The sequence below is a fragment of the Protopterus annectens genome, chromosome 3.part1 (assembly GCF_019279795.1).
Source record: "Protopterus annectens isolate FY-2018-M chromosome 3.part1, PAN1.0, whole genome shotgun sequence".
In the NCBI taxonomy this organism is placed as follows: Eukaryota; Metazoa; Chordata; order Ceratodontiformes; family Protopteridae; genus Protopterus; species Protopterus annectens.
The window spans coordinates 660,395,648-660,539,826 of NC_056732.1; positions in this window are offsets into that span (position 1 = coordinate 660,395,648).

Here is a 144,179-nt window from a genome sequence, read left to right on the forward strand (position 1 = left end):
GCCAGCAAAGAAGCCAGCCTGCAAGGGCGCCTGCCAGCCAACAAGGGAGCCTGCCAGCCAGCCATCCAACTAGCCATTCCAGCAGGAAGGAAGCAAGCTAGCCCAGCAAAAACTGTAATAGTGGTCAGTACATAACATAGTATTTTGTGGCTTTAGTTATTTAAAATGTGAATATTGTGCTTTATTTAAGTTTTTCATGTTTAGAGGTAGATGAGGATGTAGTATGCAGTATTTAAATCTGTGCAGTGGTTATTTTGAGATTTTTGAGTAGTAGTTTAAAATAGAAATATATTGTGGTTTAATTTTTTAATGTTTAGAGGTAGATGGGGGTGCAGTATGCAGTATTTAAATCTGTGCAGTGGTTATTTTAAGATTTTTGAGTAGTAGTTTTTAAAGGTATAAAACTTGTATGTATATGTAACTGTTATTGTCCTTGGGGTTATAATTTGGAAGCATTACTTTTAAAAGGCTGAACTGTGTGTATAGAAGTTGTTTATTTCTGGTGGGGGGCAGTGAAATATAAATTTAGTGTGATGTATTTCTATTGTCGTAGCTTTTTCTGGGTATTTTCTGTTTGCAGATAGAAAACATTCGAGCATAGTTTGCACTTTTTTGTGTGGAAATGTGTGTAATTTAATGCTGTTTTCAGGAAGTTAGGATATAGTGTTTGGGTAATTTTTCCTGTTAGTTCTTGCAAGTCAATGTGTATGTGGTACAAATCTACCTTTTGAGGGGGCATGTTAACAGTTAATGTAGTGCATTTATTATTCTAGTAGGTACATGTTGCCAACTTGCCAAAGCTGTTTCAAGATTGTTTTCATTTATACTTGTAAATGTGTGAATTTAATTTTTTATGCATTTTAATAAGGTTAAAATGTCCTGCTTTGCTTGTAATGTGAATATGGGTGTGCTGCTTTTACTTGGGCCTGTTTATTGCATCGCTAATCTGGGTAAATTACTCTTAATTGCTATGTTTTGAGGTAAAAGGAGCCCATGGAGTCTGCTGTACATTGTAGTTTATTTTACTTCTCTTGCAAGAAGTATTTTTAAAAGTTAAAATGTTTACAGACTTTTTTCCTGTTTATTTCTTTTGTGGATGCATGCTCAGAAGTTAATGCAGTGTATTTGAGACTGTGCTAAACCATGTCTTTGTTACAGGGTAGTTTGCTTTTATAAGTAGCAAAGTTTGTATTTTGTGTTTTAGTGATGTCTTCAATAAACTTACAATGTACTGTTTCTGTTTTCATTATAATCCGATTACGACCAGTGCTGCTGTTGGGCATGTTCATTAATAGATCATTGCGCTGTGTAAATTAGTGCCATACATTTCTTTTAACTGCTGTGGTCAAAAGCTAAATCAGGTGTATGGTATCCACTGTGCATTCTCATTCATTTTAGTGTTTTTTTGGTTCAGGGAATGTGGTTAACTTTTTTTTCTTGAGGGGTGGGGTGAGGTAGGCATGTTTGGTGGTAAAAATAATGCATTTCATTTTTTACAAGCTGTGTTAATGTTAGTTTTCAATGGCCAAAATGCCCCCTACATTACCTCATTTACTATTTGACCTTTTTCAAACTGTTTGTAATAACTTTTTTCTGCTCCATTCCTCAGTTCTTTCGCATGCCAATGTTTTTTGAGCCAGTTCTTTTGAGTGCCAATGTTTTTCAAGCCAGTTTTTTCAAGTGCCACTGTTTTTCAAGCCATTTTTTTGAGTGCCACTGTTTTTCAAGCCATTTTCTTTTGCACGCCAATGTTTATCAAGCCAGTTCTTTCAAGTGCCAATGTTTTTCAAGCCAGTCTTTTCAAATGACACTGTTTTTCAAGCCATTTTTTTGAGTGCCACTGTTTTTCAAGCCATTTTCTTTTGCATGCCAATGTTTATCAAGCCAGTTCTTTCAAGTGCCAATGTTTTTCAAGCCAGTTTTTTCGCATGCCAATGTTTTTCGAGACAGTTCTTTTGCATGCCAATGTTTTTTGAGCCAGTTTTTTTGCATGCCAATGTTTTTCGAGTGAGTTCTTTTGTGTGCCAATGTTTTTCGAGCCAGTTCTTTTGCGTGCCGATGTTTTTCGAGCCAGTTCTTTCTTGTGCCAATGTTTTTTGAGCCAGTTCATTTGTGCTGTGCACCAGTATGTTACTGCACCCACTAACACAGTCTTGGTAAATATGTTGCATATCAGGTAAGTACAGATTCAAGCATGAAGAGAGCAGCAGCTTCATCACAGTCAACCAGCAGCAAGAGAATGTGCAAGTGGCAGGATGTTTGGAAAAAAGAATTCCACTGGATCGAGAGATGCAGTGATGTCAAAGCGTTCTGCAGGTACTGCAAGAGAGAATTTCTAGTGACCCACTGTGGAAGAAATGATGCCGCATGACATGAGGCAACTGAACAACATAAGACTGCTATTCTTCAAGCTAAATCCAGTCACCTGATGACAAAGTGGGCAAGGAACGCAAACCTTGAGGAACCAGAACTTAGGATCATTGCAGCAGAAGCCTCTGAGTTTTTCCATGCTGTTAAGCACAATATTACCTATAACAGCTTGGACTGTGCAGTAAAGTTGGCCAGCCAGTTGTACAGTGACTCGGACACTGCAAAGAAACTATCTTGTGGAAGAACCAAGGCTGAAGCCATAGTCGAAAATGTTTTGGGACCGCACTCATTGGAATGCCTCCTGCATGACCTTCAAAAACCAGGCACTTCATTTGCAATTTCATCAGATGCTTCCAACAAGGGGAACATAAAATTATTTCCACTTGTTGTGAGTTATTTTTCTAAAGAGGAAGGGATGGTAAATGGCCTTTTGGACTTCTATGAAGACCCTGATGAATCTGCACAGGCTATTTCACAGCAAATTTCCAACATTATGGAAATGCACTCCTTGCCCTGGAAAAGCATTTCAGCTTATGGGGCTGATAATGCCAGTGTGAACTATGGGAAGAAATCTGGTGTGTATACCAGATTAAAAGAAAAGTGCCCATCACTCCAGAAGGCTAACTGTGTTGCCCACATCATTCACAATGCAGTCAAAAAAGCTGCAGCACAACTACCGTACGACGTGGAAATATATGTAATGAAACTTTTCTGCCACTTCTCAGGTTCTGCCACAAGGACCAGAGACTTGAAAGACTTCTTTGAGTTTTGTGGCATGGAATTTTAGAGTCTATTAAGACATGTGCCAACAAGGTGGCTATCACTACTCCCAGCCATTGAAAGAGTAGTGAAAAATCTCCCAGTGATCCAGTCCTATTTCCTCTCCCAGGGAGAAGAGGAGACCCCCCCCCAGCAGATATGGCAGTACTTTTCAGCTAATGAACATGGTAAGAATGAATTGTCTACGCTGCCCCAGTACTATTTGCACTTTCTCTGTGCTGTTCTTGTTGATTTTAATGAACATATAAGTACATTAGAAAAATCAGCACTTACTGCCATGGAAACTTTTTGTGTAATGGTCTCTCTGAAGCAAAAACTGCAGGCAAGAGTTGAAGGTGCTTTCTTTGGAGGGAAACTGAGGGCACTTATGAGCACATTAGATAGCACTTCTGCTAACAAACTGAAAAGAGACTTCATTGTGTTCTTGGAGACAGCAGTGAAATACCTGGAACAGTGGTTTGATTATACTGAAAGCAACTACTTGTTTACACTATCTAAATTATCTCTAAATGAGCCCTTTGCTTTCAGTGACTTACTTAATGTGAACACTGCCCTGAATCTGCAGGATGTAGATGAAGATTATCTTTTAGGGACTACTTGGCAATTAGGCCCTTTCTTGAACAGTTATGTAACACAAGCTTGACCCCAGGAGAGAAGTGGCTGAAGTTTTTCAAAGAAAGGCCTGAACTGACTACACTATATCTGGTAATTGCTAGGGTTTTATCTATACCAACCTCAAACGCATTTGCAGAAAGAGTTTTTTCTTTGGTGAAAGGTAAATGGACAGATGTGCGAAACCGATGTAGTGTGGACTTGTTAAAAGCTGAACTAATGATGACTGTAAATTACCTGATGAAATGTTGTGACTTTTATTCAAATATTGTTTCAAATCAGGCCCTTCTTCAAGCCATAAAATCAAATTCAAAATATACTTTTTAAAAAAAGTGATTTAGTGTACTAGTGTGCAGTATAAAGTATTAGGGTGCAGTTTGTAATTTTGTGTTTTTCTTTGTTTAGCATTAATTTGCTAGTGTGCAGTATGTAGTACTAGCGTACAGTATGTAGTTTTGTGTTTTTTCTTTGCTTTAGCTTTAATTGAGAATAAAAAGTCTTAATTTTATACTTGGCTTGTATGTGGTATGTAGATTTTTTTAAGTTTTCTTTCTGAATAGTCATGGTTGGTTTATGAATTATTTAACTTTTTAAATAAACATGTGTCTGTTTAATGAGTAGTGTGTTTTTTATTCCTTTAAAGTTTATTTACTGTTACAACTGAGTAATGTGTGTTTTTGCAGTAATAGTTCACCTCATTTAAATGGTTTGAGTTTTCAGTATGCTGTAATGTCACAATGTTGTATCACCTCTGGTGATGCCGTGGTGGGGGTGTGGCCAGTGACATATTGGCCACACACCCCTATCATATTGGCCACACCGCCATGTCTCACTTTGGCCTTGTTAAAAGGTGGCAACCCTAATCAAATATCCTGGGGGAGAGATGTCAATTTTTGTTTCGTCGAGGCAAAAATATGGGCTCATGTTTTAGTTTTTACAAAAGGGGCTTTGAACGGCAGTCTATGGGAATTAAACAACAAAAAAACATCACAGGGGATATTTTGACAGGTTGTGCACCATGTGGACACTGCAGTCATTGCATTAACATTGTGAAAAACAAACAGTTTACTAGTAGGAATTTGGGTACTGTTTTTGACATAAAATTTTTTGCAAACTGCAGTACTAACTGGGTGATATACTTGGCCGTATGCAACTGCTTGGCATTCTATGTGGGACAAACCTCCAGACCCCTTAGATTACATATTACAGAGCATATGAGTGACATCAGGAATAGGAGGGCCAATAATGCACTATACAAACAATCGTCTAAACACCCAACAGCAATATTTAAATTTACCATTATAGATAAAATAGTGGGTAATAGATCCCTGAAAGCTGGATGGCATTCCATTTTGGATGCAAAGGAGAAAAAGTGGATTATCAAATTGGGAGGGCTCTTCCCACCAGGATTGAATGAGCATTTATAATGGGACCAATCAGAAGCTAATCTGTTTGTGAATGACAGTATATAATGAACAATGGTCTGATTTTTTTAACACTGAGGAAGGCTATCATTAGCCGAAACTGGTCTGTTTTGTTTGTTTCTGTTGTTCTTACAGTTTGTTATTTATATGATTTATAGGACTCAATAAAGGGTCATTGGCATGGTATCACAGTTTGCTGGCTCATTTTGTTGGCTGTATATACCATCCTCCCTGTTCCTAAGGTGCGGCCTTATGGCACTGTGAGTGTAGTCAATGGTTCACACCATCTCAAGGAAAATGGGCTATTTCATAAAATTTCCACATGATTTTGCTTCTTTCCTCTATGGTGCAGCGGAACCACACTTGCTCCTCTACACTTTGTGGCAGTTGGCTGCAACACCTCTGATTCTAAGTTTAACCTCTCCATTCAGACTTTCGTTCTCCACAGCAACACATCCCAGATACTTGAAGCTGTTAACCTGTTCCACTATTTTCCTACCTATCTCAATTTTCAGCTTTTTCTTATTTCCCCATTTGTTGCCATTACTATTTATTTATTTATTCAACATTTGTTAACTGGGAAAGTCCAACTTGGAACAAAGACAATTTTCAGAGGCAGCCCGGGGAGAAATGCTCCAGACACATGTCTTTGTAGTGCCTTGTCTGTATACAGTTTCATCACATATGCATTCAATTTGCATTTGTTATATTTATTTATTTATTTGTGTATTTATATTTATTTACCAGGTAGGTGGGCTGGCCTACTGACTGTTTACAGCCATAAATCCGGCTCATTAAATCAGTACATAGAGAAGTGCAGAAAACAGAAAAGATCAACAGACTGTTCAAATTAAAACTCATTTTAAGCAAAGTAACAATATGAACAAAAAAATTTAATATAGAAAACTTCAAATGTACAATATGCACAAATATAAAATAATTGTAAATACAATTCATATAATATTTACAATAATGTTGCACTTGGCAGTATCAAGGAGTCATAAACTGGAATTGAAAAGATAATTTTGTTTATGGCAGTAAAAGTTTAATATGTTTGGATGTTAACCAATTTCCAGTGGGCTCAGTGCTCTTTTCCTGTTAATAAATTTAAAATAAAATAAAAGTAAAATAAATGTGGATCCCTGAAGTATGAACATTGAAATTCTTAAGCAGATGCTCCTTTAATTTAGATCTAATGGCAGTAAGTTTTTTGTCGTGTTCTAATTTTAGGGTGGACATCGTCACTGGTAGAAGGTCCAAGTCTAGTGAGAGTTTTTTCTCTAGTAGTAGTTTCAAACCTGAGTCTGATTAGACAAGAACATAAGCATGTTCCTCTCTAGGAGAACAGGATGGATTTATGATAGATTGTTTCATTATTGATGCATTACTACAATTTTGAAAATAAGTGATCTAAAGTGGAATGTGGCCCTTCTCTGAAGAGGTTACTAGTTTAGTTCTTTGAGAAGGACCCAGTAATGGGTATAATTTGGTGAAGTAAAGCGAATCTGCATATTTTCCCCACAATTTAACTTTTAGTTTCAGTTTGATAACTGGGTGAGTGGACTAGCCACCAGACCTATACAGCCATGGCCTGGGCCAAGCAACAAAAAACAGCTAATATGTTCAACAGGTAGAATAAGGAAACAGTAGAAATGGATTGATTTTAAAAATAATACTACAGTCACAATATTTGCAGTAAAAATTCAAGAAAAAATAATTAGTTCAATGGCAGCATGTTGCTGCTACTATCCAATGTCCTGAAAACAAATACGGGTAGATTCGCGCATGAGACAGTCCTTTAGTTTGGTCTTGAATGTTTTTACTGACTGTTGTTCTCTTTTCTCTGAGAGTGATTGATTCCAGATGGAAGTACAAAGTTTAGAAAAGGTCCTATCTCCCATAGATGTACCAACATGGGATCTGTTAAATGTAACAGGTTCACAGGTTCATAGGTAAGTACTAGGCTAGCTGCCCTTGTCGGCCATTTTAAGCCTAGCCAGTTTCTCTTTCTGAGCTTGAATTAACATATCCTATTTGGTTAGAAATTGGCCATACCCATTGCATGGTGTATAATTAGATAGTCCCCTAATAAGAATAATTGGGATCATACCATAGGTAATCTAAGGAGACACATACATGGGATAAAGCCTTTAGGAGCTGTCTCTCTCCATTAATAGTACAGGGTGCAGTTCTGGGGTAAATTTTCTGTTTCCCATCCATAGATCCAAGTTGTACTTGACTAAGAACAGGGATGAACTTTGTTTTATGTGGATGGGGAGTCTGTTCCAGAGTAGCCATATCCTCTGAGAGTATACTGTCCCTCCAGACTTTTCTTTTGTTGTTGCAGAAGTGGTTTAGATCCCTAGACTGAGAATTTATGATACCATTTGACTTGCTGATGTGCAGTAAATCCATCAGTATTGCGTCAGAGGATGCCTTGAATGCCAGACAGGTTTACTTTTAGCAGTCAGTAGGATACCAAGTAAAGTGACAGGGTTTGAGTTAGTTCATGAAGGACATGATGTTTAGGCCTCGTATCCTTTCAATAAGGTATCTCTATCAGCATACCAGTAGTTTCATGTGTCTGAATCGATACATGCCAAAGGGGGGGTGTTATGTATTCAGTGATTGGCCTAATGAGGACTGAGAGAAGGGGGACAATGACATCCCTAGATCTAGACACAATCCATTTGTTTATAAGCTGTGCAATACAAAAAGACTTTTTTACAACAATAGACACATGCTGGTTAGTGTATCCTCATGATTATCCTTAAGTGGGTAATTTTACTCTCTAATTTGTAGTTTAAATCTTGAATGAGGGCAGTAGCCCTGCTTTAGAACTTTGAAGAAAAGTGAGCTATATAGAGTTGTAGCTCTGTAGTTCTCTGGCAATCAGTTGAACCCCACTTGGAGACTGCAGTGATGCATAGAGGGATCTGCCAGTAAAACAAACATGCATATTTTGTTTTGTGCTATCTGCAGTTTATGTGCATTAGAGCAGGAATGTGTAGTGAGCAAGGGGAATCCATACTCCCATTTGGGTACAAGTATATTCCTAGTCATGGAATACAGAGAGACAGGAAACATAAAATGATCAATTCTGTAGCACAATTTAAGTTATATAAGTGTTTTGTTAATGTGGAGGCAGTCCATGCAGCTTATCCTAGTGCTAAAGACCATAATGTTTTATTTAGGTGGATTAATCAGTATTGTGTTGGATTGGGTCCCATCACAGACAGCTGCCAAACTAGCCTGATGTTTGGGGGGGGGTAGTATATATCCCGGATGACTGGAGAATATTCATTCTAGTGCCAGTCCACAAGAACACTGAGGATATATTCACAACCACAAATAAAGTTGTGAGTAAAACACAAGGACAATTAACATTTGTTACAAAATATCTCATCCACTTTCTCCAATTACATGCAAAGCATTAGACAAAAATATACTCTTTCCAAAGCTAAAAGATGACCTTCCACTGCTATCACTGCAATCTGGAGTGAATTCAGACAGACTGTAAATGCTTATACTTTCATGCAGTGTGGCAGGGGGTTGATACTGCTGCACTGTCTGCAGCTGAGACTATCCCCTTTGTTCTTGTAGACTAGCACTAGAGTGCTTATGCTTCACCCATCCTGCTGTCTCGCCATACTCTAATGAGTATCTTCAGAATCCATATTTCCCTAAGGTACCAAACATCTTGGTCATGTCTGTTATGACTTCATCTTAGCCTGCCTCTTTCCCTTCATTTTCCTTTGTGCACTTTGTACTTATTGTTGGGTAGGTACTCCCTCATCTTTCTTCTTAGGCTGCACATATATTAGTCCAGCCTCTGGGGATTTTTCTTCATTCAGAATCTTCTTGAAATACTTATTCCATTTGCAGATGATATCCCATAAACTCCCTACCAATGTCCCTCCCATTCACATCCATGCTACCAAAAAGAGCATAGTGCACAGAAATAGCAATGCAGTCCCTAACAGAGATGGTATCTGTGCAGCTCCCATTATAAGTCCCTGACAGGGGTATAAATACAGACAGAATCCCTCCATTCTGTTTATCAGTGCACACCACAATGTAACAGCTAGTCCCACCATGTCTTCCCGACTCCTATTAATAAACTAATGCACACCACAATGTAACAGCTGGTCCCACCATGTCCTCCCGACTCCTATTAATAAACTGCCCTTCAGACATACTTTACAATGGTCACTGTTATATACAGTCTACTGTGGCATACCACCTGGAACTAAGGGGCAGAGCTATAGTTATACCCCACATAGAAAGGCACATGGCATCTTTTATAAAGTACTGTAGGGAAAAAGTGGTAAATGGCAAGGCATACTCATCCTTTGTTCTAAAGAAAAAAGACTGTTGCAAGGGATATGCCGTTTATTTATTTAACATTTGTTTACCGGGAAAGTCTGACTTGGAACAAAGCCAATTTTCAGTGGAGGCCCAGGGAGAAATGCTCCAGATGCATGTCTTTGTAACATGGGAGGAAACCAGAGCACCCGGAGGAAACCCACATGAACGCAAGGAGGACATGCAGACTACACACAGAAGGAACTCCAGCTGATAATTGCAATGGAGAACCTCTTGCTGTGAGGTGACAATGCTACCGCTGTACCACTGCGCAGCCCTGGCCATTAAAGTGCTAGTGCTGGGCACAGCACTTGATACAGAGGATGCATATATCTATAATATTTTCAGTAACCATACTGGGCAATATAGAAGGACTTTCTTTCAACATTGGACACATTGTTCACAAAGTATGGAACACCATGTCCAGGTCCAGCAAATGTGAATACTGTAGATGTGATAAAATACATATACTAACATATCAGGGAGACATCTGCTATATCCTGCAAGGTTGTACAGGACACACTGCAGAAGTTAAACAATAGTGTGGTTCAGACACTGCTAGCTAAGAAGACATTAGCTCAAATGATGACATGAACTAGAAAAAATGAGATTCAACACCATCCAGACAGCATTGCCACAGTGAGGCTCTTGGTTTACTTTCAAAATTTTGAACGATACATCGTCCAAGCCACTTATGCAAAGCCTGAACTCCAAATGCTGAAAAAGGCAAACACTGATATTCCAGACCGTAAAATCTCACCCCCTTCTAGACCCATATTAGCAATTGCTTTTAGGCGTGGAGTGGTCAGAAATGTTGACATTCAATTTTTTTCGGCGTTTGGACAATTTGGCATTACAGATTTTGTGTAAATATTTCAATGATGTGAATAAATGGTGAAGTACACTCAACATTTTCATAGTAAACCGAGACACTTTAATCCCAGCATGCCCCTATTGAAAGAGGTGGCACTCATACACCATTTCGTGGAAGATGCATCACCATCCTGGGCCTGACCACAGTACAGAATTTGAATGTTATGTCCTAGTCAAATATACAACTAATAGGTGGCACATTTCCACCACTCAGCCATGTCTGACAAAAGATCTACACAATACATGGTCACGTTAGTTGTTGGGATAATAGCTGGACCTTGCCCCTAGGTATTGCAGTCACATCCCACTAATGGCAAATGGTATGGATCATGCTGTTTGACACTCTGATTAAACTGTCCAAAGCAGAATAACTCATACTATGACCACCATACATTATGACAGACTCTGGCAGGGTTGTCTTAGCCAGCATCAGAGACACAGCCATAGACACTAGCTGCCATAAATGCCTCTTCCATTTTTCACAATTTCTGTGATAGCAGATCCAACAACATAGAATTATACAAGCCTATGGTACAGACACAATTTTTTCACAAGGGCAGAAGCAACTGCTGCCACTAGTATGTCTCCCCAATGAAGACATGAAAACATCCCTGCAGCCTTTGAAGAGCTGTCAGAGCTACTAGCATAGGACACAGCACCCATAAACTGGAAGATTGATGAAAACTATGTGTTTGAAAGACACAGTTTGATACAGTAGGCACTACAAAAAGTAGGATGCCACTAATATATACTCCTGCATGCTGCTCTGTAAACTCTTTGGTAATGGCCAGAGTCATTCAAAACAGTTCATATCTGAATCATAGCACTATCATGCAAAGGCAGTCATGTGATGAAGTACTATGTCAGTAATGATCCTGCTATGTATGCCACAAGTGGACAAGAATGGGGTCAATACATTTCAGAATGCCTATCTACAAGGGTACCCATAATTGTCCAGGTGGAAGGAATTTGTTACAAGGGATGCATGGATCTATAATATTGTCAGTAACCGTGCTGGGCATACAAATATGGACCACTTGAAAACCATTACCAGACTTAACATTCTAGAGGCCAGCATGCCCATACAGGAGGACTGTCCACTACCTAATGCACAATAGCTTACACACTGCCTTTTAATGCTGTATACATACTGTATACCTTGTCGCCTGCGTATCTGTGCACAGGAAGCACCTATTACCTCCATGATATCTTGGTAGTGTCCTCAACAGCCCTGTATCCTCAGAGTGTGTCTTGTATACTTTACACTGTAATTTTCACTGCACTCCATTATATCCCTTACAGAATGTTATAAAGGTGTAAGGGACTGACTGTTAACTAAGCTTAAGACACCTTGGTTGGCTGGAGCAGAGGTGGTGCAGTAAATTAATGTTTACTGTCTTACATGTGTATATGCATAAATGCACTCAGTCAAACATTTTACACACATCTGACATGTTTTAATTTTTCTAATAAGGCATACACACCACATATACGTCTGTTTCCTTGCTTTTACACCTCTGGACTTTCCAATTAGTGTTAACATCTGACAGTCACCCCTGTACCACTGAAAAAGATGGGCATTTGCAGTTCTGCCACTACACATTCCTAATCTTTATGATTCAGACATCAGGTTCATGGTTCACACTATGTACTTTGCCACATTATAAGCACGCTAATGCTTTCATTTCAGTACTTGTACTGTGCATACTTGAGTTCCTTTTCTATGCACTTCCAGCATTAGTCTGAAAGTGATCTGTGACATATTTCCCATCCATGTGTGGAAAACATATAATGCACTAGTAACCAACAATCTGATCAATCAGTTTCCTATGCTCATGTTAATATATATGGCACATTTATATACGATGAATACATGCCTTATTGAAGCACCTTCAATTAAAAAGATTTTGCAGTCATACTGACTTCAACAAAAAATAAATAAATAAACAATACTATTTTTTACAGGGGAAAGCCTTGCACCTCACGACCCAGTATATCCACATATAATTGAGAGTGCATATCATTGGGCTAAAGACAAACTTCTTTACCCCTTCCCCATGAGTTTTGTGATCTTACTGGAATCACTGAATCCTCCTCAATTAAAGCCAACAAAAGGCAAAACATAAACATGTCAGTTACTGTTTTGACAGGTACCACTTTGACAAAATGTATGCCTCACATACATATAGATATATTTATCTATATGTATGTGTAGAATGCTTCAGTTTCATGACCATTTTGTGTAATCAGAGAGGTCAGTAAATTGTAAACATCTGTTTGCAGAAAGTTTTTTTCAGACTGTGATATAGTGCAATCGGTGCAGAAGGAGAAAATGTGCATAGAAGCAGTAGTTGTTAGCCAAAACACTAAACTCAAAACACATTAGGACGTCCTTTCATGTTTAGAATGCTTACAAAGACTTAGGTTTCCATTCCGATTATAAATCTGCAAATACTGTGTTTTATAAATAGTTCCTCCTTGCAAAACTGCAAATGTGAAGGGATGAAACTTCTGCTGTCTGCCTTAAATAGTCTTTAAAAACTAAGTATAAGATCACCAAATCATTATTAAGTTTTGCTTTCACTATCAGAGTTATTAATAAATAAAGGTTGCAATATATAACTTCATTGCTACTGGTATTTTACTGCTATAGTGTTTATAATTCAAATGGGTAGTTATTCTAACAAATAATTTCTTCTGGTGTTTATTTAATCTGTAGCATGCAAATATTTTAATTATCTTACAAATGCAGCCACTTTCTTATTCTAATGAATGTATAAAAGTTAAAATAATATTGCTTGCTAATTAAAAGTCAGAATAACAGTGCCAATTGCAGTTTTCTTGAATTATATTGCCCTCTGTATAAAGCACAATGACTCTGACCTTAAACAGAAAAGAGCTGTGACATTACAGATTAAAAATAAACATACCTCAAACAAGTGGTAGGACGTTTAGCTGTCCCTACTTGAAATTCAAGTTTGACACCTCTATCATGGAAAGATAAATGTTCCCTTTGAAAGCTGAGCATACATACTCCTTGAAAGTAATGGCCAGTTTCACAAGCATTGTGTGAATACAAATTCTCCCACATGGGAACAGGGCAACGCTTGTTACAGCTGACCTGTCAGACATGTTGCAGACTTACAAAACCTGCTTTCTCTTTTCACAGTGCTGGAGGTCAGCTGCGACAGGCCATGCTGTGCAGACCATAGTTCCTGCAATGTATTAAGAGGCGAATGATGAAATCAGCTATAATGAATAACTCACAGTTTGGAAACTGGTACTTTTTCTATAGTACTGCAAGGAGCACTGTCCTAAGGGCAAGTTACTCAAAGTTTAAAGATGCTAAATATTCAGCTAATTAAATGTAACATTTTAGTAGAAAAAACATCATGGTTTTATAGAAAAATTCTGTGCAGCTCTTAATTTAGACAAACCTGTGTAAGGACTGGCATATTTCTTTTGTGCTGGTAAAGAAGGCCATCAAAATCCTAGTCATAGGAATGTGATAATATTTTCTTCTTCTCTCTATGTGGTCATACTAAAAAAGCTTTTTTAAAGAGAGCTCAATATTTTCTTAGGTTATCAGTGGTTACAGTTTATCTTTGACAGGATCTTCTGCCTGCTTAACTCTCTTACCTTTAAATGTTTAAATGATTAGAGCTGCCCAACTCTGGCAAACAAATTATTAGTATGTAATTCCTTTTATACATTCAGCAGTAATAGAAATGTTAAGCTAGTTAGATCCAAATGCTCCCTAGCCATCTGTGAAATATATTTCCTCTTCCAGCTCGTATTTTAGAATTACAGGATCTCTCGCTTAACAACAACAAAAAATAAATAAATAAATAAAACAGGAAAGTACATCTACAAAAGGAAAATAAATGCACATGCTTTAAGGATGTGTCTGTTTCCTGTAGTTTTGGTACATTCATACTTGTGTTATAATTTCAGTCTGAAAAAATAAAATCAAACTGGAACCACTGGAAAACAAGAGGCAATAATAATACTGAGCACTTTCAGCTTTATTAACACAGACTTCATCAGGGTATACAGAAAATGTAAAAACAGTCCTTTTAAAGGGATACACAGTGCTGCATGCGGGTCTAAGGGAACCCATGGTGGGCAGCCTAAACCACCACAACAGAGTCTGCAAGTAGCAGAGGAAGCCACTAGTTCAGGTACATGGCCAGGATCAAGGGTTAAATGTAACCAGAGGGGCCATGTAGCATATAGATGTCCACAGAGGCAAGGTGGGGAACAAAATGTGGGAGAGCCAGTAAGTGGGAATGATAGAATGCCAGCAGTAAGTTTTCTGGAGACAACAAGGGTGCCAAACTACCAGAAGAGGTTATATCCTATCTTACTAGATGGAAAACAGGCGACTGCTAAGAGAGAAAGAGAGGCACAGCCTCTGACCCAACCTGCAATGGTTAAAGAGGAGCACTACTTGCTTGGGCAGTCTACTCCTGTCAGACCTTTAGGAGGGACCCCATTCCAAATAACTTTGGCTAGGGTTCACCTTCACTGGGAGGGTGGAAAAGGAAGCAAGCAAGTAGGTGTGTTTGAGGATATCCCTGCAGATGTCTTGAGGGAATGATTTTGATAATGCAGTATCTTGTGTGTGTGCAGTGACACACAGTTAGGCTTGGAGACAAGCATGTGGGTCTGGTAGCCTGGGGGGACCCAGACAGACTGCACACTTGAAACCAGGACTGGTGAAGTGGCTACTTCAGGGAAGGAGCTACCCAGTAGCAGTGAGACTGAACCTGAGCTACAGCTGTTTCTGGGTACTGATGTTCCCTTAGGCCGTGTGACTGCAAGGGTAGAGGTAAGTTGTAATACCCAGGCTGACAGCGAGGTACCTCTGTCAGAGGATACCAAACTTCCTGTGGAAGGAGAGCTGGGAAGGGTTACAAAGAGAGAGTTGAAACAGGCTCAGCTCTCAGACCCTACATTACAAGGACTGAGGGAGGTAGCTAGTGAGGCACCTGATTCTCATGTAAAGGGAGAATCTGTATTTTGGAACAAAGGGTTACTGTACAGAGACTGGACCCTTGAGGGAGGGCTAGAGGGTGAGAGAATACAGCAGTTGGTAGTGCTCAGAGCTTACGGTCTGGCACTTCAAGCCATATCCCATAACATTCCCTTTGCAGGTCATATGGGCATAAAGTGTACAAAGAGATGTATTATGCAGTACTTTTATTGGCCTGGGATTTCCAGTTATGTTACAGGGTACTGCAAGACCTGTGAGCAGTGCCAAAAGTTAGGCAAGGCAGGAGACAAGGTGAAAGCTCCTTTGATGCCTTTGCCTGTGATTGAGGAGCCATTTCAGAGGGTAGCTATGGATATTGTGGAGCCTCTGAGTACCCCAAGTTCCACGGGGAAGACGTATATCCTAGTGGTAGCAGATTATCCTACTAGATACCCTGAGGAGGTGGCCCTGCCTTCCACTGAGGCAGAAAAGATGGCAAATGCTTTGTTAGAAATTTTCAGCAGGGTAGGTTTGCCAAAAGTAATATTGACTGACAGATGTGCCAATTTCATGTCAGACCTGCTGGCTTGTCTGTGGGAGCACTATGAGGTGAATCACCTAAAGACCACTCCCTACCATCTCCAGACTAATGATCTGGTGGAGAGGTTAAACTCTACACTAAAGACCATGCTATGGGCATTTGCAGAGCAGTTTAAGAGGGAGTGGGACAAATATCTGCCCCAACTGTTGTTTTCTTACAGAAAGGTGCCCCAGGAATCCACAGGCTTTTCACCATTTGAGACGCTGTATGAACACAGGGTGAGGGAACCTCCAGATTTGATTTTTGATGAGTGGGAAGGTGAGTGTGAATCCCACAAGGAGTCTGTTGTGGCATATATCCTAAATCTTAAGACAAGGCTTGGGGAACTCATGGGCTTGGCCCAGAAGAACCTGGCAGAAGCCCATCAGCAGAAAAAGGTCTGTTATGACAGGAATGTTCGAGCTAGAGAGTATGCTGTGGGGCAACAAGTTATGGCTGTCATTCCTGTCAGACACAACAAACTGCAGGCAGTTTGGGAGGGATTCTTTAATGTAGTAAGGAAGGTCAGTAATGTTAACTATATGGTAGAACTGTTAAGCAGAAGGTAAGGGCACAAACTGCACCATGTTAATATGATGAAACCTTGTCATGGTAAGGAGGCCCTGCTGATAAGTATTTACAATAGAAGGTAGGAGGAGTTACTCTGGTGGAGCCTAGGGTTGCAGACATATGATAGGACAGTGCAGCACTGTACTGGAGTCAACAATACAAAAGCTGCTGAAATCTCTAGACAGGAAATGGGGTAATGCATTCCCAGATATCTTCATCCCTGCCAAGCAATGTTTCTCAAGGATCACTTGAAAAACTAGCTTGAGTCTTCTATGGGGGAAGAAGTTTGATGAAGGGAGATACTGCCAGCACAGCTATCTGGAATTTTGTAAATAATTATATGTCATTTGTGAATATCAACATGATTTATATAGAAGTGGGACAAAGGGAGATACTGCCAGCACAGCTGTCTGGAATTTTGTAAATAATTATATGTCATTTCTGAATGTCAACATGATCTTTATAAAATGCTCGTGTTACAAATTTAATAGAACTTTATGTCATATAAGATGGCTGTACAGACATATGTGCTGAAGAGATATTTTGTAGAGTGCCTGTGCTCAAAATGTATCCACAGTGTACCCTACTGCAAGAGAACAGAAATGGGCATATACTATTGTAACTGTTTAAATGTATATATTTTAACAGTGGAAACTGGACTACAGGAGGTTAACTTCAGAAAAAACAGCTGAAATGTCTAGAACTAGGGAAATTTTTGTATTGTCTTGTAAGTATTTTATTGTTTTATGACTTTCACCATCTGCATAACATCTGAGGTCTATGTATTTTCATAGGTAGATGCTAAATGCTACCAGCTGCCATCAATGAATGAGTATTTATTGATAATGCTAGAACTTTTGCAGGTCACTATTTGCCATAGAGGTTTTAGAGCTGAGTTTTTTTACATATTGTGATTTATGTATTTAGACAATCCCATACCCTTATGCATTAAGTTTTTTTGTTACAACACTTTCATTGTGGCTGTGATGAAGGGAGATACTGCCAGCACAGCTGTCTGGAATTTTGTAAATAATTATATGTCATTTGTGAATATCAACATGACCTATATAAGATGCTTGTGTTAGAAATGTATTAGAACTGTATGTCATATAAGATGGTTGTACAGACATGTGTGCTGAAGAGATATTTTGTAGAGAGCTTGTGCTTGAAATGTATCCACAGTGTACCCTACTGGAAGAGAACAAAGATGTACATACACTATTGTATCTATTTAAATGCATGTATTTTAACAGTGGAAACTGGAATACCGGAGGCTAACTTCAGAAAATTAGTTGAAATTAAATTATTTTATGGCAAGGCCATAAAAATATGTTATCTCTCAGTATCAATGTAGCAAGGAGACACAATGTCTAGAACTAGGGAACTTTTTGTATTGTCTTGGATGTGTTTTATTGTTTTATGACTTCCACCATCTGCATAAGATCTGAGGTCTGTGTATTTTCACAGGTGGATACTAAATGCTACCAGCTGCCATCAATGGTTATTTGGGGCCTGGAACTAGGAGTCAGATGACAAGCAATGATGTCATTATGCAAGTTATTCCAGCAGTAATATTTGAGATATTAATTTGAGAAGTATGTTAGTGAGAGACAGCATTCTGTATTGTCTTGGACCTGACAACATCAAGAGCCATAAACCACATCTGCCTTGCTCTTAAGAAAGTTAACTAGGGTATAGTAATTATCTTAGATCATCATCATCTTCCTTCGGCTGTTCCCATTAGGGGTCACCACAGCAGATCACCTGTTTCCATTTCTTCCTGTCCTCTGCATCTTGCTCTGTCACACCAACCATCTGCATGTCCTCTCTCACCACATCCATAAACCTTATCTTAGGCCTTCCTCTTTTCCTGTTACCTGTTAGCTTCATCCTTAGCATCTTTTTCCCAATATACTCAGCATCCCTCCTCAGCACATGCCCAAACCAACGTAATTGTGCCTCTCTGGCTTTGTCTCCAAACCTTCCCACCTGTGCTGACCCTCTAATATATTTATTCCTAATCCTGTCCACCCTCGTCACACCCAGTGCAAATCTTAACATCTTTAATTCTGCCACATCCAGCTCAAACTCCTGCCTTTTTGTTAATGCCACTGTCTCCAACCCATAAAACATAGCTGGTCTCACTACCCTCTTGTAGACCTTCCCTTTCACTCTTACAGGTACTCGTCTGTCACAAATCACTCCTGACACTCTTCTCCACCCACTCCATCCTGCCTGTACTCTCTTCTTCACCTCTCTTCCACACTCACCGTTACTCTGAACTATTGACCCCAATTATTTAAACTCATCCACCTTTGCCACCTCTACTCCTTGCATCCTCACCATTCCTCTAGTCTCCCTCTCATTCACACACATATATTCTGTCTTAGTTCTGCTGACCTTCATTCCTCTTCTCTCTAGAGCATATTTCCATCTCTCCAGGGTCTCCTCCACCTGTTCCCTACTCTCACTACAGATCACAATGTCATCTGCAAACATCATAGTCCACAGGGACTCCTGTCTGATCTCATCTGTCAACCTGTCCGTCACCATTACAAATAAGAAAGGTGGCTGGGTTATAGTAATTCTCTTAGATATAGTCAAGAATATAGCAACGCTTACCTTAGATAGTTTTCTTTATTTATTTGAGACTGTCCTGCAAGATTGTTTTAAATAATTCCTGTGATTTTGAACTCTGATGTCACTGTATACATATATATATATATATATATATATATATAGTATTGTCTTGTTCTTTTAGTCATTATTAAATATATTTAAACCTCTCATTGTGGCTGATCTACGTGAGACATATTTAAGTTCTGAGAGTGCTTGCATATTTATTTGGTGACACTGTGGGCCACTCCTAATAGCCTTGTTCTTAATCAATCTACCATTTATACTGACAGTAACATTATATAGTAAGATTGGACACCCTTTATTAATGGCCTTAAAATAGCTGATACAGAGCTGACTAGTGGCAGAGATAACTACCTTACAGTCTGGCCAAAAGGACACACAGCTAGTAAACCTGTGCCAGCCTTTTCCAGGTGTGTATGTGTATGTGTATAAAGCAAACCTCAAAGAGGGTGTGTGTGTGTGTGTGTGTGTGTGTGTGTGTGTGTGTGTGTGTGTGTGTGTGTGTGTGTGTGTGTGTGTGTGTGTCAGCTACTTGGGCAGGGACACAAAGCACTGGTTGGACAGAGAGGGTGCTGGAGGTCTTGGCTTGGCCACTCAGCTGAGATCTCAAATCTATAGCTGTGCCAGTGGGGAGTCTTATTGGTTATCTGGAGAAATAGGGAGAAACCTGCCCTGGAATGACCATGGTCTCTGGTTGCCCTTAAGGGAAATTGCACTTGATGCAGAGAGCTGCTTCTGTAAATACTGTATGTGTACCTGTAATCCTCCCAATGTACATCCTCCACTGTTGCCAGTAGTGAGGATTGAGGCTTCTTGATTACTGGGCCAGTGGAGGCACGTCACAGTGGCACTATTGCTTTTAGATGGTCAATCATCCCATGCACAATGTTTAGATGAAGATTTTCATTGGTTGTGACTATTTTAAAAGGAATGTTTTTACATTTTCTGCATACTTTGATAAAGTCTGTGTTAATAAAGATGAAAGCGCTCAGTATTATTACAGCTTCATGCTCTCCAGTGGTTCCAGTTTGATTTTATTTTTTTCATGTTGCAGTGTTATTTATAATTTCAGTCTGACTGTAACATTTCTTTAACAGTTAATACGTTTTATATGTTCATAGATTCATAGGTTCATATGTGTTTACTAGGCTAATGACCACAAGGGCCTTTTTAAGCCTAACCATGCATCCTAAATGTCTGACAAGTTCTGATACCCTTGATAAGTGTAAGCATGGGCCTGGGAGATGATCCATTTACAGGTTTTAATTCATGTTGATCTTTATGACAGCTCTTCTTGTAACTGCATTTTGATTGACTTGCTCTGCCTTAATAGGCTAAATGTGTCTATTCATAGTATTGTCACTTTGCTTACTTTACAGACGTTATCCATGGATGTTATTTACTATGTAAATGTCTGTATGTATTATATGTGCTGATATTCAATTTTGTATCTTATGTTTTTAATCCATGAGAGGACTGAAAAGGATCTTCTACCAACCTACCAGCTCAGTAAACAACTTTTCTAATTAATTAATTAATTAATTAATACATTGATAATGGTTAGTGAGTTCCAAATTTTAAAACATAATTAATTCGAAAATGGGCAGCCTTAAGCACTCTGCTGTAGATGGTCAAAATGCTGATACTCCTGAAAGCAAAATACTTCAGTGCATATTAAAAGGATTTCTCAATATGGAAGAAAAAGTAGGAGGTAAATCCAGAATGCCATGGAATATTTATATTAGGTGTTCTGACTGAGACATTCCCATCTTTTTTGCATGAGACATGGGATTTTATAAGCTCTTATGATCTGGATGTTCTGTATAAAGCTGTTACAGTCTGTCATGACTCTGTAGTTTTTTATATATATATATATATATATATATATATATATATATATATATATATATATATATATATATATATATATATATATATATAAAATAAGCAAATGTAAAATAGAAGAGGTGGCACAGGGTAGCAACAAGTTACGCAGTTATGGTCTTTCCCACCTAATAAAGTGGATACTTAATATGAGAAAGTAGGTCAGTGCCAAAAGCCTGGAACAGAGGTCACTCTTTAGAAAATGAGATTGTGGCAGCTGACAGAGCATTTAATCTCTTAGCCTTCAAGACTATCTGCAAATATACAGAGCTGAGTATATATTTTTTTGGTTATATAGTTTGTTAATTGTTGCTTAGATCTCTGTTGAAACTGTTGTCTCACTGTTCTGAGAGACTGATCTGCAAATATACAGAGCTGAGTATATTTTTTTGGTTTCAGAGTTTATACTGTTAGTTGTTGCAACTGTTTTGTCAGATTTGCTGTATCCAGGACTTTATGTAAGCTTCTGAGACCCCAAGCCTTTCTGTGTTGGAGGGAAGCCTTCTAGCTTATCAGTGGGAGTGGTAAGCACTAGGTAACCTGTCTACCACATAAGGAATGGTTCTGGCCCCAAAATTGTAGTTACTGGCCGTTTGGGCAATCTCTTCCATCACTCTCAACTTTCTGATTTGAAAGCCTGCATTTGCACTTGTTTCTGTCCTGTAACTCGTCTAGTGCAGATACAGATTCTTAGTTTTAGCACTTAAATTTGCTTATTCCTGCTCAGCATTTGTTCAGAACTTGTAAGCACTAAATAAGCTACTAATTACTACAGCACTCAACCTTCCTCATTACCTAGAGGAAAACAGTTTTTGGTACTTACTTTTCTCACTTGCTTAGAGAAAAACAGCTCATGTACTCACTTTCCTCACTTATCTAGAGGAAAATAGTTTTTTATTCAGGCATGTCCAAGGATCAGCTCCCAGTGTTCTCTCCTGTCTATCTGATGAATCTGGGCATCTTGAGGCAATGTAGAAATTGCCTCATGTACACAGACAACCCTCTCCTCCTACCACCCAACACTACAACCTGTGAGAGATGCACTTATCTAGCCAAACTGGAGGTAAAGCTCTCTCCAACCAAGACTGAACTTGACAGTCATGAGGAGAAGGTAAACATCTGCACCACACCACACTCATCACATAGTCTCACTAAATCTACACCACCAAACTCCACACATAGTAACACAAAAACATTCACGGAGGCTCTCAATAATAATCTGTCTAAGCAACAGAGACCTCCAAAGCAGAAACAAAGCAACCTCCATCCCCCAACACAACCCAAATGACACATAGCCCACAGACTCAGTGTGCCACTCAACCACAGCCAGTAAGGCAAAACAATGTACCCAACACACTAGTCATAGGTGACTCTATAGTCAGGCACACTGATGTCCCACTCACCAGGCTAAACAAGGAGAAGTTTACTGTCAGCTGCCTGTTGGGTGCCCGGATCCGCCACATAACCCACGCACTCAGGTCACTTTACAACAAGTACAAATATGACTCTGTCATTGTCCATGTTGGTGTGAATGACCTGAGATGTACCTCCCTGGACTACTACATGAAAAGAGACATGGAAGAGCTCTCCAATCTTGTAGCCCAGGCAGGTATGACCCTAGCCCTGAGTAGCATTCTGCCATCACCCTGAATGATACCGCAGTACAAGGACAAAATGATTGACTTCAACAATTGGTTAAGCATCTGGTGTCATTCTAAGCGGATCCAGTATCTGACTGCTTGGGGTGACATGGTTGACAGACCACGATTCTTTGCCACAGATGGCCTGCACCTGTCTCCCCTGGGATTCTGGATACTGGCTAAGGCTCTTGCTGCCCCTATAGTGCCTTTTTAGGCAAGGTTCAAATAACAAATTCACCAACATAACAGGAACAGGCAAGCAAAAACTGCGGGTAATGCTACTCAATGCTAGAAGTCTAAATCTCAAAATGCACTCACTGGAGGCACTCCTTAAAATGGAGAACATCGATATCTGTGCAGTGACTGAGACCTGGTTCAAGGCTCCAGGGAGCACCCCTGCACCACCAGGCTATGACTCATACCACACTTTTCAGCCATGTAACCTGGGCCGAAACACCAAAGGCTGAGGTGTGTCCATATTCATTACGGATATCCACACCTCCAGACTAGTTGCTCAGCATAATGCATCCAAGGTTATCCAAGTGCAACTAACTCTGGGCAAAACTGCAATCCAAATTGTAGCTTGCTACAGATGCTCTACCATGCCCCAGGATTCCCACTCCTCTTTTCTTGATGTACTGGAAAATATTAGAGTTCAACCAAACACCCTAATAATGAGTGACTTCAACTACCCCATCATTAACTGGGAAAACTAATCGTGTACCAACTCCTTAGCTCAACGCTTTCTGGAATTCATAAACTCCAATGCCCTGGATCAACATATCCACACCCCCACCACGGGCAACAATATCCTAGACCTAGTCATTACCAACATGAGTGACCGGTGTTCCACACCTGAAGTCAACTCCTCGTTGGTCCGATCTGACCTTAAGCTAATCACCCTTGATATCCACACCCCACCCCCACCCCCCATTAAGGAAACCACAGTAAAAAATTTCTCCAAAGCCAACTTCATGCTTCTTAAGACAGAAGTGGTGAACTTCATGACACCCATGCAGATGGACAATACAGTTACAACTGCTGAATCCTACAAAAATGCACTCTATAAGCACTTACACGAGAGCATAGATCATGCTATCCCAAACAGTACCAAGACGCTATCCTCCAAAAAAAGGAATCTAATCTGGTTGTCCCCTGCCATAAACAAACTGTACAACAGAAGGAAGAACCTGTTGCAAAAGAGAGTAAAATCCCATGAGTGGAGGAGTTCCTTGGTCAGCCTCAGTAAGAAGCTGAGATCCCTTATAAGATCCTCCAAAGCTAGCTACGAAAACAAAATCACCACTAATTCCAAGGGCAACCACAAAGCATTCTATAGCTATGTCAAGAATCTTGATGGCAACACCCAGATCTGCTCTGAGTTACAGCACAAATGCAAGAAAATTACAGAACCAACTGATATTGCCAATATCCTGGCAGATAGGTTCAGTGCTAACTTTCACCTCCTCTCACCCCCTAAAGAGCCCATACCTATACAGGAAGAATGCAGAGTCCCTGTAATCACAACTATGCAGGTAAAAGCTGCACTCTCTAAAGCCAAAAACACAGCATCCATGGGACCGGACAACATTCCAGGCTGCGTTTTACATGGACTTCAGAACGAACTGGCTCCCCACTTAAGAACCATGTTCAATAATAGCCTCGCATCAGGCTTTGTGCCCAATGAATGGTGCACAGCAACAGTTATCCCACTCCGCAAAGGGAGAGGCACCCCTGATCCCAGAAACTATCGACCTATTAGCCTGATGAGCCTGGTCTGCAAGGCCATGGAACGTATCATCATGGAACTCATAAACAAAGACATTGGTAACCTCCAAGCTCTGGATCCCACCCAGTTCAGATTTGTGAAAGGCAGATCATGCCTTCTGAACCTGATTGACTTCTTTGAGGCAATTACCAAAGCCGTAGATGAGGGTAAGGTGGTTCACACAGCCTATCTTGACCTCGCCAAGGCTTTCAACACCATCCCCCATTCTGGAATTATAGCTAAACTCACTAAACTAGGTATAAATCCCTATGTCACAAGATGGGTTGCCAACTGGCTCACTGACAGAACCCACACTGTAAAAGTTGCAGACTCCAAATCTGACCTCAAAGCAGTGACAAGTGGAGTACCACAGGGTTCCGTCCTGGGACCTCCTGTTTGGTATCTACTTCTCTGAAGTCCAGGCTAACACAGAAGGCCTCTGGCTAACGAAGTTCGCAGATGACAGCAAACTCGGAGCCGTAGTCAAGTCCCCAAATGATTTGGACATCCTACAGAAGGGCCTCACTGATACAGATGCCTGGTGCCAGAGCCATAGCCTCAAGCTCAATGCCAAAAAGTGCAGTGTCATCCCCTTTGGTAAAAACTCTGTACCCATGAACTACCACATAGGCAGCAATCTACTTAACACCTAATGCGTGATAAGAGACCTTGGGACCCAGGTGAACAGTAGTCTCTCCTTTGACAGTCACATCGCCACAGTAGTCAGGAAGTCCTTCTATGTGGCACACCTTATCATAAAAGGGTTCTCATCCAGGAAAAAAAGAGGTCATTGTTCCCCTCTACTTGACACTCATTAGACCCATTATAGAGTACAACGCCCCATTTGGAATGTACCTCGCAAGACATATGCAGCAGCTGGAAAGGCCACAGAAGTATCTCACAAAGAGGATTACTGACCTCAAACAAATGCCCAACACCGACCGTCTCAAAAAACTCTAGCTTTACTCCATAGCATATTGCCTACTCCAAGGTGATCTCTGCCTAACATATAAAGCTATGTCAAACCCAGAGCTGTTGGACATGCTGCACCGAAAAAATCCCAATCTCTCCGAGCTACACACTCTAGGGACCTAAACCTTGTCACCACAATAAACAGGACATGCTGGAGGGATAGATTCCTGTCCCAGAGACTTCCCATACTCTGGAACAGGCTACCCATTTATGTCAAGCTAAGTTCTTCATTAGCACTCTTCAAGAAAAATCTTAATGAGTGGATGGGAAATAGGAACTACACCCCGGGGATCACTTCTGTGTTTCTACTCGACAGTGGCACATGAAAATAACTTTCTTGGGTGGCGTAAGCCAGGGAACCTTGTTGGCTAGGCATACGTAGGCCCTTGGGCCGATAGCCTAGTACCTACCTATGAACCTATGAACCTTACTTTAAACTGTTTAGCATTTGGGGTAGAAGAGCACTGTGGCAGAGACCAATTCAGTTATTACAAGGTAGAAGGAGGTCAGCAGCTGTCTAGAGGCGGGCCATGTAAGAGCAGCACTATAGGTGTACCAAATAGCAGCTTTCCATTTCTGCCTTATAGGTAAAAGATGTCCATGCATTCTACGGCCTCCACTTATAATGGGTGGCAGGGTAGGCCTGATTCTGCCCAGAGGGAAAGGGCTTTAGGAATAAACATGCAAAATAAAATATTACAATAGTTTGGTATGTTTGCTGTTGATTGATTGTATAATAGTTTAATAACCAGGAAGCATGGCTGGTCAGCTGACATACTCATCTGGCACAAAGACAAATAAGATACATAACAGAGAGGGCTAAATACGAGTCTTATTTTAGAAATTTAGATGATATAGGCAAAAAACATAAAAATTTACCAGTAATATATTGAGAAAATGAAGAAGGCCATAATACAAGCTGCATGAAGTGTTTTTGCAACAGATACAGTAATTAAAAATGTTGTACTGAATCTTCTTCTTCTTTCGTCTTTTTCCCAGTTAGGGGTCGCCAAAGTGGATCACCTGTCCATGATTGGCAGTGGAGTTTTAATTTGTATAAATCTGAAAAATACAATTAGAAACAAAATACTGTGTTTATCTCCTCTAGTTTAATAGTACTCTTCTTTAATCAAAGGAATTTACTTTAAGGATAAGAAGTGCTAAGGATGAATGCAATGGCAAACTGTACCATACAGCAGTACAGTGGTGCAACAAGTACTACTGCATAGTACATAAACTTGGGCAGTAAAAGCAAAGCAGTGGAGGAAGCTAGTGGGTATGGAGATGAAGTGCCTGAGATGGGTGGTAGGATACATAGGGTGGGGCAGACAAAGAAATGAGGATATCAGAACAGAGACTAAACTTGTTCCAATTGCAGGGAAGGTCAAAGACAGTAGTGTAACTAGGGTGTGGCAAAAGGAGCAACTGCTCTGGGCACAAAGTTTTGCAGATCCCAATCTCTCTTTAATGCAATATCAGCTTTTAAAGCCGGTATTACATTTGCAGTCAAATCTGACTGCTTTTGCACTCCGTATCTGATCTAATCTGTCACAACTGCTTGCTTGCTACAGTTTAAAATTAAAAAAAAAAAAAATTAAATAAAACCTGAGCACTGGCACACTCCATGCAGGCAGAATATAAACTATAACAGTAGTTTGGTACATCTGTAGCAAGCAATTTCCTTCTTCTTCTTCTTTCGGCTGCTCTCTTTAGGAGTCGCCACAGCGGATCAGCTGTTTCCATTTCTTCCTGTCCTCTGCATCTTGCTCTGTCACACCAACCACCTGCATGTCCTCTCTCACCACATCCATAAATCTTATCTTAGGCTTTCCTCTTTTCCTGTTACCTGGAAGCTTCATCCTTAGCATCCTTTTCCTGATATACTCTGCATCCCTCCTCAGCACATATCCAAACCAACATAATCTTGCCTCTCTGGCTTTGTCTCCAAACCTTCCAACCTGGGCTGACCCTCTAATATACTTATTCCTAATCCTGTCCATCCTCGTCACACCCAGTGCAAATCTTAACATCTTCAACTCGGCCACATCAAGCTCTGACTCCTACCTTTTTGTCAATGCCACTGTCTCCAACCCATATAATATAGCTGGTCGCACTACCCTCTTGTAGACCTTCCCTTTCACTCTTACTGTTACTCGTCTGTCACAAATCACTCCTGACACTCTTCTCCGCCCACTCCATCCTGCCTGTACTCTCTTCTTCACCTCTCTTCCACACTCACCATTACTCTGAACTGTTGATCCCAAGTACTTAAACTCATCCACCTTCGCCACCTCTACTCTTTGCATCCTCACCATCCCTCTATCCTCCCTCTCATTCACACACATATATTCTGTCTTAGTCCTGCTGACCTTCATTCCTCTTCTCTCTAGAGCATATCTCCACCTCTCCAAGGTCTCCTCCACCTGTTCCCTACTCTCACTACAGATCACAATGTCATCTGCAAACATCATAGTCCACGGGGACTCCTGTCTGATCTCGTCTGTCAACCTGTCCATCACCATTGCAAATAAGAAAGGGCTCCAAGCTGATCCTTGATGTAATACCACCTCCACCTTAAATGCATCTGTCACTCCCACCACAGACCTCACCGCTGTCACACTACCGTCGTACATATCCTGTACCACTCTTACATACTTCTCTGACACTCCCGACTTTCTCATACAATACCACATCTCCTCTCTAGACACCCTGTCATATACTTTCTCTAAGAACACAAAAACTCAATGCAACTCCTTCTGACCTTCTCTGTACTTCTCCATTAACACTCTCAGAGCAAACATCGCATCTGTAGTGCTCTTTCCTGGCATGAAACCATACTGCTGATCAATAATCATTACCTCCCTTCTTAACCTAGCTTACACTACTCTTTCCCATAACGTCATGCTGTGATTGATCAATTTAATCCCTCTGTAGTTACTACAGCTCTGCACATCACCCTTATTCTTAAAAATCGGTACCAAACTACTGTTTCTCCATTCCTCAGGCATCTTCTCACTTTCCAATATTTCATTAAATAATCTAGTTAAAAACTCCACTGCCATTTCACCTAAACACCTCCATGCTTCCACAGGTATGTCATCTGGACCAGCAGCCTTTCCATTCTTCATCCTCTTCATAGCTATCCTTACTTCCTCCTTTCTAATCCACTGCACTTCATGATTCACTATCTGCACATCATCCAACCTTCTCTCCCTCTCATTCTCTTCATTCATCAGCCCCTCAAGTACTCTTTCCATCTGCTCAACACACTGTCCTTGCTTGTGAGTACATTTCCTCATTACCTTTTATCACCTTTACCTGCTGTACATCTTTGCTAGCTTGATCCCTCTGTCTAGCCAATTGGTACAGGTCCTTTTCTCCCTCCTTAGTGTCCAACCTTTTATACAACTCTTCATACGCCTTATCCTTAGCCTTTGCCACCTCTCTCTCAGCCATGCACCTCATCTCCTTATACTCTTGTCTACTTTCTTCATCTCTCTGACAATCCCACTTCTTCGCCAACCTCTTTCTCTGTATATTATACTATAGCAAGCAGTTTGCTAAAGTTTAAAAAGAAGAAAGTATATATATTTCTAATGTGTTTAATATTTTTTTTTGCTCTTCACTTGGCAAGCTGAGGTGGTAGGATGCTGGTTCATAGTACTGGCCCAGGGCACTGGTTGAACCAGCTGTACTTCTGGCCAAAGAAAACAGATTATAGTGATTTAGACACGTGCAGAAAAGGAAAAGGTAATCTGGTGAAGAAGATTAGAGACAGATAGGAAGTAGACAAAAAGAACAAGGGTGCCCAGCAAAAGGATGGATGGACTGTGTGAGGGAAGACCTGCTACAGTTAGGTATGACTGCTGAAGAAGGTAAGAGAGTGTAATTGAATCAAAAGAGATGATGACAGTTGACACAACACCCTGAGCCTACGTAGAAAATGGGAAAAAGGGGGCTGCTGCTGCTGATGATGATGATGAATCCAATGGTAAAGAACTACTTACAGAGGCACATTCTGTGATCAGGGGAATCAAATGAGGTAAAGTACTTTAGTAAGAAGGCTGCGATCTTAATTTAGCAGTGATACAGTGGCTATTATCATGTGTCTCTGAAGTAGGTAAAGACGTGAGTCTCGGAAATACTTATAAAGTACCTTCCAGAATTCCTGGATGCTTGGGAGTTTAGGGCTATCTGAAGGGAGATGGTTACAGACAGCTAGTGCTAGTTTGGAAAAGCTTGCTTGTTTTGACCCAGACTTTAGAAATGTTGATCTGTACACTGTTAGAGTATGAATCTCCTTCACAATCCATCGGACGGGTCAGCTCCAGTTTCCCTCATCCATTTTAGTAACATATTTGACATCTCTGCATTTAGGAGAATGCCTTTTGGGCAAAATGAAAACTATATGCTGAAAGCCGGAAGTTTTAAAATAGTTGAGAGCTATCTAGAGATATTGGTCCCAGTGCAGCATAATTTGGTCAATAATGCATACAAGGTGTGAAGAGTGCCATTAACAGGAAGGCAAGTATGGAGAACCTTTGGAGGATGGTAGCCTGGTAGGGATGAGATGTAGATATTTTAGTAAAAACACCCAAATGGTACAGGGAGTATGGGGTGAATTTATCAGAAGCATCTAAAGTACCACTGGGTCTATTTGGCCTGGGCCTAATGAAGCAATAATCAGTAGAACTAGCTAGGCAGGTTAGCAGCTAAAGCCAAACATGTTAGAGAGAGGGGCAAATTGAGACTGTGAGAGATCTGTTCCATAAGAGAAGGGAACCCTTGGACCAAAGACTGGGAAAGGTTGACCTTGCTTTTCAGATATAGCACTGATCTGCTTACACTTACTTTTCCTGGGATAGCAGTAAAGCTGCTTAATCTTCATTTGCCATCCATGCTTTATCTTAGACTCTACTGACCATCTGTTGTAGCATCGATAAAACCTTTTCTGCTTAGGGAACCCAAATTACTTTGGTCCCAGCTTCCTCTGGGATACTAATTTAATTACATTGTTTCTGCTCAATTTGTGTACTGTAATTAATATATTCCTGAACTGAGTTAGCATCTCAATGTGGCACTTAGTTAAGGTGCACAGCCTGCTTTCTTCAAGATGATTGGGCATTTTGTTGGAATGTCTTCATTGGCATTGCTAGTTTAATTTATGGGACTGTTTTATGATAACACATTTTTCACTGCCCACTTATTATTTTATTATTATTGCTTTGAATTCTTTTACTTATTCTGCTTATTATTGCATTTATTCTGTAAGTAGCTTCGTTCACTTTGTAGCCTGCATTTCTGTTAATTGTCATGGCAGCTATGTTTGATGCAAAATAAATGTATTGCTCTTTTTTGGCAAGGGCTGTGTCAGTGGGATCTATGTTTAGCCATCAAATAACATTTGCATTGAATGGCTAAACATCGAACCCTATCCATCAAATATTCACTCAGCAAACATTCATTTCACTGAAAAGAAAAGTAACTAGTTGGCCAACACTTCCCCATCTGCCCTTTTCCACACTGTGCGGTCTCGGAGTTGGTGTATGTGTATATATATATATATATATATATATATATATATATATATATATATATATATATATATATATATATATATATATATATATATATATATATATATATATATATATATATATATATATATATATATATATATATATATATATATATATATATATATATATATATATATATATATATATATATATATATATATATATATATATATATATATATATATATATATATATATATGGTTTACTGCACTGTTGTCGAACACGGAAGTTCAAAAACGGTAATATTGAACACCAAAAGCCGACCTAGGAACAGTTTTAACATCGGTCGAGATATGTGTTTAGTGTTATTACCGAACTACAAACCTCTCCCCAATCTCGACCCATGTTAAAACCCGTTTCTAGATTGGCTATTGGTGTTCGATATTACCGTTTTCGAACTTCTGTGTTCGACAACAGTGCAGTCGATGGAGTTTGCTTCAAACATCTAATAGTAAACCATATGTGTGTGTATATATATATATATATATATATATATATATATATATATATATATATATATATATATATATATATATATATATATAGTTGGGGGGGTGTGGGTAGATTTGAAATACTGTGGTGTGTGAGTCAGGGACATGTTGGACAACTAGTTACTTTCCCTACTGAAAAAACGAATGTTCACTGAATGAACATTCAGTGGGTAGGGTTCGATGTTTATCCATTCAATGCAAATGTCATTTGATGGCTAAACATAGACCCATGTCAGTGATGGCACATCCTGCATTGCCTCTGCCCTTTTGTCCCTTTTGAGCTTTCTCTGGAAGTACATAAACTCTGTGAATATTTGGGGGTTCCTTCAAAGACATGAAGTAGAGTCTTATACCTATGTTATTTATTTATTTATTATTTGTTTACCAGGAAAGTCCAACTGGGACACAGCCCATTTTCAGCAGAGGCCTGGGGAGAAACACTCCAGACACGTGGCTTTGGAATGTTGGAGGAAACCCCCACGAAAACAGGTAAGACATGCAGACTCCCCACAGAATGCAACCCAGCAAAGAATTGAACCGGAGAACCTCTTACTGTGAAGCAACAGTGCTAACCGCTGCACAACTGCACTGCCTTAGCAGTGTAACAGCAACTAGGCTACATTTGAATTAGGCTCATGAAATTCATTTAACCTTCAGATGAGAGGTTAAATGGAGGTCCCATCTGCTTGAGTTACTGGGAGAGCAGGTGGATGTAGAAGACTGCAAAACACCTATCAAAAAGAGAAGAGAACATTTCCCGATGCCCTAGTTAAATGCCTTCTAGTAGTATAAATACCATCTCAAGTCTCCCCTAAAAAATTCTACTAGCCCAGTCAACAAAGAATAAATAAAATAAATCTTGTGAAGCTCTGCAGGTATAGTTTCATTGACCCTTATCATTAGTGAAGTCATCAAGTAACCTTTGTATGCTAAGAAGACAAATGGGTGGTACAAAATGGTATAATATATAGACTTGCTGTTGTCTATTCACCCACTGCACTTTGATGCATGATTCTATTACTACTTCTGTCATGCTGTTAATTATTATTCTAAAAATGTATTTCTGTATTCACAAGGTGTTATATCTTTTCTTGTTTTCCTTATCAATATTATGAAAAAATCTGTAAAGTAAATAAAGTTAGCACTAGTGTTTTCTCCTTATGCACTGTATCAGTGTTTAAATCACTGTGTCAGACGGTTGTCTATTATGATGTTAGGTTTTAATTACTATAACAACAGATTATAATAATATTACAATAATGATCAGTCTCTCATTTTAATGATTACAACAGATTATAATAATATTACAATAATGATCAGTCTCTCATTTTAATGATTATAAATATTTACCAAAAAAGTATTTTGTCACTGCTATAAATATTGACTATCACTGTGATTCAGTAAGATTTAATAAGATGCAAAATCCTTATCTCAGAAGGTTTCTGCATCACACTAAGCCTTTCTAATTCAAGAATCACTTTACTGAGAACCCAGCAGAGACAGTAGTCTCAAGGACAAAATCACATCAATGTGGTAATCTCACAGACTGCCTAATGCTAGACACCTATTGTGCATGCACTGGTGTCTGAAATTAGGAGGATGTGTGAATTTGTGTGTGTGTGTGTGTGTGTGTGTGTGTGTGTGTGTGTGTGTGTGTGTGTGTGTGTGTGTGTGTGTGTGTGTGTGTGTGTCTGGGTAGTTACACTAGGCAGGGAAGGTAAGGAATCTGGAGTCTAGATGTGTGTTTATGTCTGTGCATGTGTGTATATTTATGTGGGTGTGTGTGTCTGTGTGTGTTTGGGGGGGGGGGGGTCTCTAAGGAGAACACTAGCATGTTCGGGTCTGGCCGATCTAGTGTTCAGTTCAGAGACATGATAATGAAATGATAATGAGGTCTTTCTTACTCCAACCATACCCATTTCTGAATCGCATTTTTGTTGCTGTCATACTAATTGACCGACTAACATTTGGTAATTAGTGTGAGTGGCTGGCCATTTAGACAATCTCAGGGTGTATTTGGAAACTATATTAAATTAATTCTTTGTCTTTGGTCTGCGTTGTGGCTGAAATGGTCCTTCACACCAGCGCACTGACCCAGCTGACAGGCTAATGTGTGCCTCTGTGATGTAAACATAATTTTTTATTTTATTTCAATATTATCAAGTAGAGGAATCAGTCAGTTATTATGTCTATAATGGTGATAAATCCATTCAAATTACTGCATATCATGAAATATTAACATTTTAGTTAGTGCAGTCCTATAGTTTCATTACAGTAGTATAAATCCATGTACCATTGCAGCAAAATACATAACAATTATATAATATTATTGTTATTTCTACAAGTATCTCTGTAGTTATTCAACTGTGCTCCTTCTAATATAATTATTTAGCAGGACAATGCAAATTTTTTTAGAAACATTTTGATTATGCAACCATTCAGCTCACAGGGATCATAGATTGGTGGCTTCACTGAAAAAAACAGTGAGTTACATTAAGTGGTTATTTTTTATGTATATAAAAGGAAGAGGATATGGATGCCTCTGAATATAGGAGATTCCTATGCCAACAGTTTCTCATCAAATGGCAGCCCCATTTTTGTAATGTATTTCTTTGCCCACAAGTTAACAAAATTTGCATTGTTAAAACACAGCTTATAACTTATTATAACAAAAATCTATTTGCATTATAACTTTGAATAGGGGTTGTCCATTTCCATATTATTTATATTTTATTAAAACTAATATGTGTATTGCTGAAACACAGCTTATAACTGATTGAAGCTAAATGCATTGATTATGGGTTGCACAATTCCAGGTTTCATATTTTATTGTCCATTAAACGACTTAAAAAGAAAAAGTCATGGGCATTCAGAATCAACATATAGCTGAAACACCTGATGTTCATAAGGGTTATTTGTATATATCCCATGTGCCTCTGATACAAGAGGTTCGAGAGGTTACTCAGTGGAAGTTCTAGCTTGGCTGGAGTTTTCATTTAGTTTTTACTGATTTTATTAAAACTTATAGTCTTGTTTGACATTGCAGACTCTCTGATATGGATAAGGCAGCAGATGAACTCCAAAAAGATTTTTGTGCATTTAGGTCTGTGTAATGATTCCTGGTCTGAAGTTTGAAGAGAACACTTAAACTAAAGAATTAAAACAAGTTGCTTTCATGTTCTTATCTCTGCACTTCTTTAAACAAAGTTATAGCAGCGTGTATAACGATTACAATAAAATACTTTTCCTTACCACCCATAACATAGCTATAGTTTTAGAGAGGTGTTCTTAACAAGTCAATGTTCATAAAGTCAGTGCACGACCTAGGTAAAGCAACAATGCTAAAAGCTTTTATGTACTGTATGAAGGATTAAAGAAGAAGGCAAAAGGCAAACCTCAACTAATACAGAGTAGACAAGATCTAGTGTTTCTTGTCTTGTTATGGCCTTTGTACAGTTCAAAACACAGTACTGACTGCCCCACTTCTGGATAGGTACCTCCTCACAGATTTTAACAGTAGGCTACACTTTCACACCCCAGTTCCACCACTCGCATTCACACTCAGGTTTCTTCATAAGAAACACAATAAAGACTATTCAGTTAAACTCAATACATTTATTATAACTGGAGTATTTGCTGTGTTCCATTAGCTGGAAGAGGGTATGGAGCTGGAAGTTGGGCATCTCGAGTCACCTTGTGTGATTAGAGTGGTTCATCAGCACTCTGCAGCAGGTGACAGTCATCAACCATCCCAACCCCTGTCACATGATCCACTTTACCCAGTCAGTGTAGCACTTCACTGACTGCAGTATAACAGTTAAATGGTTGTGGTTTGCTTCCCTTCCTTAACCGTGCTGCCTGCTGCTGTAAAATCTTATTTCTGTTCTTTCCAGTTTGCCAAAACAACAACACAATACTTGCCAGACTAGTTGCCCAGTGAAATTATGTGATTTAGCCTTCCATGTACAAAATTATAACTCATTCTAAAATTATAGCTGGAGAGGACAGAGAGAGAGAGAGAGAGTGACAGCGAGGGAGATAGTTGTCCACTGCTAGATTAAAAAGCCTGCCTTAGTCAAAGATTATAGCTAGGAAGAAGAGAGGTCAACCAAGAGGTGGTTCCCAACTGAAAAAAAAAACACTTTGTAGATATGTGGTTGGGCTGGCTGCCTTTTTCTACCTAACCTAGCTTGTAGGATTCAGAATTGCCACCACACAAATCAGAATGCTGAAGCAGTACATTACAATATGAGGGCTTTGCATTGTATAACACATTTATAAGTGACACTCAGGGAGACTAAGTCATCCTATAGAACAATAGCTTGGACCTGCGATCTTTGGTCTGATACAGAGTACTGAATTCAAATATAATGTCTGTCAGTGGCAGTGCATTATTTGCTACTTAGTTTCTGCATAACGCTGACTTTACATGTTTTTGAGTGAAACGTGGCTTGATTCCAGCTTTGGCTCTCACTGATTAGCCACTGTGGGGTGAGTAGTTCTCTGTTTTATAATGGTATAGTTAATGAAATTACATCAGAGCTATATTTTAAACCATTCAGCTACAGTTTGAAAAGAATAACAAAATCCCCCCTTTTTTATGTTCTTCCAGTGAAGGGTGAGAGGGTGTGTAGAAGGCAGTGATATGGCTTGAAACAATAGAGTTACAGAGTTTGACCTTTTTTTTTTCTTTCTTTTTTCTCTTCAAATGAAGATCTAGGAAGCTGGGGTGCCAGTTAGACGAAAAGCCCAGGTACTCAAAGACACACACAAGTATTTGGACCCGTACGTATCAAAAAGGGTAGTATAACTCAATGAATGGACTAATGAGTGCCAAGTACACTGGAATGAATACATCCCTGGAACTGGACATCATACCTTTAGATATAAGCTGTGCAATGAAAAATAGTGGATATGTGGATTTCAAAGAAAAGTTTGTTGTTGATATAGGGTCCCAGATCCCTAACTATGTGATCAATTTATGGGGGGGGGGTTATTAATGTAATACTTTCAATGAGAGTCATGCTTGCCTAAAGATATGATTATAAGTTTCTTAGCATTTAGTTTTAGTCTATAGTTTTGCAAACAGCTGTGAGTTTGGGATAAGCCCATTTGGAGGATCAGGGTATCCTCTATGGGTATTTATGCTGGCATCAAGTTTGCAGTTATCTAGACTTTTGTTCAGCCCAAACAATTAAAATTAGCTTTGACAAAACATGTGTGGCCCAAGGTCTGAATCCTGGGGTGCATCACTACAGGTCTTTTGGAGGAGATACAGCCATTCACCTTTATTTCCTGGGTTATATCTGTAAGTCAATTTCCTCTCCAGTGAATTACATAGGGACTTACATTTAGCTCGTAGAATTTATCCTGAGTGTTGGTTGGTATCATATGCCTTTGCAAGGTGAAGATATGCGGTGTGTACTGATTTCACCTCATCCATTGCTAGAGTAACTTTTTTGAAGAAGTAATGCATGTTAAGCAGACAGGATCTACCCTTGATAAATCCAAACTGGTTATTACACAGTTTGAAACAGGATCTACCCTTGATAAATCCAAACTGGTTATTACACAGTTTGAAACAGGATCTACCCCTGATAAATCCAAACTGGTTATTACACAATTTGAAACAGGATCTACCCTTGATAAATCCAAACTGGTTATTACACAATTTGAAACAGGATCTACCCTTGATAAATCCAAACTGGTTATTACACAATTTGAAACAGGATCTACCCTTGATAAATCCAAACTGGTTATTATACAATTTGAAACAGGATCTACCCTTGATAAATCCAAACTGGTTATCACACAATTTGAAACAGGATCTACCCTTGATAAATCCAAACTGGTTATCACACAATTTGAAACAGGATCTACCCTTGATAAATCCAAACTGGTTATTACACAATTTGAAACAGGATCTACCCTTGATAAATCCAAACTGGTTATTACACAATTTGAAAAAGGATCTACCCTTGATAAATCCAAACTGGTTATTACACAATTTGAAACAGGATCTACCCTTGATAAATCCAAACTGGTTATCACACAATTTGAAACAGGATCTACCCTTGATAAATCCAAACTGGTTATCACACAATTTGAAACAGGATCTACCCTTGATAAATCCAAACTGGTTATTACACAATTTGAATGCTGTACAAGCCCTGCCTTCCTTATCTTTACATTCCATTGCATTCCTATCCTCTAATTCACCTCTTCTACAAATTCCCTTCACTCAATCGCATCTGCAGTAAATTTGCCTTTCTTAATTTTATTATTATTTATTTATTTATTTGACATTTGATGACCGGGTTAGTCCAACTGGGCAAAAGCCCTTTTTCAGAGGAAGCCTGTGGAGAAAAGCTCCACAAGTAGTTACAAACATATACAGTAGTAAGTTTAGTGATACATAAAGATATACAAAGCAAAAAGAACAGTAGTAAATATAATGGTACTCTCAATTAATATTAAAGCCCCCCCATCTATAAGCTTTTCACATTTACCTTAAGGATGTCTTTAATTTTTACAATAACTCTTTTCTTCCACTACAAATTAATGTTGGAAGCATGCAAATTAGTCTATACATTTCACTTTCCTTTGTCTCATATATTATAACACATCTACCTGTAAGAGCTAATGTCAAATCTTTTATATTCAGTTTTAGTTGGTTCACTTTCACAATAATACCAGATAGTTCTACATTTCCTTTTGACCAGCCAGATTGGCCACCTTACTGCTTCCATTTCCTTAATCCAATTTTTTATTTGCAATCACAACTCTACTAAATGTAACAAATCACAAAAAAAAAAATTCAACTATGTCAACTCTAATAGATCTTCTTCATTTCTCTCCTATATTAATAATATTAAAAGCACAGGCCAGAATATTATTCATCTTCTGCTGTTTTCAATTTTAACGTACATTATTTTGACCTTCCTTTTCTTTGTAGTCATGCTTGCAATCAAAATTTTATTCTCATTATGTACCACTTTGTCTTATGGTGGTGCTGTGGTAGCGTTGTCGCCTCACAGTAAGACGCTGTCCAGTTCAATTCTTAGCTAGAGCGTCTTCTGCGTGGCGACATGCGTACCTTCGTTGAAGGTTGTGCATCAGGCCTGGCAAGCTGGTACATAATAATCAACTGCCAATCATTAGCGGACCGGAGTTCCGCTGTGGCGACCCCTAACCGGGAAAAGCCGAAAGACACAACAAACCACTTTGTCATATCCATGCTCGTTTTTCATCCTAACATTCTTAATCATCACTTTTTAGCTATATTCTCAAATCTTACGATTACAGACAAAAGTTTTATCTAGATTGGGTCCTGCCACATGTACCCAATAAGCCAATAAAATAAAAAATGCAATACTCTGGAAATATTCAAATGGTATCTTACACAACATTTACAAATGGAATCAGATTGCACCTGATTTATAGACTACATGGTCCACTAAAACCATGTGTGCATTGCACAGTGCACTGTTTTGTATTCAGTAAGGGGCTCTACATGAAAACAATAAATATTGCGGCATGCTAATTACAACATAAGCAGCTGAATTTTATACTAATCAACCAATCCAAGATGGAGGAGCTATTCAACAAGCTATAAAACAATTGTGTAGCCTTAGTGGAGGTTTTGCCCCTGTAAATTCCAAAACCAATTGGAATACAACCACAAAAACTAGTCTACACAGAAAGAATGTTAGGGGCTGATGTTGTTATTCATGTGTATGTGCAGCAGGCCCATGTCTATGCTGCTGCTGCTGTTAGTAGACCATGGTCACGAAGGATAAGGGAGTTTAGATCCCATTTAGCTTTTCATGATCTGTATGAGGTGGAAATTGTAAAGTGCTATAGGGCAGATAGAGACATACTACAGGAACTCTGCAACCTCTGTCTCCTCAACTGAGGGGAAGCAATACCGGTGGAGACTAAGGTATGTGTAGAACTTAAAATATTAGCTACAGGAACTTTCCAGAGACCAACAGGGGACATGCTGGGGATGTCACAGGCATCAGCATCCAGGATCCCACATCAGTTCCTGAATGCTATGATTCAACATGCCAATGACTACATACATTTTCCCTGTACATGTGAGGACAGCGCCCCAACTATGTAGGTGTTCTACCCTGCAGCACACTACCCTGAAGTCTTGCGTGCCATAGACTGCAAGCTTGACAAAATCAAAGCACCACCCGGGGAGCAGGGAAGGGTGTACATAAACAAAATGAGCTTCCACTCCATTAACTGCCAGGTCATGTGTAATGCTAAGGGAATCATCCAGAATGTGTGTTGCTGGCAACCCAGGCAGTTACCACAACTCACATATCTGGCACAACTCTGAACTCTATCAGATGTTTTCTACGGGGGATATCCTACAGGGTCATTTACTGGCAGATGCAGGTTATGCACTCGAACCATGGCTGATGACACCCATCAGGAATACATGCACACCAACTGAAGTATGCATTAATGAGGCGCAGACTTAAACAAGAAATATCATAGACCATGTATTCAGGCTGCTGAAGTCATGGTTCTGGTACCTAAATACATCTGGGGGAGCCCTGCAGTTCATACCCATACATGTGCTAAAATCTTCAGTGTCTGTGCCATGCTCCACAATATTATTCTGAAAAAACAGTTTATTTAGGAACACCAAGGTGAAGAGCAACACATTCCACCACCACTGACAAGGTCACCACAGCTACATGCAGGTGAGGAATCAGAGGGGGACCACCAGCAGCTGTGGGTGTAGTCAGATGTAGGTGTGCACAATATGCCCTTACATGGCCAACAGGCAATGGGTAGCACACACACTCACCACCTAAGAGGCTAAAATCTTCATCCTATTCACATACATAAAGTAACATTGATGCCAGGTAATGTTCACAACCTTTACTTACCCAAGTAATGGATACGTACTACCTAGTATCACAGACAGTCAGTCCCAAATTAAAACCCTTGAGCCACACTCTCCAGGGATCTAAACCTTGTCATCACAATGAACAAAACATGCTGGAGGGACAGTTTCCTGGCCTAGAGACTCCCCAGACTCTGGAATAGACTACCCATACATGTCAAGCAGAGTGCCACTTTGGCCGTCTTCAAAAGGAACCTTGACGATTGGATGGGAGATAGGAAAATTCACCCCGGGGATCACATCAGTCGCCCTGCTAGACAGGGGTCCAGGGAAGTAAATATTGTGTGAACAAATTGCCAGGGAACTGTTATGGCTAGGCTTGTATAGGCTCTAGGGCTGGTAGCCTAGTATCAACCTATGAACCTATGAACCTATGAACTGTTGGACTTTCAAGGTTAAGTGTTGAACCTAGAATAGAAAAATAAATGTCTAAGAACACAAATGAATGACATATCCTTGCATACTAATATAATTAAGTATAAGGTGGGTGATGTTTACAGCAATAACATCAATATGTGACAGCACTGACTTATGTCAAAACCTGCTCTCTATCAACGTATAGGCCTCATGCATCAAAGATTCGCACATCCATACCTGTCAAATTTATAGATTTTCACAGAATGTCCAGAGTTTGCCCTCATAGTTTTGTACTGGTAAATCATTAAAGATTGAAGTTAGAAAATAATGGCAGACATTTCAGTTTCAGATTTCATATCCCTCAGAAAATTCATGGTAATGCAAAATCTATTATTTTACCAACTTTCTAAGTTTGTAAGACCAAAATATCTCAAACGTGTCCCTATTTTGTGGCCTTTGTCCCACTTTTATTTATGACTTGATCCAGCTTTCTTGGTCTAAGATGTTGAGAGGGATGTACACATTACAAAAAAACTGTAAGAAAGCAGTACAATTTGCAAAAGAGCATCACAAGCACATGTATATTAAGCACTCAGTTGGCCATAAGCACCGGAACCATAGAGCAAGGGGGAGGGAGCGCACCCCCCCCCCAATTTTACAGCTGCAAGGCCATGCGTGAATTTAAACAAAAGTGTGTGGAAAATGTTCACATCGTTGCTGCCGGAGTCATCCACAGTAAGAGTGCTCCATTTAACTTACTTAGCTATGAAGTGCTCCATTTAACTTGCTTAGCTATGAAGTGCTCCATTTTACTTTTAGCTGTGTCTGAAGGCTGTTTTACTTTTAGCTGTGTCTGAAGGCTCCATTTTACTGTTAGATGTGTCTGAAGGCTCCGTTTTACTTTTAGCTGTGTCTGAAGGCTCTGTTTTACTTTTAAGGTATGTGTGTCTGTGTGTGTGTGTGTGTGTGTGTGTGTGTGTGTGTGTGTGTGTGTGTGTGTGTGTGTGTGTGTGCGCGCGCTAGTTAGCATAATCTGGCATATGTAAACATCTCTGAACTAAAACTGAAAAAAAGAACGATTAACTTTAACAAAGACATGTTCAATGCTTCATTTAATTTGTATAGATAAATTTACAGTTCTAAGCAAATTAAAATGTTAGTGATATAGATTATTACACATAGTCCCCTTAAGCTTTGTTATGCACGGAAACAGTTAATTTAGCAGTACTCTGGTCAGAAATTAACAAACCCAAATCTGGATATTTCTGTATTTTATAAGAAATTCACAGATGTTCTTTGTAAGACCTGAAAGAAATCAGATTATATAACATCCGGTCAAAAAATTATTCTAAAACCTAACTCAGATCTTTCAGACCCTGCAAATTATAGCGCTATTACTCTCAGAAATTTAGATACCAAACTATATGCTACTTTTGTAGCTAATTGTCTGAAAAAATACTATTCTCACATGTTTTCTACAGTGTAGCAGTTAACATTGTCGCCTCACAGCAAGAGGTTCTCCTGTTCGATTCTTGAATGGGTTGCCTTCTGCGCGGAGTCTGCATGTCCTCCCTGCATTTGCATGGGTTTTCTTTGATTACTCACCTTTCCTCCCACATTCCAAAGACATGCATCTGCAGCGTTTCTCTCCAGGCATCTGTTGAAAATAGGCTCTGTCCTAGTCAGACTTCCCCGGTCAACAAATGTTAAATAAATAAAATAAATAATTTGGGAAACTCCACAAAATTTAAAGAAAAAAACATAACACTAAAGTCTTTGGTTTAACCACTGATGCCTCTGATTTCCCAATTTTGTTTCCATATCAAGCTTTCCAGAATGCTTTATTAACTATGTTACAATATTATATAAATACTCAGCTCCACAACATTCTATAATTGTATAGGTAATAAAACATATTTATAATGCAGATGGTTCAAGACAAGATCTAGGTTCAAAGGTTATTACTAGGCAATTGATTGGGTACATCATTATTATCCTACCCTCTGCAGTTCTCACCACTTTTTACCCCCTTTTATGGGAGACTGTGTGGCCAGACCTGGAGTGTATCTGTTGTTATCTATCCATTTCTCTGAGAGTTATGGAGTTACCTTGTTTAATATGAAGAGAAGGGGAGTTCTTTGGGAGATATATCTGTCCCACTAACAGGCTTTTTTTATGTTGTAGAGCAGGGTTACATCTCCTGAATGGGTATTCATGGTGTTACAGATTTTACAACTAAGTTTGAAGTCACACAGATCAAGGTCATTTTAGGCATATTAAATTAGGGTGAGGTCAGCATGTGGAACAGTATATGGGATGGAACATTCTGCATAGGTCATGGAACTCAGCCCCTTGATTTATTTTTTTTTAGTTAGAAAATGTTTATTTTTCTAAGGTGGATTATGTGTATGGGCAGAAACATGGCAACACAAGCACTGTATTTTATTTTATTATGGGCTTAATAAAGGAGGAGTGAAAGGAATGATAAACTCATTGGACCTAGAAGACATGCCAGGGGTAATTATATGGGAGAGGTAGAAGGATATTCTAATAATATCGATACAAGGTGGTTAAAGGAAAGTTCATTGTCTATAAAAGTGTAACTATTGATTTTTAAAGGTGGTATCAAATGTGTGATAGGTACATGGCTGCTCTTACATTCCAGAGGACATAATATTACATTTTTTTACATTTAGTTTTAAGGCATGGTCTGTGCACTGATTATATGTGTTATTCCCTCTGACTGGATCTGAGAGTCCTCTGTAGAGCTGATGAATACTCCAAGTCTGCAATCATCTACAAAGTTAATCCATTAAAGAACCCTGGCATCAGCTTTGACATCAGACAAGTAAATACCAAATAGGATCAGGCCTAGTACCAAGCTGTGAGGGACCACATGATTAAAAAGCCTTTTAATGGAAAGTGTGCTCTCGGTCCTAAGTTGATGGTTTCGGTCTGTTTGCGATCCAGCAGGTAGCATAAAGGTTTATATTTAGTTTGTTAATAATGCTTGACTATGGAATGGTATCAAAGGCCTTTGCCTGATCAACAGTAAGTGTGTGTCAAATGTCCCAGTTACATATACCCGGTCGGTAGACTCACCCAGGCTCAAACCCTGTACCTTAGGTACAACAGCCTGCATTCTCTACCCACACCACCACTTGTGATTTAGGGAGTTGAGTCCATAGCTCTTAACTGTTTAGATTTGGTCTGTTCCTCTTAAAATTTGTGATTTTCAGGCAAATCAGTGAGAATGGAATTCATTAAATAATGCTAGCCCTTTAAGTTTCAGTCTTCGTATCTTTTTCAGAAACACGTGATAACACAAAACACTATTTTGGCAACTTTCTAAGATTATACAAGCAATATTTAAAATGTGTCCCTGGTTTTGGGCCTTTGCCCCCCCCACCCCAATAAATGTTGGCTTTTTCCAGATTTCCTCTGCTGTGGAATTGAGAGATTTAGTTGTGTCAAGTGGATGGTGCAGTGGTACAGTGGTAGTGTTGTTGCCTCACAGCAAGAGATTTTCTGTTTCAGTTCTTGGCTGGGGTGCCTTCTGTGGGGAGTCTGTATGTCCTCCCTGTGTTTATGTGAGTTTCTCTGGGTGCTCTGGCTTCCTCCCACATTACAAAGGCATGCGTATGGAGTGTTTCTCCCTGGACCTATGCAGAAAATTGGCTTTGTTCCAAGTTGGACTTTCCTGGTAAATAAATACAAAATTTTACAAGGAACTGAGAGCTTCAGGGGAAGAGAAGTTTAGTGATGCTTATTCCAAGTCTGTTTGCATTGTTAGTAGCACAACAGGTAGTAGCCTTACTTTTGATGAGGAAGACTGTGGGTTCTACTCCCACAGTATGCAGATGGATCACTGGTACTGTACTGTGTTGTACTTTAAAGGAAGTGGATGCTGCAGTCCTGTGAATGTCCTCCTTTGGAGGAGTTACCTAGTAACATGTTATCAGTTTGCCATCCATTCCCTATTGCAATATTACTAGCTTATCATTTTTAATGTAACACGCAGAATTTATTCTTCAAGGGCAACAGCCACTTTATTTGTAGATGAAACAATAAAATATAAAGTTGTTTCCTAGCAGCAAGCATTTAGATGATTTACTTCTGCAGACCTTTTTCATATGACAGAAGTATGAGTGGCCTTTTATGGTTGAAATTTTCTGAAATGGGTAGTTTTGCCATTATTGGTTCATGCATTTTGTTTCATTGTTTACGAGAAAACTGTTCAAAACTACAAATTTAAAACACTTTCTAACAACTGGTGCTGTATTATACAAGGAATATAATTTAATGCAATCAGGAAGGTGAATCAAAGAAAACATACATGTATGCATGGCCCTAAAAATGTGTTTGAAAACAGCCCAGAGGAAACTGTGAAAGGTTTAAAATCATGGGCAAATGTTAAACTTTACTCCTGTTTGCAAAGCAATGGATGAAGATAAAACAGTTCATACCTTGATCTGGCCAAGCCTTTTGACACAATCCCCTACTCAGGTGTAGTACAAAAGATGAATAATGTAGGAGCAAACACTTGCATCACTAGCTGGATTGCCAACTTGCTCACAGGATGCAGGAGAGCAAAACAGGGGAAGAGACCAGTCACTAATGGAGTCCCCCAGGGTTTGGTGCTGAGACTTTTTCGCTTTGGCATATACATCTCAAAAGTAAAAGGAAATGCCAAAGGGCTTTGGCCAGCTAAGTTTGAGATGACTGCAAGCTAGGAGCAGTTATTGAATCCCCAAATGACTTAACCATCATGCAGGAAGGTTTGTCCCAAATAATAACTGGTGTCAAAATCATAACAATGCCCTCTGAGAACTGACCCAATTGTTTAGCATTTGGGAACTTGTGTGTACAGTGACCTAGCTTTTGTCCAACATGTGCCCAGAGTCATAAGAAAGCCTTTCTATATTACACAGCTTATAAAGAAATTGATTGTGACTAGATCTAGAGATCTTGTTGTCCCCCTTTACAAAGTTCTTATTAGGTCAATCATTTTGTATAATGCCCACTTTGGCATGTATCTGTCCAGCCCCATGCAACAACTGGAATACCTTCAGTGATACCTTAATAAAAGGATGCAAGTCCTAAACAATAGGTCTTGCATGGACCACCTCAAAGATTTATTACTATACTCAGTATCCTCCAGAGTGCTTAGTGACATGTCTGGCATACAAGGCATCCTGCGACCTAATACAGACGGACCTACTGGACATCAGCAAATAAAATGGCATCAGAAATACTCAATCCAGGTATCTAAACTGAATGTTGTGGAGAGATGGATATATATCACAGAGGCTACCACTGTTCCATAACAGACTATCCATAAAAATAAAACAAAGCTCATCCATCCATATTCAAATGTAATTTGGATCTAAGGATGGGTAATAGAAAATGTGCTCGCTTGCTCCTCATGCCATTAATGGATAGATGCAGTTCCTAAATACTGCATGCCTTACATTGGTCCCCTCAAATTATCTATGGTATGATCACATTTATTCTCACTATGGATAATATACATCAGCCATGGGATAGTTAAGACCAATCAGAAAATGTTAATTCAAGCACCAAAAAGAATCAGCTAAGCTTAAAATGTCATTCATGTTGTGGTAGTAAATAGTTATAAAAAATTGCCCATTTTAGATCACTAAGTGCTCCTCTCACCCTCTGCCACCACCCCCCCACTATGTAGTCAGCTATGCATCCTGGGCATCAGTCAAATGACTTATGTATCCCTGAATCCAAAAGACAGAAAATCAAGGAATATGGCATAGTTATCATCATTTCCACGGGGTGTTGTTGGAGCAGGAATCCAAGGCTAACACAAAAGGTAGTGAGTGTATGTGTGTACTAAAGACTGACAGGTAGACATTTGAATAAAGTATCAAATGGCCACTGAGACAGAATGAGATCTAAGCCTTATTACTGACCCATGTAACTATTATGTGTGTGTGTGTCTCCCTGAGCACTCAGGGTGAAATGTGTGTGTGAGTGTCTGCAAGAACACAGCCAAGCTCTGTGCTAGTTCTACATCCTGGTATGTTAGACAGGTGTGAGCCATGCATGGTACAGGTGACAGTTCATTGTCGTCATTTCTGACCATGACAACTGGCTCTACCAGGGTTGCACTGTCATGTCCCTGCCCACAGTCAAATGGACTGCTGCTACCTGAATGGAATTGATGTCTGCTGGATGAGGTCTCCTCAGGAGTACACCCAGGACCATAACCATATAGCCTACCATGTCTTGGTGTGGACACCTCAACCACTGATGGACCACTGGAAGTAGTTCCACTATGGGAGTGTGACTGGCATGGCCACATTGGCTAACATCAGATGATGTGGTTGACCTATGTCCATGTGGTGCTGTCCCCCTCCCAACAGACGTTCCATCACAGGCACTGCCTGTTACATCTTTTCATTCATCCAATCCATTGAATTGGAAACATGGTGGAGGCAGTCATGCATGTCAGCCTGTGCCATGTCTACAACCCTAAGCATGTCCTCGGAGGCCCTACTAGAACATACCTGTGCCTCCATGATGGCCTTGAATATATATCGAGTGGCACAGAAAACCACTCCAATATCAGGTGGAGAATGGACAGCAGGCCTCCTCTGAGCACCCCTAACAACCCTCCTGTGTGGCACCTTGCCCACACTTTTGCTATGGCCAGATTCAACAAGCACTGAAGCCGCAGTAACCACCCTACCCTGATCAAGTGTGTCAACCTTCACCTGTCTAATATCAAAGGGCTCAGTGGAATAGGTATGTTTAGTTTTCGTAGCTGTGTCTGATGGAAATACAGGGGATGGATGAATGTCAACCTCAGTGTCAGATTCAGCCTCTGCACCCTCACCCTGATTGTCCCTCTGTTTGGCCACCATCATCCTCAGAGTCTGCTGATACTCTGACATCAGGTGGTTAGAGACCTGCACTTCCTCTGTCAAGATCATTTGTGATAATAAGCAACAAACACAGGAAAGAAATTAATAGCTACACTACAATTTAATATATGCTAGCAAATTAACACTGGTGCCACTATCACAGATGGTACAGCAATACACACACAATCATGACATCCACCTCACAAATACAGATGAATGCATATTTCTGTCAAATGTTCATCAGTATTCAAATAAAAATGTTTGGCTTACCATGTGCAGATGATTCCACACTTGCTAGGGAGGAAGGTCCTGAAAGAAGTTAAGAAAAACATAAGGACGACATTATCACAATTCCAATAACACAAGGGGATCAATTTTTTGCCTTTATATGTTCATTAACAATACTTTTAACTGAAACTTGGCTGACACGTTCACCCAAACCCCCTGTGTAATAAACCAGAATGTGTTGTTAAACAATTTATCAAATGGTTGCTCCCCCAAAAATTAAATCATTAAAACAACTGAACTGTTACTTTCAATATTTTATTATACAAGAAAATGTTAAAAATTGACATGTAATCTTACCTGGAAGCTCATCCTGGGACATAATTGTCCTCCATGAAACATCAGTACCAATATCAATCATGTGCTGTTGTGCACTTTCCACTGATCTCTGAATCTCTGTAGCAGCCGCCCCCCCATAGCCAGCAGTCCATGGGTCACTGCAGCTGATCTCCTCCAGGCTGATAAAATCATATCAGTGGCCCTATGATACACCTGATCACAAGTCCTGCTGTGCCCCGCTATTGTATTGATGTCATTCGCTATCTGGTTCTAAATCTGCATTCTGCCAGGCATGACCCCATATCCTATCTCAAGCAGAAAGGCACCATGTCACCTAAATGCTTGGTCAAATATCATCATTTTTGGAGTCACTGAAAGGGGATTTAAAGGGATTGGGGCGCTTGCATCCCATAAACCTAGGTGACATAAAACAAAAAAGAAAGATACTACATATAAATATCACATAAATAAAACTGCTTATATATACATATTGTCGTGGTTGTGGTATTTGTGGTTATGGATTTTCATGTATATAGGTTTTCTACTATTCAGTCTCAAAATACTGAAATTCGACATTTCAGTACGTCAAGATTGTCTAGTGTATCCATATATATGTGTGTGTGTGTGTGTGTGTGTGTGTGTGTGTGTGTGTGTGTGTGTGTGTACACATATTATTATTCTTTTCAATATTACCCACTGGAGAAACAAAAAACTTAGGGTAATAAAATCTAAAATGTGTTATGTAGTTGTAACATATCACGGTCACACACAAACCAAAGTTTGATCCAAAACAAGGAATAACAAAAGCAAATCTCTTTAAAAAAAAATATTTTGGTTGTGGCAACACATAAATGGAACTTGGCTCCCCCATTCCCAAAATAACGGGCAAATGACAACTTGTACCAAGCAAGGAATAACACATCAGTCAATTGTTATAAGTGCTTTTAAAAACATTCTCACAAAAATGTGTACACATTTACAACAGAAGAGTCAGTTTTATATGATTGCCAGTCACCTCTACTTGTGCCTAGCACTCCCCTAGAAGTGTCTATGGGCCATATTAGCAAACTAACACTTCTGTGTCATTGACAATATAGGACATTTATATTTCGCTGAAATAACATAGAGAGTGTAAGATAAGCAGTTGTAGCAATAAAAATTGCAATGAAATTTAATAAGGCTATTTATCTGAGAAAGTAAAATGCCTGAAAAAAATGCCTATGCCATCAATAAACTTCTAGCAAGTGCATTTAGATAAAAGTTACATTTGCTGTTGTACATATATAAAAATATTTTCCTAGTAACATGTGAGCAAATCTAGTATGTAATTAAAAAATTCAGTCATACCTTATAAAGATCAGAAGTTTTCTGTGCAGATAAATCCAATCTTCTTTTGTATTGTCCACATACACAACTCTCCACACCTTCAGATTGCCTAGCTACTGGGTTACCTTTTTATTCTGTAAATTCAGGACTATGAGCATGTGAAGATACAAATGAGGTGTGAACGCATTAGAATTGCTGAATACCAAACTATTGGATCCATGTAGCACGTATAAACATAGTGCAGACACTCCCTCAGTGTTAGTTCCTAATGGATTGCATGATTACTGGTAGGGAGAAGGAAAACACAGTAGCAATTCAGAATCCCTTACCTGAAGTGTCACCCAGGTTACATTTACAAAGTGTAGAAGTAATTGTATCAAGCCTTTAAATGGAAGGGAGCAGCACACATTTCTCAGTTTCTGTTCACTAATAGCCAAACCTCCCAGCCGTTGTTGAAAACTGTATATTATTGTCATGTAATATTCTCATACAGCTTAAGGACAATGATACAAAATGTCCTACAGGCTGCATGTCTCAGATTACAGCTCAGACAAATGAAGAATGAACACAATACAAATACAGAGCTGTATTGCTGCAAACAATACTCATAAATGGTCATGATCAGTCATTGAACTAAATATGCAATTAAACCATGTACAAACAACTGAGAATGTACAAGTGTTATATGTCTTGTTAATATTGTAGATGAAATGGGACTTGCATGAATGCACAATGATTTGCATTCCTGCTACAAAGCTGTTTCTTTGGCAAAGAGGGATATTACACTCTTACTGTGTTGTGTGTGTGTGTGTGTGTGTGTGTGTGTGTGTGTGTGTGTGTGTGTGTGTGTGTGTGTGTGTGCCCATACTGTGACAGTTCAAATCCAGAGTTCTGTAAAAGTCTGTAATGTGTGCTAAAATGTATTTGTAATGTTGTTTTTTTTAATATTAATATCTGTGCAGCATGTGGCTTAGAGCAAATAGAGTGAAATGGAGAAATCAAATAAATTTCATGTAATGTACTTCTGTGATAACAACTGCATAAATTACATCCATGAATCAAGTGTGTGTGTACCACACCTGGTAAACATAATGAACTACACAATATATACTATTTGTAGATAGTTCAAGTCCCACATGTATCTTTTAAGGATGAAACTTAATAAACACTTGTTAGAAGGATAATACAAGCTGATCTTTGCCTGAAACATTTGCACATTGGTTCCCTTCATGCAAACATGATCTAACAGCCCACACAAGAAGCAGATTTTCTCAATTTCAAAAAGGATACATTGTTACCTCTTTTGCTGACTATCCTGCAACCCACTAAGAATGATGGTCAGCAACACCTGCAGGTCCAAAACACCTGCGGACATGAAGCAGATGGAAGACAATTTCAAAATGGATACATTGTATCATGTGTGATTTGCCACCACGCAAACACACTAACAGTGCTATGAGACAATTGGCACATATACAGAGTAATGAATGTGAAAATAGCTGCTGTGTAGTTGTTCCTGTGGCAGCAGTTGTAAGTTAAGGGTTATAGTACATGTGATCCTAGGTTCTAATCCAGCTAAAGCCAAAGTTTCTTACTATTGTTCCAGTTTATTTTATATAAAAATTAACATTAGAAACATAATTACTCATAGAAATAACTGTCTATACCAGGTGCATTGAGCATACACAGGATATCAGATATATATTAAATGTGTTACTGTGCAAATTAGTAGAATTATGGTTCTACAATTACACATTTATTTTTTGAACGTTCATGTCACACATATAAATGGTTAAACAATCAACTAGTTAATGTATATGTATAACTAATGAGCAGGCCTAACAAACAAGGTCTCATTTTAATGAGCACTCTCAACCTGTGGGAACTGGTATAAGTCAATGTTTACAACACGGGTAAGCCAGAGTTCTAATGTGGTATATTCTCAATTTTAGTAATGTTTGTCCACTCAGTTTTGTAAAATATAAAACAATGTAAACATAATTATACATAATAAGTATACATAGCACTGGAGCTCATATAAATTAATGTGTCACTGAGGGTATATTGTCAATTATGTTTCTGTAATTATAATTGTTTTTTCTGGCCTTGGATGGACTTCAGACTTCGATGATACTCATACATGCATAAATATATAAACTAGGACCTTGTCAGGTCACACACATACATGGTTAACCCCTCCCTCTGTCATGTGTATTTATATATAATCAATAAGATTATCTAACAAGCACTTCTTCGGTGGAAAAGATGAAAAATCACCTATGTGGAGGAATATATTTTGTCTGTTTTTCATAGGTTTCAATCTCACATTGTACAACATCATTTTATCAGTGTGTAAAGCCATACAACAAATGCCAGGTCATAAAATATATGCCCACAATACATATCTGCAAAGTTAAATGAAATAATATTTACAGCAGCAACCAACCCATAAAGTGATGCCAACTGTCAAATTAATGTTCCTATTTCAAAATCTTCCTTCCTGTCTGTTTGGCACTGATGTTCTTCACCTGACATCATGCAAACTTTTTTGGCATGGTTGTTTGTGCACTAGCATTAAATATGATAACACAAATTGGTGAAAAAAACACTCTTAACTGTTGCTATTTGACCTGAGTGGACATGTCTGGAGCTAGAAAGGAAGGTGCCCAATTTGGGGCTCAAAGGTGGGATGTGGAGGAGTCCAGCATCTTTACTGGACTCTTTGTAAAGCACCACAGCCAAAGGCTGCCACAGGAGGACTATACTAGATCACAGTACAAATCTGAGGCTTGGAATATTCTGGCTTAGGCTGTCACCATTGCAACTGGTATTCCATGGACTGGAAAGCAATGTAAGCACTACTATAATGACCTCAAAAGGTGCAAGCAGGATACACTCAACCAGCAGCTCAATGAGTTTAGGACTGCTGACATCCCACAGTTCTGAAAGTATACAGACAAAGATTATTTAAATTCAATAGAAATCTGCATATAGGCAAGACTGGTATGTATAATGATTTTCTCTCTTTTACTCCTTCTTATTCCACAGCTCACCAGGAGATTACAGTGAACAGGGAAGCCCATACAGATCATTTAGAAAGACTTAGGGAAGCAAGGGGCATGTATGCAGCACAACATAAGTATTATTTTATCTAAGTATTGTTCTATTTATACTGTTGCTGGCCATGAAACCATCCTTATTTACATTTAAACCTGATGCATATTAAGCCTACATGGAGTTTGTAGAATCCCTGACATCACTGACAGTTCATGGTGAGAACTTCCCTCTTTGATGTACATAATGTAAATTTTCTAACATAAACCATAATATGTATTTCCATTGTATATGAAACTATATACTACTGCTTGTGAGCTTAACAGCTGAGATTTTATTTATGTTTCTTACAATTTATCCTTACAGTATTACTTCTTAGTTGATTGACATTGCTCTCTCCAAAAACTGCTATTGAATCTACAACTGTACTTGCTACCTGGGTCATAGCGGAAAAGGATGAATAGATCAGCCCATTTACCTGATTACCAATCTCTAAATAAATAATAAAATTTGCTATGCAGTTCTACACTTTTAAACTCCCTACCATGTTTATCAAAATAATTTCTCCTTGTGCATTTAATAGCAATATATTTCATAAAAAAAATCTGCATATATATATATATATATATATATATATATATATATATATATATATATAGATAACTTCTTAACCAGTCTTATCTGTCATATTTTCTTGTTACTGTAACTCTTGAAGATTTTATCAAATTCTATAAAATAATCAAACCAAAAGTAACATAAACCAGCATACATTTTACAACTATCTGCATGGCCTCTTTCACCATACTGCCCTCAATGCCATTTATAAAAGTTGTGTATCAACTCTGTATCATGCCCACAAAAATAGCATATTTTCCATTGTACTGTATGCCATAATGTGCCTCTGCAGCCATAATTATTCCCTATGTTTTTTAAGTTATACAATATTATAGCATTTTTTTAACAAATATGCTCAACTTCCCACCCTCCAGTCTATGTCCCAGTAAGATCATTAAGTTCCTTTATTTCCAACACTTTTTACAACACAAACACAAATAATTCATAATGTTTTCTTTATCTCGAGCACCCACTTTTAACAGCAGAAAAATGTTTTTTTTAATTGAACAATCAACGAATTATAGTCATACTAAGGTTTTGCCTATAAAATGTAGAAGTTTGGGTTTGGAAAACTCAAATAATATGTTTCACTGTCTATGTAAATTATTGACTTGATATACATAGTCCCAATTAAACTGTCTGTTAATGGTTTGGTTATTTTTTTAAAGGACTCTTACTTTTATGGTATAACACTGCAGTCTGATGTACTCTTTCCTCTCCATTTTTCCTACTTCTAGAAATAACAACAGCATAAGCTAGAACAGCCTACCATACATCACTGGTTCACACTGCATTCCCCGGATTTTTGACTGATCATCCTTCCATAACGTTACTTCTTCCAGGGCAGTTTATTGAACCTGTACTTCATATGACCAGTATTACTCCCCTGCTTACTTGACTCACTTGATTTGTTTGTTGAACTCATAATTTTATCAGCACTTCATCAAGCAAAATAACAGTTTTTAACTTTTTCTCTAAGTCAATATTTCAAAATCTCTAAACATACCTTCGCCCACCTCAGTCATCTCTTTCTCATATTCCATGGTGGAAAGCTTCTTATACCCAAATTGTAAAAGGAGAGAATCTTTTAAATTAATTTAAGCAATCATAAACCATTATTTACAATAGTTTGCATTCCATATTCAAAAAAAATATATATATTTTGTAGTATATAGAAACACGGTGATTATTTTAATCCAAATGCTATTATCTTTCCAATCCGTTATTTCATACCTAATGCTTCAATTTTTGTAGTACTTGTACATTGCCTCATTTCTTGTTAAATAGAACTTCTCTGCATCTGACTGTCCATATTAACCATAGACAACTTATAATTATGTTATCTATCATATCCACCTCTTCATCATGTAAATATTCATAATATTCATAGTGCACAATATCTTCAGTAACCACGATGATCTTACTTCTTAAAAATGCATATGTACTAGTATCCAGGCACATTCTATCCTTTCAAATAGTATAAACTTATGTTCTGTATTCTCTTTTACTAACTAATCAGTTATAAACATCAACACACTTTCATATTTTAATTTGTGCTTCATTTCTCCCTTTATAGAGAGCTTTGCTTCTACAATCTTTATATAATCTTTCTTTATGTCAGCATTTTAATATCCATCCTGTCTTTTACTGATACATTCATATTTATTATTTCAATGAATTGCCATGCAGCTTTATAATATTAATGTTCTATAACCTTTTAACTCAATTCAGCTGTATCTTCATTTCAGTGATTTACAGTTTAATTGGGTTTATGTGAGAAATCTCCAAAGAAAGAAAGAAAGTAAATTCCAGCATTTTTTTAGTTCTAACAGGAGGCTATGTATACCATCCCAATAAACAAACATACATTCATTGTGTTATGCAAATATGTATTTTTTAACAAACACCACTGCATATATTTCCTGTTTTTTTTTCTCTTCCTCCATACTTTAACTATGCATTCTTTTGGTCCAGATTTTATTCCTAATATTTCAACATCCTTTTCAATAAAATGCATCCCCATCTGTTTATCACATCCCAAAACTCTTGCTTTTCTTTATTTAATTGAAGTCATATGTCACTGAGTTCTTTTTGTAACAGGATCCCCTTTTCATCCATGTTTTACATTTTATTATTAATATTGTTATTAGCATATGAATGCATTGAGCTTTTATTTCATGGTATATTTAACATTCCCTTTACCTAGTCTCTCTTTTACAGGGATCATATCTCTGTTCATCAATAAAGCAAACAAGCAGGTATGTGTCCAAGAGCTGGAGGCACCTATAGTGGTACCCCTCCACCAAGGTGGCTTACTACCAAACTGAGGAACTATATCATAATAGCATCATTTGTAAATTCATGGAATATGTAATTAAAGAGCTTATAAATCATGATATTGCCAGCCTGTAAGACCTTAATCTAACAATCTGGAATTGTGAAAGGTAATTTCAGCCTAATAAATCAGGTATATTTCTATGAGAAAGTCACCAACAGAAAGGATTATAGGAAACTGATGAATACTGCCTATCTGGAATTCACCAAGGGATTTGATTCCATCCCACATTTTGTCATTATTTGGAAACTCAACCAATTAAATATTAATCCATGTGTAAATCATTAGATTGAAATTCAGTGTCAGATAATTATCAGTGTCAGTGGCACAACAGGTAACACACTGACCTTTGAAGCAGAAGGATGTGGGCTCTATTTCCGCACCAGGTATATGGATGCTGTGCAGCATAAAGGGGTATACTGCACTCCTGAATGTGTCATCATTCAGATGAGATATTAAAACAAGGACACATCTGCTTGAGATGGTGGTAACTCACGTGGATATGAAAGATCACATGGCACCTATCAAAAAGAGTAGAAGTTCCCCAATGCCCTGGCTAAATTTCCACTAGTAGTATAAATGCCACCTTGGATAGCCCCTGAAAAGAGGCCACTAACGAAGTGGGACTAACCTAGTCAAAAAAATATAAATAAATTGCAAACTGTCTGTCAAACAAGACCTGCACAGTTAGGGGTGGAGGGACAATTTCCTGAAAAACAGCAGGTCAGCAGCATTATCCCATGGGGTTCTGCTTTGTAGCCACTCTTCTTTGTCATATACTTTGCTAAAGCCCAAGCCAGTGGTGTAAGGTTGACTAAATCTGATGATAACTAAAAATTAGAGATGTCATCAACTCACCAGATGACATCTCTATCCAGCACACACATATGGCCTAAGGCATGTAAACTCTTGATGTCATAACTACAGTCATAATGTCAGGGCAATGAATTTATTCCCCCGAACAAACAAAAACAGACTCTGTACCTACCTCATAAATGATGCTACTCAAAATAAAAATTTCATAAGAGATTTATGTACTTTCGTGAGCAACAAGCTATCTTTAGCCACCACATAGCTGGTATTAGCAAGACATACTTCTGCCTAACACATTTAGTAACCAAAAGCATATTGTCTGGGTCAAAGGACTTTATTGTCCCTTTTTCTCTTTATTAAGATAGAAAGCTTAATTTGACGTGTATTGATAAAAGTATATTTCTCAAACAAAAAAGAGCACAATGCTTCCTCACCAAGATAGACTTGGGAATGGCTTCCATAAGTGACACAGAGCATCTAAAAGCTCTATCCCTCTACTCCATCTCCTACAGACTTCTATGTGATCACCTCTGCTTTGCTTGCAAGGCTACTAACAACCCTGTATTGCTTGAAGTATTGCTTAATCATAAAATAGGTAGAACCACTAATGACTCCTTGATGTATCTCAATTTACATTGTAATAGTAACTGAATATGTTGGCAGGATAGATGCCTCTACCAAGGGATCCCCTACCTATGGAATAATCTGTATCTTTATATAAAACAAAGTAGCTCCTTAAATATCTATCAATTCAACCTGGATGAGTAGCTGAAGATATATAAACTTACCCTCTCACCCTCATCCAAATCCTTCAGATTCTTATGGACAGAGAGAGAGAGAGAGAGACAGTGAAATAGAGCAAGTAGAGGAAATTTTAGCACCAAAGCACCTAATGGTCTAAATAAATGATAACTTGGTATAAACCTATGCAGATATGAACATGTGAGCTGTCTACTTTTCAAGCCACATTCCATTTAAATTTCTTTATCAAAATAGCAATTTATTAATCCTACTATGTTCATTTTTTGTAATTTAAATAACTAATAAACTTGTTTTTCAAAAAAACATATTTCTTTAGTGTGTTCCATAATTTTCATGACTTACATTGTCAAAGGCTTCTTTAATGTCACAGTTTGATGTTTTTTTTCTCTTTACCTCCTCCGTTTATTAATCTATAAATAGTAAGTGGAAGGTTGGGCAGGATGTACGGTATCACAACTGATCATTGGCAGAATGACAAACTGAGTAGCATTGCCATTTTACAGGGCTTAGTTCTGTGGTTGAATTTTTGTTTGGATTATTTCTGTCTGAAGCCCGCATGTACTCCTTGTATCTGGGTTATATCTGGGTTCCTTGGTTTCCTCCCCAGACCATTAGCTGTATAATGTATGCTCATGGCCATTTGTGCTTGCTTTTGTTTTCATCCAAATCTAACACCAGAGAAGAGCACAGAATGTAACCATCTGTTTAAAGAGGCAGGCATGCAGGCAGCATTTACAGATAAAAATTTTTGTTTGCTTGCAAGCCTTTGTCTCTCATTATTGAGAACTATTATTTTGTCATATTTGAACATTACGTTTTGGACACAACTTATTTTAGCTCTGAAAGAAAAAAAATATTTTCTTACTCATGATTTTTGTTCAGGCCATCATTGGATCAAAAAGTTGTAAACCCCTTTAGGACGTACATTATAGCATCTATACCCTATGATTTCATGGAGCCAAGCAGCCCTCAGACCCTAGATTAATTTAGTTTCTTCACATTTATTATAGAGCCAGTCATGACCAGTCATAATATATTAAAAAGATGGAGGGAAAAAAAAGTAGAACATGGTTTGATTTAAGAAAGACGCAATCAGTCTTGATGAAGTGCACCAGAATGGTAGAAAATGAGGCAGGAGCACTGGGGTTGCAGGAGCCCTAAAAATTCCTTTATCTAGGAGTCAGTTTCACTTATGCCTGGCTCTGTTTATTGCAGTCAGATATGTGAGATCTATATAGTGGCTAGAATGAGTAGTTAATAAGACAGTCTATGGTTGAAAGTGACTGACTCATCTGTTTAATCACAGTTGTATGGTCATTACCTTGCTGTAATATAGCCCTACCTCATTCCAATTAGTCCCATCCATTCAGATGCGTCCTGCACCTCCCCCTTGCTATAAAGTCACCAGCCACCACTGATAAAATACCTATCAGATGTAATTATGTAACATCTAATGTAATACATGGAATATACCACATATGTATCCTCCACCTCTCCATAATGATATACTGGAAAAACAGTATCTACATTGAAATCAAGGTTATTAGAATACTTGCTAGGGTTATTCAGTAGTTCTCCTACAAGTGTTATATTGCAGTACTTACAACATGAGGGATATGCAGATGGATTAAGATGTGCAGTACTGCATTGCATCCCCTAGAAAGGGGTGGAGAAATTGAAATTAGTTTTGTTAAACCATTTGGCATCTTTTTATTTTGAGAGATAGGAATTTAAGTCCCAAAGGTTCATATCAAGAAATAGACTGGTGTTGTTAATGGAAAACATAAATGTTATAATGTTGACTTTGAAAAATATGTTTTTGTCTTAATTGAATGTTGCTCACTAGCTGATTTTAATTGATTATTATTTTAAAATGGCATGATTCTATATTTAGATTTGTTTTCTGAAAATTTACCCAAAAATATTGCTATCAAACTATTCCAGAGACATAACCTGGTAGGCTCCATAAATATGTTTACATTATCACTAGACTGAGCCTGTCTGCCAAGTTGTATTATTCTCAGCTTCCATCAGAGGTAAGTATATGATTTTTTCTCAGATTAAGTATTGTAGCACATCTAGAATATGTATTAATTGTGTCATCATTATGTCAGAAAAAACATTGCTTCTCCTATATCTGATTGAGATCCAAATTATCAGAAAAAAATTCCTCTGTCACAGGACTGAATGAAAATGGTCCAATTTCCTGAAGTAATCATGTTACAGTTTTTACAACCCTAAAATGAATAGTTTGCAATACATACAAAACTGTAACAGTAACTACAAAACAATATAAAACATATTTAAACATTTTCCAATTTGGATTAAATAAAATGTTTCAAAATGACATCTGTCTTGTTTTTTTCTCAGAAAATAACACCAGTAGAGCAGTTGTCACAAAGAGAAAACCAGTACAGCATGCTATCTAAACATGCAACAGCACAGCAGAAACTGCATTACACCTTTAGTACATCATGATGCAACATGTATAAACACACCCATAGTCAGTGTTAAAAACTAGTCACACAACTTACAACAATTCACAATATCATACTAAAAGTCACATTTAGCCATCTATATTGCAGGTCTTTCCAGCATATTCACAAATCAAGCAGTCAATCAGTATTTAGAAACATTGCAGTTTTAAATGGATACAAAATTAATGAAACAATAATAAGAATACAATTTCTTATTAAAGAATATTTTCACAGCTGAAGGTACTCCAACAAACAATATATTATTATTATTATATTAGTATTAACATTACCACAATTCAGTAACGTTATCCAGGATGACAACTGAAGCTGAAAAGAAATTTAAATAATTTCTGACAGAATAAAGTTCTCGTATGATGTAACACAGTTTAGGAATGCTACTAATTATGCCTGAACTGTGAGAGAGAAATACGTTTTAGAAAACAAGTAACAACACATATATAATAATTAGTGATTCTCAAAAAATAAAAAAGTAAACATATCTTTTGTTTTATTGAAACAACCTGACATACTCTAAGTTAAATGGGAGCAACCAGTTGTCTAGCTATGTCTTGTCTCACTTGTGTGTAAACATTCTTGTTGTTTTGTACTGTATTTCTGTCAGCTTTAGTTTTGTTACAGTTTTATCAGTTGTAATAGTATCATATTTTAGCTGGACTTAGATGAGATACCTACCTAGCTTCATTTTTCTTCTGAACATTTCCTAAATTTAACAACTTACTGCCAATCATTAGCGGACCGAAGTTCGCTGTGGCGAACTCTAACCGGGAAAAGCTGAAAGACACAACAATTGTCATTATGCATATCACTGTGGCTCATTAAATTGCTCTTCTCTTGGTTTCAGCATTTGGATTCGACATCCTGCCCATCCTTTGTTCCAGTGATCTTCAAACTGTTTAACAGGCTGCCTATAGTTGTATGCATCATTAAACTGCTTTACTCGTCTGCCAATGTCTAGATTAGTGATGCTTGTGTTTTGCTACATTTTCCTTGGTGTTGAAACATCAGCCAGTGCCTCTTGAAATACATTGCTGTCTGCTGCTTGGATTGCTCTTCCTTCTGCTTATCCATAGCTTAAGTCTGCCAGCTTCCTCTGTTTCCCATTTTGTTAGGTTTTTATACTCCATTGTCAGAGATCTTAGTTTCAAAAACATTATTCAATGCTTTTTATTTATTTGTCTGGCTGTGAATTGTTACTTTGGGATTTCAGTGCCTAACCCACTATTTTGCTTTTGGCTCTGTTGTACTGCTGCTGCAAGGTTTTTGTATTTTGGACTCTGAACTCTTATTTTTTATTTAATTTATTTTTTTAGCCCTAGTCTACCTGCTAGTTGTTTTTTACTTTCTCAATATACGCATCATTTTGTGTATTATACTGGACAACATTTTTGAATTTCACTTGTTCACAGTTTATTTGTATTATTTCTTACAGTTTTCTATGTTACTTTCCATGTTGGATCTTACATTTCAGCTGCTTACAGTTTATTACTAAAATGTTATTAGGCAGCCTGTCTCAGGTTGTATTACAGCATTCCTACAGCAGGGTCTTACTGATTTCAGTCAAAGCTTCTATAATGCATTTTGTTTTCACAACATTATTTCTAGCACTCAGCTACTTTAATTTTGTCCTTACACTGCCATTTTTGCTGTTTGTGTCTTTTATTTATTTCTTGAGTTTTTTTTATTGCTGCAATAAATTATCCCTTATAGTCTTTATTTTTTAGACTATTGTTTTTATATTTTAGCCTGCATTTATGTTGGGTGCTCTATTTTTGCTTTCTGAATAGCTTGTTTGAAAATGACTACTGACTGAGTCTAACTTTCACCTTTGTTCATTATGGGTGTATGAGTCTACTGAAAATATTCGACAGACCCAAATGTCACTCTGCTTAACATCAATCACAAAACATCAACAAAATTTTGACTTGTTAGTACACATACGCTGGGCACTGACTTCAGCACATGCAAAATTAACAAAAAAAAAACAATTATTTTTTGCAGGTGTGCCCCACCCCCTGCTAATAATTCCAAGTTCACACAATCTGGGAAAAGGACGCATTCCTTAACCCCAAGAATTGTGCAGTCTTGCACACCTGTTGACCATCTGCTTATCTGACCAAATTGTGTCATATAAATAGATATCAACCATATCTAGATTCAGCCATATTCAAGTTCCCCATAAATACACGAAAGATGCATAGATTGGCTCCTGGCTACACAGACCAGAGAATAATCCAAATAGAAAAACAAAGTCCAGCACCAAAATCTTTTCCATATACCACTTTAGCATAGGTCTATGATCAGCTGCTAATAACCAAAACAGACCCAAGTTTTGTCTCACAGCATTTTCAGTATAGTTACACTGGTATAACTAGTAAACATGCATGTTTTTGGAAGGTGAAAGGAAACTGGAATATCCAGAGAAAATCAATACATACATAGGAAGGACATGGGAAACTCAACTTAGACAGCAATGATGATTCCAAAGTGAACTCCAGACCTCAGTCCATGAGTAAGTGATTCTGCTCTCAGTTAGCAATGTTACTATCTTCCATAGACCTATATTGCACCTCTATATATGAGTGTACCTTGACTAGTATGGCTTTGCGCACTTCTTTTATGTTCATCTATCTGGTAAGCACCCAGAAGGGTATCAATTATGTGTGTTAGTATGTGCACGTACACTGCACTGTAACAGTACAGGGTACACAGGCTATCATGCTATATGCCCAGGTAATATACCTTGTGCACAGAATTTGCTGGAGCAGTACTGGGGATGTGGGGTGCCATAGTGACACCATTTTGTGTGTGAATGTTTGGAGGTCTGTTAAAGAAAGGTCTTTGTGTGCTGTAGCAAATTCCCTCTGGCACTCCCATGGAAGCTGACCATCTACATTCATGGTTTATAACTTTATGGAAAGCACATACAGCATCTACCTACAACTTTGCACTATACTTTTAACCTTTGCATCTCCCAAAACATATTGGCAAAAACCTGTAAAAGGGCTATAATCAGATCTCTTCCAAACGGTCAATGTTCAGCAGGAATCTCAAACTTTACACTATATCAGTTCGATCATCACTTGGTAAAATACTTCAAAAAATTACTCTTCAACCAGTCATTTACTTATATTGATCAATACAAACTTCTCTCCTCAAACCAGCAGAGATTCAGCACAGGGAAGAGTGCAATGACAACAATTTGTTCCCTAACAGACAAATTATTCCTAAACATGGATAAAGGAAAACTAACAGGTGCCATATTTATTGATCTCATAGCTGACCTAGTGAATCAAAGAGTAATTTCCAAAGCCCTGTTAAATCCAGACACATGGAAAAAGGGGTCTATATCATATGATCGAAGTTCCAAAACTTTGAATCATTAAAGGATGAACTTTAATGACCAAAGTGTCAGAACTTCGAACACACATTAAAAAAAAAAGTAAAAACAGTAAAAAAAAAATGCTCGCAAGCCCCCCTGCACCCCCACACCCCCTACTACTTAAATATACCAACTCCGAGATCACACTACAGTACAGTAAAGGAAAATATTCCCTTTCCACACTCTATGACGATCTCCGTTATATGCTTCAAGGTTTTACAACTTCAATCATTAACATTCGTTCTTTAATGATTCAATGTTGTCAGACTTCGATCATATGATAGGAACCCAGAAAAAGACATATGTTGGTTCAAAAACTTCCTAATAAGCAGAAAATTGCATGTCACAACTGGGTCATATTTAAGCATCTCTGCATGTCAAAAAGGTGCACCTCAAGGACTAGTCCTATCCCTTTCTTTTCTCTGTATTTATCAATAAGCTTTGCAGTGACTTCCCTCCTTATCTGTACTTCCCTAAGCAGATGATATGGACACTTATAGATCAGATACCTTACCGAACACAACTGAAAAACCAATTAGAAGCTGACTTAACCCAGTATAATTAGTGGCTTCACAGCATCACCTTTTGCTTCTCAGAAGCTCTCAAAAGCCCCCTTCCCTCAAAATATGAAAACTACTGTCAACCAAACCACTCCTTTGAAAAAAATGTACAATTGTTCCAGGAGCTGGAACTCTGGCTAGAAACTATACTCAACTTCAAACACAAAATAACGATTAAAAGAAAAAAAAAATCATCAGAATTCTCTTTTGAGACCGTACAATTTCCCACTTCTGATCTCCACAAAAATGGACTGTAACAAGTATTGGACCACTAAAGCTCCAGCTCGAGTATGGACTCCCACTAAATGCAGCACTGTTCTCAAAAAACTTATGTTCCTACAAGCTACATCAATCAAAATCTGCAGATTCATAACACGATCCACTAGACTGAAGAAATACTGTCACGTCTTATCAAAGGCTACATTTATTTATTTAGACATTTGTTAACCGAGTATGTCCGACTGAGTGATAGCCCATTTTCAGCAGAGGCCCAGGAGAAAAGCCCCATACAGAAACAATTACAAGACAAACTAAAAAATGGTTGCAAACAGAGGATAACAGCATTTACAGGAGTTTTTTAAATTCATAGGCTACAGCTAAGAAGTTTGAGTAAATACATAGTCGAAGATATTAGAGCAATGTAGTTTGATATGAGGTGGGACTCAGTAGGTTGGGAAGAAGAAGCCAAGTGTAGTAGTAGGGGGTTATAAGATAGTCACTGAAGGAAGAGAAAACAAGGTGTAGAAAAGTGGCTTCCAATTAAGCACCAAGCTAATTTGTTATTAGGCTTGCTAAGAAATATATATATATATATATATATATATATATATATATATATATATATATATATATATATATATCTGTATACATAAACACGTACACACCCACACACAGACATATACATACATACATATATCTGCATCTATCTATCTATGTCTCTCTCTCTCTCTCTCTCTCTCTATATATATATATATATATATATATATATATATATATATAAAGAGAGAGAGAAACAGATAGATAGATAGAGAAATACATCTACAAACATACATACACACACACACACACACACACACACACACACACACACACACACACACACATATCTGTAAAACGTTGTTGCATAAATATTGCCTATCAAAATCAGCAAAAATGTTCCACCAGTGCTACCTATTTTTGTTCTTTCTTTTTCTTTCAGTGAAACGGTTAATGTTGTACACTGAATGCTCTTTGTTGTAGCTCTTACTGCTGAGTTTGTATTCGCAGAATGAGTCTGAAAATGGTCCACTGAGATCAATGCTCTACTCTGGTTAACAAATACAAATTAATTAAATTAATAAATAAATAGCAATGTATAGCAATATGATCAAGATACTATCAATCAGTTCAGAAAGTAATGCATATCTGACATATTGCAAGATGCAAGATTCATTTTATAAATCGTGGACATGCCAGTACCATATACTAGCTTGAATCTGCCTTTTTTTCTGATATACAGACAGATAATATGCATCAGTCCTCCTGCCTTTAGATCCTTTGAATTTATTAACATTATTTTAGAAAACCTTGTTATTTCTCTCAGTCTTGGTAACAAAAAACAATTTGTAGCTAGCTTGTTGTTTAATAATGAAATTAATGAGTTTATTTTCAGTTTTGGTCAGTCTACTGGCCAGATTCATGAATGGGTAATTTCCATGCTGCTATCATGTGTGCATTGCATCGTGACACGCACACAATAGTGTGCCATTTTGCATTCATTAAATGGCTCTATGCATCTTGTAGGGCCACCAAACAGTGGTAAACAGCACAGTATTATAATTAAAGCAGAAGCAGCTGAATTACATACAAATGAACCAATTCAGTGTGGAGGAGCCATTCAGGAAGCTATAAAGTAATTGTGTAGAGATGGTATAGTCCTTTGCCATGAATGCCAAAAACTATTGAAATACAGTTGCCATCATATTTATAAAAAAAAAAACAGTGCTAGGAGCCGCTGCTGCTCTCTTGCATGTGTATGTGCAACAGCCTCAAATCTATACTGCTGGTGCTGCTGATAGACCTCCTGTTCGTACCCCATTAAACATATCATGTACTGCATGGTACTGAACTAGTAGAGCAATACATGGTTGATAGGGAAACACCAATGGAACTCTGCAAACTCTACCATCCCCAGCTTAGACCCAGGGGAAATTGAAGAGACCATATACAAGTGGAAACCAAGGTTTGTGTAGCATTAAGGATATTAGCTACTGCTGCATTCCAGAGACCCACAGGGATGTACTAGGTGTGGCACAGTCTTCTGTTTCAAGAGTATTTCACCAATATCTAAATGTTATGCTACAACATACAAGGGACTACATCTGTTTTCCGTACACACCAGAGAGCAGAGCAAGAACAATGCAGGAATTCTATGCTGTACTCACTTTCCTGAAGTCTTGAGGGCCATAGACTGCACTCACATAGAAATAAAAGCCCCATCTGGTGAACAGGGAAAGATATTCATCAACAGGAAGGAGTTTTCACTCAGTCACCTGCCAGACTGACTGTAATGCCAGAGAGGTCATCCTCAATGTCTGGGCAGGCAACCCAGACAGCTATCATGACTTAAACATATGCCACACCTCACAGTTTTACACAAGGTTTGTTATCGAAGGTTACAAGTGTAACCAAAAAAAAAAAAAAAGAAAAATTAATTTTAACAATTGTATGCAGGGGGGGCTTCACCCCCCCCCAGCACCCACCATACCCCCCCCTAATTTAATATTCCAACTCCGAGACCGCACTACAGTGGAGTAAAGGGAAATCTCCTGTTCAGTGCTATATGCAGAAGCGCTAAACGTGAGATTTTCCGTAACCCATCTGTAGTGCCATCACACAGATGGCACATAGACACATACAGTATGCAGGGCACCTTGGTGCCCTACAAAAACACAAACATTCTCCCACCTACACTTACCTTTTTCTTCCCCTTCAAACCTTCGATGTTTTAAAACTTGATGTTCTGGTCTCGATGATCTGAACTTCGATGTTTTAAACGTTCAGTGGTTTGTAGGGGATCCATATATATAACCCTAAGTCAAATACAAACTAGCAATACCCATGGCAAAGGCATCATTCTCATGGAGTTGGGGGGGGTGACACAAAAGTCACCTGCGAGCCAGCCCTCCCCCAGCAGACGAGACATCACTGAAACTGCATAAGCCTGTGTGTCACTCATCCTATCCAATGAGTTGCCCACATGGTTCAGGCAGTCATGCAATAGCAAATGATAACACAATACTGTGAAGTAACCATAATAATATGGACAGCACAGCAACAACTGCCATATGTGCAGTATAGCAGTGTTTTAAAATTGCATACATCATCCATTTTTTTCCCATTGTCTGTTGAAATACATTCAAAATATGAACATGTAAGCAGTATGTATAGAGGACAAACATAACTTATGAAATACTGCAGTGATATGTAAAACAATTTCCTCCAAGTAACTAGCAACAACACTCTGTCTGTAACCAATTCGACTCCCCTTGTTCCACTTCTATAGCTGCACAATGACCATTCTATAGTATCTATTCAGCCTTCTGAGCACTGTGGATATGCAAATGAAGTGTGAAATCATTAGGATTCCTGAATACCAAAGAAATCACTTGTGTAGGGGATGTAAAAATTGTGTAAGTAGCTACACAATTGCATCCACTCCCCCTAGGACTGCAGAAAGGAGCAATAGCAATTGTTAACTGTTGATGGCTTGCAACTGTTTCTGATTGCTGTGGCTACAACAACAAGCAATGCTGAAATGATTGTTCTCTCTGAAGTATTTGTATCATGCAGAGTATACTTAAAATACCAAGGTGTAAGCACCTTGAGAGCTATAAGAACATCCTTGTAATAAGAGAACAATGTCCATCCTCTGCTTAAAATCTCCCTGAAATGCTGATCAGCTATATTACAGATTGAAATAAAGATGCAAATAAATTGCCATGACATTGCATTTCTGTAGTTAAGCTAAGAGAAGGGGAAGATGTACAGAGAATAGAGAGAAGAAGTAGCTGACAGTGTTGGCAATGTAACTTTAAAATGGTGTGGACCATTATTACTGTAAAGTTTTGGTCAATATGACATTGATCTAGACATGTTCAAGCAAAGAAGAAATAAACATTTTCTAGTCCTGTGTTGGTGACAAAGAGGGATACATAACACAGCTGAGTGTGTGCTGTTATTGCACTAAGTTGAGGGTTTAATTCCAGGTAGTAGGATGTCTGACAGTATTAATGCATGTTTTCTGAGGATGTGATCAGGTTATACCACACAAAGATCTAGAAAACTTCACAATGCTGCTGGTTCATATTTATTACCCTATATGTGTTACTACTGACAACTGTGCATTACCTTTTTTGAGTTCCTCCTTTGCACATGTTTTGGCAGAGAGCACTGTTGACTTACAGCATTTTGAGGCAGTGAGCAAGAGATCACTGCTCAAGGTACAAACTGAGAAATATAACTGGTGTTTCCATCAATATTGCATTTCACATTTGCATAGGTATGCTTTGGATATAGCATTCTGAAAATCAGAAAGACGAAAATGCTGTGAGGAATATAAATTGTTACATACGTTCTTTTGCCTGTGTAATGTCAGTACTGTACAGAACACAAACAGGATTCAGCTGAAGGAAATTGAACAGTTTTATTACTGTAATCTTCATTAGTGCAAACAGTTCTGTCACCGCTGCATGGTACTACTAATAAATGAATGTTCTGCATTTGCTGTATACCTGTTTCTGTGGCAGAAGCTGTAAATGCGATGATTTTGGCCCTTTGCACAGTTTTTCAGAGGCTCAACTTCATACAGTGGAAAGGGATTGCAGAAATTATTACTCTAGATGTAGGAATCGCTGTCATCATAATTTTATATGCTTATTATTACTGTTTCTTGCCTTGTGAATTTGCTTACTGATGAGTTTGAATTTGAAAAATGTTAAATTGACAGCCTTCTGTAGCACAAACAGGCTTAGTGGACATGTGCTGCCGTCAGGACCCTGGACCGTACTTAGTGGAGAAAATCCACTTAATAACCTAGCTTTCTCTGTGGCACAAGGTATAAGTGTAGTACTTTATGAAATATCATACAGGTAATCCATTGTTCAAATCCAGTACTTTAAAAAAAGTTGTCAGAATACAATATCTAATAAAACTTTGATTAGGAAGATAACACTACTTACAAATGGATGTCATAATTATGTTTATTGCAAGAAATGTCTTATTAATGCTTTGATAGATACATTTTTCTAAGTAGCATATCTCATAAATAATTTACTTATGGAACATAGCTGAATATGTGTGTAAAAGTATCTGCAAGCACTCCACCTATGAGGAAATAAAATACAGGCAGTTAGAATAAAAATAAAAATAAATGATCAGCAAAGCAAGGCATACCAGGGTCAGTACAGTTTTTATTATTCCTTGACTAGCTAATTTGGCTGATTAACTGGCAAAATACACCAGTGAGTGCAGGACTTTTATACAGTTCTTGACAAATGCAGTCCTGCCTCTTTAGATATACATTGTGTCCTAAGTTGGTCATGCAACTATTTTAAAAGTTGTTTTACAAGTTTTCCTTTTTTGTAACAAGTACAGAGTAATCATTTCTTGCTTCAGCTTGCTTTGTCATCAACCTAGAGCTGTTTACTGAATTTCCTGTTTGCACTTATTTTTAAAATCGTTTTTTTCTCAAAACTTGCATTTTATCTGTCTTTGGCCTAGCACTCTTGTGTGGGGTCATTTACTGCACTGTTATAACTTGTTGATACTTGTTAACCTCTGCTATCTCTGAAAAAACAAAAAAAACAAAAAAAATCTTGATTTTTTCCCACTTTTCTGAGATTTAAAAAAGTTCAGTTACAGGCTTGTTGTTCTTGAACTGTTTGTAAGTTTCTGTGAGGCCATTTTTTGCTTGGGCTAAAGGAAAGTCTCTCTGTTGATCAGTGGCAGTGAAAACATTGAGCAGCCTGCCTGCCCCTGTGGGAGTGGTTACTGACTTGAAACTGTAGTTTTATTGGCCATTTTGGGTCAATTCCAAAACTCCTTCATCTTCCTCTCTTAAAACCCTCTTTTGCGGTTTTTATGCGTTTTGAGCATAGCGCAACAACGGGCAGCGCCGCCTAATTGGGTTTAAACTATTCCTGGCTCCACAAAGTCTGCTCTTCACTTTTTCCCTTAGAACTGCTCTATCTCTCAATTTAAACACCATATTCTCATTCTAAGGCCCTTCACTGGTCCAATTAAGTAATCCTACAAGTTAGCACTATTAAACCATAAGCACTACTTACTCTTATACTCTTTACGATTACCCTGTCCTCTATTGGTCCGTCTTAAATTTAGTTTCCCTGTTACTCTAGCATGTCCAAAGGTCAGTCAATGGTTTCCTCTCCAGTCCAGCTGGTGAATCTGGGAATTTTGAGGCAATGTTACAACTGTCTCATGTACACGGACAACCCTCTCCTCCTCCAAACAGGTTCAAATATATGTGAGAGATGCAACTATTTAGCCAAACTGGAGGCTGAGCTCTCTCATCTCAAAACTGGTGTAACCAGTCAGGAGGAGAAGGTAACCTCACACAACACAATTCCAGTATCACATAGTCCCACCACATCAGCGAACCAAACACATAAATACACAAAAACATACTTGGAGGCTCTAAATAAAAATCTACCTAAGCAACAGAGACCTCCAAAGCAGACATCCAAGCAAACGCTACCTCAAAACAAAACACACACAACACATAACCCACAAAGTCAGTGTGTCAAGCAGCCACAGCCCTTAAGGCTGAATAACACACCTGATACTCTTGTTATAGGTGACTCTATTGTCAGACACACTGACGTCCCGCTCACCAGGCTGAATAAAGAGAAGATCACGGTGAGCTGCCTCTCAGGTGCTAGGATCCAACACATAACGCAAGCACTCATGTCACTCCAAAGCAAATACAAATATGACTCAGTCATTGTACATGCTGGTGTGAATGACCTGAGATGTACCTCCCTGGACTACATGAAAAGAGACATAGAGGAGCTCTCTGATCATGTAGCCCAGGCTGGTATGACCCTGACCTTGAGCAGCATCTTACCCTCACCTAGAATGATGCCACAGTACAAAGACAAAATGATCGATTTTAACAATTGGCTAAAATTTTGGTGTCATTCAAAGGGGATCCAGTGTCTGTCAGCCTGGGATGACATGCTCGACAAGCCACGTTGCTTCGCTATGGATGGCTTGCACCTGTCACCACTGGGCTTTCGGATATTGGCAAAGGCTCTTGCCACCCCCATAGTGCCTTTTTTAGGCAAGGCTCAAAAGTCAAACCCACCCCCATAGACAGCACAAGGAACAAGAAACTATGGGTAATGCTGCTAAACGCCAGAAGTCTTAACCTCAAGATGCACGCACTCAAAGCTCTCCTCAGTATGGAGAACATTGATATCTGTGCAGTGACAGAAACCTGGTTCAAGGCTCCAGAGAGCACCCCAGCACTACCAGGCTATACCTTGTATCATGCTTTTCGGCCCCAAAACCCGGACTGAACCACAAAAGGAGGGGGAGTTTCCATATTTATCAAGGATATCCACACCTCCAGGTTAGTGGCATTGCACGAAGTATTGGAGACCATCCATGTGCAACTAACTATGCAAGCAAGACTGCTTTTCAGTTTATAGCATCCTACAGACCACCCTCTCAAAGTCAGGAATCCCATTCGGCCTTCCTGAAAACATTGGAGAACATGAAGATCTCTCCGAACACCATTATATTGGGTGACTTCAACTACCCAAACATTGACTGGGAGCACTACTCAAGCCCCAGCACCTTAGCCCAAAGATTCCTGGAAATTATAAACTCAAATGCTATGGAACAACTAGTCACCACTCCCACAAGAGGGGACAACATACTAGACCTGATCATTACCAACATGGGGACTCTATGCTCCACACCAGAAGTATATCCCTCATTGGTAAGATCAGACCATAAATTAATTTCACTGGATGTCCACATCCCGACCCCACCCCAGCCCAGAAAACCACAGTGAAAAACTTCTCAAAGCGAACTTCTCACTTCTCAAAACCGAAGTGGAATCCTTCAAGGCCCCAGGGCCAGTGGAAACTACAGCCCAAACTGCAGAATCCTATATAAATGCATTCTACGGACATCTCCAGGAATGCATGGATCATGCTATCCCAAACAAAACCAAGACCCAATCATCCAAAGGCAGGCGTCCAGTCTGGTGGACCCCTGCCATAAATAAACTGTACAACAGAAGGAGGAAGCTACTACATGATAGAGCAAAATCCCTAATAGGGAAGGCATCTCTGATCAGTACTAGCAAAAAATTATGATCCATCCTCCAAGGCCAGCTTCGAGAGAAAAATTGCACAGGACACCAAAGACAATCATAAAGCTTTTTTCAGTTATGTTAGAAACCTGGGATGCAACTCCCAGACTTGTTCTGAGTTGATTCTAAATGACAAAAAATACACTGAACCCACAGACATCGCCAATATCCTGGCAGACAGGTTCAGTGCAAACTTCTCCACCCCCCCCCCAAAGAGCAAGTATCTATCCCGGCAGAGGGCTGCCTCCCCAACCTCTCAGCTGCTCAGGTGGAGGCTGGCCTCTCCAAAGCAAAAACACTGCTTCCATGGGACCAGATGGCGTCCCAGGTTGCATCCTACATGAACTACAAGAGGAACTAATCCCTCAAATAAAACAGCTATACAATCTCAGCCTCACTACAGGATATGTGCCCACAGAATGGCGTACAGCAACAGTGGTCCCACTCCACAAAGGTGGAGCCTCTATGGACCCTGGAAACTATCGCCCCATAAGCCTGACTAGCTTAGTCTGCAAGGCTATGGAGAGGATCATCATGGAGCTCATAAACAAAGACATTGGGGACCTACAGACACTAGATCCTACCCAGTTCGGCTTTGTCAAGGGCAGATCCTGCCTTTTGAACCTGGTTGAATTCTTTGAAACAGTCACCAAAGCCATAGATGAAGGGAAGGTAGTCCACACAGCCTATCTGGACCTTGCAAAGGCATTTGACACAATACCCCACTCGGGCACCATAGATAAGCTATCCAGCTTAAATATAAACCCCTATGTCACAAGATGGGTCGCAAACTGGCTCAAAGACAGAACCCACAGAGTGAGAGTTGCTGGAGCCATGTCAGACTCGAAACCGGTCACAAGTGGCATCCCACAGGGTACTGTCCTGGGACCACTCTTGTTCGGTATATACCTTTCCGAGGTACAGGCAAACGTGGGAGGACTATGGCTCACCAAGTTCGCAGACGACTGCAAACTGGGCGCCATAATCAACTCTCCAGCTGACACAAACATCCTTCAAAAAGGTCTCACAGAGACAGATAACTGGTGCCAGTGCCATGGTTTAAAGCTAAATGCCAAAAATGTATAGTCATACCCTTTGGCAAAAACAATGTGCCCACAAATTACCACATAGGCGGAAACCCATTAAGTACAGAGAAAGTTATTAGGGACCTGGGGACCCAAGTTGATAGCAATCTCTCCTTTGAAAACCACATTGCCAAAGTGGTTAGAAAGACCTTCTACATAGCCCACCTCATCACGAAGGGTTTCACATCTAGATCAAGAGAGGTAATCGTGCCCCTTTATTCATCCCTCATCAGGCCCATCATAGAATACAATGCCCCTTTTGGGATGTACCTTACCCGACACCTGCAGCAATTAGAAAGACCCCAAAAGTATCTCACCAAGAGGATCAGGGGTCTCAAACAGATGCCATATGCTGCTCAGTTAAAAAAACTCCAGCTCTACTCAGTTGCATACTGCCTACTTCGAGGCGATCTATGCCTGACATACAAAGCTATGTCAAATCCAGAATTAATGGACATGCTCCACCTCAGTAAATCTAAATCCCTTAGAGCCACATGCTTGAGGGACTTAAACCTCAGCACAGAAATAAATAGAACTTGCTGGAGGGACAGGTTCATAACCCAGAGGCTCCCTTTGCACTGGAATAGAATTCCAGTTCATGTGAGGCAGAGCACCTCACTGAATCTCTTCAAGAAGAATCTCGATAAGTGGATGGGGGATCATAGGTTTGTCCCAGGGATTACTCCCGTGTCACTATTAGACAGAGGCATAATAAACTAAACCTTAAAAAGGGCACAGTATACTTAAATCAAGGGGTGGCGTAAGCCATACAGAATCAGGCTAGGCTTATAATTGCCCCAGGGCAGATAGCCTAGTATGAACCTATGAACCTATATGTTCTTACTGCTTAATTGTCTTATCATAACATTTCTAATGAGAAAGAGTATTTATTATTGTTACAGCTGCAGTTTACATTACTGCTACTGTTGAATAATTCAGAATTAATCAAAATTTGCAACTTACAAAGTAATACAAAAGCTTAATAAAAACTTCATATAAAATCTGCAGCTTTGCAGCATGTATATGCAAGGCACAACTGCTCCTGTCATTCATTCTATAGACATCATATGAAATAGAATAATATACATTTTCTTATTCTTCGATGTTTGTAGTATATATGTACATTTTACAGAGCATGTATTTTACATTCTGTTTATTCTTTACACATATTGTTTAGGAATGTTTTGACAGAAATATAAAAGTACTGATTTATACATGTTTTATACAACTCCTAATAGAAGAGCCATTCCTGCTGTTACAATACACCAGTGTGTGTCAGTATGTGACCCTTGTTTCAGGCTGCTGTGACCTTTCCATTCTACTTTTTCCTAACAAGTAGCTGAGCTAACAATTCTAAAAAATCCTGTGAAGTCTTATAGCTAACTTGCATCTGTTGTCTGACATTTGATTATTGGAGGAATTATTTTCAACATAAATATTTGCTTATATTAATAATTATGCCTTGATAAAGAGAGGAATTATTCATAAGCACTATCTTATCTTGGCTGAATGTCTTTTAGCCAGGCATTATATTTCCATGCAGCGTTGCATTATTGTATGTCACTGGCATTCATATAAAAGATTGTTCACACATGCTGCTCAGAGAAGATTTCTGTAAGCTGGTGTCCCAACATTGCTTGAGATCCCAATGCTATAACAGTTCCCCCTGAACAGACATGAGAACTCATGTTTCTTGATTTTGTTTAGTGCATATTATCAAGCTTCATTGGTTCAGAGTACTTCATAAATCGTACAATGTCTTGGACCTGATGCATTTGGTCGACTGTCAAAACTTGTACTGCTTGCCATCTTACACATTTAATTCCACACTTGTTGACAACAATTACTAGGCTTATACATCCTAAAAGGCCAACTATGACCAGTATAAGCTGCATTATTTTTCCTCCACAGCTACTGATAGAACCACTCAGCCAAGAGAACCATGTTTCTTTTTCTATTTGTGCTTTTTGAGCAACTTCCTCAATTAGCTTGAGGTGACTCCTGATTTTAGGTTCATTATTAGGTGGTTTTGCATGCCGGGCAGCACCAGTTGGCTGGGTTATAACTATTCCCAGCTCCACAAGGTCTGCTCTTCAATTTTTCCCCTTGGAACTAGACAAACATTCAACTTAAGCACTCAAACCATTCATTTCTCAGCCAGGCACTTGCTCAAAACTCATAGCAAGCACTAATAAACCATAGCACTAGACCCCCCCCTATACTGTAGAGATGGACAAGGCTCTCTATTCGACCTTACCAGCCAATCAGTAAAACAGTTCTCTCTACCTATCCAGGCATGTCCAAAGGGCAGTTTCAGGTATACTGTCTGGTCCAACTGGTGAATCTGGGCATTTGAGGCAATTGTTACAACTGCCTCATGTACACAGACAACCCACTCCTCCTACCACCAAACACTAATACATGTGAGAGATGCAATTATACAGCCAAAATGGAGGCTGAGCTCTCTCAACCCAAGGCTGGAAGGCTGGACCAGATAGCCAAGAGGAGAAGGGAATTACTTGCATCACACTACTAGTCTCACATAGACCTATGAAACCAGCACCGGCAAAAAACACACATATATGAAAACAGGAGGCTCTAAATAAAAATCTGCCAAAGCTACAGAGACCTCCAAAGCAGATATCCAAGCAACCTCCATCCTCCCAACACAAACCATGAAACACATACTTCACAAAACCAGTGTGCCATGCAATCACAGCCCTTAAGGCAAAATCAGTTGCATACCGCCTACTTCGAGGCGATCTATGCCTGACATACAAAGCTATGTCAAATCCAGAATTAATGGACATGCTCCACCTCAGTAAATCTAAATCCCTTAGAGCCACACGCTCGAGGGACTTGAACCTCAGCACAGAAATAAATAGAACTTGCTGGAGGGACAGGTTCATAACCCAGAGGCTCCCTTCACTCTGGAATAGAATTCCAGTTCATGTGAGGCAGAGCACCTCACTGAATCTCTTCAAGAAGAATCTCGATAGGTGGATGGGGGATCGTAGGTTTGTCCCAGGGATTACTCCCGTGTCACTATTAGACAGAGGCACAGTAAACTAAACCTTAAAAAGGGCACAGTATACTCAAATCAAGGGGTGGCGTAAGCCATACAGAATCGGGCTAGGCTTATAATTGCCTCAGGGCAGATAGCCTAGTATGAACCTATGAACCTATGAACCTATAACATACCCAACACACTAGTAATAGGTGACTCTATAGTCAGGCACACTGACGTCCCACTCACTAGGCTGAAAAAGGAGAAGGTTACTGTTAGCTGCCTGTCGGGTGCCAGGATCCACCAAATAACACAGCACTCAGGTCACTCCAAAACAAGTACAAATACGACTCTGTCATTGTCCATGTTGGTGTGAATGACCTGAGCCGTACCTCCCTGGACTACATGAAAAGAAACATGGAGAAGCACCCTGATCACATAGCCCAGGCCAGTATGACCCTGACCCTGAGTAGCATCCTGCCCTCACTAAGAATTATACCATGGTATAAAGAAAAAATTATCAATTTCAACAATTGGCTAAGCTTCTGGTATCATTCAAAGGGGATCCATTGTCTGTCAGCCTGGGATGACATGCTTGACAAGCCACACTGCATCGCTAGAGACTACTTGCACCTGTCACCCTTAGGCTTTCAAATACTAGCCAAGGCTCTTGCCACCCCATAGTGCCTTTTTTAGGCAAGACTCAAAAGACAAACCCACTGCCATAAATAGCACAAGTAACAAAAAACTGAGGGTAATGCTACTCAATGCCAGAAGTCTAAACCTCAAAATGCACACACTCGAGGCACTCCTCAGTATGGAGAAAATCTTTATATGTGCAGTAACAGAAACCTGGTTTATTGCTCCAGAGAGCACCCCAGCACTACCAGGCTACAACTCATACCATACATTTCGGCCACAAAACGCAGACCGAAATACAAAAGGCGGGGAGCATATCCAAATTCATCAAGGATACTCACACCTCCAGGTTAGTGGCACAGCACAATGTTTCAGAGATCATCCATGTGCAACTAACAATGGGAAAAACTGCAATTGAAATTGTAGCTTGCTGCAGATCACCCTCCATGCCCCAGGACCCCCAGTCTGCATTTCTGGAAACACTGGGAAACATAAAGGTCCTAACAAACATCCTGATATTGGGTGATTTCAATTACCCAAACATTAACTGGGAGAACTACTCAAGTACTAACTCCCTTGCCCAACATTTCCTGGAATTTATAAACTCAAATGCCCTGGATCAACTGGTCAACACCCCCACCAGAGATGACAATATATCGGACCTGGTCATCACCAACATGGGTGACCGGTGTTCCACACCAGAAGTTAACCCCTCGCTGGTTAGATCTGACCATAAAATAATCACTCTGGATATCCACATTCCACCCCCACCCCTGGTCAAAGAAACCACAGTGAAACATTTTTCAAAAGCAAACTTCACGTTAATTAAGACCGAGGTGGAAAGTTTCAAAGCCCCCATGCCAAAGGATAATGCTGTCTAAGCTGCAAAATCCTTTACTAATGCACTCTATGGGCACCTACAAGAATGCATGGATTGTGCTATCCCAAGCAAAACCAAGACTCACTCCTCCAAGAAAAGGAAATCAGTCTGGTGGACCCCTGCCATAAACAAGCTATACAATAGAAGGAGGAAACTAGTACAGAAAAGAGTAAAATCCTAATAAAGGAAGACATCCCTGATCAGTTGTTGTTGTCTTTTGGCTTTTCCCAGTTAGGGGTCGCCACAGCAGAACTCCGGTCCGCTAATGATTGGCAGTAGATCTTGATGAATGCCGAGGTGCCAGCTCGACGTTCAACCTTCAATGAAGGCACGCCCATTTCCGCATGTCTTTTGAATGCCCACCCAACCGTGGAGAGGACATGCAGACTCCATACAGAAGGCACTCCCCGCAAGAAACTACTTGTTTGTGTCTTTCGGCTTTTCCCGGTTAGGGGTCGCCACAGCGGAACTCCGGTCCGCTAATGATCGGTAGTTGATTTTTACATGTCGAGTTACCAGCCCTGACACACAACCTTCAATGAAGGTATGCCCATTCACGCATATCTCCATGCAGAAGACGCTCTAGCTGAGAATCGAACCGGACAGCGTCTTACTGTGAGGTGACAACGCTACCGCAGCACCACCACCGCGGACCAGAACCTACAATCCCTCATAAAATCATCCAAGGCTAGCTTCAAAAGAAAAATTGCAAAGGACTCCAAAGATAACCACAAGGCATTCTTTGGCTATGTCAAGAATCTAAGTGGCAATTCTCAGATCTGCTCAGAGTTAGTACAGAATGGCACAAAATACACTGAACCGACCGATATCGCCAACATCCTGGCAGACAGGTTCAATGCAAACTTCACCACCCTCTCACCCCCAAAAGGGCCCATAACCATACCAGAAGAATGTAGTGCCCCTGAAATCACAGACTCTCAGGTTAAAACAGCCCTCTCCAAAGCCAAAAACACAGCATCAATGGGACCAAATGGTGTCCCAGGCTGCGTCCTACATGAGCTCAAAGATGAACTAACCCCTTACCTAAACACACTGTTCAAACTCAGCCTCTCCACAGGCTATGTGACCATAGAGTGGAGCACAGCAATGGTTATTCTGCTCCACAAAGGTGGAGCCACAACAGACCATGGGAACTATCACCCTATAAGCCTGACTAGCTTGGTCTGCAAAGTTATGGAGCGCATCATCATGGATCTCATAAACAGAGACATTGGAAACCTCCAAACACTGGACCCGACCCAGTTCGACTTTGTTAAGGGCAGATCATGCCTCCTAAACTGGTGGACTTCTTTGAGACAGTTACCAAGGCTATAGATGAGGGAAAGGTGGTACAGACAGCCTACCTAGACCTCACAAAGGCCTTTGACACCATTCCCCATTCAGGTATTATAGACAAGCTCACCAACCTGAACACAAACCCCTACGTCACGAGATGGGTTGCCAACTGGCTCACAAACAGAACCCACATGGTAAGAGTTGCGGGAGCTAGGTCTGACTCTAAACCGGTTACAAGTGGCATTCCCCATGGCTCAGTCTTAGGACCCCTCCTGTTCGGCATATACTTCTCAGAGGTACAGGCAAGCACAGGAGGACTATGGGTGACCAAGTTTGCAGACGACGGCAAACTAGGGGCTATAATTGGACACATACATCTTCCAAAAGGGTCTCACTGAGACAGATACCTGGTATCAAAACCATGGCCTCAAGCTAAATGCCAAAAAGTGCATAGTCATCCCCTTTGGAAAAAACAAAGTACCCACAAACTACCACATAGGTGGTAGCCCCCTAAATACAGAAGGCTTAATAAGGGATCTGGGGACCCAAGTAGATAGTAACCTCTCCTTTGATAATCACATTGCCAAAGTAGTTAGAAAATCCTTCTATGTGGCCCACCTAATCACAAAACAGTTTGCATCCAGATCAAAAGAGGTCATTGCGTCCCTCTATGCATCACTCATCAGACCCATCATAGAGTACAATGCCCCATTTGGGATGTACCTTAGAAAACACCTGCAACAGCTGAAAAGACCACAGAAGTACCTCACCAAGAGGATCACTGGCCTCAAACAGATACCCTATGCAGCTCGACTGAAGAAACTCCAGCCATACTCAGTCCCATACTGCCTACTCAGAGGTGATCTCTGCCTGACATACAAGGCCATGTCCAACCCAGAATTGATGGACATGCTCCACCTAAAGAAAACCATATCGCCTCGAGCCACATGCTCTAGGGATCTAAACCTCACCACAACAATAAATAGGATGTTCTGGAGGGTTAGATTCCTGTCCCAGAGACTTCCTGTGCTCTGGAACAAGATTCCAGTCTACATTAGGCAGAGTTCCTCGCTAACCCTCTTCAAGAGAAACCTTGATGAGTTGCTAAGAAACAGAAAGTTTACCCCGGGGATCACTTCAATGGATCTGCTGGACAGAGGCACAGGGAACTAATCTAAGGGGGCGGCGAAAGCCAACACATTCTGGCTAGGCTTATAAATGCCTTCGGGCAGATAGCCTAGTACCTACCTATGCACAAAATGTAATGCCATGTGGTTCTGTAAGACCATAGTTTTTACGGCAGTCATTTCTATGGTAACTTTTAATTCCTCTAATAGACCTACCATTTTTTTTTAATTTCCCAAATAGCTTTTCCTGCTCCATAGAATGGAAAGATTGATGTTTCTGCAAGGACATTATTTCATACATTAATTTTTTACTATGTCAATATATCTTTTTAATCTAACATTTCTAATATTAGAATTAGGCAATGTAGCAGCATGTCTAATGGATGGAATTACATGTCCCAAATAACACAATGCAGTCCAGTTCTCAGGAAGCCATTTGTAGGCTTTATTACCACATATGTATTATATGCCTGTTCAAATTAGAATTATTTATGTAATACAGTGTTTAGTTTTAGCTTTTATAAATGTCCAGCAAGTTAAAAATGTTCAAAACATTGCTCACTGGCATTTTGGGTAGCAAAAACAATACAAGAACTTTTCCCAATAAATGGGTGATTACTTGTTCCTTCTCTTCATAAACAAACATCAGCAGGTACATTTGTATGGACAAGCCTCAAGAAAGGTTGTGTCTTTGGGAAAGAGTTATTTCTTGGAACCCAGTCTTGATTTGTGAGGTTCAACATTTCCAGAAGGGTAAATGGAATAGGTTGTAATGGAATTCCACTGTTTGCATCTTGTGGTATCTCAGCACAGGTCCAGCATTTTTTAGCATTCAAGGTTTCTGAGTACATTTGCAGTGATTTGGTAAAGGTATTGAAGTTTATCTTTCCTTGTATGGATGAGTAAGAACTTGTCAGGATCACGATTAATATCAGGATTTTCATGACTCGATATTTTCTGGAAGAGAAAGAATCGTGTTCTTATTAGTTGTATCTGATATTATGTCGCTTTATATCAGTTATTACATTTATAAATTATTCTGTTTTCTCCCCTCAATTTTAATCTTTTAACATGATCTTTATGAATCCAACCATTTTTGGTGGCTGATTTTTATATGGCTGGACTTGCACAGCCACTAACCCCACTTTGGTAACAATGTAGGGTCTTATCCATTTTGAATCCCATTTACTTGTGTTTCCAAACTGATGGACCATTACAAGATCTCCTTGTTACAATTGTACCTCCCTCAATTCCTAAATCTCATTTTGTTTACACAGTTCTAGATTATGGGCTTGTCCAGCTTCCCAGACTCTCCCTTTTGTCCAACTGATTTGTCTTGGAGCTGATCCCACAATTTTGTTTCTTCTAATGGTATCCCATAAGGGATTTCTCATACTTGTAAATTCATAGGTCAACCCGTCATTATTTCATGTGGAGGTAACCCACATCCCTAAGGAGAATTTCGCATCTTAATCAAAATGTTGGGTAAATGTTTTACCCAATGATTCCCACACTCAGAAATCATTTTCTTTAATCCTTCCTTCAGAGTTCTGTTAGCTCTTTCGACTTTTCCAGAACTGAGGATGGTATGGAGTATGAAACCTTTGCTTGATTCCACAAGTTTTACACATTTGTTTTGTCACTTTTCCAGTAAAGTGAGTCCCTTGATCACTATGTATTCCTTAGGGCTCTCCCCATGTTGGAATGATTCTTTCACTTATTATTCTAACTACTGAGTTTGCATTTTCTTTTTTTTGTTGGATGAGCTTCCACCCATCCAGTATATACATCTATCAAAGTAAGTAAGAAATGAAACCCTCCTGGTGCTGTTGGAAAAGGTCCTACAAAATCTATTTGTTCCCTTTCCCAGGCTCCCAATGCTTGTGGGAGTCTATATTATTTTCTCCTATTTCATTTTCCTACATTGTGCATGGCACATGTGACACATCTATCTATATGATTTTGGATGTCTGTTGTCATTCCTTCCCGTTTAAATCTAGAACTAACCATTTGTTGTAGTCTTTCCCTTCCTGGATGACCTAGGAAATTATTATAATAAGTTAACAACATTTTTCCTTTTTCAGGCTCAATTGTTTGTACTCTATGTAAAGGACCTTATTTGAATTCTCCTGGCACTGACAAAAGTTCTGGAAATCTAACCCATTTCCATTCACTTCCTTGTATTATTTCAAATTCTTCTATTTTTCTTTCTTAATGATGTCTGTCTGTTCTCTTAGGATTTTTTCTAAGCTTCCTAACTGCTGATTATCTTTGTTTGTTTTTGCATTTAAGATCATATGAGCACCTTGTTCAAATTCAGGACCCCATAATGATTTCATTTCATCTGTTCCTGTCACTGTTAATCCACATGCAGTAGGTGTTATGATGATCCCATCACACTGGATTTGGGTAATTTTACCTACCTCACTTTCCACTCTATGTTCATACTCTGTACACTGATCTTTATAAAAATAAGCTGTACAATGTAAAGGTAAAGGATTTAGAGGTAAGTCCATTTGTATTTGGCACTTATTCAAAATATTTTGTACCATTTCTCTTCTTTGTTTTTCTTGCATGCCATTTATTTCCCATGCCCAGTATTGAGGAACATTTTGTATTGGATATGTTTCTTTGGAGTCAAGGGCCCTTTCTTTTGCTAGCTGATCTACTATTTTATCAAATTCCAAATTGTTGTCAATACTTCCTGATGACTGATTGATTTACCATCAGCTGTAATCAAACCTCTCCTTGCCCAAATGGGAAGAGATGATATTAAGACCTGGACTACATATTCACTGTCTGTAAAAATGTTTACAGGTCTGGGCAATAACAAGGCTTGTTTAACTGCTTCTAATTCAGCTCTTTGTGCTGAGCACCCCCCTGCGAGACTACCCTTCTTGTGTTCTTTGGTCTCTGCATTGTATACTGCCCATCCTGTCACAAAACACCCTATTTCAGTGTTCCAGAATCTGGATCCATATATATATATATATATATATATATATATATATATATATATATATATACATATATATATATACATATATATATATATATATATATATATATATATACATATATATATATATATATATATATATATAAAAAATTCTGGCATTCTTCAATAGTTTGCGTGCCCACCCTTAAGTGTTCCTCCTCATTTTCCAAGTCAGGACATTGGGATTCCCCTCTGTAATTTAACAGTTCTGTTAAAAACTTAATCCAAGGGATTTCTACTCTGATTCCTCCTTCCTGACTTGCAAGACTTGCAGTGATTCTACCACATCTTGCATTATTCATGCCCTTTGGATTTCCTTCTAACATGTATTTCACTGGGGTATGTTTAGTCTGTAACACAACTGGAGAGTCCTGAATCATATGGCATGTTACGTTAGTACACCATTCTGCTATGATGGCTTGCTTCTCACATTCTCTCATTCCTTACTCAACTGGACTCATATCTCAGGAATAATAACCCAAAACCTGATATTGAGGTCCTCTTTTTGCAACACTATGGCCATCATAGTTAGACCATTGTGTCCAAACTGTATGATGAACTCTTAATCTCTTTCTGGGACACTCAAAGCAGGTGCAGAAATGAGTTCTTCATTGACCTTAGAGAAAGCTGCTAGTGACTCATCATTCCAAATGAGAAGTTCATCTCCCTTTTTGTTTCCTTTAAGCATATCACTCAAGGGTTTTGCTATTCCTGTATAATCTGGTATCCATTCCCTTGAGAATCCAAAGATTCATAGGGCTTGCCTTAACCCAGTGACAGTAAATGGTAACTGTCTGATTAGTTGCTTTTTGTCTTCACTAATGCTTCTTTGTCCTGCTGATACCGTGACATCCAAGAAGGTAACATAATCTTTCATAAACTGATAGTTTTAGGGTTCAGTTTTAATCCTGATTGTCTTATTGCTTGGAAAATGTTTGCTAATACATTTAAGAGCTGCTTTTTAGTTTCTGTTCCTACAAGTATATCATCAATGTATTGAATAATAGATGGTCTACATTCTAGTGGTTTTAGTATTTCCTGCATTACATGATGAAAAACTGTTGGAGCATTCTTGTCCAAGTATATTGTTGGCCTTCTACAGTAAAAGCAAATTTCCATTGTGAGTCTTTATCTAGAGTAATACTCCAGAAACCATTACTCACATCTAATGTGGAGAAAATTTAAATGTTTTCCTGAATCTGAGCAATAAGATCAGACATGCTTCCTACTATTGCAAAGAACGAGGTATCACCTTATTAAGTTCTCTGTAATCAACAGTAAGATGATAACTTCCATCTGGCTTCTGTACATGCAAGTATGGACTGTTAGCTGGTGAATTATTTTTTCTCACTACTCCTTGAGCTTCTAAAGCTTTCACTGTATTTAGTATTACCTGTTTTGCCTCTCTCTTTACTAGATATTGTTTTATAGGTTTCTTGGGACTGCCTATTACTTTAAGAATAAAGTCAGGGACTTGTCCACAATCATTCCTATGTTTAGCAAAAAATATCCTGATAGCAATAGATTAGCTGAGCCAACTCTTGCTTTGGTGTTTTTAATAACTCAACTAAATCATACTGTCCTGGGTCTTTGACACTGTATTTGCATAATGCTTCAGATATGATTAATAATTGTCCCTTAATCAATTCTGTTACACAAACCTATAGTGTAACCTCTTTGTTTCAAGATGTCATTATCAATGATGTTTTGTAGATGAGGACCCGATACTCATGCATGCTGGAATGTATTTTCCCCTATCTTTGTTTTAACAGGGAGACTTACTTGAGCTTGAGAGATTTTTCCTCCCAGTCCTTGCAAATTTATAGTTCTTGTTCCTGGGAATGTTCTTGTAGTAATGCTAACTGCAGTTTCTGTATCTATTAAATATGTATCTAAGTGGTTTCTTACCCAAATTTGAGCATGTGGCATTAGTGTTCTTTTTCTTTGTACAGCTGTTAGTTCATCTGCTGTCTCTTTTATCTGTCTGTCTGATTCTTTTACACTTTCCTGTAAGTGGGAACATTTTTTGACAAAGCTTCTATAGTCCTGTGTTCTAATGTACACCAAAACTGTTGTAAGAGAGCTGGAATGACTGTTTTTTTAACAAAAATTTTGATTTGGTTTTCCTTACTCTGCATATTCATAATTCAAAGAAGGCAGTTTATAAATAGGACTTCTCTATTTCCCTTAACTTTTGTTGCTTCTGACTGACCCAGTCATGATTAATATCTAATAAAAATTGTGCATTTCCTCTCTGTGAATTATTACCACCTGCACTATTTGATTGGTTTATAACTTCTTCAAATTTGGGAAAATTAGGAGTTAAATTAAACTTGATGCCTTAGCCTTATTTGGGGTATTCTTTTTAAAATCTGACACCTCTAGTCTTTTAGAGAATGAAACAAAGCTGTCAGATTTTTCCTGAGACATTTCCTCAGTAACTCTTTCAGATTTCTCTTGAGACTTTTTTCCCTTGAAATGATTTAGCAAGTCTTAATAAATATCTGTTTCTAGATCTGGTTACAGGTACTTTTTCTGGTATCAAATTTGGTTTAAGTCTCTAACACTGTTACTTTTAAAATTCAGTTTCTCAGGTCTAGTTTCTGGTGGTAACAACTGTGATACCTTAGTCTTAAAAATCTTATTACCATGCAAATTCCCTTAACTGCATGCCTCATAAATTAAAGATCACACACGTAACTATAAGAGAACAAAGCTTTAGTGCATTCTACAAACAACAGAAAGACTAGAATCTCATCCTGTTTTGGCAGTGTGGAAATCCCTTCTTGGGAGTTAGCTGCCCAGCCTTATTTTCCACCTTCCTTTTCCTGTGGATGAAACTCCACAGAAGAAAAATGATCCAACCTCTTGGATTCTTTTTGTTCTTCCTTCACCCACTGACTTTTAATAGCCAAGACCTTTTTGCAATATTTCAACTTTACTTCAACTTTCCAACCTCTGCACTTTCTGCTTTGCTTTCTCCCGGGTTTCGGCACCAAAACTGTAAAAGTATTTACAAGCACTGCACCTATGAGCAAAAGAAATACAGGCAGTTAGAAGAACAAGAAAAATAAATGACAACAAAGCAAGGTATCCCAGGGTCAGTACAGTTTTTATTATTCCTTGACTAGCTAATTTGGCTGATTGACTGACTGACAAAATACACCAGTGAGTACAGGACTTTTATACAGTTCTTGACAAATGCAGTCCTGCCTCTTTAGATATACATTGTGTCCTAAGTTGGTCATGCAAGGTGTCCTAAGTTGGTCATGCAACTATTTTAAAAGTTGTTTTACAAGTTTTTCTTTTTTTTCTAACAAGTACAGAGTAATCATTTATTGCTTTACCTTGCTTTGTCATCATATGTTCTTACTGCTTGTCTTATCATAACATTTCTAATGAGAAAGAGTATTTATTATTGTTACAGCTGCAGTTTACATTATTGCTGCTGTTGAATAATTCAGAATTAATGAAAATTTGCAACTTACAAAGTTATACAAAAGCTTAATAAAAACTTCATATAAAATCTGCAGCTTTGCAGCATGTATATGAAAGGCAGAACTGCTCCTGTCATTCATTCTATAGACAACATATGAAATAGAATAATATACATTTTCTTATTCTTCGATGTTTGTAGTATATATGTACATTTTACAGAGCATGTATTTTATATTCTGTTTATTCTTTACACATATAGTTTAGGAATGTTTTGACAGAAATATAAAAGTACTGATTTATACATGTTTTATACAACTCCTAATAGAAGAGCCATTCCTGCTGTTACAATACATCAGTGTGTGACCCTTGTTTCAGGCTGCTGTGACCTTTCCATTCTATTTTTTCCTAACAAGTAGCTGAGCTAACAATTCTAAAAAAAACCCTGTAAAGTCTTATAGCTAACTTGCATCTGTTTTCTGATATTTGATTATTAGAGGAATTATTTTCAACATAAATATTTGCTTATATTAATAACTATGCCTTGATAAAGAGAGGAATTATTCATAAGCACTATCTTATCTTGGCTGAATGTCTTTTAGCCAGGAATTGTATTTCCATGCAGCTTTGCATTATTTTATGTCACTGGCATTCAAAAAAAGATTGCTCACACCTGCTGCTCAGAGAAGATTCTGTAAGCTGGTGTCCCAACATTGCTTGAGATCCCAACGCTATAGCAATGTGTGTAATTGTTTAAGCAGGATAAGTATGACAATGAATTAAAAATGCACTTGCATAACTATGACGGGCAGAATACTGAAGTAAAAAAACAACTTCTCTCTCCACATAGCCCAAGTCTGTTTTTAGGAAGGTATGTGTAGTAAAGTATGTACATATCATTCCTCAATATGTGTTAATCAGCATATGAAAGTCTATCCATCTGACATAGATTTACAGACAGTAATAATGCCTTTTTCATGACAATGCATTTCACAGGAATTTTTAAGTTCACACCCATACATGTTTTTCAATTATATCCCCATAAATACTGAATGCAGTTTGCAATACACATGTTTGAAAGGAAGGTCTACTATATTACTGGCAAATAATCACCTTACTTGAAATTTATTCAGTATATATTTCTTAGGTTTTATTACCAGGATTAGAATACAGCCTCATGTAAGTGAGGCAGATGAGGAGCTCAGTAGTCAGTGGGGAGCCATCCAACAGCAAGCTACCATGTCTTTTGTTGAGGCTTTGGTAAAGTACCATGACAGAGTGGTTGATCGTGAGATCAGTGAGGTCACCAAACTGTGTAGTGAGGTGCAAAAATTTGAAGGAGAATCCTTCTTTACCAGAAATTTGAATAAGGTGGCTACTGATTTAAGCAACTTTGAAGAGCAACTCAAATCCAGAAAAATCAAAAAATTCCAATGAGATCAGTTAGACTATCAGGGTAGCAACCCATTTAGCAATACCAACAAACAAGTTAGATTTATACAAAGCCAATCCAGAACTCCAAAAAGAAAAAGGCTCAGATCTATTCTCAAAAAACGTCCAGTTGATAATGGATCATCTACTGATGATCTATCTTCTTGTACAGATAGTGACATGCACCTGGCATCAGATTCACCGACCCCCAAAAGGACACAGGGATTTGTCCCTTTAGGCCAAGATTCAAATGAAGGGGGGGACATAGGAAAAATCAACAATATACAAGGTCTCTTGAGACTAGCAATACAGAAGTAACTGAAAATGTAAATGTTTTGAACTTATCCGATTTCAGTTTGTCAACAACTCACATGTCCATTTTGAATAAAGGACTGACTTTTATTCCTGGCTTTGTGGTCTCTGAAGATTTTGTGGCACAGGATGTAATGTCTTTTTGTAGAATACTCAATCTCAAGCTGCAATTTGGTGATACGGATGGTAACATTGATAACGATGCATTTATATATCACAAATCACGATACCTTCCCCCTATGCATCCTATAGTGCTCCAGTTTTAGAGCAGTGTTCTCAAAGATCTACTATTGAAGCTCTGATATTTCATTTAAACCCAATAATTTGTCTCTGGCTGAAAAGGATGCACTTATAGAGTTACAGAACAACAAGGATATTGTCATCATATCTGCTGATAAGGGTGGGGCAGTAGTAGTAGTAATGAATTGGTCAGAATATGATAATGAGGCCAAAAGACAGCTTCTTGATAGATGCTATTATTCAGAAATGCCCATCAACCCCACCTTTAGATTCCAGAAGCAAATAGATGACTTTGTGTTAACTGCTAGGGATGAAGGTATTATCACTGATGGGGTGATGCAGCAACTCATGATTCATGATTCTGCTAATCAATACATCTATTTTCTACCTAAAATACACAAAGATCCTGTTCACCCACCCGGAAGACCAATTGTTTCAGGAAAAGGATATATTACGGAACCTTTGTCAATTTTTATCACTAAGTATCTGAAGCCTTTGCTACCTTGGGTACGTTCTCGTCTACAAGACACCACAGAATTCCTCAAAATAATTTCTGAAACCCAGTTGGAACCAGGATGGCTTATGTGCACACTCGATGTTAATGCTTTATATACTAACATCCCTCATCAAGTTGGGCTGGAAGACATTGGTTATTGGTTGCAGGTGGCTGATTTATATCAGCCTGATTTAAACAATTTTCTTGTAGGTCTTGCAGAACATGTCTTAACTAACAATGTCTTCTTTTACCAGGATACTTGCTACTGGCAAACCAAGAGTACAGCTATGGGGGCATCTTTTGCCCCCATTTATGCTGACCTATTCATGGCATTTATTGAGGAACAAATCATTTATGATAGTAGCCATAATATTTTCCTGGTTGAAATTGACATTTGGAGACGCTATTTGGATGACTGCTGGATGTTATGGAAGACAGATGTGGATTACTTGTTGGAATTTATATCCTATTTAAATGACAACAAATGGGGCCTGCATTTTACAGTTAACCATCATGTAGATACCATCACTTTCCTTGATGTCTTGATCAATAGATTACCTGATCATACTTTAAGTAGGCAGGTCTACAGGAAGTATCCACAATTCAATACTGTCCTCCATGCATCCAGCTTTCATCCTCCTCACATAGCAAGGAATATCCCCAAATCACAATGCATACGAATGAGGCATATTTGTTCTCAGAAACCCACTTTTCAAGAACATAGACAGGATTTGACTAGCAGATTCAAGTCCAGGGGATATCATATGGGACATGTTCTGCGGGCCAGCAACTGGGCGAATACATTGAAAAGGGAGGATCTGTTGACCTATAAATCACGTGAAGAACGGAACCCACAACCCATTAGATTTGTCACTACATATGCGAGGAATTCAGATGTACTTATTAACAGCATATACAGACATTGGAACATATTACAGTGTGATCAGGATCTGTTAAATATGCTACCAGATAGGTGTCTGTTTTCATTTCACAAAGGTAAAAATTTGGCATCCTGTTTCAATCATTATAAACATTCTCATGACAAAAGTTGGTCTCAAGTGACACAAACTACCATTACAGGTGAACCTTTGATTGGATGTTTTCCATGTGGCCACTGTAAACACTGTGATAAAATATCTAAGTCCAAACAGTTCACGAGTAAAGTAAATGGCATTGTGTATGACATTAAATTTTTTGCCAATTGCAGCAGTGATTGGCTTGTATATCTAGACACATGCACTTGTGGATCTTTCTATATTGGCCAAACATCTTGTCCACTCAGGCTGAGAATCTCTGAGCATGTAATTAACATTAAGAACAAAAAATCCAACAATGCACTATATAAACATTGCATGATACACAAATCAGCTAAATTTACATTTATGATTATTGATGTGGTAAAGGGAAATAAATTAAACAAAATAGGTTGGCATTTCATTTTAGATTCTAAAGAGAAAAAATGGATTGTAAAGCTAGGTGGATTATTTCCACCTGTTCTCAATGAGCAATTTTAAATGAACCAATGAAGGTTTTGATTAATCAATTAACATGCAGGTATATAAACACTAGCATTTGTTTTTTATGTTCACACTGATGAAGGCTGTGTTTCTTACCAGCCAAAACTGGTCTGGTCACTTGTTTTTTATGCTGCATTAATCAATAAATTTTTCAGGTCACAGTTTTCTGGCTCGTTGTCTTTTTTGATTACCACATTGGTCACATAACTTTTTACAGTGTGGAATTCTAGAAAGTTATATGCAAAGTCATCCTTTTTAACCTCCAAAACACTAAAGATAACAAGCCAAAGAGCCTGTCAGTGCTGACCATCTGACAAAGTGTGAATATCTTCAGCATCACACATGGCAAGTCACACTGCCATGTCTCACACTTTCATTGCTGTTTGATAAAATGCTTTCTGCCTTGCTTACAAATGCCTCTTTGTGTTTACCATTGTGCAAATGCAGTTGGCATGGCTGCGCATGTTTGCACACTAGCCATTAAATACAAGATTGGAATTTGGTGCCAGTTCATCCTTAGGGTTGCTGCTTGACTTCTGCAGGCACAGCTTTTGTGGGAGATAATGATGCTAAATTTAGAGCATAGAACTGGGGTGTGGATGAGTCCAGAATGTTTCTGGTACACCTTGTGAAGCACTACAACCATAGGCTATAGCATGGGAATGATGTTGGCTATCAGTATAAGACTGAGGCTTGGAACAGAGTAGCCAAGTTGTCTCCAGTGCAACTAGCATCCCGCACATTGGGAAGAATTGTCATCACCACTATAGTGACCTGAAATGGCACAAGAAGGACCTCCTTAGCTGAAGGGAGGATGAGTTTAGGACTGCTGACATCCCTCAGTTAAGTATACTGACCTATCTGCATTAAATGATATAGAATACAATACCCAGCCAAGACTGTTATTCAATATGTTTTTATCCCTCTTCTCATCTTCTTCTGTTTTGTATAACTGCTGAAGACATTGCCACAAACTACAAGGTGCACCAAGAGAGGTTAGCTCACCTCAGAGAGGCACTGAGTATGTACGCATCAGGTCTTAATGTAAGCCTAATAACTAAAATAATGGTATGCAATATGGCAATACTGTAATAAACAGTGCTATTTATGATATCTTAGCAGTGCAATTGATTACTGGTACAACAGAGTAAGACTTTCCCATCATACCTGGATGTGGCAAAGGTATACACACTGGATAATCCTAACTGTTAATTGTCAGAAATTACATAATCACGTGATATGCCATGGCTCTACTTATCTCTGTCTCTTTTTGTCTCACCCCATCCCTTCTCTATCAATTTATTTATTTATTTATTTGTTTATTTGTTTATTTATTTATTTTTTGTGGTGGGGAATATTTTATGTCTTAAAAATGTTCTGTTGTCATACATTCTGCTTACAAAACCTGACATGCAGCATAAAGAGGTATACCGATCACTGTGGATCATCACAACATCCCTACACAGGTTGCAACACCAACATCTAGCACTTCAAGGTCCCAAGCTGTGAGTGATGCCTCCACAACCCCTCCTCTACCTGCCTCATCCACGACATGTAGCTCTGCCCTGTTAGCTGATACACTGGTACCCTCCAGAAGTAGTAGTAGTAGTAGAGGTGGTGATTTTGTCACACACCAAAAGCTGACAGGGCTATTAGGGTATAATTAAAAGGGGCCTCAGTGCCCAAATCTGTTGTGTCAAAAGGGTGTTTCATCACACTGCCAAGACAATGCCATGCCAAGCACTGACACAGGAAATTGAGACATGAGACAGTGATGACAGCTCTGAAGGTGAGGACTAGATTTTCTCTGTTCTCAAGCTTGATGTGGGTGCACATCCAATGACCTCTACCTATCTCCAGTAATAGTGTCCCCCAATCTTTTGTGTCCATCATCCTTGTCTGTCTAGCTTGTCCTGTATGTCTACACCTGCTTCCTTACTTAACCTTCCCGCCTGACCCTCATATTCCTAAGCATCTTCCCCAACATTCCTCTCCCTTTGAAAGAAAAAAATGTAAAAGTGGCAACCTGTCCCACAAAAAAAAAAATAACAACCCATACATAGCTCTCCACTTCACCTAAGTATTTTTTTGACACACTTGATTTGATACAATTGGATGTACAACATTATTTTGTTGTCAACTACCCTTGATGTGGTGACAGTCCAAAGTCAGCAAATTCTGGCTACACTTCTACATTTATGTTGTGAAGAAGTGGATAGCTGTTGTTCTGTCTCACTACCTTCCTTTAAATTCCTCAGTTCTTCCCCCTGTGTCTTTCCATCTACTTGCCTCACCCCCATTTCACCACTTTCCTATCAGCCCCTTTTTTATATGTTTAATCTGGTCAAAAAGAATCATTCACAGCACACATAGCCAGAAATGGCCCATTAGGAAGGCCTTCACTTATTTTGCCTCAGCATTTGTGCACACGTTGGCATTGTGCACCAAAGCCAAGTGACAGTAAATTATTCTTCAGATCCTATGGCAATACTTAGTCAATTGTTGCCATTCCCCCAGTAGTCCAGTTATCCTCGTGAAAACCTGCTTAATCATGCTATGCTATTAGAATACAGAGTAAAGGCAGAATAAAGACAATACTTTGCAACAGTTACTCTAACAGTTCTTTGACTACTGCATGCAACAAAGCACAACTTCCTCGGTGGAGTATTGACATACTTGTCTGAAGATTGCTTTTTGGCCATAACATCAAGAGTTCAAGTCCAGGTGTATGTCAAATTACTTCTTACCATAATGTTATACTTCTATGATATGTTTAATGACATGCATCTTAATTGTAAACCAGAAACAACCTCACATGAGCAGATTTTGAATACTGTTGCAAAAAAAGCATTTGCAAACACATCAGTGCCCATAAGGAAGAATTTTTAAACCACCCTTATTCTTCCCATGTCACCATCAGTCTTTGCCTGTCCTACAACTTCTTCATCCCCACAGCCATCACTTACTGATATAGAGCATGACTGAGTAATACTGAAAACATAATATAGAGATGTACTTTAGTGACCCATAACACCGCCCTTTTATATGTCTCTGTATATCTGTCTCTCTCTTCACCCCTTCTCTCTTACTTCTCTGTACTGCTGACTTTTCATTAGGCTGATGGATGTAAATATCATGTTATGGCATTTTCCGTCTGCCATTACTTTTTTTTAAAGAATCAAACTTACATCTTTCATTGGCTAAATAGGGTATCAAAGTCCCTTCAAAGGTATGATTTTGACATATGTGAAATATGATTTCCTTGGTGGGATCTAGAGATAATGATTAAGTCTGTAAAGTTAATTTTTTTCATCTTGACAATGGTTCATATCCATCATTAGGTGAAACTCATAGTGCATGTTTTTATAAGTATCTTTCCTGTGAGTGAGTTGCATATGTATCTCTCTAAGACCCTTCTGTTTTATCAGTTGTGTGAGGTCTAGCAAAGAGCAACTGTAGTATGTCATGATAAATGACATTTTAGGTGTTATTACATAATGCAGTGAGTCTTTGCCTTACACCTTTTTGTACACCCAGATAACATGTGATTTCTCCTGAAGCATGTCTCATATGTAGTAGGTATAAAAATTTATTTCAGTAGTTATTACATACACAGTTTTGCTAGGCAGCATATTTATAATAGTCATTTCTCAGTATTCTTTGGCTTGTGATAAAAAGTTAATATAATAATCACATTCTGACACTCTTTGTAAAATCATTTGCATACTGGAGTCAAACCCTGCTTCAATTCTGTTTTTTTTTTCATTTAGCTCACCCTGTGTCACAGAGAAAGCTAGGTTAATAGCTAGATTATCTCCACTAAGAACTACCCAGAAAGCTGCACATCACTGCTAAGCCTGTTTTTACTGTAGAAGTCACACCAAATGTAGTGTTTCACTGTTTCCTTCAGCAGAGAAGTCTGCTTGCAGCAGAGTGTCCTGCAAATGGGGAAGGCAAGCACAACATTTCCTTTTTGAATTGAGTTTTGGAGCTAACATGAAAGGGTATAATGCAACATGCAAACACTACTAAACATTGGTACTTCAGAGTCCCATTTCAAAACATAAAAGTATCATTACACATGTGCTAAATCTTTGCCAACCTTTGCACAAATACGTTTCTCAGCATTGAGCTTTCAGAAGTGATATGGAACAAAGATAAGTGTTGCTACTGGATGAGATTACTTCATCACATGGAAATTGTGTAACATACTCATGAGAAATGCAGTGAGCTGTGTGGTTAATTCCCCCCTTCATTCTGGACAGTTGGCTTTGCACTGCAGCATTGACACAAATGATATACAACCACATACATCTTTGATGTACAGAAATCATCATTTTTATCTCTCCTACACTAGAACATTAACTATTTCTTGGTACTGGTGGCCAAATCACACATGCATGAGCACATGCCATAGCTAATTTCATTACCATTAATTAAGATTTACATACCATCATCATAACCTGATGATCCATGAATGATTCATTGTCCATCCTGTCTTTCACATCTGTGTGTGTCTCATCTCCACAAGACAGGTAGGTACATGTTACCTTCATTTCTGCAGTATACGTTAGTGACAGCATAGCTGACATAAGTCAGTAGTATGTATGTATTATTGAGCATGACACTGACCATACCCTGTTATATCATAGAAATATGATTTGCACAAAACCTTCACCATCACAATATTTTCTCTGACACAGAATGAAATACTAATCCTATCTAGACTGCATTGTCAGACTATAAAGTCAAACTTCTGCAGGGTGCTTGCATTAAGTACTATGTTCTCTAGATTACATAGCTAGATAGCTATGGGGTTCTAATATCATAGCATTCAACTTGTATGGAGTTATTCAGATATTACCTTAACTGCTGCTATCCACAATACATTAGTAGCCTGGACTTAATTTTAAGCTACAGGGTCAGTCCATATCAATATAGGTTCACAGGTTCATAGGACGTTACTAGTCTTTACAAGCCTAGCTATTAAATCCCAGAATAATACTAGATGAGAGATATCATCTATGCACACAAGGTTGTTCCAGGAAGGGCTACTTATGTCCAGGAGAGAAGCTGGGACAATACAAGGCAGAAATTTGTGGCTTCCCATCCAGTCATCCAGGTTGCACTTAAACAGGGTCATGGAGGTACTCTTCTTAATATGGATTGCAAACCTGTTCCAGAGGAGTGGCAACCTCTGAGAGATGTATCTGTCTTTCCAGCAGGTCCTGTTTATGTTTCAGGCTAGATTGAGGTCCCTGGAATGGGTGACTCTAGTTCCATTTGACTTATGGATGTACAGCATTTCCATTAGATTTGGGTCAGAGATAGCCCTGTAAACCAGATATTTGTCTCTAACTAGTCAGTACGCTACTAAGTACAGTGACAGTGACTTCAGCCTATCCGTATAAGACATGTGTTGGAGACCCTGAATTTTCTTAGTTAGAAATCTCTGAGGTCTCTCAAGTTTCTTCAGGTGTATGGTACTATACATACCAATGGAAGCATTATATTCAATAATAGGTCTGATGAGGGATGTACAGGGGGATTATAACCTCTTTTGCTCTTGAGACAATGCCTTAACCCAAAGCCTTAACTCAAACCCTTCTCCCCATATCATCTTCTCTGCAAAACTGCACTGATGTCATCCTGTATAAAGTGCACTCTCACACTATGAAAGTTAGATGTCTGCAGTGGCACTTGTGTTAAGTACTGTTTTCTCTATAGTGTATAACTAAATAGATATGAGGTTCTAATCTCATGCAGTCAACTTTTGTGTGTATGGAGTTGAGTAACTATGACTTTAACTACTGCTGGTCTTACTAAAATAGTATCCTGGAATGTTTTTTTACACTGCAGTGACTCCACATCAGTGTCAGACCCTTCTCCCACCATCTTGTCAGAAGCACAAATCTGATATCATCCTATCTAAAGTACACTCCCACATTGTCAAACTCAGTCTTCTGCAGTGGCACTTACATTAAGCACTAGCACTGTATCATATAGATAGCATAACTAGATACGTAGGGGTTCTAATCTCATAACAATAAACTTGTATGGGTGATAGCAGATCCATTGTATCACTGGATAATTAATTCAGCAGGTGTGTTCATTTGACTCCCACTCATGACAAACATATACATAATCAGATCAATCCCACATCCCCTTTCCATTCTGTCCACAAATACATACTGTCTGCAACATATTGATGAGTTCATCATTTCAATAATGCACTCTCGCACCACTAAAATCAAATCTCTCAGATGGTGTCTGTGTATAATAGACTTGTGTGTCAGTTGTGCCAGTTGATAGTTAGGGAGTTCAAATACAGCAATGAGACTCTCCTGATTGTGTGTGCATGTGTGCACGTGTGTGTGTGTGTGTGTGTGTGTGTGTGTGTGTGTGTGTGTGTGTGTGTGTGTGCGCGAATGTACAAAGTTGCCAGAATGTGTTACACGTCTTAGTACTGACAACATTTAGAATCCCACTTAGGTGTAGAAATTATTTTTGCACACACATCTCCCTTACATGACACAGATGATGTCATCCTTTCAGAGATGCAGTATGGCTCATATAGAGTCAGATTTTTCCCGTAGCATGTGCATATAATACACATGTGTGCAGGTTGTTTCAGTACATAGGTAGGGAGTTTGAATACAGGAATGACCATCATCGTCATCTATGGTTGTGTGTTTCTTCCTCTTACTGTGCAGAACAGGCTTCAAACACCTATATGAGGTATATCTATACAGTGTAATAATGCTGTGCAACCACTTTTTAGAGGAAACATGAAGGTAATACACAATGGTGCTGTCATCCATTGAAATGTGCAATCACCATCATCAAATAAATCCGTAATTGCCCTTGTGTTTCAGCAAACCTTCATTGGCTTGTGATGTTAGGTACATAGTTGAAATCCCAACATCACTGATTGCAGTCACTGTGCAGGTTGTTAACAGTGTTGTCACCCACATGAGCTATGTTCAGGAATAGATGTTGCTTCCTGTTACAAGAGTTTATTATACATTTCATTTGGAAAGGCTGTATTGAAGACTGATTCTATCAGTTGATTAGATTGTCGGTCCATTACAGTTGTAGTGAAATATTTCCTTAAGACTGAGGACACAAGGCGATATAATGCATGTTGTTTCCTAAGTAAGAATGTTTTCCAATAAGGGATTATATCCACATTGTACATACTTGTTATTCTACCATCACAGTGACAATAGCAGGGGACTACAGTTGTGTTTGGGTATACCTAGCATCAGGCAATGTTGTCTGACATACAGCAAGATTCTTTCTAAGTAATTACAGGGACACATATTCCTTGTTTTGTACAAATGATGTAATGCTTTCACATAACCATACATATGACAACTGGTGATGCACATATACCATGGCATAGTCATTGCTCCAACTATGGTGCTGATTTTCTCAGCACTTAGACAAGTGTTCCAAAACAGCATTGAGTGACTGTAAACATTTGTGTCCTTTATTGTTCTGCAGAAAAGACATCCACCCCAATTATACTTTGTACATATAGAGTGGCAGAGCCCTCCCTCACTAGTTTTAGCAGATAAGAGTTATGGGCAAATAAAATACAGCTGATTGAATTACTTCAAATAGGTGGAGTTCAACAGCTGTGGTAATGGTTCCACTGTGATGAATGTAATTAATAGTCATCTTGTTATTTGGAGGAGTTGTACAGCTTGATGGTCAATTCTAGCACAGGGATTCATTTTGTGTGAATGTACTGACATCACACAACAACCATTACAGCATGTCAGTCTTATCCCTTGATATGTTACACAAACAAATGTGAATGTAACTTTGGATTTCCTGAAAGTACACATTTTTCTGCCAATGCAATGGTGAGAGTGCTACCTTGGTACATGCATTGTGTACTGTGTTGTACAAGAGTGTGCTCCAGCCTTGGGTGGTATGTGTACAGATATACAGAGAACCCTTCCTTGACCAAGGAACATTGATACAGGACTGATCACATCTGTGTGCACATGAGCATACTCATTCAACTGTCATCAGTCTGACAATTTGATATGATTCATTCTCATGGATCCTTTCTTAACTCGCACATTAATTTAATTTTTTGTCACAATACCCATTGCTACTTCCTGTGGAAGATATGCATAATAAACAGCTCTGGGGAATACATTGCATCATGTGTTGAGTTTGTATCTCTTCTTATCTGCCAGCACAATAACTGTGTCAGGCAGGAGTGCCTTCCACAAGGGTATTATGTATGCCACACTCTGCACCCACATTTGTGACACCACACACACACCTACATATGAGATGCAAAATTGAAGTGCATAATTCCCTTCAAAGGTGATCCTCCACATATATGTTAGGCCTGTTTCTGTGGCATATAAGTGACATGTTGACATTGATGGCATGAGTTTGATCCTTGCAAAAGTAGATTGACACTTCTGAGCCATTCCTATTTTCCAACATGTTATATGGACTTAATGTACACTGTGCAGATATCCCATTATTTATGTGCCATCCTTGTGAGCTGTCATCTCAACTCAGCATGTTAATGACATTCATATGCCATGTAATTCATCTCTGTTACAATGTAATTTTGGGTAACTACCTTATCCTGTAATATCATATCTGCTTTTATTTACCTACATTTGCTCAGGAATTGTGACCACCAGTAATTATTCTGACATACATATTGCGAAGTGATATTATTACAAAGTTGTTTTTGTGACATAAGCACCTTCACATCAAGTATTGTACTAGAATTCGAACATTTAACCTCCCCTTTTACATCTTTCTGCATACATCTCTGTGATTTCTGTGCACATTACCCTCAGTACACTTCTCCTGTCTGGTAACCCATGTATTGTACTTCCCCTTGCAGTTTCACATCCCTTCTCATATGCACTGTACACTCAGTCCACTTTCCTGCCTATGTACAGCATGCATTATTTGTCTTATGTAGCTCTTCATGTTGTCCACACAAGCATGTTTAACATGTTTTCCCATAGCACGTGGTTTGTTTGCTGTGAATGCTTGTGTTGCTCAGCATGTTTTCATGGCCACCAACACAGTTGCTAGCCACAGAAATGTGCTTGTATTTGTGTAAGTGTGATGAGCAGTATGCATACATGATTAGCGCAGCTACTCATCATGCTAACATGTAAACATCGTGTAGGCTTCGTGCAAAGCCTACACAATTGTTCATGAATCCCAGGGAACATTTATGTTTCAGATTTGGATTCTTCTTGAATGACATTTGCCATTGTTTTTACCATTAAACTGTTTATTAATTTTATAATTCCAGCACTTAGGTTTATTGTATATACCACTATGATAAAATAATATTAAAATATACAAGAAACCAGTTCAGATGGAATCTTTTTATTACATAAGACTAGCATGCCTACAATGGAGATAGAACCAAGAGAGGCAAAATAAGAGGAGGACTAGTTTATAAGGATAAGGCCAAGGAGTTTGTCTCCTCTGGTAGAAGCAGCTTGAACTTGGGAGTCAGTATTCACAAAGTGAAAGAACCTTGGGGCATATTTATTGGAGGTTGTATAAGTTTACCAGTTAAGTCCCCTATAGAAATGGTATTAAGCTTAATAGGGTAGCTTGTCCAGTTGTATTAGATGATCAATGTGCCCTACAGCTCTGTAGGGGACAGAAAACAGACCTTATAGTTAGCAATGATGTCTTAAAGCAGTTTTGTTGAGATATACTTTGACCTCAAAAAAATTATAGGTTTTCATCATGCAGTATCTAACATGAGACAATGAGACACCTACTAAATTTGGATGCATCAGTATAGGATTTACTGGTCCTACGTGCATGGAAGGTGTAATACCATGGTAAGGATGGAGTGTTGTCATTGTTCTGAAACCAAGTCTCAGTAATTATACAAATATGGATGTCTTCATGGGTGAGCTACACCTAAAGCATTCTGTTGTTTAAACTTTTAGCACTGAGCAGCGTAATCATGGTATTCTTCAAACTGGAATTTGCTATGTGGATTTGGTTAAGAAGTTGAGCATTTCATAAAAAGGCAAAATGGGGAAGCAAAGGTTCTAGTTAGTATACAAAATGATGAGTACCAACAGATACAGGCCAACATTGGCAAAGTGAAGTATTCTGCTTATCATCTGATCCCAAACAGACATGGATCCCCTTAGAATGACACCAGTTAACAAGCTAATCATTTTTTTTCATTGAATTTAGGCATCATTCTTGAAGAGGAAAGAATACCATTCAACACTAGTTGTTTAGCTTTCCTAGACACAGAAGTGGTCAATTTTATGTCACTTTATCTCCTTTAGGATACACTGCCTAAAGTCATTTATTCCCACCTAGGCCTCAACAAGATCATGCTCCTATTTTGGACACTGATAAGTCCCAAGTGTCCCTGCAATGTCCCTAGTAAGAGAGGTAACTGAGAGCAAGTCTCTCTCTCTCATTATTCAGTCTGGTCAATGCTGTATCAGTATGTCTTAGAATGGAATTACCTACAACCTGGACATTAAGGGTAAAGGTATGCTATATGGCCTTAGGGGTTCAGACTTGCAGTCATGGTGCTCTCCTATAGTAGCAGTACATGAGGATATAGATATACCTGTGTCACTAGATAGATGAGTTATTCTGCACAGGTGCCTTGGAGACTTATGTTTGAATTTCTTGACTACTTCATTGAAGGTGGGGCTGCTACCAGACCAAGTAAGTACATGCATCCTTCAAAGGTAGAGATGGAAGAATCTAAATGTAGTGGATTATCAGTAAACATAAGACAGTTCCCACACTGCTAGAATGCTTAGTGCTAATAGACTGGTCTTATATGAGATTATATCAAATTGCAGCCCCATGGTCTTAGACATTTAGCAGATTTTGATAAATTAGGGTCCTGATAAGTGCAAGGATTGGTGCAAGTAGGTTATATTTTTACAGTTTTTGATGGAAGTTACCAGATTGTTAATAATAGGGGCTACCTTGGAAGAAAAATAAGGCTTGGTGATAAGGGCCTACAGAAACACTGGTAAGGTTAGTTAAGTACTGAAAGCTGGAGATAAGGTTAGTAACTGCAGTCATAAAATTAAAATACAGTTAATTCTTTGAAGGAAACTATGGCGCATCTGTATAAATTTCTAAATAGCCAAGACATTGCATTGTCAGCAAATTTCCATATAGTCAAAGCTGTGGTTTTACCAGTAGTAACATATGATTGTGAGAACTTGACTACAAGTAAGGCTGTCCACATAAAAAAATGATTCTTTTGAACTGTGATGTTGGAGAAAACTTTTGAGAATTCCATAGACTGCAACCCAGCCTAATAGTAAAACTAAAATTCAAGTGCATTGGCCACATTATGTGAAGACATGGTTCACTGGGGAAGACTTTGATGCTGTAAAAGATAGAAGCAAAACAAGAAGGATGCAGTAAAAGTTAATACAGATAGAAAGTATATCAATTTTGTGAGCACTTAAAGAACTACTTGATGACTAACAGTCCTGGTGTGCTAAAGTCCTTGAGGTTATAGAGTCAAAGCTGACCAAACTATAACAAAAAAAGTCAAACAACAAACCTAAAGTAAAACAGACTGCAATAAACTAAGGACAAAAGAAAGGAAGAATGCACATATGCAAACTAAAGACAATGAATAATGCAAGCAAGCTGTTCATAGGTGTTTACTAGGCTAATGATCACGGGGGCCTTTTTAAGTCTAGCCAATTGCATTCTGCAAATTTATGTGCCTAAGAGGTTGTTTTTAAGGGTATATGTAAGCTAGGACAGGTTTTACAGGATACCTCTGTCCATTATAATTTCTCATCCACTGGCCCAGGTTTCTCTTGAAAATGGTTAGGAAAGAGTTCTACTTTACACTGATGGGGAGCCTGTTCCAGAGAAGGAGCATTCTCTGAGACGCATACCTGTCCTACAAATGTGTCCTATTTATGTCACAAGCAAAGTTAAATCTCTAACTTGAATAATTCTGATGCTATTTGTTTTGTGGATATGCATAAGGTCCATCAGAGTGGGATCCAAGAAAGCCTTGCATGCCAGGCAGAAACTGCATCTCAACAATCTGCTGAAAACAGACTACAGAGGTAAGGTTTTAAGGTGATCTGCATAGGACATGCTGTTTATACCCTGTATTCTTTTTCTGAGGAACCTCTGTGGATGTTCCAGTTGTTGTAGGTGACTGGTCAGATACATACCGAAGGAGTCACCTCGGGTCTCCCCTGAAAAAAAGTCACTAACTTAGTGGAGTTAACCTGGCCAAAAAAGGTAAATAAATAAATAAAACTCAGGAGACTTAAGAACTGTAGTGAAGTTGATTGTATATGAAATTTGAAGTCTCACATAGATACAATTTGCATTTACATTATGTAAATTAAAGAATTTCAAAGCAATTCCTAAACTAGGTTGAAGTCTACTAGTCAGATTTTATGGCTGTATACTTTGCACGGTGCAGTATCTGTCAAATTAAAACATACAACTTTTGGAAAAATCTACTAAGCATTTACAGGAAAGAACTAAAAGCACATTTTTATATGAAAGAGATTTGGCAGGAGCACAGTACATCCTTCAGACAAAGGATACCTTTCAGAGTACCCTGTCAACAATTTTGATAAATCTCAAAAGAGAACTTGCTACAGATGTGGTCCCTCACTTTGTCTTTCATGGAAGAAGACAAATTTGACTAAGTCCCCTCTAAAGATCAGCTGAGAAATGCCACCTAGTGAATAGAGGCTGTTTAATACAGACACAGACTTGTTTTTCTTTTTTTCTCATGGCAACATTAATCATAAAAAACACTAATGATTTAATTTATTCAGAATCAATTCACCTTTTGTTAAACAGCAGAAGTTAGTGTTGTCTTATTATCTTACCATGACGCCAGCAGAGCCACATTTATTTACGCATGTGTCAGAGACGTTAAGAAGTATGTACTCAGCCAATAACCACAGAGCCTGCACTTCTGGGACATTCTAAATGAAGCACGGTATAAACTCTCTTCTTAGGTTTCCCCTAGCCAGCCTATAACTGCACAATCCATCATTTGTAATGAAATATTTCCCAGCTTCAGCCTACATAAAAGTTAGTCTGAGAAATGCATACCATTACTTTTAAGCTTCCTTTAAACGCATCAGCTTCTTTCTGTTTTTATTAAGTTTGGGGTGAGTATTTCAATTTTAAATATCTGCACTCCTGTTCCCACCATGCCTGCTTCTGCAATCATTTACTCTTGAGGGAGGAATAATGAAAAAACAAGCATAAAAATCTTACATTGTACAGTAGTCAGAACCATGTGTTATGCTATGAGAATTTCTGCTTTACGCTTGTTATGAAGATTGTATTTCTCCATCAGTTAGGTTATTATGTCTTCGCTACTCATATTACAGTATGTTAGTAGTTTAGTACTCCTATAGTGTCTCCTTCCTCCCCATCGCAAATGATGGCATTGCAGCCGGAACAAACAGCCAGGAGGTAGAAAGGCACTACTGACATTTGTAGTTGTACAATGCTCATCATTAACCATATCTTTAGTCATTAGCTAAAACTGGTGCTTTTACCACTTACGAATCACTTGTGATTAAAATAAGCGTGACTTATTTAAAAACTATAAATCACTGCACACATTACTTAGGGTGCTTAGCATGTTTCCTGTAACTATGCTCCGCATCAAATACAACTTCAGGGATTCATTCTGGCAGCTCCTACATCAACATGCAGAAAATACATATAATTAATTGCAGGTGCTGACTCAAAAGAAAATGGCTGGCTACAATTTTCAAATTGTTACATATAATGTACCCTTCCCCAAATTTATGTTCAAAACGTAATCACTTCACTTTTACTGTACTCACAAAGCTATGTAAAAGAGAAAAGAATGAAAAAATGTCAAACAGTCCTATGATAAGAAAGAAAATTCTGGAACAAAATGAAGGCTGTATCAAGACTAAGTACACAAATAAAGGTAGACTGTGGTTCTTTTCTGCTTTCCCGTGCCCCTCCGAAAGACCGATTTGTGCATTTTCCACTGTTGCACTCTAGTTAACCATCACTGCAGGACAAGGTTTTGGGAGCAGTTTTAATGAAGCCAGCAGTGTTACAGGGAGATGTGTGATTTAGTGTTTTAATGCAATATTATATTAGAATGCGGGTTATCTTTGAAACATTAGCAATGACTACATTTCATTTTCAGACTTGAATAGCAAAAGCATTCTATATAGAATTTAAACTTCTTATGACAGAGGACTCTTACCTTTTTGTAAAAGATGGATCAGTGCATTCATTAGTCAACATTTACAGTGATGATGGGAGGGAGGCCTTCATTTTGATGGCTGTTGAGTCTGAATCATTTACTCATAGATATTTAATCATTGCAAATGGCAAATTACCTGAAAGTTTCTGTTTTTTTTTTAGTTTATACAAGACTCAGATCCCTCCACCAGTCAATAAACAAAAATTTAAAAATTAAAAGTGATGAGCTACCTCTGTAGCACAGAACAATAAATCCCTTGCTATAACCTAAATGACCAAATTTAAATTAACACCCCTGAGAGCTGGAGTGGTGGCTGAGGACAAAGAACAATAATGAGCCAGCAGGTACTTGCCTTTCTTGGAGGGAGGGAGGAGTTAGAGGGACAGGTCTGAGATCCTTGATGGAAACCAGGGATCAATGGAGTCACTTGCTTTTAAAGAGTCAAAACCAACAGAGGTGACATCTCCTGCACAGGCAGGAAATACACCATTGCAGACAACCACTGTATGCTAAATCATTGGTTTAAAATGGGTATGCATAGGGGAACAAATTAGGATTAAGTGAAAAGCCCACAGATGACAATGCCATGCAATCACCTGCCCCTTGCCCCTCAGAAAGCATATGGGACATGCTGCTGTTATCTCTGGGGAAAAATGGGCACATTAGCCATCATAAAAAGTAATTGTAGTTATAACTTATTTTGACTTCTGGTGTTGGCATAATATGATCTAGAAAATGATATGGCTGTACTTCTCCAAACAAAAACAGCCACCCATCATGTTAGCAAAAGAAACAAAAGGTGAATCAGAAAATCAAAATAAACAGGAACTGAAAAATTATATATTACAGTTCCTTCAGTGGATTCAAGCACTCATCTTCATGTCTCTCCCCCTTTTGCCATATGCTCCACAGTTAGAGATCTGACAAAGTTAGGACTGCAGCTTATGACAGAATAATTCAGGATTCAAACTATGTAGAAGCCTGCCTCTCCTAGTGATGTAGGAGTGTGACACCTCTGTTAACTGCCATACTTCCTTCACTCATTATGCATTACTGTGACACATCTCTTAACTGCCATGCTTCCTTCACTAGTTATGCAGGAATGAAATACTCTGTTAACTAACATGTTTCCTTCACTAGTTATGTCGTAGTGTTATATCCCTTTTAACTGCCATGCTTCCTTCACAAGTTATGTAGGAGTGTGACACACCCATTAACCACCATGTTTTCTTCACTAGTTATGAGGAGTGTGACACACCTGTTAGCTGCCATGCTTGCTTCACTAGTTATGCAGGAGTGTGACACACCCATTAACCACCATGTTTTCTTCACTAGTTATGAGGAGTGTGACACACCTGTTAACTGCCATGCTTTCTTCACTAGTTATGCAGGAGTGTGACACACCCATTAACCACCATGTTTTCTTCACTAGTTATGCAGGAATGTGACACACCTGTTAACTGCCATGTTTCCTTCACTGATTATATATCAGTATGATACCCCTGTTAACTGCCGTGCTTCCTTCACTAGTTATATAGCAGTGTGACTCACCCGTTAACCACCATGTTTTCTTCACTTGTTATATATGACTATGAAACCCATGTTAACTGCCGTGCTTCCTTCACTGGTTATATAGCAATGTGACACACCCATTAACCACCATGTTTTCTTCACTAGTTATATATGAGTATGATACCCCTGTTAACTGCCATGCTTCCTTCACTTAATCCAAGCTCTAGATCATAAGAAAGCAGTAATAGGGAAATGCCATTTGACCAACAAAGAGTTATCGGCATTCCCTCACTGTTTCACTACACTGCTATAATTTCTTCTCTGTCTAATGTTATTCATCAGCTGTAACTAGTTGGAACTACAGCTTTTTGACTAAATAAATATATTAGAAAAAAGCTCTTCATATGCAGCAAATTATTTTCAGTCGGCCTTTATTCCAGCTAGTTGTCTCAGTGATTTTGCTGTTACAACCAGTACTGAGAGTCTATACTCCTACGTATGCAGCATGACAGTGACTCTGTGAACTTAGCAAATTCCAAAACTAAGCTGCAGGTATTACAACTCCAGAAAATGAAAAAAAATCTAAGGAGCAAAATGGGACCTAAAGACAAAAGTAAAATGTGAAAACTTCAAGTCAGGCCAGAGCTTTGTCACTAATGAAGTAAACAGTGTATTGCTGTCCTTGCATCAAGCTATTAAAAAATCTTAAAGAAAACATGTCTAGTATAAACACTTCCATAACTATAATGAATCAGCTTATTAGAAAAGAATTTGACTAAGAGGTCAAATCACATACTATGGCTAAATCTAGTTGTTGCACTAAGATTTCCAACATGAGAAAAAAACTGGAACTGGAGGCAGAAAGAGACAAAGCAGTATTCTAATGAGAAGACTAAAAGTGAAGTTTAATTATTTTTTATTCATTTTACTTGACATCTTCCAATATATTAACTCACTGTAATTAATACAGCACTAATTTAGTCTCCTGATGATAGCTGGCTAAAATGTATTGTCTGTTGATATCAAAGTGATCCAGGTTACAGTGGAAACTCTCACAACTTAAATGCATTCAACTGCTACTGATTTGTAAAGGGGTACTCTTGAAGCATAATCTTCAAATACAGTTATGACTCTCTTTCTCACAGCAGTAAACAGAGCTGAAGGAGGAACAGTCAACCATTAACTCCAATTCAATGAACACCTCTGATCTCAAGGTTCATGCATTACATGTGGAATCTAAAGTAGAAAATGTTGAGAGTAAGGCACACAGAAACAATCTACAAATACTAAGGTTGCTTGATTATGTGGAAGGAGTGGAGACATTGATATTTATTCAAAAGGAGATATGTACAATGCTGGGTACTGAGCGCCTGACACTTATATAAAGGACTCATAGGGTTCTTCCAGGCATATTCCATAGGCATTTTATATTTTGCTATTTGAAGTGCAATCACAATGGATTCTAAAGAAAGTCCATAAGGTAATTGCTAGGATTGCATTTGAAGGACCATTGAGAATCCTAGCCCATATTCCCAGTTGTCCCTAAGTATTTGCTGGTCAAATAAAGGTCACACAGGAAGCAAACAAGGGCTCAAGGAATCAAACCCTTTACCACTGGACCTACAGTTCACAGCCTTAAGGCTGCGGACCAACTACTAAAGGTAGAAAGTGAAAGAACTTGCCTAAAACTCGAAGGCTACAGGTCATCCAGTATAGGCAGTTTCTGATTATAGTATAGCCCTCTTCTCAAAAACAAAAGCCCTTACATCTGCCCTCATATGGGGTGGTTACTGGAGTTTGAGGTCTCCTTATGCTGTCCTGGTACACTTACCATGATCAAAGGTGCACATGTTTTGTTTTGTTTTTTTTTCAAAAGAAAGAGCAAACAAACTGTTTGTTTGTTTTTTAAGATACTGTTATCTATTGTTACAATATTGACTCTCTTTTTTTTCTTTGTAATTTATTTCTCAAGTAAAGAATTTGACGTTCTCCAGAATTTAAAATCTGGAATTACTATTTTTTTCCTTTTGTTCTTCTATCTGATATGGGCTGTTTCTTAAAAGACTAGGAAGCATCCTAAAAGTGTACATATACAGAGGCAGTGAAATCTTCTAATTCAAGAGTGCAAATAGGAAGTCTATAAGAGAAAGGTCAGACCAAAAAAAACTCCTTCAAAATCATCCCTTTCATAAAAGGAAAATCCCCTGTGGAATCCAAACCAATGATCAAAGGAGATACTAAAACAAAGTATTTTCCTCACATACTAATACTGCCAACTGGGATAATTGCCTTGCAGAATCATAAGCTCCTAATTTGCCTGAGTAGGACAATGAAAACCAGTAATCAAATTTACTGTAAATAATTTTCAGGAGATTGAGGGTATTCTTAGCAACGTAAAACAGAAAAAGTATACAGAATTTTTCCTTGGGTAGAACCTACTTACTGGGCCAAGCATAGCAAGGAGTGAAGTTCAGAAAGCTAAGGGGAAAAGAGTAATCCAACAAGGAAGCCTCTTAAAAAGGAGATCAACTACTGTCATCACTGTCCCTCCATGGAAATATCAAGAGGAAATTTGTTTAGCCAACATGAAACACAGTTTAACTAATTACCTGGAAATTTCATTTATTGTGCTCCCTCTCCCTTTGTTTCCCTTTCATGTTAAAGCTATGTGGCCAGTTTAAATTTATCTATATGTTTGCATACAATTTAGATATGCTTGCATGTAAATATTATTTCTACTGTTTATTCAAGCTCACATATCTGTACGTTTGCCGATGACATGAATGTTGGGCCAATTGTTGCTAAATTAAAGAATGAACAATCTTTGCAGAATTTTTTGAATAACCTGGATCTTAGGTCTCTGTCTAAATATATAGAGTTCCATTAAAAAAATAAGATGATAAATTTTGGTGATAAAAAATAATGTTATCCATATACTATATATCATATGATGTTGGTGGGGGCTAATAGATTAAAAGATATGGGAATTAGGATAAATAATCTGCCATCTGATGCATATTTACTGGAAAATGTCAATAAATGTTACAGTATTATTAAAGATATATTATGTACCATTAGTAGTAGAGAAAAAGATATATTAATCCCAATTTTTAAATCGGTGATGAGACTGAAAATTAACTATTACACCTCAATATGCAAATAAAACACTGAACAAGTGAAAATGTTGGAAAGGATACAAAGGTACTACAAGACAAAAGGTAAGATATAAGAACAGGTTAGAAAGGGTATCCCTTTATACAAATATCTACAACCTGCTTACAGGAGATCTTATATATGAAAGCATAAATACTGAAGACATTACAGTGAACTTGGAAAAGGAAGTTAAAATCCACAAATGTAAGACTAGAAATAAATACATAAAACTTCATCAGTAAGGCATGCGTTTCATAGTATATTGGAAGTATGGTAAAATACGCTGCCTCTAATTATTAGGAAAAATACAGCTCATTTTAAAAGTGTTTGGATGGCTGGATGGATCTAAGAGTGTTTGAGCCAACACTTAGAGGAGGTAAAGTCTTTGACCACTTTCAGCATGCTCTGAGTTTGTTACATTACATATGTAGCTGCAAGGCCATAATACACCAGTGACAACACTGTCCCTCCTTCCTCAGCTGTAAAATTAATGGGGACTGATGAGCAGCCTGCATCAGGTAGTGGGCAGGGTTTTTTATGATGCATGTTATTTGGAGACTTGTGATGTGCAGCCAATTCTGCATATACCTGTTCTTCCATTATAACCTAGCAATTTATTATCTTCGCCCTTTTTTTTTTACTCAGTTCATCTCCACTGTTCTCATAGTCTATGGTCTGTGCATGCAACTCAGAGAAAATATTCTGCCTGTGCCTTGATAGTACACATTTATGAACATATAGTTGCCTTTTTTCTTTTTTTCTGCTTGTAAGAGTTTCAGTTGGCTTGTGTGAAAATAAATTATTATATGTGGCTATGAGTGATGCACCTTGATTTTAGATAATTAAATGTTACTGCACAGATTTTGTTATACATGAGGGAATGCTTATAAATTTATTTTGGCTTTGCCATGAGAGGATCATGATGATAATAGTTGCTCTCCTTTTTGAGAGTGTTCCTTGTTGGATTACTCCTTTGCCTAGATTTCTGAACTTCATTCCTTGCTCTGCTTGGCCCATCAAGTAGGAATCTACCCAAGGAAAATCTGTATACTTTTTCTGTTTTACATTGCTAGGAATACCCTCAATCAAATATAAATGTTGTGAGTAATAACAGTCATTCTAAATACAATAGATTTTGGCGGGGACTTACTCCTAAGAGGAAAAAATTGTTTGATCGATAACTATTTTGCCACTTAGAATACAAAAATAGCCAGTGCCTAAATTAAAGCCAAAGCCACACTGTAACTCTTAAATTTGAAAGGAATTAAACTAAACTTCTTTGTCTTCTTTTCTAAAACCAAAATTAGATCAGAGGTCTGTTTTTGGTTTACAAATAGTAGAAAGAAGACTTGTTTCTTACCCATGTTAATTCTTGTAAGAGGGGATAGCAATTATAATTCATAAATCCCACAAGTGATATACATTGAGTACTAATTAGGACAAAGATGAGGCATTGATACTTGTGAAGAGTTATTCCTTGGCTGTTTTTTTCAACCTGGCTGATTTTTGTAGCTCCAACATTGGTGACCCATAGGAGAATGTTTAGGAACACAAAAAGGTTAAAGAATATGTGCTTATGGGCAAGGATGAAAATACTGTTCTGGAATAAAATCAAAGTAAGAATTAATGGGCTTTAAAGATGTCTGAAACTATAAAAAATACATTGACATGGTGGATTTAATACATTGTCAGAAAATATTACACCTTGTCATAACAGAAAATAATAAAATGCTAGAACCCTGCAGCAAAACAACATCAGTATATTTATTAGTTAAGCATTTTCATCCTTCATTAACTGACTTCATCAGAACAATTTGCCAGTCAAAAATGTCACTATAAAGTCATGTGTCAAAATCAATCACACGATCCCCCTATTAAATACTGATGTGAAAGAAACATCCACAAAAATGTTAGATCTATAAACATTTCAAATATACTTCAAAATTAAATACACATTATTATCCTATTAATTGTGAAGCTATTTTTACTAAAACTAAAATAATATATCTTAATTGTTGTAAAATGATCTGAGTAATATGTCATCCAATCACATATTTTCATGAATGAGTAAAACAAGTGCTTTTAGTTGCATTATTATTTATAAACTTCCCTTAAATTCAGCACATTCTGTATACTGATAAATGAATTTAAATCTGAGGGTAGGGGGGGTTCCTGCATTCAGTTGTAGCTGTCATATTGACTGTTTATAGTCCATTTTTGTTTCCCAGAATCCCCCCATTATTCATTGTTGTTGTTTTTTTAAACTGCAAACAACAATTATATGAAATTAACACGTCGGGAGAGTTTTCTAAGCACTTTTATTGTTCATTTTTCAAATGTTGTAATTGTGTTTACATATATTTTTTCTAAGGGGCCTCTCTTTGTTGCATAAGATGCATTGAGAGAGACATATAGCATCCAATTCTTTCTTCTGTACCAATCCCAGTAATGCTATCCGCAACATATTATCCCCATACTCACTTTCAATAACTCTACTGCTATTTTCTTCTATCTGAAACTGTACCTCTGTAGCTCCAATAACATCACTGTACCTGTCTGAATTAACGTGATTTATACTTCTTCATTACTTGCTTCTCTAATATAAGATAGCTTTTGTCGCTCGTCCAGTCAGGATGACATAGATGAGCCTTCATGGGTTCTATTCAAGCAGCTGTTACACTCATACATGCTCACTCTCTGGCTGCACTCTCAAAACGGCACTGAAGCTAGCACATGCTTACTATTTATATGCAAGTGCTGACCTTGAAACACTTCTTAAAGGTACAATAGGCACACACACACACACACACACACACACACACACACACACACACACACACACACACACACACACACACGCACACACACGCACACACACACACACACACACACACACACACACACACACACACACACACACACACACACACACACACACACACTACTCTACATCTTCCCTCTTTGATAAATGAGGCATGCAACATTGACAACATTAATTGACATGCAATCGATGCAAATAATTCTTTCTCATGCCATTATACAGAACTATATACATACAGACAATTATGTCCAGGTTGCTGTGTATTTCACACTAGGTCTTGGAAATATGATGAAATTGCATGACATAGAAATTAGAATTAAGTCTAGCAACTGGGACTGTCTATGCTGAATGCTCAAATTTGGGAACATCATCAGGAATGGAAGTAGAAGGTAAGATATGTTCTGCAACAGGAACATTGTCTGGATTGCACTGAGATCTAGAGTCTGTATCACAGGAACAATGCTACAATATTGATTTTATACAGGAAGAAAATATCTACAATTTCTCATAAACTCCACACTTTCAGATTCTATAAAGTAGGATCTCAGTTTGGCACATATACTTGTTACTTGACCAATCCGGTTGAAGCCTTTTGCTGTTTATATCCTCACTGTCTCTCCTTCTTTCAATGGATGAAGAAATCTGCTTGATTTGTTATAACTGGGCTTCTGGAAAGAACGCTTTTGGAATAGTTGAGATCTGATTGTCTTGTTCTTAGTTTTACGCCTCAACAAACTGGAACTAATAGGCAATGTTGTTCTGGTTTGCCTAGATAGAAGTCTCTGAGCAGGCGAGCCAAGTATATCATCATAGGGTATGTTTCTGAGATTAAGTAAATTAAAAAAAAATCAGTATTATAACGCTTTGACTTCTCTAGTAATTGCTTTGCACTCTGTACTGCAGGTTCAGCTAGTCCATTTTACTGTGGATACTATGGACTATTAGTAACATGTATACAGATGGCTCAATGGTGCAGCGGTAGCATTGCCGCAAGAGGTTCTCCAATTTGATTCTCAGCTGGGGTGCCTTTTGTGCGGAGTCTGCATGTCCTCCCTATGTTCGTGTGAGTTTCCTCCGGGTGCTCCAGTTTCCTCCCACATTACAAAGACATGCATCTAGAGTGTTTATCCCTGGGCTTCCACTGAAAATTGGTTTTGTTCCAAGCCAGACTTTCCCGGTTAATAAATGTGAAATAAATAAATAAAATAAAAATGTACGAAGTCCCATTCTTTTGCAAATTTCTAAAACAATTGACTAGTAAATTGGGTACTGTTGTCAGAAATAACTTTGTGTGGACTACCGTGGACTGAGAAATGACATTTCAGCTTGGTAATAATAGCAGTGGATGTTAGACTAGGTAGTAAATCAATTTCATACCAGTTCAAATAAGAGTCTACCAACACTAAGTAATGCTGATTGTTCCACTTGAATATATCAGTGGCTATTGTTGACCAAGGTAGTTCAGGGACTTGACTTAGATGAAGTGGTCCTTTTTGCAAATGTGGTTTAGTACTTTTGCATTCTGAACAAGAAGAAAGTACTCTATCAATGCCTTTTTCTAGAGAAGGCCAAAATACTAGTCCTCTTGCCCTTCTTTTGGTAAATTTGGAACCTGGGTAACCACGATGCAAAATCTAACTATATTCATTTTGTAAGGAAGCAGGAACAACAGTTTTAGGACCTTTGAAAATAATGCCAACTTCCATCAACATCTTATCTCTGTAAGGAAAATAAGTTTACACTTCAGGTGATACACTAGATTGCTTTGACGGCCATCCAACATTAATGTAGTGTTTGAGCATTTGCCAAATTGGATCAGTCTTTGTATGATCTCTCAGCTCATCAAGTCTCATGGTAGAAACGTTATGCACTTCCATGACATCAACATTAAAATTCTCTGCATTAAGCTGTTCCTTTGTATTTCTGGGCGATCTGGATAAGGTATCAGTCAGATAAAGAAGTCTGAATTTTATATAGACCATTTTGAAGTTGTATGTTTACAATTTGAGCACCATTCTTTGTAATCTCACTGGAGCTGAATGTGTAGGCTTCTTTAAAATAGTAACTAGAGGTTAGTGATCAGTTTCAATCTGAATAACCTGATCATAGATATAATCATGAAACTTTGAACATGCAAATACTATTGCCAGTTTGAGCATATTGCATTTCAGTTTGGGTAAGAGTTCGAGATGCATAGGCTACTGGTCTGCCTTCTTGAAGAATAACTGCTCCAAGACCAAAATTTGAAGCATCACAAAAAAGAGTTACTGGTTTATTGACATCACAGTATCTTAATGTAGGTGGGGTGGCAATTTTCTGCTTAAGGTCTTCAAATGCTTTCTGGTGCTGTTCTAACCAAGACCATGTAACATTTTTCATGTCAGTTCTCTCAAAGGTGCTGTCAACTCACTGAAGTCTGGTATAAACTTGCCTAAATAGTTGACCATGCCAAGAAAACATTGTAGAGCTTGAACATCATCTGGAGGTGGCATATCAACAATAGCTGCTTGCTTGGACAGGTCTGGTCACAACCCAGTGCTATTAAATAAATGACCTACGTATGTAACTTCTGATAATCTGAATTTGAAGTTCAGAGGATTGAGTTTTAAGTTCATTTCACATGCTCTGTCTAGGTTTCTGTCATGCCCTGCTTCACCATTACCTCCAACAAATAAATCATCTACTATTATGGCACAAGGATAACCTGGAAAACTTGGCTCCATTGCACACTGAAAGACTTCATTTGCAGAATTTATTCCAACTGGCACCCTGTGAATCTGTATATGCCAAATGGGGTACTGAAAGTACTCAGTAATGAAGATTTGTGATCAAGCATCACTTGCCAAAATGAACTTTTTGCATCCAAGACAGAAAAAACAGTGGCATTTAGTATTAGGGATGCAACTTCCTTGACTGTATGCATTGGATGATGTGGTCTTTTTAATGCTTTGTTCAAATCTCTTGGGTCAATACATATTCTAATTTAGTCTGTGCCTTTTTGTGGGCTGCTACCATAGACTACACCCAATCAGTTGGTTCTGTGACTGGACAAATCACACCTTGCTGCACCATTTTATCCAGTTGAGCTTTAACTTTTTTCTGCATAGCTATCAGAACTTTTCTTGCCATTCTGACCACTGGAATGACCTCTGGGTCTATCTTCATAGAATACAAAACTGGAAGTTTGCCCAACTTGTCATCAAAAACATCTTATACTCTGAGAAAATAGCTTCAGTAAAATTGGAACTAGGATATGTGCTTATATGATGAACTTCTTTGGTAAAGGACAGCAAACTCATTCTCAAACTGTCTCTGAGACCCAACAATGACTGCAGATCTTTGGACTACATAGAATAACAAGTTGTAACAGTTCCTAGCCAAATAATATGAAAGCAATACTGAACCTTTTGAATTTCTTCACCTCCATAAGCAACAAGTTTCGCCCAACTAGCCACATTGAGTTGTTCACCACTTCTCACCTTAGCAAATGTGTCTGCTGACATAACATTACACTTTGAGCCAGTGTCCACTTTAAGCTTGGTGGATTTACCATTGATCAAGGCAGTAGAAAACACTTCATTCTTTGCCAGCAAATTTACTGCATCAACCTTTTCACCAATTACTGACACACCATCTGTCAAAAGTAGAATTACAACTCTCAATATGATCACCTTGCTTTTTGATTGACCCTTCTTTATAACTGAGGTTTAGTTGATTTGCAAAACTTCTGAAAATGGTTCCATTTTTACACTTGTGGCATTGCTGACCAAATGATAATCATTTTTCTCTTTTAGACTCATGATTGGTACCACAATTGGGACAGTTAACAATAAAGCTGGATTTGGGTTTTGCTGTCTCACACTTGTACTGCCCTGAGTATGCCCTTTTCTTAGAACTTGCTGGAAAACTATGGGTTTTACCTGGGGAGCCTGCAGGGGTATCAGGTACCATGTGCTTAGGCCTGCTTCTGCTAGCCACATGTTGCATGCTATCTACATTTGCTCTGGAGCCTGCTGAAACCATGCTCTCATCACTTGCAAGCATACTTGTGTGCCTTTCTGTAACTTCATGGATTTGACAAATCTCTATAGCTTTGCTCAGCATTAAATCACTGTCATGAAGCTAAATCTTTTTCACTGCAGGACTAGTAATGCCACACACAAGCCTGTCCTTTATTAACTCAACTTTTAAGTCACCAAACCAGCATGTTTTAGCTTTGTTTCTCAGGTCAGTAATGTAAGTTGCAAAAGTTTCCCCTGGTTTCTGATCTCTTGTGTAAAACAAATACCTCTCCAATGTAATATTTGTCTGGGGGTTACACATTTCCCTGAATTTGCATCTCAAACACTTGGGTTCTTCCCTTGATTCAGCCTGTACAACAATATGATGGTTTTCACCGTCTCCCTCATATACTGCTGGTGCATAGACAAATTAATGTTCTCTTTCAATGGCCTCTGACCCAGCTAGCTTTAGCAAAATGAATGCCCTGGTGCATGCATCTTTGCCAAAATAAGCTGCTTGTATAAAAATATCATAGTCTTGCTCAAATATTCTCTAATTCACAGAAATATTCTGATGAAATGGTGGTGATGGTTTTTGAAATCTGTCTGCCATATTAACACATATCAGTGAAGGCTTTTGCAAGTATGCATGAACACACACACACATATACATATGCTGGAAATGTATGCCAGTATTTGTAACTATGCCCAAAAGTACAACAAGCCTCAGAATAATTGAACTTTGTGAAATAAGACTCCCGGGCCCTGGAATACTCGTGAAGTAACTGTACTGTAAGAAATCACCTCTTATCAGTATGAGAAATATTTTAAAATAACTGCACTTTGTGAATAAACAGTATACAGCACACTGAAACTTTCCAAAATGGATGTACTTTGCTAAATAACTCTTTACAGTGCAAGAAACTCTCTGTAATGGTGCCCCTTCATGAATAGATGCACCCAGCACAAAAAACTTTTTAAAATGGCTGTATTTTGACTGTACATGAAATAGTTGCACGCTAGTTGCACGTTGCATATCTTACATTTCTTGGTGTTTAAATTGTTCCTGTTGTCAAATTTCAACCTACTACATGGGAATTCAAATACATTCTTTAAATTTAAGGACCTTTTATAAAGAAATCTGGGAACTATTCCAAAAATATGTTTGATGGGGTTGAAAATAAGAAACTACTCTGAGTTTTCAGTATGAAATCTTTTACCGTTTTACTGTTATTGTACAGTACACTTATTTGGCTTTTAAGGAGAGTGCTGATTCTTGCCTAGATATGTAGCTTATCTCTAGATATTTTATACTTAGCATGATTGAATCCTAAATTATACCTGCTATGAGTCACTGATTACTCTTTGCTAACATTAGTCGTACAGTTTGCTACCTTGTCTATATGTCATATGTGTATAATTATGATAATTTATGCCATACTAATGACAATAGACTTGTTACTTTAAGAACCTGGATTCCAGCTAGTTGGCAAATGAGGACAGAACTAACTTTTGACCATGATCAGGACTGCTCGGCTTTTAAACAAGAGAGAAAATATTTCTGTGGTTTATTATTTTTGAGCTGGCAAAACATTTGAACAGATAGCCTTGGCTAGTTTAGAAATGCTAGGTTAATAATTTTGAATACCAGTAAAAGACTGGATAACCACAACTAACATATTTATATTATGGAAACAGCATAAAGTGTTGCAATTTGAAAATAGTCATGAAAAAAATGGGAAAGTATACCATGTTCTGGATTAAAGGATATGTTATCAAAAGAAAACCCCGAAACTTGCAATCATGGGACTTAAGGATACTTATAATAGAGTAAGCACATGTTTTTATTCTAATCAATAATATTATGAGATCATAATACCAAGCAGCAATCTTTTCTAACACACTGTTGATTCATGAGGCCTATAAAAATGTTTAAGTACCCCTTCTATATCTGGACTTGCTATTAATAAATCACGTGATTTGATATTCCTGTTATTATTACAGCAGTTCTCGTTTGTTGATAATAAAATAACATGTAAAGCTCCAGATTTCTATGGTTTAACTCAAGATTTTTATAAAGCATTTAAAAAAGAATTATGGGATCTATTTTTAAATAATTTTACTTACTAATAAGATGTTGAATAATTTCCTGATAACTTCAATTTAGCTGAGGCCTTTATGTTTTGTAAACCTGGAAAGGACTCCAGCTCTTCTGTAAATTATAGGCATATTTCTCTCCTTCAGTTATTGATTAAATATTTTACTAAAATTCTGGCTGACAGGTTTAGAAGGAGTAAAACAGTTACATTCCTTCCAATGATGATGAGTTTATAAAAACTAGGGTAGGGGTCCAGATCTCTTTAGACTTTGGTTAGACACACAAAAGATATGAACATATGTGATTCAGTCATGTGGAGGTAATTGGGGAGACTTGATGGCTATATTTACAACTGGAAAGTGCTCTATAGGAAGCCCTCAGCAAAATAGTTACTTATGTCATCTGCTTTTCTCATTACCAAAGGCTCCAGACAATGCTGCCCACTGTCCCCTCTTCTGTTTGGCCTGGTTGTATTCTCTCTTGTCATTATTTTGAATGATAAGCATGCTTACCAGTGTATTTCATTACAAGGTCTATGACTTCTACACTATATCCTTTTCAGTTAATATCATGGTTTGTAATGATGGGGTTATATGATTAGCTAATTCTTTGAACAACTTAGAGGCAATTTTAAATGAATTTCCTTTTCCATGTGGTCAGTTCTTCAGTTAAATTGCACTAATGTGAAGGAGTTTCCTTTAACTCTGGGAGCTTTCTTCTACCTCAACAACTTTCAGAGGTTGCAAGTGGAACTACTGAAGGGATATGTCTATATGGACATCCCTTTATTTTGAATCTTTTTAGAGGCATTGAACTAAATAGGAAGCCCATTATCTGGGATCTCACCCAGACATTTAGATCATATAATCAAATTTTCCTCATCTTCTTTAACAAAAGTATGGTGCTCAAGATGATCATCTTTCCTAAAGCGCTTTTCTTATTAAGTCATCTGGCAAACATGATTTTTTTTCTAACTTAACTAAATCTGCAAGCACTTGTGCTTGATTTTATTTGTCAAAGGAATAAACAGAGGATTAGCAAGAAAAAATGGTATTCCCACCTCCAAAGGAGGCTTAGGTTTGTGACTTATTTTCATTATAGTCTAGCATGTGTGTCACAGAAGTATGCTAGGGACCATAAACAACAGAAGCCAATCTGGTTTGGAGTGGAGCTAATGACTGTTACCAATGGTAACACAAAGTTGCAAAAGACACTTTCTGACAAGACATGGGAGAAACTTGGAATCATGATTAAGATGGGAATATTTAGGAAATGGGAGGCAGGCCATTAAAAAACAGCATATTGCTTTCATGTGGACTATGGGTCAAACCAAAGTACAACATTCATAACAACTGGAAAAATAGCTAATGAGTTGCTTACATTTTGTGAAGGCTATACAGGACAAACAGCCTTCTACCCTATCTCATTTTCAACAACTTCATTCATCCTTCAAGGCATCAGGGGGATTAAACTGTAGCAATATCTCAAACTTCACTTCTACTTACTCTGACAGTAGTTGGTAATGTATTTTCTATCTGAGGTATCCTATGAGACATGTGCAAAAAAGTTGACAACTAGGTATAAAATGAAAACTGTTATATTTACATCTACTAGAGCAGGAGTCTGATAAATGTGTGCATTTGAATAAGGTATGTGGTTATTGTCACATAGGCACCTCAGTAGTAGTGGCTGAGAAGTAGATTGGAGGGAAAATCTAACAGACATCTCTCTCCTTAACACATTTTACCTTTATAACATTAATACATTAGTAGTACTTATCATCTGATAACATGCAGTCATGTTTAAATATTTTCCTGGCCCATTCAGGAGAAGTGATGAGAATATAGTTAGCATCTTACAAGGGTTATCTCCATAAGGTATGGAGTTTTTCAATACAGTTTTGAATAACATCAGGTACAATGCTAGAAGATTCCTCCTTAACAGTTTAGATACAGTTTGTTCTTTGCATGTTACAGTTGTTATATAATGGTTCTATGACATCTGTTTTTATCTAATGCTTTTCAGTATTGCCATTTTCTTTATTTTATACCTACCAATAAAATTTAGGATATTAAAAAAGTTAATGTTATCTGCTTTATGGACTTGAGAAATTTGTAATACACTATTTTATTATAAAATTATATCAAGAAATCTACACTCTGTATGTTTCCAAAAATAGGATTTACAAATAGTAATATGATAATGGTATTTTCTTGTGAAATGAGGGTAGAAACCATAACTTGATTTTTTCCTAGGTTTGGCCTGTTTTGTCTTAATTAACGTGTCATTTTTTCAGTGCATTCCACATTGTGCAAAGTCTTACAGGAAGTCCCGATACATAGCAGTACTATTTGCAGTTTTGTAAATGTGAAAATGGCAAAATAGTAGAAGAAAACAGGATAGTATCAGAACATAGTTGTTCATTCTTTCAATATGTGTTACTTAATGGCATCTTTTCTGTTTGAAGTACACTTGATTACCACACTCACTGCAATACTAGTTGTCTTGACCCCTTCAATAAAATAAGACACCAAAATGACATTTGTCAACCTTTATTAACTTCCAATATAACTTTATTGCATCATTTCAAATGCTAATTTTAACACGAATAACCTTGTAACCAAAACATGTAAAATACTTGAACCATACATCAGGGCAGTGCACCTCCACTCACCCTGCCCGAATACCATACCACCGCTCACTTATCCTTATTAATCAAAGCAGCATCCTACTGCTCACTTTCATACCCCAAACTCCTTGCATCAACACCCAACACCAAGAGGGGGAACAGAAGAGGGACAAGCCTGCCCCTCTTCTCCACCCACCAGCCTGACCACAGGCTGTTCCCCCTTTCCTATGAAAGAACTTTCACTAAAACCTTCCAAAAATAAACTTAAATGTACATTAAACAGATCTAAACAAAACTCATTCAAGTACACTCCATCGGATCTAAACCAAACCAGGTCCCTGTCATCAAAATCCCTATGGACTCGTATGCATACCCAAAGCAACCAACTGCTGCTCCAGCTTGCAATTAATAAACCTCCATGCATGTTCCAATGTCATAAAGCTAGCAGCATTATTCCAAAACAAATCTGGTACTATCTCAGACCATACAATGCACATGTCTGGATATAACCTCTACAACATAACCAGATCCTCCATTATCCTATACACCAACTGATTTTTAGGAATTATTCCCAAATCATTGCCAGTGAAATGTACCACCAGTACCTGAGGAAGCCCCATCCATGACTGCATAAATGTAACTCCATTCATAATCTGCTTCCACCTGCACATCTCATACCATGCTACCTGGCTGTTCACCCAAATTGATGCAAACCCAATTCCTTGCCATCCATCCAAGCAGCAGCCCTCTTCACCACTCATTGAATATACAAATGGCTAGGATGACAATCTCCTTTTCTGAAATAAAGAAAAAACAAATTAATTATTAACTGAATCCATTACCTAATATAATATAAAAAGGCATTTGAAGACCACCAACCCACTCTCCAAATGACCTCAGCTGGTCTGCCTTCCCCCACTAAATCCAAAGCCCTACCAATATAAAAATAATGAATGGAAAACCTCTCTTCTGGAAAACCCATATAACACAGAGACCTTCTTATACAAACTGATTAACCAGTACCACCTTACCTCCTCTGAACTGAAAAACCAAATCCTGAGGGCTCCCCACACGAGGCCACATCAGTCTGTCAGCCTAACCCATCAGATACAGGCCATCACTCCTATCTTTCCCCTAGAACTATCTGTGTGCCCTTCCCTAACTGATCCGTTTTAGACCGATGTAACCAAATGTGCATTCCCACCAGAAAAACCATGATAGCTCTCCCAACTAATAACCCTAACAGTTTTGGCACCCATAATGCTCCAAAATACGTCCATAAACACAAAGTTACCCACAAAACATAATCCACTGAATCTCCAACCACTAAAGCTAAACCCTTCAATAAAACTTTCAAAACCTGTCTTGTCAAAGGCCAACACATCCATATTCAAACCAACCACTCTACACCATCCTCTCAAAATCCACTCCACTGTCCAGGACTTCCAAGAAATCATGCAGCCCAGCCACCATTGCAAACATACTAATTGCTGCCAGGTCCACCTTGACCAGCTGCACTACCTTACCTTGGCCCCCAGCCTAAGCCAAGTATCACAATAATAGTTCTTTCAACCAAACCCTCTCATCCTCAGGCAACTGTAAAATAAACTTATCAAAATCATATAATGCCCTACCATGTGCCCTTCTGGTAGATACTGCCCAAGGTTACTACACCAACTGCCTAGCTACATCAGTACAAGATGCCATACCTCATCTGGTAACACCACTGGCTCCTTCTCTGCCCCTAGGACCAATTGTTGAAACCTGGAAAACTGAAATTGAAACAAAGTTTCAGCAATCCCATTCCTAAACCCTGTCACACACACACCAATGAAAGAAAAATTTGTTAACAAACTCTGCAAAACCAACTTACGTAAAACTAATACTTACAATCCAGACCTTGCCATCCTTGCCTGCAAAACTCGTACCACCGCCATATTGTCCAAATAAAAAAATACCCTCTTTCCCCTCAACCACACCTGCCAAACTACTGACACTACCCAGATTGGCATTAACTCCAAAAAGGCAACATCCCTTTTCCACCCATTACTCCAATTTACCAACCAATGATCTGCAAACTATTCCCAGCCAGAAAATGCACTCATTCTGATACCACCAGCTGCATCTGTAAACAATTGCAATTCCCCTTGACCAACCCAATCCATCTGCCAAAAGGAAACACCAATAAACCACTCCAAAAAGTACAAAGTGCTAAATCAGCCCACACCAACTTACTAATCTTGACCCAATGATGTTTGCTCTTCCCGACTTTTAACAAGAAGGCCACTGACCTACAAAAAGTAGTGATGAAGTGCCAGACATGCAAAATTTAAAAGCCCTAAAAGCTCCATAACTTCCCTAATATGCACCTTATCTTTGGACACCACCCATCCAACCATCTCCTTCAAAAGGGCTATCTTGACTGCCTGTAAGCAAAACAACCCATGTTCTGCATCTGCTAGTAAACCCAAAATATCCAATGCCTTAGCTGGGCGTTCCAGCTTCTGCCAAGCCAGTGGGATTCCCAACTCATAACACATCCCCAAAAACTCTTGCAAACCTTCCAACTCCCCCAAACCCTTTGCCTACTATCAAGACATCATCCAGGTAATGCACCACGCTCTGCATGTCCACCTTCTGCTACCAAACCCAATGATGTACAGTGTTAAATTTCTCAAAAGTAGTGCAGGCTACTGAGCATCCCATTGGCATAGCCTTGTCAAAATAAAACTTTGTCCCAACTACCATACACAACAGCAGCCACTCATCTTCCCGTACCTGCAAAAGATGAAATGCGGATTCAAAGTCCATCTTCAACAACTACATATCCTTAAACCTCCGAATAACCTTAACTGCATTATCCAACAATACATAACTAACCTTAGCATCATCTACCCAAATAAAATCATTTACGAAATTCCCTTCTGGGTAAGACAAATGGTGAATCAACCGGAACTCACTGGCCACCTTCTTAGGAACCAAATACAACAATGAAACCTTAAAACTATCAAGGGGGGGCTATAAAAAGGTCCCAACAACGTACCTGCCTAGTATTCCTTCTCTATCAAACCCTCCAAGGTAACCTACTTCCCCCATACAAATCAGAGATTCTTACAGACTACTCCATCCCCCAATACCCTTGATTTAATAGATCACTCCTGGGAAAACCCATCAATTATTTCTTCCTTAACGGAAAAAAATCAGGAAATTGCTGGAGCATCCGCCACAGTACTTACACTTTAATGGGAGAATGCCTCCCTCAGTTGCCCCCTTGCACCCTGAAAGGTACCCATCCCTGCATCCCATGAAAATTCCCCCTACCTCATAGATTCTGAAACCTCTGAAAAGAAGAAGGTAAACCACCCACACTGATGGAAAGTGGACCTGGAGTCACCAAATTACCCTCCCACCAACCACACTGCACAGCTGGATGCATCTGAATACACTTTGAACAAGCCCAACATACCTCCACCCCTTCTCTTCCTATCTTCCCCCCACTAACCGCTGCATAGCTATCCATCATAGTGGCTAGCCATATGTCTTGATGATGAAACTCCCAACAGAGGGAGTAATCAATTGCCTTCTGCTTTTGAAACCCTGCCCATAAACACTGGATCTCCTGAATTGTAAGAAAATAGGCCAAGAGTGGTAAAGCCAAAGCAGTATCCTTCTTCAGCCAAACGGCCATGTAGTACATGAAGCACACCACCCAATTATCTCATGTCCTGGGACACAGCCTACCTATTCCCCCCCGCCCCCCCAAAGCTGCTACAGCTGCCAAAAGATCTTTGCTATTTTCCATTTCTGATTCCACCAGTCATTGAACCCTTTCCACATCAATTACTTCAAAGGCATCAACATACCCCCCCTCCATATCTTCTCCTTAACTGAGGATAGTATGTGAGGGGTCAGGAAAAACTGTCCCTGCCCCTTGCCCCAAGTCTGTGTAACTAACCAATCAACTGGCTGTATGCCAAAATCCAGCCCAATTTCAGAAAACCCCCAAGCACCTCATAGACAACCCTATGCTATCCTCCCCACTGACTGTCTCACTCTAGCCCTGCTTGTTAAGTCTCTGTTTCTCCCTCATAGTACTTACAGCTTCACTCAACCCCTGATACACCTCTATACAGTTATCCCGCAATTATTCCCAACACACTCAGAACCTGCCCTGTCTAACAGGGCTCCCAGCAACATACCATTACCAACCACTCCATCATGCATCACTTCAGCAGCTGAAAGATCCACTGAGACAACATCCCCCCCCAATTGCTATACCCACTTCCCTTGAGCCACTGACCTGGTCTTCGCCGCTAGGCATCATCTCTTCAGACTGGACTCATCCAATTCATCTGTCATCATGAACTCAGCATTCGGCACCTCCTGGAACAGCCCATCTGCCTGTGATCAAATGGCTGCCACCTCTGCCGCAAACTCTGCATATTCGCCATCTGCAACAAAGAAGGAGATACATTAAGACTTCAAAACCCAAGAGAGGAAAAAAAACTTTTGTATTGCTTTGCCTTAGCTAAGATGCACAACATCTAACTTCACTATCTCCCTAAGAACTTCTTGACTTCCATTTAGATTGTGCTAGTGCAGTTAATCATTTAAATTTCCTACCAGCCCAAGTGAACTGCCCCTTCAGAAATGCATTGCCCCCTATTCTCCACTCCAAACTGCAAGCTTAGACCTACTTTTAAGCTGGAACTTTTAAGCTGCAGCTCAATGCTGGGCAGCTGTAGGACCTCCCAAACCAACACCATACCTCTGAACCTCTCAATATGTGAAATCTAGACAAAGACCCCCTCCCCATCCTCAAACTTAAATATGCTCGTATAGACTTACAGCATTGCTAAAAAAAAGGGGTTTGTGTCATCATGTATTTCTGAAAGATTTGAAACCTGAAACTTTAATGCCTGTCACTACTGAGCCAATTCAGTCCTCACTGATTTGCCTGTATGCTGGTGACTTAATAATAGTTAACAAAATACCTCATTACAGATAGGATATGCCTGCAAAATAACTTGATTAAATGAACCATTTGGGCTCCAGAGAATAATATGGGTATAACTACATTAAAACTAAGCATACAAAATTTGAGAAACAGACTGAAAGGAATTATTTTTTTTCTATGAGGAACAACCCAAACCTGTGCTAGTTGAGGGCTATGGCCGATGCCACAAGACTCCAGTCAAAGGCAGACTGCTCATTTGAACCCTTCACCCCACCCTCCCCCATAAAGGTTAATGCCACACTGCGCATGTGCAGTGAGCGACCATTACTTGTGGGTGCCTCAAAGCCTGTGAAACAGTTGTTTTGGCATTTACTCTGCTCTGTGAATAAATAAGACTACAGCCCACTTCAAAAGACGCACGTTCCCATGTACAGCATTGATTCTCTTTTTCTTTTCTTCTTTCCTCGCCTGAGGAACAGCCCGCAACCAGACAGGACACAAAAGTAACCTGATCAAACTGACCACCCAGGCACTGAGAAGAACATGGCGACAAACACATCAGCCAAGCACATGAAACTCAGAGACAAGACCCAGCCATTCAAAGAGACACACTCTGACCAACCCAACCCTATGCTCTCTCCTCTTCCCCAACCACCACTCAAAACCCAGCTGGAGGCACCCCAGCTGCCAACAGCCACAACCACCACCAAAGGCCACCCCAAAAGAAAACTCCCCAAGCAACACTACCTGAAACAAACCATCTGCCTTCCTTTTTTTACCTTCTCAATTCAAACCTGACAACCTGCTGCAGCCCAACTCCCAAACTCCACTAACTACCAACCCGCCACCCTCAACAAGCATCCCAATGGAAAACCACCCAAAGAACCATAGTCACAGCCATGTCATCCTTCACCAACACAACATGTGCTTCCTGAGTGGGAAGAGAAAAAAAAAAAATATATATATATATATATATGGTTCCCTATTAGAAGCCTGAAACACTATAAGCCTGAAAGTCAAAATCCTGAAAACTATAGACTGAAAATGCAAAATCTCGAAAGTGCAAAATCCTGAAAGTCAAAATCCTGAAAACACAAATAATGCTAATATGTCACTATAAAGACATTAATATCTACCAACTGACCCTGACCCTAACCCTAACCCTAAGGTCCGTCACTATCGCACACTCACCTGACCCGCGCCCTAACCCTAACTCACTTAAACCGCCCCTAACCCCAATATTTGTCACTATTGCATACATGCCTAACCTGAGCCCTAACCCTAACTCACTTAAACCGCCCCTAACCCTAACATTAAACCAACCGCACACTTACCTGGACCCAACGCATGACCTAACACCACAGGGCTAACAATAGCAAAGCCACAATGACGTCAGTATGTCCATTTTGTGTTTTCAGGATTTTGACTTTCAGGATTTTGCACTTTCGAGATTTTGCATTTTCAGTCTATAGTTTTCAGGATTTTGACTTTCAGGCTTCTAGTGTTTCAGGCTTCTAATAGGGAACCATATATATATATATATATATATATATATATATATATATATATATATGTATATATATAACTAAACTGCTGCCTCTTCGGCACAACCGCTATTTTATCATATAATTACTACCCACCTCCTCCATACATACTAAAATTATCCAAGGCCTACCTGTCCATTGAACTATTTACAGGTAGTCTCAGACGTAAGCTTGCAATATAGCAAGATCATGTCTAAATATGATTCCTTTTCCCAGTTACACTCACATAAAACCCTTAAGTCCCACCCTACATCTACCTCACCTCCTCTAAACTTCCCCTTAATAAATTAACCCCTCCCTTACCAGAGTCTAATCAAACCGCCCTTTATTACTTAACCCTAACCTCCTTTCCCAACTATGCCCCCACCCCAATTTAAGTCCCTCTAATTCTTAACTAAAGATGTCCCTAGACAAATTGGTTTGTTCCCAAACCTCATTTATAGTTACTTGGAGCAGTTACCATGTAAAACATGTTTGCTGAAATATATCTCTGGAAGGATGCATTGTTAACAAATGAAACTATAAGAAAAAAGCATGTAACCAAATCAATTCCACATGTTGAAGAATAGCTGTGCTCAACCAAGCTTGCTTAATCTTTGCCCAGAAGTCACTGTGCATTCTCAGAAGTAAGTCTAAGACAACTATAAGATGAATGCAACTAACTTGTCTGTCACTTCTTAATATGAAAACAATTATTTGCTTTTGGACATTGTTTTAGCTTTTGTCTTATATATTAATGAAATGAAATTGAAGCCACAATAACATAGTCCTAATCTTATGAGATACAATTCTGAGGTTCTACAATATCTTGCTTTTTACAACTTTAATGATAAATTAATTATACTACTGATTATCACCTTAAAACCTTCCACTTGGTGATTAAACTTGGCATCTTTACATTAATTTTTGATAAATACAGTTTGATCATGTGTAGAATAAATACCAGCTTCAGTGCCACAATTCATTATATATAGCAAGAAAGAGAGCGATAAATATTTCAGTTGTCACTGATCTAGAGATTGGCAAAAATTCAAAGAGGGATATTTCAGGGTGAGTCTTTGTCACTGCTGCTCTTTTGTCTTGCCCTTATCCATTAATTTTACTTAGCAGATTAGGTCATAGCTACAATTTGGCTCCCAGAAAATAACAAAGTGTAAAAACTTCTCATCTTCTTTTTGTAAATGATTTAAAACTGTATAGCTTAGCAGATGAGGAACTGAAAGTACAATTGTAAGTGGTCAAAACTTTTTCAGATGATATATGAACATCATTTGGTCTTGATAAACATCTTGCTTATCAAATGATTTATAAAAATCGGTGTATACCAAGACAACATATCCCCCATTATGAAGGAGGTATGGGCCTCCTCACAATTGATTATATGTATAGATCTGCAAGGGTCTATATCACTTTATCGAATTGCAATTCAGCAAATAGCAATTCATTGAACCTCTGTTTATGAAAGTCGCCATTCATCGAATAGATTTTTAAGTTAAAGTTTAACTAAGGTAAGCCAAAATTAGGCAAAGCAAGCAACTGTAAAAAAAAAACCATAACATTTAAAACCTAACAAGGTAGGGGGCTACACCCCCCACACCCCCAACATCCCCTCTAACTATATATACCAACTCTGAGATTGCACTACAGTGGGGAAAAGGGCACATTCCAGATGGTGGCCCACCTCTGGTTTGCCCTAGGAAAATTTCACCAATCGATGAATAGCGCCTTTGACAAACAGAGGTTCAATGAATTGCTATTCGCTGAATAGCAATTTGATAAAGGGATATATACCCGATCTGCAATCATAGGACTGCATGCATATCTGCTGACCTCACAAGACCCAAACATAGTGAAATTTTTAAAACATGAGGAGAATAAGTCTAAGATGTTTACCCTGCTTAATTTAGCAGAAGCATATCGCTGTCAAGCAAGAATGGAAATCAAACCAGAAGTAGATAAAAATGAAGCACCAACTGAATGTGCCAAAAAAAGCAAAAGAAAGAATATAAGGTGAAGGATTAGATGAGAAGGCAAGAAATGTAGAAAATGCATAAATACAGCTGCAAGTATAGAAAACTCTTGGAACAGCCTCATGTTGATCAAGACTGAACACAGGAATGATTAAGGAGAGGTGAATTTAAACCAAAAGGTGAAAGGTTAATATTGGTGGTGCAAGATAGTGGACTACATACACATTGGTTTACAAAGTCCATTGAGCATGTGGGAGAAACAGACAAATATAGGTTTCGTAAAACAGAATTGAAAACAGTCGCACACCTTGTTGCTAGCTGTGATATACTAATGGCATGAGGACTGTATACTGAAAGGCATAATAATGTGACAAGACTGTTGCATTGGGGATTGTGCAAATAGTATAATACTGAAGTAGGTGAAAAACACTGTAAACATGAGACACAAAGCATTATAGAAAATGAAGTTTATATCACATGGGATCACCCATTACAAACAGTTCAAAAAATAGATGCAAGAAAATCAGATATAGTAGTCCATGAAAGAAGACAAAAGTAGCATTGATCATTGAAATTGCTATACCCAATGACTAGTGTCTTACATACAGAGAGACACAAAGTCAGAAAACACCAGGATTTGCTGGCAAAATGACGGCAATGTGGAAGAAGGATATCCAGACAGTTCCAATGGTAGTAGCAGCAATGAGTCTTATAAAAAAAAATTACAATCATACTTAAATACGTTACTGATACATGCAACTCCATATGAATTGCAGAAGGAGTCATTAGTGGGCACATTGACGGTGCTGAGAAGAGCACTTCTGCCGCAAATCAAAGATTGAAACAATACTGACTTCATGAAGTTTAATCATACCCTGAATTAGGAATGTGGTCCATTCTCTTCATGGTATTAGAAACCAAAAAGACTTGGGAAGAATAAAAAACGAGAAAGAGTGGCATAGCAAATATTTCTGTTATCACTTATCTAGACAAAAAAGCAATGCTGTTACTGGAAATATATTCAACTCATTTTAACTTAGCAGGTTAATTACTAAAACCATATTCAGATGTTTACATCAATAATATCTTGACTCAAGATATCTAGATGTTGAACTTAAAATGTGAAGTTGCAGTAATAATATTGACAACCATTCTTTATTCCATTACTTGAGACTAGGCCTAGTTGCTGCAAGAAACATTGATGAATGTAATTAGTGAGTGTTAGTTTTCCTGCTTATGTTGTTTTGTGTGTTGTAAGAAAATAAAATGTGTTCCTTCCTTTTATAATAGTTCATTCAGTATATTGTTATTGTAAGCTCCACTAGTAATACAGCTAACAGATTTAATACTTAACTCTTCTCAGAAAAGGTGGTATAGAGATAGGCCCAGAGGAGCGATGGTGGACAGCAGGTTTAATCTGTCAATTAGGAGCCCTATCCTGAGGAATTATTGATATCAATATGTATCATTATATATGAATAGACAGATTAATCTTGCTAACAAATTTTTATCATGTAACAATTATTCCAAAGGTAAAGATAATTCATGAAGTGGCTTATTGGCCAATGTATGGATTTTGACTGACGTAGATGTCCCAAGTTAAAGAAACCTTTTCCACAAATACCAAATATATTTAATAAAGAAATACATATGAAAACAGAATTATGAGAAACCATACAAGAAAAAGTAATTAGCACCACCACAACAGTTTTTGTAAGAAATAAAGTAGAAGTACCAATATTAATTAAAAATCCTTTAATGTCAAAATAATTTACTCACATGCCAATACCCATGGAAGATTGCATTTTAATTTGTTTAAAAAATACTCTTCAGAAAGCAATAGTTTTGTTCAAAATATATATGTATATATGCACCATATTCTGGACAATTGACTTGTGATTATCAGGTTACAGTCTTGATTTTATATGTACTAGATACAGGGTTTGATTCTGACTTCTGTTTACTGGCTACATTCAGAATAATCTGCAAACTTATAGTCTAGTATTACCTATGAACCTAATATAGAGTTTCATTTCCAAACTCAAAAAACTACTACTTTATTGTTAAAGGGGGCTGACATTCTGATATTAACTTATCAAAAGATAGATCAGCAAAAAACAAACAATATAATTTCAGTTTATAGAATATTTATATATTTATGTTTATAGAATATTTTTATAGAATATAGAATAGTTCTACAAACATTAGTATCTTCTTGGCGCCCATTAGCTTGTTTGTAGAATGCATATCTGCTGTTATTTTAACTAAAACGTAAGTTAATGTGTTGCCCCATTACACTTGGTGCTGAATGTGCTTATCGACATCCAGAGGCACCCCAAACTAACCGCTAATACTGCATTCAGTTGTATACTATTAGCGATCTTTATTTTCGACCTTAAAAGCCTAACGGCTGTCTTTTATCGGGAAACATGGCTGTTAGCATCTTTCTGCTCTTATTACTGAGCAGGCTTTGACATTACACACTCGGCGTCTATTATATATTCTTTTTATTTTCCCCCCATTTTCTGACTATTTAATGAACTAACAGCGTCTTCTTATCCAGCAATAGCTTCCTAATCACAACTTCGGTTCATAGCTGCATACTCTTAGCAACCATTTTTGTCCTGACTGATGCATGTCAAACCGTATCATTTCATCTCATTGATAAGGCTTTTCTGTTATAATTCTGCTTATTTGCTTGCTAATTAGATAAATAATGCTTTTTTCATTTACTTATGTTTATTTGCTTGCTATTTGATGATTTAAATGGTCAAATACCTTTTTCAATGTGATTTTGCAAAGCACCTATTTTATTTTTTCTCTTGTCTCATAACTGTATTTTCTATGTGATTTAAAGAGATAAAGTTGTCACAATCTGTGGACCTTACTAGTACTCAACTGTGTCTGCCTCCTCTCTCCTCCTTTCTCTGCTTCCTACTTCTCCCTCCCTCAACCTGCACACTTCTCCCTTCCTTTTCTCTCCTCCTCCTACTCCTCTATGTAAGACTAGTGTCCTCTACTCTGACTCTCTCCCTCCTGCACTCTTACCTGCCCTCTCCCTTGTCTTATTTTTTTTTTTTGTTTTCTCACCCCCTATCCTCATTAACATTGTTTTGTTTCTTCTCTCCTTTCACAGTTGCTTCCTCGGGCATTCTACTTTCCCCTTGTTACTATTTAACAGAGAAACCCCACCCTACAAGAGAAGACGTCTGTGAAAATGTCTCCTTGAGCTGCTCAAACATTACTGGGACCTAGTCTCCCATTGATAAGAAACACAGTGTATGTAATCTGTTTTAAATATACTACTCTTGTGAATATTAACACTTGAGCAGCATTCTACCTTGGTGTGCCGGAAAGTAGTCCACTGCAGGCCTTTGCAACTGCCACCACAACTCTGGCCTATAATCTACTCCTGTAATCCCCCCACTGCCTCTACTTAATATTATATTCTTAATAATCTTAGCAGAAACTCTTCTCCTGAGTGTACCTATTTCTTTCTCCACTAGGTGGCGTAATACTCCTGTAAAAGGTCCAGCAATTTATCTTTTCTTCCTGCTCCTCTTATTTTACTTTGCCTAAGGTAACTTTTGCTTTTCCCCACCTGTATCTGTGGCATTTTCCTCCAAACACTCATGCACATTTCTCTCTTTTAAAGAGTGCAACCAAACAGCATAAAACCCACACTAAAAAGTAAAAAGCTCTATTAATAACCACAATACCTGCTCTCCAGCTGCAGCTCTCCTTTTCTGTCTCAGATCACTGATTGTTTTCCCTGGTCTCCTTGCCTTCTTGGCTCTTCCCGCTCCATTCGCCCTGCGGGCTCACTCCGCTCCCCTACCCTGCCCCCAATTTCCACCCACCCCCAGAGGTCCTACCTTTATTCCCACTCCCCCAGCCTATCCTTCCAAACCTCTCACACACCTCTCCCCCATCACACCTGACTCTCATTACCACTCCCCACTCCTAGCTACTATCACTCTACTCTCATCTCCATATATCTTAACTGTCTCCAACTAACATGCCCTCCCCTCTATCTAAACTCCTTATCCTCTTATTACCTTTCCTTCTTCTTACTCTTTATCATGTAACCTCCTATACTGAATCACAACTACACCCTTCCTCTTTTCATCCTCACAGCATCCTCTCATCTCACTTCCACAATATCTCACCCTCTTTAATTCCCTCCCAGCCTATCCTTCTCCTAAAATTAAAACTTTTCCCAAACTCTACTAATGTCTACAAACTTACACCTAAACTCTTCCATACTCCTTTTACCAAATCCAAACCTTATAAACATACTCTCCACCCATCTCTCCTTAACCTTGCCAGTGATATCCACCCCAATCCCGGGCCCAACTTCCCTCCTACTAACCACCCCAACCCAAACAACAAATCCCCAAATAAAAATCTCAAATTCCTCACCATCAATGTCCAAAGCCTACTAAACAAATTAACCTTCTTCCATGCCTGGCTTAACAATAACCTACCAGACATAACAACCATCTCTGAAACCTGGCTAAAACCTCATATAACTGACTCTGAATTCCTTCCCCCTGGATTTCACTCTCTCCGATCCGACCACCCAAGTAGAAGAGGTGGCCGCGTAGCTTTAATCTACACCAACCACTTATCCGTTACTCCATACCCTAACTTCATCCCTTCTTTCTCCAATGCTGAACTAGTAATTGGCCTTCTAAAATTAAACACTCACAAAAATATCTGCATCATCTCCCTGTACATTCCTCCAGGTAACAACATCAACACCCTAGAGGACATCCTCTCCTGGACCTCCACCAATATTAAGCTAGAAACCTACATCCTAGGAGATGTAAACATTGACTGGGGAAAAATCAACAACACTAATCCCACCTCATCTATCAACCTATTCTCCTTCACTCAACTTACCAATGCCATTACCAGGCCTAACAAAACTAACACCCCTGGCTCCATACTTGACTGGATTTTAATATCTCATACTAACAAAATCAAAGAATCTGGAGTCCCTCCCGACTCCTTAGGAGACCATCTCCCTGCCTATACTATTCGAGCTGCTCCCACTTCCTCACACTCTCACCAATACATCCACACTTGTAACTTATCTAACTTCAACCCTACTACTTTCTCTGATTCCCTTAAACAAACTAACTGGAACCCCCTAAAAATCCTATATTTAGACAAAGCCGTTGAATACTTCAATACATCATTCTTATCAGTCCTTAACTCCATTGCCCCAATAAGAATGAAAAGAGTTAAAACAAAGATCAGTCCATGGCTCACCAAAGACACAAAAAACATTATGCTCCAAAGGGATAAAACCTGGAAAGTCTACCTCCACCACAAACAACCAGAAACATTACTAAAATATAAACAGCTGAGAAACCTAGCCAAAAAACAAGTGATTAGAGACAAAAAGTCTTACTACATCAAACTACAGGAAATTCATGCAAAAAACCCCAAACACTTCTGGAATTCTATTAACTCCCTCCTTAGGCCAGGAACAAAACATAACCCCTGTCCTGACACCAGCAAATCTGACTCAGAAATTGCCTCACTATTTAATTCCTTCTTCACCTCCTCTATTGCTGAGCTTACTAAAACCTTCACAAATAATAACCATCCTCCCATCCCTGCCCAATCCTCCCCTCCCTCCCCCACCCTAAATTTGAACTTAAACCTATCTCCACCAAGGTAAAAAAGAAACTTCTTTTCAAACTAAAGCCTTGCTCAAATGCCCCCGACTGTATTCCATCCTCCTTCTTAAAAATAGCCTCAGATGCTATCGCTCTACCTATCAGCATCTTGATCAATAGATCACTGCTTGAATCATACGTACCCATACTATGGCGCTCTGCATATATTCTTCCTTTGCACAAGGGTGGCAAGAACTGTAACGTCTCCAATTTTCGCCCTATAGCCATCCTCTCCCCTATCTCCAAAATTCTTGAAAAATGCATCCATCTACAGCTCTACCGGAGTACCCCAAGGCTCTATACTTGGCCCTTTGCTATTCAATATCTCCATCAATGACTTCCATAAAGCCATTCCTAACACCAAAATTGTACAATATGCTGACGATTCCACTTTGATTTGCAGCGCCACTAACCTAGCAGAACTCCAATCTCTGACTCAAAAGTCCTTCTCAACCACTGAAAACTGGATGCTCCAAAATCACCTCTCTCTTAATGCCAATACAACTAAGATCCTTCTATTCTCCCCCTCTAAATCCTTCACTCTTGATGAAAACTCTCTCCAAATCACCAGCTTTAACAATTCCCCTATTGAGATTGTTTCATCAGCCAAACTTCTTGGTGTCACAATTGACAATCAACTAAAATTTAACTCTCATATCCAACAAAACATCAAAAAAACTCACATAAAACTGGGCCTACTTTATAGAAACAACCACTTCCTCTCTCCTTCCTCCAGACTAACTCTTGCCTCCACCTATCTCCTTCCTACTCTAATGTATGGTACTCCTCTGCTCACTAACTTATCTTCCACACTTACTTCCGAACTGGAGGTATGCTACAACAAAATCTCCAAATTTGCCACCAGTGCAAAATCCTCCTCTCACCATTGCACTTCCCTTCACACTATAAACTGGCTTGAACTCCCTAACCTACTAGACTTTCACCAATTAACCATAGTCCGCAAATTATTGTTCCAGCCATCTAACTGCCCTGCACTATCCAATATTTTACAACCATACCCCCCCCCCAGACCCCTTAGATCTTCTCACCAAAACCTGATCTCCATTCAAAAACCCAAATGCCCAGCTGGGCAGCTCTTATTAACCTTTACTCTAGCAAAAAAATGGAATGCTCTGCCCTCCTACCTGAGAACCTGTAACAACCTTAATAACTTCAAATCTCAACTTCATTCCTACCTCTACCTAAATTGGAAATGCAACTGTACCCTTCCACCCATTCCTCTCAAACTCTCCTCCTCTTTCTCTCCTGGCTAACCATCTTACCTTACTAACCTCACTCTCAATTGCAAATTCGTAATCTTAACTAAATGTAAAATCTAGCTATTCTGTTATTCTCTTATTTGCCTTATGAACTGAATGCAATTGTACTGAATGTTTATTTCTTTTTTGATATCAAAATTCAATGTCAGTAATCTAAGCTATCTTTGTAAATTGTTTATGTTAAAAACTTTGTTTTGCGGAGCTTTTCTCCCTGGGCCTCCACTGAAAATGGGCCTCACAGCTCAGTGGACCTCCCCGGTTATCAAACTGGAATAAATAAATAAATAAATAATGAATCATGGCCTTCAAACAGAACAAGGGTCTTATTGATCCAATTGTATCTTGCGTCTTTATGCTTCCTCACATCAAATTACTTTTTTTCTCCTTGATATATAGACAGACTTGTTCTTACCAAAGAAATTTCTACCTACCATTTGGAAGTACAAACAGAAGACATATATTTATTTGGACACTCTAAATTATGTATTTTACCATCAGGATAGAATATATCAGCTCTGAAACTACTGAGGAAAATGGATATTAGAATCCATATCAAAACATATCACTGATTTCTAAAACAAATTACAATGTTCATCATTCTCATTGCTGCAGTAGCCTATAGGTTGTATGCTAATGGGGATACAATACCTGACTAGCTTCCCAAAACTATATCCCCTCCCCCACAGTCACTCTGACTACCTATAAGCTAATACTGTTTTGAGGGAACTATAAGAGAAGCTCGAATTAGTAAACATCTTCAGTAATTTTTTGCCATATAATATTTTTAATATATTTTAGTGTTCCATTTTTTTTTTCTTTTTTTGTAAAAATTGTGGTGAGTCACTTTAAGAACAATGGCTTTTCAGGCATGTCTGTAGGCATTCCTTGATAACTATTATTGTCTCCTTAGGTACTGATTTTGAAAGAAAATATTGTTTTACGTGGCTTAGGGCTTATTTTATGTTTATAGATGATAAATTGGCATTTATGTGAATGCTCGTGTTTAATAATTGTTTATTTAGTTTTACCTGATTCTTATGAAGCAACTAAATTATGTCATTGTGTCTCTATTTTGATAGGAGAATCTTGGTACTGCTTGTATAATTTTGTTTTGTGGCATTTTCTATTTTTGGAAAGGTTGCGTACTGTTTGTGTTTACCGAAGACAACTTATCTTCTGACCGATTCTTTTAGGCATGCCTTACTGGCAGTCAGGCTTCTTCCCTGGCTACAACATGGATACATAGCTTGGTTTTGCTAGTCCTTCTACAAATGCACCTAAAACAAAATGAAAAAACAATGAAAAAACAAAGTCTATGCCTCTTGTGTGGGCTCTTCCTATGCCTCAGCCAATAGTGGGCAACTCTGCAGTGCCCACTGCTGGTTTCTCAGATCATTTACCAGTTTCTTCGCATCCCTCTGGTGTAGCCTTGCCAGCTACTATGTAGAAGGAGTCAAATATGTCCTCTGTGGTTGTTCCAGTGCCTTGTTTGGGCATAAACGAAGCAAGAAATTTTGAGTACTGGAGATCCTTTGGGGGGATCTTGTCAAGGTGTCTGGGGAAATGGACCTTTTATTCTGAATAATATGCTATCCTTCATCATTCACTGAATAAGGATGTGCCATGAAAAAAGAAAATTGATCACACTGAAAATAAATAAATGGTTTCTGTCAATAAAAGTGATGTTATTACCTTGGTCAGGAGTATACTAAATATCAGGATATTTGCCTTCTCCCAATACTTGTGCTGCATTTTCTGAAAAGACTGATGTTGACAGAGACATGATTATCTTAACTCAGGGTTCCATAACACAAGATTCTGATTCACTAGATACTGATCCTGAAGTTCCAGATAAAGGGATGTATTTGCTTAGTAACAGAAAGACAGACAGAGAGACAGACATATGGTTCCCACAAGAAGTCACTAATTCTGCATCCATTCTTCCTATTTTGCCAGCATTGGAAGATGCCCTTAAAGCTACCTGTAATGCTGCTGATTCTCTCTCTCTCTCTCTCTCATCAGTTGCTAAAAAGGATAAAAATTTTATAGAATTTAATTTCAAAAGCTAATGAATTTCTTTATTCTTATCATACACCTGACCCAGCTGCTATCATGCCTACAGCTCCGGCAACAAAAAAAAAAACATCTTTCCTCCTTCAACCCATTTCCTGGGATAAGGAGGGAAAGTGGTTTGACAGACAAGGTAAGAGACTTTTTTCTTCTGCCACATTAGCTTTCAGAATCCTGAACTACCAGGGCTATTTGTGGAAATTTGTCTTAAAACATACCAATAGCATGGAAGATTTTTTTGCTTCCCTGAAGGTATGCCTTACATAAATCATACTGTGTCTAACCTTTCTCAGGTTACTATACATGCCTTAAAAATTGTGTATGACTGTGCGTATACTGTTTTCAGAGCCTCTACTTCAGCTGCAGTTTTGAGGAGATTTGTTTGTGTATGTAATATAACCAAAACTATTCAGATGGCTTAAAGTCAGAAATTTGGAGTTCTCTGAAGATATAGAGGGTTTATTTCAGTCTGAGGAAAATTAATGCAGGGAGTTACTAGAATTTTTCAGATGCCCAGATTCTTCCCTTCTAAACCTTCTACTCTTTCAAAGGACAGAATAAGCAGAAAATGCTGCCTAATAATACACAGAAATGGGAAAGGGATAACAACTCTAAAACTAAAACACGGAAATTTCCCAGAAAGGTTTCAGGCACCAGCTTCAGAATGATTATTCTAGTGACCTGGTCACCTTTTCCCTTCCTCCTGCCCCTAACATCCCTTTCACTTCCACAGTATCTGACCCTCAGTACCATGGCTTGATGTCATATAATCTCAAAAGGTGATTCAAGAGGGTTACAGCTGGCAATGAATAGATTCTCCTCCTCTGTTCAAGGTGACTCACCCCTTATACTCTAAGTTATGTCAGAAGCAGATGTCTGTTCCTCACAACACTTGGTAAAGGGTTTTATTCCAGACTGTTTCTAATAGAAAAAGGTGCACTCATGGAGACCAGTTTTGGATCTCTACTTTCTCCCAAATGAATGGAAGTTCAATTCAGTGGTATTTCAGGAATTGATGCAGATGTGGGGAACATCTCAATAGATCTGTTTGCCTTGTTTCAAAACAGACAACTAGATAAATTCTGAGAAATTCTTACAACAAAACATGGAGAACATATGCTCTTACATTCCCTCAGTCAGGAATGCCCCTTTATGCTTTTCTACCATTTCTAATGATTTGCAGAGTACTTCTGAAGATTCACGAAGATTTACCAAAAAACATTTTGGTGACTTCCTTTTGGCACAGGCAAAACTGGTTCTTCCTTCATAGAGAATTGTCCAAGGGCAGTTACCTCAAGCTTACTCACAGACTGGATCTACTCACACAGGACAAGGTTAGTTTGATATACCCCAACATCAAGCAACTTAAACTAGATATCTGGATGATTCAATTTTGATACCTTTTAGCCACTTGTTTCATGAGGAAGTGCAGCATGTACTGAAGAAGGCAATAAAGTCTGGTGCTAGAAAGTCATATACTGGCAAATGGAAAAGATTTTCTATTTGTGTCAAGCCAACAACCATGGTCCCATTCAGGAAGTTTGCACCCCTGGTTCTCAAATATCTGTATGAGTTGCTATACTCTGGTCTTTTTTAATCATCTATCAAACTGTGTCCAGGTGGCTATTTTAGCTTGTCTCCCCCATGGCTCCTTATCTTCCTTCCATGTTAGTGGTCAAACAATTTCTGAAATGGGGTTACACATGAAACTCCTATCGCAAACAAAGACCTTCCTCTTGAAATCTTAATTTTGTGCTAAAGAATCTGACTTTGTCACCTTTTAAACATGCCTCTTTAGCAGATTTGAGGTTCATTACTCAGAAAGCTGAACTACTTGTTGCTGTGACATCTGCAAGTTGAATACCAAAGTTGAAATCTCTCATCGTGAGCGAATCCTATCTGGTTTTCCATACAGACAGTGTCAGTCTATTGACCAACCCCACATTCATGCCTAAAGTTGTCTCAGAGTTCACTTTGAAGCCATCAATCCCCAGTTTTCTATCCAGATTCAAAAAACAAGGGCAAACAAATTCTTCATACCTTGAATGTGCATATTTAACTCAGGTAACAGTTTCACAAACCCTAGTCCTTTAGGAAAGCTGAACAGCTATTTATTTCCTATGCTGGGACTAAGAAAGATCAACCCATGTCTAAACAATTTATAGACTGTTGTCCTCTGCTATTGTATTTTGTTGTTCCCACCATGGCAAAACTATTCCAGGCTGGGTACAGCCCTTTCTCCCAGAAGAGCTTATCTTCTTTGATGGCATATTGGAAAAAAGATGAGTTCTAGAAGCATTCTAGGGACAACAACTTGGTCTTCCATCCAGATATATATATATATATATATATATATATATATATATATATATATATATGTATATATACACATAGGCTACTGCGGCAGTGAGAATGAAGAACATAGTACAGATGTATAAGTTGCACTTACCCATAACAGTAGATGTTTAAATTCTCCACTGCTGCAGTAGCCACACCCACCCAACATCCCCCTCAGGAATGAGAGTAAAAAACACAATAGCAGAAGACAACTATCTAGACATAGTCAAAGTTGGTGTGGGTTACAACTTTTATTGCTGATGTTGTTGTTGTGATTATTTTTTTTCTTTATTCGATATAGTTGCAGTTAGTTTGGGATGAATTCCCTTTTTCTCTTAAATATAGCCAGCCAGAATGAATATGTTTGAAGGGGTTGGAGCTTTGGGAAGTTGGCTAGGTGCTGAATTCTTTTCAGGATACAACCGATAGGCTACCATAGCACTGAAGAATTTGAACATCTACTATTATAGGTAAGTGCAATTTACATAACTGGACTTTCTTTATATATTAAATATGATGTAAAATGGGTATCTTTTAAAACAGAATTAAGTTGTATTGATAAATAAAACTGGTACTTTTCTGTTATCGGGGCAACAGTTCTAATGAGCACGTTGAATGTAAAACTAACAATGTATATGCCAATAAAAAAGTGCGCTTGTGTAAACAGTTTCTCCCACTATCTAGGTTAACAACTTTAATAAATAAATACGGCAAATATGAACAATATATTAGCCCAAAATTATAACTTCCCACTGTGTCATTTTTAAACTTATAATGTAGGATTAATGGCGATATCTGTAGGTGTGCAGGAAATTACTCCAAGGACATATAGTGGGCAAAGCAGGCTTCTTACATTTCATTGGGTGTACTTATTGAATTGCAATAGCAAAGTTTATTTATTTTTTTAATAAACCTGAAATGCTTGCCAGTAGTTATTGCCTGCTAAATGTTACAAATCTACTGTAAAGCAATGTCATTTCATCCAACCACTCAAATTACGTTTCTTTCAAATTTGTAATTTATTTCTCTTCTTATGTATTCCAACTCAGAGCTATACCACCTGCACTTAAAACAGGTTTTAAACTGTGTCTACTGTACCAAATGTTTGTTCTTTTTATCCCAAACCAATTCTACTTTGACTTTACCGTACATTTTGCACCCTACTGAACTGGAACTCTATGACAGTATATGGCCGAATGGGAAGTTAGTCCTGTTTCTCACAGAGTTGTGACCTTGCTGTAAGAGGCATGATGCCGGCTTCCTTAAAAACAGAGGTAACATCTAAGCTGCACTTTTTTCCATTTGAACCCTGTAGGTTTACTGTTTTGGGAGCCATGGCAGCATCCTTGAGATGCCTCGCTAGTGTTTTACCGTATTTATTACTCTACCGAGCAACACTTACCAGACAAGCCATGCGTGTTGATTGCTGATCAGACTTTCCCCTACAGCCGTCAAATTATATGCATTATTGTTTCTTCACGTACAGCATAGGTATTAGTTGATGTGATGATCTTCTTATGGGTACATAATTTATGTTTTTATTTTTAAAAAAGTAATTCCCTAACCACACATAATTATTTTTGGAATTAAACATGATGTGCTTTGAAAAAAGCAGCACTGTATCTTTAACTATTGCCCCGATAACGGAAAAGTACCATAAAACTACTATATACCTCAAAATACTAAAATTTAAAAAAGAAAATATAATAGAGAACAAAAATAATAATATTAAAAGATGGCTGTTTACTGCAACATAATAGTTCTTTAGAACAAAAAAAAGTATAATGTGAAGTAAACATGATGTATGCCACACTATCTAGCATGAAAATAAAATGCTAGCCGTCTCTTTTTAGTGGACTCAAAACTGTTGGTCATAATAATTAAAATAAACAAATAACCATTAACATGTGTGAAGTAAAAAAAACGATAAAGGTACACGAAACTGTAATAAAAATATGTTGGCTGCTTTAATCAACATATGTAGTGTTTTATATAAGAGGAGACAAATGAAAAATTGCGACAGAGATATAGATATTTACTTCAGTCTGTCTTCCTTCCCACAAATAAAACCCATTTATGCAAAAAAATCTTGCAAAAAAAGTGCTATTAATAATCTACCAGTTTAGAAAAGCTCCAAGCCCTGAGAGTTTCCTTTCTTCCTTTTTGGAATTTTTTAAGAAATTCCCTAACATTATTTCCAAAACATCTGAAAATTTTACATTTTGTAAGAACAAAATGGTTATCACTCATACATCAATCAGTCAAATACTATCCTTATTCTTGAACCCATATCTGACTTGTCTGATGCCCACACATTACAGAATCGCTATTTTTATAACCTTAGATGCCAAAATTTATGCCACAGTTCTAGCAAAATATCTGAAAAATAGCATAATGACAAATACCTGCCAATCACAGTCAAGTTTTCTCAAACACTTTCAACTAATGACAGAATAATATCTTGAAAGTATGCAAATATTCAGAAAAAAAATGAAAACAAATGTCTTTAGCAACCAATGCCTCCAAATAAGATTTGTTCTTTTACACTATGTAAAAAAATATTTTCCAAAAAATGTCAATAGTTATATCAAACTATTAAATAAAACCCTACCACACATTTGTATCAATGCTGCCTTTTTAATTTAATATCTATATAGAAAACCTTTTCTAGCTATTAAATACATCTTACTTACACTTACCATTTATTAAATACATTATCATACCATTTATAGCATTTATGGATGATGTAAATAAGGACAATCTTCTCTCTTCCCAGGATTTGCACATCAATGGTTATTGTACTATGGCCAACAACTAAGACCATGGATTACACAGTCCCATAAACAATGAAAAGACAAAACTTTCTTTGCTATGTCAAGCCCTAACCTCCTTTTAGAAGGCTACATCTAAATCTTATTCAATTATCAATTTAAAGAGAACAGATTTTTCTCCCCAGAGGTCATCTTATGTCATATTATACATATATTAACTTCTGCTATTAGTTATAGTCCATTAAAAACTCCATTTCATGCAGTTCATGATTTTTCCTAATCTGTATCTTACACCTAGAAAAAGGTCCACATTTTCCAAATCTTTCCTCAGCATGTTGATATTGTACAAACCTTTCTGGGACAGTATGAAAACCAAACTATTATGGGAGTTACTATAATGAAATGTTAAAAATGTGATATACTAAAAATTGTCTCAGCCTGGAAAATTACAGTATTAGATATACAAAAACTTAGACAACAACTGTGCTTTGATCTGTACATCATTTTTATGTTTATTAAATGTTAATGTTACATCCAGATGAAAAAAAATGTAAATAATATGAATTGAAAAAGGTATGCCAAATAAATGTGATTTTATATAAAGAGTATATATGTATAGATTATATATATTT